The sequence below is a fragment of the Emys orbicularis genome, chromosome 3 (assembly GCF_028017835.1).
Source record: "Emys orbicularis isolate rEmyOrb1 chromosome 3, rEmyOrb1.hap1, whole genome shotgun sequence".
Classification (NCBI taxonomy): Eukaryota; Metazoa; Chordata; order Testudines; family Emydidae; genus Emys; species Emys orbicularis.
The window spans coordinates 148,276,692-148,420,870 of NC_088685.1; the positions used below are offsets into that span (position 1 = coordinate 148,276,692).

A 144,179-nucleotide genomic window follows, 5' to 3' on the forward strand; every position below is an offset into this window, starting at 1 on the left:
ACAGATATCTCTCAGTGTCCCACAGCAAGAGCAGGCTATGGAAACTAGCTACACTTGCCGACAGTAGTGCCTTCAGCACTGGAGCATGCCCAGTGGCTGTGACCGCTGCAGGATGGGTTAGGAAATGTCTACTACCACCAGCCAGTGTTGGGCATGCTCAAATTCTACAGGGTTTTGTAAAGGCATTGCAGGAAAGATGGGCATAGGTCCCCTGGAATGCCTATAAAAGTGGAGGCTGATGGCCAGGGGCTGTGTTAGACCCATGCAACCCCTGCAATTGCATCAGCCCTGCGCCAGCGAGGGGGCCCCTTGCCATGGTGACTGACTCAGTTACTTGGGAGGGTGGGGCCCCAGAATCGAGTGGGGGCAGATGTCAGTGGAATTTCTGGTGCAGCTGCTCAGAGTCCCATGCACTTGAAGACTCAGGGCTGCTCAACCATACAACATATGCCCAGTGGAGGTTGCTGCCATTATTTGTGGCCTAGTGGAACCTCTAGGAAGAAAAACGTGCTGGTCCCCAGTACCCGCATTTGAATTTGCCCAGGGAGAGTGCCTCTAAAATGGTGGCTCTACTATGAATTCTGATTAGCGGGATCACCAATGGCAGACCGTTTTGGTCAGAGGCCCCTCTTCCCTTCCCATTGCTGGGGCGAATTCAGATGCTGACAGCAGGAACCAGCATACTGCCCTTCCTAGAGACTGACTAGAGTGGAAGGGGAAAAAACATTTCTTTTGTATTAATCAGATACCAATGGAATGATAATTATGAATGAAATATAATGCTCTAAGAATTTCAAGCTCCCTAAGCTTAGTGTGTGGCCATATCTGGTGCCTTGCCCATCTGACTGGGAGTTTAAATTAACTTTTTTTTTTTTTTTTTTTTACTTTCAACAGTACCGGTGTGCTCAGATTCTGATTATGGGATTCTCGCATTTTACCACCATCAGCTATTGTTCAATCTCAGGCCTAGGGGGTTTTATCTAGTGATAGAAACCTTCAATAGTTCCAATGTGATATGATTTGCATAGGGCTCCTAATGTTCAGATTCTTGTCCAAACTTCTCAAGTCTGCAAAGGTAGGACAAGAAATCTCTTAGGAAGAGGCACATTCCTGATTCTCGTCTTGGTCAAAAACCAGAAATGAAAAACACTGGAGCACCTCAAAAATCGGTCATTGATGTGCTGATTCATTCTATGAACAGTAGTGAGATTTTTTTTTTCTGTGAGCTCTCTAAAAGGGAACTAAATCAACATTTATGACTGCAAGAGTAGGTTAGCTTCTGTCTTGGCCTCCATTGCTGCTGGCTTCAGAAATAAGTATCTAGAGTGAAATTCTGGCTGTATTGAAGTAAATGGCAAAACTCCCATTTACCTGAAAAAAGATTCCAGGAATGAAATCCTGGCCCCATCCATCAAACTCAAATTAGCTTACTTGCTATAGCACTCTCTATTAGTATATTTCAAGTCTTTATAAAGCGTACCTCTTCCGTAAGAAGAGGATTCAGGATGCTAGGACTTCAAAGGGCTAAGGGGTTGTGCACAGAACTACTTCCTCATCCCTGTCCCTCTCCCACTCCTCACCACCAGTAGTCAATATACTACCTCAGAATGCAATGTGACAGTGTTATTTTGTTTTCCTTTCTAGTGCACTTTCACTGAACCTGCTGATTTTGTTGTTCTTGACATGAAGGCATCAATCATTGCAACCTTCTTTGGTAAGTAAGTATAGACTACACAAATACACATACAAACATTGTCTAGGACTGGGTCAATGACTTTGGAAAAGTATCCACATCACATGAACAACGCAGATCTGAATGATGCAGACATTTTGGGTTCAGTAGTGAATGCCAATGAAATGTTTGCTAAGAAAGGCACTCTCCTGGGGAAAGAGGTATCTGAGATCTGGACACAATTACAACATCATGAAAAGCTTTCAAAAATGACTTGAAAGACCTGGAAGGGACGCTTTAGTTCTCCAATCCAACTCAATGGCTAGTGGCTTCCTGTGTTCATTTAGGTCTGCCACAGGTAGTTGGGCTCCCAGTAGAAGATGTAGGGGGACCTTGAGCAGCTATATTCAGTCCTGGTAACCCCAGTTTCTTGATTTCCCCACCGAAAAGTTACATTAATTTAATCACATGCACTGATCATTAGACTGCACATGGGCTGCAATAATTACAGTAGACTGCACAATTATGCAATGTCTAAATCTTAAAGGCCCCCTCCACGGAAGAACAATGTGTATTTCATGCTGTGAAGATCTTCTTTTGTGTGTTTTTTTTTTTTCTCCTGAGTCCAAAGAGGATGCAGGACCTTTAACATGATCAAGATGATATTCAGGGAAAAGGGCTGCAAATATACCTTGCCATCATTTATCAGGATGTTATGCAGGAGAGACCTGCTCCTTTAGAGAGCACATAGAGGCTCCAAGATTTGCAGCTGACCTTACACAAACAATCTGGGTTTGGCTGAATGCATCAAACATGATTCCTTGTGTGTGTGTTTTAGTTACAAGTTTCTCTTTGATGGAATCCAGCCAGCATATTGCCTAGCTGCATTTTCTGTCACTAACTGTGGTACTGCCCTAAGTGAGAACTGTCAGGGATGGTTGGATACTCAGGGTTAGGTATATTTTCCCTTCATTTTAATCTGCTCAGTTCAGTCTGCCACAAGGCAAGAGACCAAGGGCCTGATTATTTTCTCTGGACCAAGTTCTGCCCTAATACTACATGCAACCCAGCTGAGCTCACTGACATGGCACGAGGGGTCAGGCAGGGCAGAATTTGGCCCTTTCTTTTCTATGGGTTCTATTTTAAAAAAAAAAAAAAAAAAAAAGGAAGAGCCTTCCTCCCCACCGACAATTCCACTTCTGTCAAGTAACAGAGTCACCAAGCTTTGTTTGGCATGCCTGCCATTTGGAGTAAGAGGCACTCATACTCAACTTACATACTGTGGCATGGGGGCAGGACACTGCCCCCTCCTTTGAACAAGTTCCAAGAGCTATTAAATCCATTCACTTGCTGGAAGAAATCTGTAGCAATTTAGGGGTGGGAAGGGAGGAATAAGATTGCTATGGCATACTCCAGTCAAGATTAAATTTAAACATATTATTATAGTGTCCGTCCACACACTATGGGGAATTTTAATCCTCTCTAAAGCAAAAGAGGAGTTAAACTGAATGGTTACACATTAGGTTATTGAAGAAGGAATGGAGAACGTTCTCAATGTCAGTGCGTAATGTGGAGTTCTGGTGGCAGTGCCCCAGAAAAGTGGAGCAGTTCCTCTACAATTGGGAGCAGATTCTCCATCCTATATGAGCTGAATTCTGATGCAGTGGAGTGGGGGGGGGGAAGAGAACACTGTAGGGAGGTGGTTGCTTCTCTCTGATCTTCAGCCATCCAGCCCCGTGTAAATTAAAGCTGGACATGCAGCCTCCTGAATCCATCCCCAAAATGAAAAGGATCTTAGACATAATTCACAGTCTAAGCAGATTTATACTCAACCCATAAGAAATATTACCTCATCTGCATGAACTCCTCAAAAGGGAAGAGGAGTACTTGTGGCACCTCAGAGACTAACAAATTTACTTGGGCATAAGCTTTCATGGGCTAAAACCCACTTCATCAGATGTGTGCAGTGGAAAATACAGTAGGAAGATATACAGAGAACATGGAAAAAATGGGGGTTGCCATACCAACTCTAATGAGACTAATCAATTAAGGTGGACTATTATCAGCAGGAGGAAAAAAAACTTTTGTAGTGATAATCAGGATAGCCCATTTCAAACAGTTGACAAGTCTCTAAGGTGCCACAAGGACTCCTCGTTCTTTTTGCTGATACAGACTAACACGGCGGACACAGACTAACATGGCTACCACTCTGAAACCTGTCAAACGGGAAGGTACCTGATACAGAAGCAAAACACAAGAATAAGCACCCACCAGAGAAACAAATCCTTTCTGAAGCATCTATATGTACCTTAAATAAAAAAACTAAGTGCAGCTATCAAAGCCTATGGATCAGGGGACCTATTAGGCCAAATGACTAAACTGTATGTAGAGTTTAGAAATGTATGAAGAGTCTCAGGTAGCCCTGTGTAACAACAGGAGAGGTGTGGATTGCACAGAACTTGGAAATAAATATCTAGCTATATCTCCCCTCCACTGTGAAATAAAGACAGAGGCAAAACTTCAACAAACCTGTGCAAAATGGGGAATGAGGCTGCATGGAGAGGAAGGCTACATGGCATGCTGCTACTCATAATGTGCAGCTACATGCAATGAGGTTTGCGGTTTACAAAGCAATGCACACTGTAAGTTGTTGCTGCTCAGAGCAGCAGTTAATGTCCCTGCTAGCATCATGTGACTCTTCCCATCTACATGCACAGTCACAGTGGGGTACCACTGACTGTATGAGGCATGAAGCACCACACTGCCATTGCTGGGGAAGGATGTGGATGAGAAGTTGCAACAAGTGGATGTCCAGCAATCCACTAAATATTTCTGCAGAGCCTTGGACTCAGTGCATTCAATAGATTGTGCCCCCCAGCCCAGTCAGATCCACAGCACCATAAGGTCTGCCCCAGGCAGGGGAGAAGAGCGTGAATCTGTGCATTTAACACAGTCAAGGATCTTGAACAGCACATTCAACATCTGTGTATTTCTAGCCACAGAAGGCAAGGGACACGGTCCTAAATCAGACTGTGAACAATTGCAAATACAGATGGGACACGGGAGATTAGGAGGGTGAGCGTGTTTGTAATGCAGGTTAATGCACAATATAGTCCCTATAACAAGTCCAGAAAATTGAACATTTTTGTATGACCATTAATTAGCAGACAGCCCTATAATGGTAAGTGAGATCTACCTGTCACCATCATATAGTTCATACATTTAAAAAAAAAGCATTGAAATAGTTAAAGTATAAACCTCAGCCTCTGGTGATACGTTAATTGTAGGAGAATAGGAATTGCCAAACCAAATCAGGTCAGTGGTCCATCTAATCCAGCAGCCTGTCTCCATCAGAGCCCAATACCACCTGCTTGGGCACTAGAGCTTTCATTTGTGTTGTGTTAAGGAATAACCTGCCTATAGGGGAAGTTTCTTCCTAACAACCCCTCCCTAATCCCTCAGTTAATTGGTGATTTGTGCAGCCATAAGGCATGAGGTTTTCTATCCCTAACGTTATTTATTCTATTTTATATACTTGTGGGTGCTCTCATTACTCATGAAAATGTCTAATCCTTTCTTAAGCCTGTTAAGCTTTTGGACTCAATTGCATCTTTTGGTAGTGAATTCCCCCAAGTTAATTATGTGTTATGTGAAAATTTAAGTGTTCCAACAGTCAGTCAATCTCTACTCCCCTGCAAACAAACAAACAAACACACACCACTGAAATATGTCTTTTCAAACGGAATTCTACTTGTTGCTGGCAAAATGTTAATTTCATTTTTGAAAATGGGTTGATTATAATAAATCTGAGCTCCAGAAAATCCAAGCACAGAGGCATGTGCTGAAAGATGCTGGCAGTTGCCTGTTTACCTGACATTGTATTTTCTTTGTTTTAGCTTTGTTTCTGACTTGTACATATGCAACTAAAGAAGCCACAAAGAAGAACAAAAAGGCTAAACTATGTAAGTAGTCTCAGCAGCATGCCTAATTGCTTCAAAACAGGAATGTCCAGTGCAGAAAAAACCTGAGTGAAGTTATGGCTTATCTTCTGTGAACTCCTTGGGGCTTCTGTTAGGAGCCATTAGGCACATACAACAATACACAGCCTCTTTGCATAAAACATATGCATCACATAATGAAATCTATATATCAAGTGAACTATATCTAATACAGCATATGACATACTACATATAAATACTGAGATACCATAGTGAAGAGCCTGGTAGAAAAGCCTAGGTAAGAGACATAAATACGTTGAAATACACACACTGGAAGGTGAACCCTGTGCATCTTAACCATTGGAAGGGGACATTATATGGGGACTTCTAGCTACAATCCCAAAAGGACTTTTCTATGCATTCAGTTTTGCTGCATTGGGTGAAATGCAAGCCTGCCACTAGGTTGTATAATCTAATTGGTGATGATAAAACAGAGCTTAAGTTTCTATTTATATCCCTTGTTTGCTGTGCATAGCAGTCAAACATTTTTAAAGGTTTAGGGCAAGATCATAGCATTTTGCCACAGCCTTGCCTTGGAGGGTGAAACAGAACCATATTACCACAAGGGGAACACTGACAGACATTCTGCCTCAGGGATGCATACAACTCCCAGCTCTCACTTCTGCCCCTTTCCCCCATCGTATGACCACAATCTATCCCATAATGATTAGAATATTTTATATTACACTGGAGATTTCCTTTAGGGTCAGAAATGTCCATTTTCTTCCTCAATCCATCTTTAGTTACAACCCTACCCTTGTCATGTATTTATTATGTTACATGCAAACACACCTCTTGTGCCCCGAAGGAATTCGCCCATATGCTCAAAGAGGACACTATTGTGCATTACATGGTTACACAACTATTGGAATATTAAATCTAACTTTTCAGCTTTTTTGCATTCACAGATGTACCTGAGCTAGACTGCGATATCAAAGCAGGGAAGATAATCAATCCGGAATTCATTGCAAAATGTCCACCAGGATGTCAAGACATAAAATACCGTGTTTATGGCACCGACATTTACGCTTCTTTTTCCAGTGTGTGCAGTGCTGCTATTCACAGGTCAGCAGCTTTAAACTACCGAGACACTCCAGTACAGAATTATAATTCCAGTGTAGAGGGTCATTGGCTTTGGAGCTTATTAAACCCTGCCTGGTCTTTGCAGATTGGATTGCAGGCCACGATTCTTATAGAAAAGAGTATAAGAGAGAGACAGTATTTGATGTGATGGCGGGTCCAATCTGAGAGTGCTAGGCACCAGAACTTCTACTGAAATCATTTGTTGTTCCCAGCTCTGCCACTCGCCTGTGGGGTGACCTTGAGCAAGGCACTTCACCTCTCTGTGCCGTTTCCCCATCTGTAAAGTAGGAATAATGACACTTTGTTGTAGAGGGATTTGAGATCTACTGAAGAAAAGCGCTGTAAGAGCTAGATGTTAGTTATTACTGAGCGTGCTTAGCACCTTACAGGAGGTGCTCAGACTTTTCCAGATCACTCATTTATGGATAGCAAATGACTACTGTTGCACTATTTTATACCATCAGAAGTGTTCATGGTCTCACATAAATAATAATCTCACTAATAATGTGTAGGCAATGTAGGTTATCATCTCTCTTGGTAGGATTCTTTTCAGTGATCCCATTTAAGCTAGAAAAGACCCTGAAAACATTCACTGAAAGCATCTGCTGCAAACCAGGGGCAGATGTAGCCTTCCAAATCAATGGGTACACTCTACCAAATTGCCAAGGGGGCTCCAATCACCTGCAGCATGACCCCCTACCCAGCACCACAACCCTAGTCCCAACCCAGTGTGGAAGGAAGGGCTGAGGGGGTAGTAGTGGGGCTGGAGAGCAAGCCCATCCCACACTCATCCTGTAGTGGTAGCTCCTGTCCCGTGGGCTGGGCCTAGCTCCACAAATTGTGACCCGGCACTCAGGTTCAGCCCAGCTGCTCATGACTCCCTCTCCTGTCCTCGGTTTTCCCTCCTCACCAGGCTGGAAGAAATGTACATTTGGCTGTTTTTGCACCCTGGGGTGCAATTGAACCCATGAACCCACACTAAAGCCATCCAGGCTCCAAATATTGAATGACATAAACACGTCACAGAAAAACCAGAATTGGTGAAAAGGTACTTTACAAACTGCCACACCAAACTGCAGGCAATTCACTGGTGGAGCATAGCGTACACTGAGAGAGACGCACTGTGTGGATAAAAATCCTATGCATCTCTTTATTGTACCAGCTAGCTTTTATGTATATAGACTACTGCCATCTGCTGGCTGAAGTAATACGCGTTCAGGTGTTTGTTATTGAATTGTCAAGTGACTAGCTTACAAAAAACAAATTCTTCCCTCAAAATACTTGTGTACAATTCCCATTGACTAAAAGGAGAATTGTGCATGAATACCTAAGGGCAAACTGTGTCAAAAACAATTTAATTCTAACACAACATAGTGACTGAGAATACAGTTTCTCCTGTAGCTTAAGTGGTAGATGCCTAGATTTTTGGAGCAGAAGGTCTCAGTTTTCTCTAGGTGCCATTTGAGTTTGGATTTGTTGACTATTCTGATGTGTGTATGAAATCTGTGAGTTTCCTTTTCTTCTATTGCCAGCAACAACTTAAATTATTCAAAGAGAACTGTAAAGCTCTAAGTTACTTTTCACCATTTTATGTTTTTCATTCCACTTATCATAGACTGCTCTGTTTATAATAGGCGTCACTTCTTGGTTTTCAAACTAATGCTTCAGTGTCTGCAGAAACTGAGACTTCGTACACATTAGGATTCAGATAATGTCATCACACGTGGTAAACACTTCGTAGCATTCAGCACACAGAGAAGCTGCCATGTTTTCCACTAATTTCAGTGGTGTTTCTTTTGATTTACCCCAGGGTGAGATCAGAATCAGGCACAATCAGATACAGGTAATACCTGGTTGATTTTTTTCGAACAGGGAAAATACTAAGTTCTGCGAAATAAAGGGGGAAATTACCCTCCTATTTGTCAAAATTTATTTTAGATTCTTGGGCCCTGAATCTCGTCCTACATACATACCCATAAATCACAACTCTCAGAGTTAATGTACTTACAATGGTATAAAGGCAGTGAGATCTGACTCAAGCTCTTGAACCTTAGAAGTTTTATGTCAAATCCTGCCTGATTTAAAAATCCAGCTGAAGTCAACATGGTTGCACAAAGTAACTCAGGAAAGAGTTCAGCCCTTTTTTTCCCCTATACACGTAGGTACTTCAAGAGCCAGGGACATGTTCTGAACCGGCACTGTTGGTCAGACAACGCCATCAGACAATTTACTTCAGCCATATACTGACACTTGAGTCAGGTTAAAATACAAGACCCCTGAGTCAGCTGTAAGTGCACAAACACTTCCTAGCCGCAGACTTCTCCAAGTTGCACTGAGGACTGTTGTAACCTCAACCATGTCATTTAAAATGAGAGAGAACACCTTCCTAACTCTTGTATAGTTGAACACTTTCTAAGTTTCTCTGCCTCATTTCTGATATCATTTAACACTTCCCAACCCCCTTTTGTAGTGGTACAATTGACAACTCAGGAGGGAAAATCCTTGTTCAGAAAGTTGCTGGACAATCTGGTTACAGAGGGAGCTTCTCCAATGGAATCCGATCCTTGTCCCTACCACGCTGGAGGGAGTCCTTCATTGTTTCAGGTATTACCCTCCCTACTCCTGCGCAAAAAAAAAAAAAAAAAAAAAGGGCACTCTACAGAGCTAATTCAGTTATTATGTTATACTATCACACTTTAAAGTGATATATACTCTATGCAAAGGAACTGGTCGGTTGAATGCATGACCAAAGCCCCATCACTCTGTTGTGTTGTTAAAAGCCTATCCAAATAAATGGTCACTCAGAGTAGACTGTATACCTTCATAATTTGATACCTCTGCTTTCTTACATGCTTTGATGTGCAGTGAAATAGATAACAATGTATCATCTGGGGCATCTGAGTTAGCACCCATTTAAACAGATGGGGCGGTTCACATCTCAGAGCTATTGTCTGCCTGAATTTGCAGAGAGCCTGAAACATCTGTTTCAGTTAAACTCACTCCATGCTTTGAAGCTTTCCTTCCTAACCATAAACAGCAAAAAACTTTTTGTTGCAGTTATTGACCACAGCAAGCAGTGCCAGGGCTCTTTATTAAAAGAAATACATATCCTAATTAAAAAAAGATGACCAGTCCCATATCTCAAACCATATTCAGTGAATGTTCTACAAGTGACTGCTCTGATGAAGCAGCATCCTGTCTTAAGTGACCACATCAACGTATCCTAAATGTATTAATTACAGTTCTGCTCCAGCCAATTTGTGTCGGTCCATTAAATTTTTACTTAAGTCAGATTTTGTTGTCCTGAATTTCTCCCCACCCCCATATCAACACTCTACAACCAGTTACACTAACTTAGGGCTTGTCTTTGCACCCCTCTGGGCACATGCTACACTGTAAATTGTAGAATGCTCTGAAGTGTTGTGCTCTCACTGCCCCACGTAGATCCTGCTGACACGCTCTAATCTAAAAGGTTCCTAGTGCAGGTTGATGTAATCCTGTTTCAAACAACACTACGTTAACATACACTAGGAATCAGTGAGAGCATGACACTTCAGAGTGCTCTACTGTTTACAGTGTGACATGTGCCCCAGAGGGGTGTAAAGACAAGTCCTGAGAGTCCCAGGCCAAATTCAGAGCTGATGTGTAAATTAAGTCCCCTTAAACTCAACTCTACCAATGCATTAGAGAAGTCTAAGGCCTGGTCTACACTAACCCCCCAATTCGAACTAAGGTACGCAACTTCAGCTACGTGAATAACGTAGCTGAAGTCGACGTACCTTAGTTTGAACTTACCGCGGTCCAGACGCGGCAGGCAGGCTCCCCCGTCGACTCCGCGTACTCCTCGCGCCGAGCAGGATTACCAGAGTCGACGGCGAGCACTTCTGGGTTCGATTTATCGCGTCCAGACAAGACGCGATAAATCGAACCCAGAAGTTCGATTGCCTGCCGCCGAACCAGCACGTAAGTATAGACAAGCCCTTAGGTTCATACAGGAGGAGCTAACTTACATGGTTTTATGTTGCTTCTGTATTGAACCTCCTGTCACACAAGTGGATGGTGGTGTGCACATTTCCACTGCTTGGCTAAGACAAGTAACCAGCTACTACTAGTTAACTACTAGTATTTCAGGCATACCTTGTGGAAAGATCAACATAGCACAAATGTATGAACAGCCATTCCCAAGAAATTCAAGTGAAGAAATATTTTTTCTTGTTAACAGCAAATAAGGGGTAGGAATATGATCAAACTGAGCTGTCATTTGGAATTTGAATGAATGTTTGTGGATGCTCTTTTTGCAGCTAACAGCCCAGGCCTGGCTCACATTTTAAGAGGATTTACTTTGGATAGTTAGGAATTTCCGGTCATGGCTGAATGGCCTCTGGTACTTGCTTTCGTCTAACAAACAGCAAATTCTAACTGAGCAGCAATTCAGGTACTACCCAGTCAACTTTGGAGTCCTCAGAACAACAGCTCCTCCTAATTTTTCAGACAGGAACACCTCCTGGTTACATAAACACCATGGAAGAGAGAGTGCAGAAGAAAGTTACAAACCTATGTAACGGAGAAGGGAAGACTAGGTTCAAGCTAGACTGGGTACACATAGGAATGATAACATTCAAATGCCTCGAATAAGGCTCCAATCCTGTCTGTGCTTAATTGTTTGCACTGTGAGTGGCCTTACTGAAATCAGAGTTTAAGGCCAGAAGGGACTACATCACAGGCCATTAAACTCCACTCAGTTACCTCTGCATTGAATCCAATAACTTGGATTGGACTAAAGTATTACTGCAGTCCAGAGATTAAACTATAGCATGCCACTGGCAGAAAATAGGAGGGACCGAGGTACACCAATGGCCACAGTGGGACCGAGGTACACCATGGCAGGGAATTGATTGGTCAGTGGGACTTATCATAGTAGTTCATGCAGAAAGAGAGTCATATTTAAAGGGAAGGTAGTCCTTACTGGGCCTTCTGAAACATGTGGATTTCTTTGTGAGGAATTTAAAAGATGGAGATCCGTAACTCTTCATCTAGTTTTGCTTCAGTTGGCCTGTGGCTGGATGCAGACAAACCCCACTGGCAAAAAAAAGTTTACATTTGTTTGTGAATTATTACTTATAAGAAAAGAGATGCATAAAGACTAGAAATACAAAATACCAGAAAAGCCAACTGAGGCATCTGACTCCAGGACAGCTTTGACATCTGAGCTGAGGAATTGTCTATACACCAGCCAAGTTAGTGGTCAGCAAATCAAAAGCGTACATGGTATTGTATGGTGAAAGCGTGCTGACAGTTTGTTCCCAGATAGGAAACTTACCAGTTTAAATATCACAAACTGTTGAGATGAATAAGCATCTGCAGAAGAGGAACAGTTAAGGGACCTGGCCTGCGAAGTGGTGTGACAGAGGAGAAGTGGGGACCAAGCACAAGGCACGGTCATTGGGATTGAAGTGGTGAGCACACTAGGAGGTATGCAAATGGACTGGTATTCATTTTCAAGTTCCAAAATGTCTTGGCACTCATGTGAATGACTGCATTCAGGTTAATGGGAATTTTGTGGCTACTAGGTAAAGAAAAGAGAGTCCCAAATGTCTGAGTGTGCTAGTGACAAGTAAGTGGTGAGAGGGTGAGGAACATTTCACCTATGCACCTATTTTTCAAACATCTGTATGTTCAATAATACTCAGGTTTTCAACCCATCTTTAACAGCAACCCCATCTTTTAACGCATATTATGGTTATACAAACTCCGATGGATTTTGTGGCAGCTTTCTTGTCACTGTAAGAGTAGCACGATTGCCACACCAATAATCAGCTCTCCATTTAGAGCAGCTCCCATGGATGCATGGAACACCCAGGGAATACAAACAGTTCTTTACCAAAGACGCCAGAGCTCACCGAGTGGCCAGTCACACCGAGCAATTTAGCGTTAGCTGCACATTTGCAGACCTTATTTAAATTACAAATCACATGTAGTACCAGATATTAAGACAAGACCGACTTTCACACCAGTTGTACATCAGTGTAACTTCTTTCAACTTCAGTGAAGCAACTCCTGACTTCTAACAGTGTAAGTGAGCGCTGAAACTGACCCTTGCATCTTGCCATGTTTAGAAAGCAAATTCACTTCATCACCTGGTGATTTTATTGGTTACAACAGCGCAGGCTTTCAGAGGAAATGGAATAAAGGGGCTTGAGTTGCTAAGAAGAGATTGAAATGGGGAACAAAGGCAATAGCTTCTCTGACTCAGCTATTGTCCTTATATGGAGAAGGTTAGATTCTGGCATAAACCCCAGCAGAGGCCCATGGATGTAGCAAATCCACTAAGGGATGAGGATCTGGCAGAGCAAGAGAGCCACACAACTTAAAAAGTACGGGCAGCGCCATCTGACATGAGATGTTGCCTTGGTGATGCTGATTCAGTGCCTCTCCTCAGTAGCACCTACTGGCAGAGCTTCTATGGAAGTTAATGCGTAAGCAGGAACACCCCCTGTCATCCACACTGGTACATCCCCTCTATGGCACAGTGGCAGGGGGAGGGGAGAGAATAACTGTAGCTGGGGTAGGGAAATGCAATTCACATCCTTCTGTGCCAACGTTTCTGAATCTGGCCCAGAGTATAGAGTGTACTCTGGCTTCTCTAGTACTGTGAACACAACAGCATCAAAACTACTACTTAAGAGGAGTCCTCATAGCCACATGTCAATAGAAATGCCATCTGGTGTGGCACTAGAAAGGTCTGTGGTTTAGAGCATAACTGAACTGTGCCTCATTTTCAAGGGAAGGACCCTCATTTTAGATCCAGATATAACTACCATATGACCCAGCACACACACATGGGAGGGAGTCTCACTGTTATTATTGTAAATGACACATTAGAAATGATATATCATGAAACAGAGGTTTAAAAAAAATGATGTAGTTAAAGAAAGGGATCCCATGTCATGTAGCGCTTCTTGCATGAGTACTTCACTTGTTCCCCTTATTTAGATATTGGTGTATTTAGTGGAATGATTTTTAGACATTATCATGGAATCAAGGAGAACTGAGGGAATTACAGGGTTTGGTTTTAGGGCCTGATTCTGCACCATTACATTTGATGCAAATTTTGCCCTGCGAGAACTTGGAATTTTTTGGATGTCAGCTTGTCATGTGGGTTATATTTTAGAATTCACTGAGCTATTTACAGGACTGTTTTCCATTACATTTAAAGGTTCCTAGTCCATATCGTTCTGAATCGGATATATTCTTTTCTTTTGCAGAAGGCAAACCAAAGAAAGGTGTGACATACCCATCAACGCTTGAATATTCTTCCTCAAAAAGCTCACCTGTTAAAGCAGGCAAGTAATTACAGTTGATGTTCTCTCATATTTTATAGGTATTAATATACACATAAATTATATGTATTAACAGATGAGGAAATGGTATAAAGTTTTTATTGCTATGAGTCAGAAATGCATCATCACTTGGTATTAGTTCCCAAACAGGTGTGAATACTTTATACAAACCCATCACATGCTTTTCTCTAATATATGTGGCAACAATGCCAGTTATTGTAGAACATTGTTATTTATTGCTATCTTTCCCCACAGACCTCTCTCCCCCAGTGCTTTTTCTTGCTTTGTCAGAGAATATGATTCTATACCACTTGCATGAATGAGTTTTGGATTCTACCTGTGGTTAGGGGATGTATATTTGCCTTTTTGTCTGATGCTATTTACTCATCCCTCTTTGGGTGATCAACTGCATGGATAATAATACATACAAACCATAATAAATGTCAACTGACAACAGCCCCAGCCCTTTCAAAAAATGGCCAGCCTAGTGCAGTAATGGGCACCTTCCCTGTGGGCACCATTCTAACCCGCACTCTATTCTATGTTCCTGGTATAAAATCCATTGAAATCAACGAACAGCCTCCCATCGACTTCAATGAGCTTTGGATCAGGTCTTATACCAGTTAATCTCTGGTATATTGACTATTGTTAATGGCTTCGTCACTGAGGTGCAGTAGATATCAGCTCCTTGTTACACCAGTGTAATGCACATAGGAGCCACTGGGGTTGTAATAGAGGGTAGACCTATTGTTGATAAGTGTATGAAAATAGTACTGAATGGCCCCAGCCCTAATGAGACATCCTATTTGGCCATCACATGTGATTGACTGTGTGAGATGATGCCTTGGGTATAGCCATAGCACTGTCTTATAGCGCTATGTACTTTTCTGTTAGTGATTCACAGCCTGCCAGTGATATTTCTGAACCTTGATGAGGTTACCCACTACTATTTAGCAGTGCTACCATGTGGCTATTTTGTGGCTTCTCAATGAGTTCACATGTTTATCGACATGTACCTAACATTCCAGACACATTCATGCTGAACAAATGTTTATAGCTACTAATGTTACCCAATTGCACATTATTGTATGAAAGTAAAATATGGGGGTTGTTATCCTCAAAGTAATGGGTTGTTTGGGGTTTTTTGCACAATTGCATAGTTACATTTGAATATTCTAGTTGCTTGTATTGCAAACATATAGTTCAAAATCCATGCACTTTGTTCTCAGCGCATTTTCACAGTACAAAAATAGGACTTTGTTTCTATCTTTTCTTTTTACTGGATCGATGAAGTGTCCCAATTACAGAAATCTCAGGTCACATGTACACAAATGAACACAAGTGACTTGTAGCCTAAATTTTAAGCTGTATTGAGGACCTGTCAGTTTACCCCTGGAAGATTTTCAGCAGTTACTTTGTACCTACAAAGTGAGTTACATTTGCAAATCCAAGTATTTTCACCACTCAGTGACTGATTTGCACTCAGAGTCAAATATTTACAGGTGCAAATGTTCAGGTTTGTGCCTGCAATTCAAATAGGCCAACCAAAAAAAAAAAAAAAGGCCTCATGAGCACATATTTTATGGGGACAAATCACACCCACAGAAGTGAGACCATGCTTTTGAAAATGTGTCTCCTTCCAGGAAAAGGAAAAGAAAACCAAAAGACTTACCACAAATACACCCACTCATTGAGCCCCCTACCACAGCTGGGAACACCAAGGCAGGTGCCACCACAGTCATGGATTAGGACCTTAAAGCCTTAATAGGCTGCAATCAGTCTAACTCAAAATAATATTTCTGCCATTGGTGCTCTAATCACATCTCATAACAGAAATTAATACAAGGAAGCCTCATCCAGCCACTTCTCAATTATACATACAAAATGTCAGTGGCCTCAGCCATCAGCAAACTATGGATGGCAGAAAATGTATTGGCCACTGGTCTTCCATTAAGCAGCATGAACTGAAAAAGATCCTGGCAAGTGATGCTGTGTGCTGTTGAGAGGAAAGCTCCGAGATGACCAAAGGGATGGATAACAATTCCTGTATCAAACTCAGTTTTTGATTAATCTTTTGACATGTTTCTCCCCAGCCCAATTCCACATGAATCAGAGAGCCCTGACCCCCCTCCCCAAGGAGCCTTCTTCCCACCAGACATCCATGTTCCCAGCCAAACTGTGCCTATCAAAGGAGCACAGCTGTGCAATTGATTTCTCACATTAGGGTTTCTGTAAAGGATACAGGATCCATCTTGTAACAGACGGTTACCTCTTCCTTATCTGAGAAGTGCCAGTTTTACTCCAATTTAAGACATTACAACCACTTTACCTGACTAGAAAATTGAACCCATTATCTCCAGCAGCTAGAGCGACTCCTTAGAGTAACTCACTGGTTGGCTGCCAAACTAGTCAAAACACCCTCTTCACACATGGCTGTCTATCATTGTCCCAATGGCCCTAGAGACTCAGGCCACCTGATATTTTCTCTTTTTGCTTTTTAATGCAAGTGGCAGCCCCCCACCCCAAAACCTGTGCAGAGCAAGAAAAGTCTCTCAAGTTATAACTACTCACAGTTGGTACAAACAGACAACAGCTGCTGGTTTAAAAAAGAATCCAAATTAATGGGGAAGTTATAACTCTAGGGTCAGCTCTAAAATAAGACAGCACTGCTGAAAAAGAGAGAGAAAACTAAACACCAAACCCACCAGTATTCACTCTGACTCTGATTCACCAAAGCCATTCAGCATGTGCTAAATTAAGTCAATCAGACCTATGTACATGCTGAAGGGCTTTGCTGAATCAGAGTCTTGGGGTTAATGGAATTTAGTATCTGGGCCCCTGGGTGATTTGACAATGTCAAGTGTGAATGACTTGTGACTGCATTTTAATTAATGACTGAAATATAATATACAAACTAGTACTAACCAGCCACTCTACACACATTAAAGCCTTGGTCCTACAAATACTCTAAGTGGATGCAACTACTCATATGCTCAAAGGCAAGCACATTCAAAAGAGTTTGCAGGAGCAGGGTTTAAATGACTTTCAATAGCAATCAGGAGTCAAAATCCTTTGCAGTTTGTGCTCTTTCTGAGGGCATCATGTTACTTGGAAGCAGAATCAACATAATGGTTTGTAAATTATCTGAATTTTGCTGTATTATTAGCCAAACCTTACATTTTTTGGTTCAGTTCAAAAGTCCCAATGAAGCCCCTAGGAGTTTTGTCAGAGTAAAGGACTGCAGAATTTGGTGGGATAAGATTTGCATCAAGGAAGTAATAGTGTACTCCAATTCCAAAGTATACCATAGTCTAGAGCAGTGGTTCTCAACCAGGGGTACACAGAGGTCTTTCAGAGGTTACATCAACTCATCTAGATCAGTGTTTTGCAACCTGGGGGCTGTGAGCAGCGGGGGGCGGGGGGAAGGGTCACAAGTGCAGGGCTGGAGTTACAGGGTGGCAAGCAGGGCAAATGCCTGGGGCCCCACTCCACAGTGGGCCCCACAAAGCGAAGTTACATGCCTCAGCCCTGGGCGGCAGGGCTCGGGCCTCAGATTCTTGAGAAGGATACAGTAGTCTGGAAAGGTTGAGAACCACTGGTCTAGAGATACTAATGTATTTGTCCCTAGACAATCTTATGATTTATGCTCAGTAAATGGGAGAAAGAAGCAAAATGGTTTTCTCCTAATGCTACATTTTTGAAAGGTGCTTGTGTAGAGACACTCACCTCTTGAGTGCCTCCTTGCTGTGGGTGCAGTAGCACAGTCCTTTGCTCACCCCGTTGCCTCCTGCAGGCTGCCAGCTGACTTTGTTGGGTCTTCAGTGGCTTGGACACAAAGTCCAAATGGAAGTCTAATTAATACACCGTCTATTAGCTAGGGTCTTCAACCCCAGGTCTGGGCCCTTCAAATTCAGCCATTTTTTCAACCTCCCAAACAAGCTCCATCCCCTACTGGGGGTTTATGCTACCCGACTTGTGGCCAGTCGGGGAGCAAAGGCCCACCCACAACCAACAGGTCATCCCTTACGGTACTTTGGCCAGAGAGGAGCCCCCCTCTGATCCAAGCCAGGAACTGCTCTGCTAAGGCCAGGCTGCTCCTTCTATCTGGACCAGCAGGGCCCTGATTGGCTATTAATAGCCCCTCGAGCCTTTGGAGGACCAGGTCTATAGTTTCCAAAATGGCCACTACAGAAAGTCCTCTCTAGACAAACTTATAAGTCCCACCTTCTTTGTTCTTTTCCTCTCAGCTTGCTGCTTCTTGGGGCAGGGTGTAGTAGAACAGCTAGATCCCCCCAGCAGGGAGCTTCATAGGCCAAACACACCCCTTCACAGTGCTTTATTTTCCTTCATACAGAATCTAAAAAGTCGGCACAAGATATAAAGGCTACCAGGAATACAGACACCTCTAATGCATCAGAAAAATCACCTGAACAAGGTATGGGCTGTGGCTCACAGCAAATCCTTAGACATGAATTAGCCCTTCAGTCTAAAAAGTCTGCAATTGAATTTGTAATGTATACCAGTCTACCTCTCCTGCAGCCTCTATTCTGGATTCTCATAGCAAAAGAATGAGCCTCTGCTTCTGCAAACCATCACCAAGGAGCATGCCAAGATAAAGAAGGACAGGGGAGTGAGGATGCAAGGGCACCATCACAACCTAAGCTTTGCATGTACCATGGTACTGCTCTACTGCAGTGCAATATTAAGGCCTACACTGTGGCTTTCAGCCACTCCCTTGCACTGGCAGGAGGTGGGTAGGAGCATCAATGCCTGTACAGTAACTCTCAGAAGTATTGTAGCTCAGGTAGGCATAATGCTTCCAGGAGCACAGGATACAAACTCTCAGCAGTGTCCACTGCTACCCTCTTGCAGGGTGCAATGTGTTCTCCTCCTGGCCTGCCCAGCAGGAAGGACAGAGCCATGTTTCCATCGTCAACACAGTCCTTCCTAGCCCCTCCCCCGGGGGTTCTAGTATTGATGCCATCTTCAGATTTCCCTGGTTCTTGCATGCTGTGGGTACAAAGATCAAGAATATGCTTTTTCCCTAGCACCAGGTACAAAGTTAGAGGGGAGGACTTGTTGTGCCTGCTACCTTTTCCCCTTTAGCACATCTGTGCATGACAAGGCACAATTCAGCTCTAAGGAAATTGTTTCTGTTAATTTTTCCGATTCATCTGTTTTGTTTTTCTTAGCTCTCTTTGTTACCCCTTTAAGACTGTCTGAGGTTTGCATTTTTAACTGGCTAGCAGCAGGTAGTAATTAATCCAGCAGACAGTGTCGGGGATGATGCTTTCCAACAGGAGAACATTCCAGCAATGAAACACTAGGCTGTGCTGATGTAGCCATGAATGGATTGAATAATGATACACAGCCCTGTTTTAATTCCCATAATTTCTTAGGCCTTTCTTGGGGCTGTGAGCTAAGTGGAGAGGAACTGGACTGAGGGCAGTGGTGTGAAATGTTTGTTTCTACAGCAGTTTTTGTAGATAGACTGAGAGGGCAGAGTTGAGGGGTTTATTTTTAAAGCTGATACACTGAAATATAAAAACACATAAAATCATTGCTTATAGTGATATTTAGGAGGCACATTTGGCAGCTCGCAAATTTAGAAGCATCTCATATTCCCCTCCATCATAATAGTGAGTATCCGCACTTTAAAATAACTGGTCTGAAATGAGTCAAATTTAGAACAATGTAGGCCCCCCCAAAATATTGTGCTATCCCCACCTCACCTCATATCAGCTAAACAGGTGGTTGCTGTTCTGATCGTCACACAATTCCCTGAAGCATTTTTCCCTAGAAGTTGTCCATACGTCAGCAAACTTGCAGTACTGTGGAAGGTACCACGTATTTCAGTTTTGCTCAGTGACACACTTAATGATTTTATAATACGTCAGGTAAAATGAGTTACATTTACATGGAGTTTCAAGTTGCCTTATCATGTAGGAAGATATGCCAGTGCAATAGAAATTGACTGCAAATCAGCAGTATCAGGAACGTTGTGTTTTTGATATACTTGTCAGAGTCATAGATTCTCTTGTGAAAGTGGAGAAACTGTAGGGGAGAATCAAGGGCATGAACGCTCCAGATTAATTCCTTGTAACTGCTTTCTGCAGAATGGTGTAATACTATGTCACATCAAGACATATGCTATATATCCACACAGCAGTGAAGGCATGAATGTGTTTGGTGCTCAGACATTTTCAGGGATGTGGCAAGAATGAACTTGGGCTACTTTGTTGCTCATTTGAAACAAGTTGACACCATTTATGATGTTTCTACATATGTCATAGCTAATTACATGATCTATATAACTTTTAAACACACTTATAGCCGATGCACTCCGCAAAGAATATCAGACGTCTCCGGTACCGGTACCAACTACACAAGTTACCGCCACAACGCTGAAGCCCACCACGACTCCGGAACCCATCAGCACAACACCAAAGCCAACTACATTCCCTGCAACAACCAGCACTACAACTACTATTACCGCTGCCAAACCTCGATCTGCAGTGCATAGGGTCAGGGATATAGGTCAGTAGAATGAAGGGAGGGATTTGTACTGTCTTGTTGACCTTCAATTTTCCTAATAAATAATAATAATAATAATATTTCAAGAATAGGTCTAATTGGCCCTTGTTTAGTAGACCATCAAAATGTATTAAATAATACAATGTAGTAATATTAATAATGTATAAAAGAATCAGCAAAAAGGAGGGGTGGAATTAGTGTGTTAAGAGTTCTAATATGGATTTCTGAGAGGTTACAAAGCCCATCTTGAAGAAAGTATGTTTCATAAACATAAACCATGTGTTATGTAAGTATAGACTGTAATAGGTAAAAGTGGCTACATTCATATTAGTTATCTATATATATCTCTCAGGAGTAAGACGTGCTACTTATGGATACTACTTCCAAATTGATAAAATATAGACTTACATCTGAATTGCATTGTTCCACCTGAGTTCGGACCCTCCTCTGCCCACAATAAAATCATGATAATTTTCAAATGTATTATTCAACAAATATTCATTTGAATGATTTGGCCAGCTGTACAGGTGGGCTGATAATTCAACATGCAGATTTGACAATCTTTTCATGATCACTTTCAAGTATATTACTCAAAATAGATTTTTTGCAATTACTTCCCCCCCCCCCCCAATCCTACTTGGACCCTAAAAAGGACCCTCAGCAAGAGCTCTCTACTATGGACTTTTCTGACCTGATTTTCCCTGGTCTTACCCCCACTCCCACTTTCATTCATTAACAAGCATGTACATTGTTTTTATTGTTTAACACCTTTTACAGTTAGAAACTGTTTTGTTTCTGCCTAGGTCCTAGCAGCGTCCATCCAGTTTACTCAGCTGTGGCAGCTGCAGCATCAAGTAAGTACAGTGGTTGTGAGGAGTGGATAAAGTGCATATTAAAGCAGCAGTGTTGCAGTATCATTAAGGCTCAGATTTGCAAAACTGGAGTGAAATCCTGGCCGCAATGAAGCCAATGGCAAAACTCCCATTGACTTCAGAACGGCCAGGATTTCACCCCAGTTTTTAAAGTGGAATTTGAGGAAATCCTGCAGAAACCTGGGTCGGCATTTCCAAACATGGGGGGCCTGAAATGAATCATCTAAATCTGTATGTAAACATGAAAATAAACACACAGCCTAACTGGCAGAGATGCTGAGCACCCACAACTCCAGTGGGAGATATTGGTGCTCGGCATCTCTGAAAATGAACCACTGTTACCTAGGTGTCTAACTTGAGACACTTGTTGCAAGTTTCTGCCTTGGTAAATTATGGGCGCTCAGTCTTCCAACACTTGAATTTTTCCAAGCCCCCTGAGCTACTTGATGCATATTTTCATATTGGCCCCTCTCGTCTTACACTCTCTCCCCTTACCCCGCCAAAAACCAAAACTTTACTATTGCTCTGACATATGTAATTCAGACTGTGGGATAATTATTTAAACTCACTCCCTGAGAGCTGAAAGCTTTGAAACACTGACTTAAGTTAGGCCAGGGCTGTTTGGAAAACCTCAGACCAAGGCCCAGGGTGTGGCATAAATGTGATGTTTTTCCTGGCTTTGCATTAGTGTTATTGACAACAGCATCATGTTTGGTCAAAGTTCCTCCTTCATCTTGATCCAAGAAACCTGCTTCCATTCTAGCCCACAAGCTGTAATACAAATATTTGAAGCAACTTGCAGTATTTAATTACTCAGCTGAGAAGAAAAAGAAACACATTTTCAAATGCTAGCAAGTTTCTCCAGACTGAGCACTGAAATCTGGCTTCTACTGAGTGAAAAGGAACCCGTGCTGTGCTCAGCTGTTACATCTGCCACCCTTTCCGAGCACCTTGGGCTTGGTTCTGCTCAGATACATAGGTACAACTGTCACTGAAGCCAATGGGAACGGTGTCCATATATCTGAAAGCAAAACTGGGATGTTTTGTCTTGTTAAATAAGCTCCTTTGAAATTAAGAGTAGCCATTCAGTATCCTACCAGATGGATGCAATGGTTATCTGCTAACTAATTCAAGTACTGAGAGCAAGATTCATTAAATTAAGTTGTGAATCCCACTGTATTACCTCATCACTGAGGTACACCCTGAAAGCATTGGGGAGAAAAAAATAGGAAGGAGAGGAAAGATTTTGATTCCTTGAGGCATTTATTCTAATGTGCAAGTGTTCATCTCTAGGGCAGTTTGTCATGTGAGGAGTTGTGCTGCAGTGAAAGTCCTTTATGGAACTCTGGCTCAGTCTGGCTCTCCATTCTCTTCTACACCAGGGCATCTCTTCTGGGCCAATATAGTTCCACCTTCACTTCACCCCTTCATTCCCCCTTTGGGGACCTACAAAATGTGGTGGCCTTGTGCAGTGCCTGTGCGCTCTCTCCAACTGGATTATGCTCCTGCTCTGCACAAAGATGGAAAGAGAGCCGTAAATCCAGATACTCAAAAGGTATTTTGGTGTCTAATTCTCATTGATTTCACTTAAATACCTTTTGAGGATCTGGGCTGTAGTCTCTTAGGGACAGATTTACAAATGTATTTAATTGTGCTAAAATGCAGATAGGTGCCTAGTGGGATTTTCAAAAGCACCAAACCATATGTCAATGGGATTAGGTGTCTAACTCCTTTTAGGCACTTTTATAAATTGCTCTAGGTGCCTGAATTCATCTTTAGGCACCTAAATAGCTTTATAAATCTGGTCCTTTGTGTGCTTCTCCCTTTTCTGTTTCATGTTCATGCAGGGCAGGACACAAGTTAGACCACGTTTTCTTTAAAAAGGATGTTAAAAGCCTGTTTGAGATCCCAAATCAGTCAGAGGATGTAGATTAAGGGTGAAATTCTAGCCTCATTGAAATCAATGGTAGTTTTGTCATGTACTTCAGTGGGGCCAGGATTTCATCCTAAGACTTTAAAATGTAATGTATTCATGATTTTTATTTGTCTTTGATTAGTCTCCTGATCGCATTTTAGATCCAGGTTTCTTCTTAAATTTCTTTAATTAGGTTCCTAATGTGAATCTCTTCCCAAAAGAGAAAAAAGGCTATACATGCAGAAAGATTATAAGGGCCCAAGGTGTGGGGCGGTACCTCATTATGTGTCAGTGTTGAGGACCATGGGAGATATCCTGCTGTCAGGAACACAATTGGGACCAAACACATTAATATGATTTTTAGGACATTGCCAAGCACAGTATTTATACCCCAAATCTGGCCTACTGCATCATTGTTGTCATCTGGTGAGAAGGTCTTCTGAATTCTAAATACTTCATTTAAAAAAAATCAAACTATTGCCAAAATTTTTTTTTTAAAAGGCCCCATTTTTGTCTGATCATCACAGATTCCCTCTCAGATGCCTCAGCCTTACATGCATTCAGTACTCACTTTTACGATGCAGACTGGAGCTTTTGAGGATGCCCAGCTTCACACCACAATCTGTCTGGTCCAAAATTTAAAAACAGTGAGATCCTGTAGAAACTGGAGAAGGAATCAAACACTCTCTTGTTTGTCCTGGCTAATGGGGACTCGCATCTGACTATCATGATACATTGGTAACTTGCTTTCAAAAGGCACCTCCAGAGTAAACTCACTTGGAACACAACGTAGTTCAAACGATTACCACTATGGTTGCATCTATAAGAAAAGATGCTTTGCCACTACCAACCACTGGTATTCGGAAAAGTTTACATGATTAAACCAAAGGTGATTTATGGCTTACAGTCTCTCAGAAGAAAATACTCCTTGCTGCCCCTAACAGTCCTTGTATTTGTGCTTCCTTCCTTATATTCTTCCTTTTTCGTTTTCACCTTGTTTTCCTTGTCAGAAAAACATGAATTAACAAATAAACCGCAATATAAAAGCCCCAAATGTTATATCTAAACATTGATTGTCTCAGTAGATGACATGGAATCAGGCAAAAAACAGCAGGGATGGGCCTGTTCCACTACAGGCCCAATCTTTCACATGATTTAGGCATGATAAGTATGGTTGCCAGGTGCCCGGTTTTTGACCGGAAAGTCTGGTTGAAAAGGGGACCTGGCAGTGTCCAGTCAGATCTACTGACTGGACATCAAAAGTCTGGTTACTGCGGGTGGGTGATGGGGGGGAATGCAATGGGTCATTAACCCACGTCAGTCCCTACTCAGCCGGGGCTGCCTCCTACCTGCATCTCGTGGGCAGGCAGGCTCTGTGACAGCGTCTGCAGCTCAGGAGCAGAGGGAGCCCAGCAGGGGGAGGAGGAAGGGAGGTGGAGAGGCTCCAGCTATGGGATGGAGGAGAGCAGCAAATGATGCAGGGGAGAGACATGAGTGGGGGTTGGGCCTGCAGGAGAAGGTGGAGCTGGGGTTGGGGTCTTGGGGGAAGAGGTGGAGCAGGGAGTGGGGCCTTGGGGGAAGAGGTGGAGCAGGGGGCGGAGCCTCATGAGGAAGGGGTGGGGCAGGTGGGTCTGGTTGTCGGCAATTAGAAAGTTGTCAACCCTAGTGAGAGGGCTGCCTAATGCATGAATGTCAGTGCAAGATGCATGATATTTGGTAGGCCTGAATTAGACACTATTGGAATGCACCTAATAAATAAATAAATAAGCATACAAATGTACATGCTGTAACAGGCCTTCTTACTCTGTAGGTATTTCAGTACATAGGCCTCTAGATCAGATGAGAATTTTCCAGTAAGGCTACTTTTTATTCACATATTCCAGACAGGCCTTGTATTTGAGTAGGTATAAGCCTTCCTAGAAGCAGTGGAGCAAGATGAGGGGACTAAGACCACTTGTCTAACAGTACCTACCAACACATTTGTGCCGTTGAAGAAGATCTCTCACCTGGCACTGGGGGAAAAAACCTGGAGTTTATTTTTGGACCTTGGCTCTTTCCCAAGATAACCCTAACTACTTACTCCTCCAGGGACTGCCTGCTGGCCCAACTGCTGCCATTCCTGCTGCCACTTGTCCACACCTTCTGTACGCTGCTCTCAGTCTCTCTCTCACTCCAGCTCCCATTGCTGTGTATGGTCTTGCAGTTTTTCCCACTCCAGCTCACAACTTTCTCTGCTGCTCAGCTGTGCTGGCTGGGTTGGCCCATCCATCTCCACCTCTGTGCCCTTGGCATAGCTATCTTCCTCAGCAGCCACCATGACCTCTGGTTCACGCTCATACCATAAGACTTGTCCCAACCACAGACTGGGATCAGTTTCCAGCCATGGACTCTGACTAGCTCCCTGGCACAGAATGCATTTTCTTGATTCTAGGCCTAGATTGCAGTGTATTAGCTATGTGTTCTGCCTGGTCATATTTAATCAAAGCATCCCAGAGCTGGTCTGCAGTTACACATTTAACATTAATTCCTGACTTTTCCCAAAGCTCCAGTAACTGGACTTTACTGCCCTCTCTGCAGTTTGCAGTCATAGCACTCAGCTGAACAGGTCTGCACCTTGTTAACTTTTGATTGCTTTCTTCTGGGGATTCACTCTGTTTGACCGCCTGCCACCAGTTTGTCACTGACCTCTCCTTCTCATGCCACAGCCCCCTGCTTGTTCAGTGCTCCAGTTCAATAAACACTCACTTTTTAGCACACTGCAGTGGGGCAGACTCCCTGGCTTGTCTTATATTTAAAAGAACAACCACCCTTGTAGGCACTGGAGCTGTAATTCAAAAACCCTCCTGTTTATCTGGGCTAATGAAGGCCAACAGAACTAAGCACCATTCTGAGGCATTGGTAACATGTCTTCAGGGGCTAGCTTCCTCAAAACCCAGTGTAGTCAAAAGGATTATAAATACAGGGCCGGGCTGTGTTTGATCTTGGCATGGGCGGGAGTGGGGGGATGCCAGGTTAGTGGGTTAGATTCTTTTGATACTGATCTTATCTTTTTTTCTCTTCGACAACTGACTCTTTTACTGTGTTCCTAGTGGCCATGTGAATAGTGTTCAATAGACGTTATGCACTCCGTTGTGGCAGCACCACCCCTGGAGAGCTCTCAGGTTCATAGTTAATCCTCTTCGGATTCTGTGGCTTATGCCGAAATCTCTTCAAGCCCTCCAAAGGGGAAAGAGTCCCCTGCAAAAGTTCTATACAGACTCTGCTGCATAAACAGATGTTTCCCTCCAGCCGGGGCCGGCTCCAGGCACCAGCCGACCAAGCACGTGCTTGGGGCGGCACCTTGGGGCAGGGTGGCACTCGATTTTTTTATTTTTTTTTTTATTTTTTTTTGATTCGGCGGCGCGGCATTCGGAGGGGGGGCGGGGGCTTCGGCCGGCGTGGTGCTCCGGGGGCGGGGGCTTGGGGGGGGCGGGGGCTGGCGTGGTGCGGCGCTCGGAGGGGGGGGCGGGGGCTTCGGGCGGTGCAGCGCTTGGAGGGGGCGGGGCTTCGGGCGGCGCTGGGGGGGGTGGGGCTTTGGGTTGCGTGGTGCTGGGGGGGCGGGGATTTCGGCGGCGCTCGCGGGGGGGGTACGGCGGGGCGGCGCTCTTCTTTTTTGCTTGGGGCGGCAAAAAAGTTAGAGCTGGCCCTGCCTCCAGCACTTAAAAACTCAGCCAGATTTGCTAGGTGTGTCTGTGAGTTTTTCTAAGCTCCTTGAACCCAAGCAACATGCTTCTGGAGTTTACAGGCTCTGCCAGTTTCACCTGTTATGTTTGTCAGTTCCTTAAACTGGGTTTATTTGGCTCCTGGAGCTCCTAAGCTCTGTGGGGAGAGCTCCTAGGAATAACTGGAAAGGGAGCTATATGATGAACTTACAAGCTCAGCAAGTTATGCCAGTGAAGATTCTAATTTGTTCCAAGATGGGGTTACTTTCCCCAGCTTTTGCAACACCGAGATTGTTTGGAGCAATCAGACGTTCAGATTTCTCTGAGCTAATAACTCAAAGCTTTTCCACCTAATCTTATCAGTAAGATCCCGAGATACTACCTCATAAGGCCTCATCCAAAGTCCACTGAAGTCAAATGAAAAAGTCCCATTGATTTCAGGGAGCTTTGGATCAGGCTCTTACTAAGGAAACTAATGAATAAAATAAATTTAAAGATTGTGTGTTTTTTATAATGTTTTTTTGAGCCATGACTAAAAAATTGTGGTTTCGTTGGTGAACTCTTCAAAACTTTGTGTTAAAGTCCTGCTTTTCAAAAACACTTTATGCTATTAATCTTTAAAACATTTCCCTTGTGTAGAGATGAGGAATGAGAAATTTCAGATAGAAATAGATTCTGCCCCCATTAGTTATTTATTGTCTTGTTATTTCTTTGGGCTTCCCCATCCGCCTATATCCATCTGTTGTCTCTTGACTTATATTCAGACTGTAAACTCTTTGGGGCAGGGACCATCTCTGTTCTGTGTTTGTACAGCACCTAGCACGATGAACAGGGCCAGTGCAAGGAAGTTTCGCACCCTAGGCGAAACTTCCACCTTGCGCGCCCACACCCCCCCCCAGCCCTGCGGCAGCTCCCCACCCCCCTGCCCTGAGGCACCCCCCCCACCCCGCAGCAGCTCCCCCCCTCTGCCCAGAGGCGCCCCCCTCCAGTGGCAGCTCTCCCCCCCAGGGAGCCATGTGGCAGCTCCCCACCCCAGCTCACCTCTGCTACGCCCCCTCCCTGAGCACGCCGTCGATGCTCCACTTCTCCTGCCTCCCAGGCTTGTGGCGCCAATCAGCTGTTTGGCGCCGCAAGCCTGGGAGGGGAGGAGAATTAGAGTGGGGGTGGAGTGCTCGGGGAGGAGGCGGAGCAGAGGTGAGCTGGGGTGGGGAGCCCTGCAGCAGCTCTGCCCCCCCCCCCCCCCCCCCCCCGCCCTGAGGCACCCCGCGGAAGCTCCCCACCCCCCCGGCCCGGGGAGCCATGCGGCAGCTCCCCACCCCAGCTCACCTCTGCTCCGCCTCCTCCCCGAGCATGCCACCCCCGCTCTAATTCTTCTCCCCTCCCAGGCTTGTGGCACCAAACAGCTGATTGGCGCTGCAAGCCTGGGAGGCGGGAGAAGTGGAGTGGCGACCGCGCGCTCGGGGAGGGGGCGTAGGAATGCTGTAAAAAAAAAAAAAAAAAATTGGGGGCACTGCTTTTTGGCGCCCTCAAATCTTGGCGCCCTAGGCAACCGCCTAGTTTGCCTAAATGGTAGCACCGGCCCTGACGATGAAGTCCTGGTCTTTGGCTGGGGCTCCTAGGTGATGCTGCATTGCAAATACTTAATAAGGACAATAAAGATGGGGAAAGAGTTTAAATAAGGGTTATACTAGAAACTAAGTCACAACCATAACTATGAAGTTGTTCCTGCAGCCCTACTGTCCTGTATAAGTAACATTTCTAAATGTAAAGTGGCAAATATTAATTAACCTTCTCAGTTAAAAACAAAACAAAAACCAAGAACTATTTTTACTTTTGTCCCCAAAAGAAACAACTTAAATGTATGAACAATAAGCACAAGCACATTGCTGCAGTATAAAGAAACTCCATATACACATCATTAACTCTGACAAGTGCAAAATGAAACTCACTGAAAATCCCAGATAATGGCAGTCTTGAACTAAACATAATCTAAATGACATTTTCCATTTTAATGCCTACTTAGGGCAGGTTCAGGCTGCACAAGGAAGAGGCCAGAATCAAGGTATGTCCTTAAACTAATACAGACTTAGTAGATTTTATAATTAAAACAATGAAAGCAATTCTATTTAAGTTCTGTGCACTGACCAATAAAAATGTTTTCAAAGCATCCAGGGGCACTTCACCGTACGCAAGTATCAGAAATATTCCTCGAGCCAATACAGGTAAAGGCTTTAAGTAACTTTTCAAATTTCTCTTTGTAGCAAATTATACCATTTGCATCTACTGAGAGTTAAATAATACAATATTGTTTCATCTTCTAAGCTCTTTTCCAGCAGTCTGCAATGCTAACAAACAGTGCACTGATTATTGCATGGGAATATACTTAATTAACAAGGGCTACTTGTTTGGATAAAGAACAAAGAAATGAAAATAATCTCATAATTGTTCTCTAAATATAATCTCAAACCATTCAACAAGGGCACATTTTCTATTGCTAAACAGTCGGGGTTCGGGCTCTGTGACCAGGTCTCAGATGTCTTTCAATCTGGGGTTCCAGGGCCTGATCCTGAGAGTCCCTCAGTGCCCAGCAGTCGAGTTAGCTTAGCACTCTGAAGGAGTCATTCTGCACCCTAGATTCAGGCCCGGTATAAGTGGGTACAACTTCACTGAGAAGCATCCACTTTCACTAGATCTTAATTTGACCCTTTGTCTCAGTCTTTCAAGGTACTTCTTTGTTCAGTTACTGTCTTCCTTTTCCATTTGTCTTCAAAAGAAATCAATGAGTATTACTTTCAGTTCCATTGTACACCCTGTAATCACATTCCTCTGTACTAACCAATTGAAGTTGAGCCTTGTGTCAAATCACACAGGTATTCAACGCCAAGAGCCTGTTGCAGCCTTCCGGAAACCTGCCGGGTCTCCAGTCCATCTCGGTAAGGTCTACTGTTAGAAATTGCCTAAAGTCCCCTCATTCCCTTTCATTTCAAATGTTTGCCCTTCAAGATAGGATCATAAGTAACATTTCATGCAATTTTCAGGGTGATCCCATGAGACACGTAGCAATTTGTCTACTGAACAGCTGTTACATCATGCCACCATATTTGTGAATGTGAAGCAAAGTACTAGCTCAGTAATTGATATGCTCCAGTGTAAAGTTGTGTGAATTAATGTGTCCATGATGTTGACAATTTCTTTTGTGGGCATTCAAATTGTATGTCAAAGAGAGCAAATGTCTGATGCTCCTTCCCCTTGCTTCAATCTTCCTCCCCTCCTTTTCCTCCTTCCTTAACTTTTGCCCTGATATGTCCCCCCTTTGTCATACTTATTAGTTCTCTCCATCATATATACTCTCTGCCTTTTGTGTATCCCCTCACTCCTTTTTGTTCTCCCCAATCGTCTCTCATGCCTGCCAAAACTGGTGCGGGGAAGTGTGGAGAAAGCCTGGGCACCAGCCCGCACTACCTGCCCGCATGTGCTTCTAGTGCAGATGAGCTACGTAGGGGGATGCCACTCACAGCTGTGCCCAGATTCTTTGATTCCACATGGATGTGACACCATGTGCGGGGGAAGGTTGGCTCAAAGGGGCAGAATTAAGACCAGCAGGAGTCATGTCTTGGGGACTGAAGGAGCTGCAGGTGTTCCAGTCTGGGACAACCTGTCCCTAAGGAGGAGGGAGCATGATGCTCAGAGCTGTTTGTTGTGAAGAAGGTATTTTATTTCTGCTAATATTTTTGTTCAAACCTCCTAATGTTTCTCCAAGGCAGTTACAAAACAGGAGTTCCATATCATGAATGACGATGTTGTTTTAATCACAAGGAAAACAACCAACCCCCCCAAAATCAGTCTTTGATTCTTGTTGTATTCCCAACAAGTTCCCATCTTCATCTTTTTCAACCCCAGTTTTGGCATCTCAAAATTGTTGCTTCCAGCCAACTTCAGCACATGATTGACGGGAAGCTACTGGCCCATTCCATGCTCTCTTGGAATGAAGTTTTGTTTTTCTTAATCACACAAGGTGAGCACACACTTCTTGTGGAACAACCAGGATCAGTTCTGCAGTCTTGGCCTGATGCTTGAGGAGTATTTTTGTCATTCGCATACTCACACTTGTTTAAGCTGACATCCATCCAGATAAATCCATTTTCCTGCCAAGCTTCTTCCTACACTTCTTCAGGAATTTCATCTCCCCCAGGTAACTGATAATGACCAAACTCTTCTTGTAGTTCTTCACACTCTCAAGAACTTAAACTTGGGTTATTAAAAAAAAGCCATACCCCATCACCACCACAAAATTGTTTATAAAGTACTCAAAATGCAAAAACCCTAATCTTGCCGCATTCTAAAAGTCAACAAATTGAGAGTTCACACCCACTTGATCTTTTATGGGTAGGCTGTGTTATATTCATGGAATACACACAGAGAATTTAGATGAAAACATCAAATATTCTTCCTGGAAGGTTGCAATATAACACTACTTTTATTCTTAGACTACTGGACAACACACAGTAATTAAACACAGAAAGAGACAAAGCAGGCTGCTCCCTAACTCAAAGAGGCACTACTCACCCCACCTTGTTCTAGGCTGGTTCTTTCCAGACTGATTATTATCATACACTTCCCTACAGAACAACCCGAGCCTGCAGTCAGGACAAGGAAACCCCCACTCCCACTCTTAAAGTAACAGCTTGCAATTTCAGCAAAGTCCTCAATATACCACAGATTGTTCAGAGCATACTGGGCAGTCGTCATGTAATAAATCCTGGCTCCTTTCCAGAATTTTAATTTCTGTCTCTCAGGGATGTGAATTTCATCTAGAGCTTTCTTTATCATCCATCTTCTTATAATCCCAAGGAATAAGACATTATTGTCAACCTGCTGTTCTCGCTGAGATTTAAGGATTGTTCCATTTGCAATCAGCCCACTCAATTTTTGTCATTTATCACTTGTATATGAAAAAAAATGAGTGTTTGTAAAGGAAAAGGGAGGGACCACTCCTCGGTAGAAACTTGTTAAAGGATGTGAGCACTGAAACACTGCCTGAAGGAGCAGTAGACAGAGCTCAATCATAAGGGTTTGGAATGATCTGTGAGACTCTTGAAACAAACAAACAATCTGTTTTGTCATCATCTGAGTGGAAGTAGCTCTTAAGTAGAAACTCTAACCGTACTCCCCCTTGTTTTTGTTCTTGCATCTCTGCCACATCTCAAGTGCAGGGACAAAAATTTAGTGTTTCCTTTCTTGTGATTCACAACAAAAATACAGACCATCAGTGGGATGATCTTTACCATGTCAGAATCATTTGAACCATCTGTGCTACTGAAAATAACCCATCAGTGGTGAGATTGAACAATCCAGAAGAATCAAAGAGCCAGTGCTCCATTCAAAAATACATGAAGGCTGGGGCGTGGGCTTGAGCCAAAGCGTAGCCCTTAACAGTGAGATGGTTGTGGAAAGAAATATTTTGTTTGTGAGATGGGTACATTCCCTTGTACCAACTAACTGTCCACTTTTACTTCAGCTCATCTTGCCTGGTCATAGTGAGTGTGGAAGGGCAGGTTAGTTCCATGTGGGATGCAGCTCCAACATGTTTTAAATTTTAAAACGTCTTTTTTCCCCTGGACGCGCACAGCTGATGTGTTTGTAGAACAGATTACATATGAAGAATGCATTCTTTCCCCTGATGGGATGAAAGAGTGGCCTTTCATAGAACCAGCTGTGCTCGAGTTTTGTTTTGTGTGAACCTTTCCCTTTGGAGGCCTAGGAAGATTCCAGTGGCTGCCAAGGCAAAGTACAAAGCTTGTTTCACTGGAAATCATTGCTCACCTCCACAACAAAAATTGACACACGTTTGGCACTCTATTAACAAACGATCAATACATGACATGACTGCAGCCAGGTTCACCACCCACTGCCTAAGCCCTTCTGCAATCCTTGCAGTCCAACTCAGCCATTTCCCACCCACCCACGCTCACCAAGACTCATCTCCGCTGCCAAGCCTACAGAACTGCCAATTGATTACGCCTAGGCCGATGATGAGCAGTGACTGTTCCTCTTCCCCTTCCTTCCATCTCCTGTTCCCCGACTCACGCCCCCATTTCCTTCTTGCCCTCCTTCTCCCCACCCAAAATAAAAACACAACATCAAAAGAAAACTCACTGCTTGCGTAGTATATCCCTGTCCCAACCCTTCATCGGTTCTTGAGTCTTTTAGGTTCTAAACTCTGCAGAGCCAGGACTGTGTCTCTGTGTTGGAACAATGCTCAGTACAATGAGGTCATGGGGGCTTGAAGACCTTTATTGGGGGTGGAAGGTTACCAAGGTTCCCTTCCCAGCAGCCCACCGCCCCATATCTTCTCTTACCTGCAGCCTGTTCCCCCCGTCACAAGGACAAACAAGTGCCCTTCTCAAAATTGGCTGACTTAGGGACCTAGGAGTGACAGTGCTCAAATGCTTAAGATTCACAGGTTTATGCCAGAGACAAAAACACAAAGCATGAGTGTCCATCAAAAATGGTGAGAAATTTGGTAGTTCAGGGGGCAATGGTGGGGAGGAAGGATGGTCTCAGGGTTCTTCATGGAGGGCTAGGTAGCAGCATTTTATGATGGACATAGGGATAGTGTCTGACGTGCCCATGGGCTCACCTAGCCTGCTGCCATTTGCACCATCTCACCTGACTGTTAGCGCTTCCAAGTGGCTAAAAAACAGGACAAAACATTATTTTCTATTAAAGTGATACAGTGCCCTGAAAACAGAGGCAGTCTTGTGTTTATTTATACAAACAGAGGTGGTGGTGTCCATCACATTCCTGCCGGATGGGGTGGGAGCAGGAATCAGCTCATCTCTTTGGTGTTTGGGAGGGTTGAGGTAGGACAGGAGTCGATATATATTATGGGAGGCAGCAGGGGGGCTTGTTTGGTAGAATATTTTTGCTGACCTGGCCAAAAGAAAAATTGCTAAGGCCAGCCTTGTCCCAATGTTACTGTAAGTGAATATGAAAAGAACAAAACTGATCTAAAGAGATGTGCTTAATATAGAGGGAGAAGATCAGAGGCTACTAAATAGGGCTTGAAATGTGTTCATAAAGGCTTCCAGGTTTGCTGATCCAAAAAAACTCACTAGATTCTACTCATCATGATGCATTCTACACATTGACTTTTCTAAATTGTGCAAAGTGGTTTGTAACTTCCCATAATTCCATGATTTTAAGTAATAATTTCTCTTCTCTTTTTATGCTTGAAAGCTTTGGAAACTGACTTGTGGAAACCTGGATCAAGCCTTTTTGACACAGGTAAATATTTAACACAGTAAAACAGAACAGATCCACCAGCAACTACACTGGGACTAATCAGCTTCTACACCCTTGGGGGGGAACTAACACTTTTAAGAAGGCCCACAGCACTAATGGTAATAACTTCCACTTACAGGAATTATTGTATACAATGACAGATGTGGCTTTCAGTTTATCTCTGGTTGAAACTGCCCCAGTAGGCCCTGTGCTTCCATCTGTCTCAAGCAAGCCCCATTCCAGGAACAGAACTCATGAGGTCTGGAGAGAGTAGCAAACCATGCTGCAAAAGGGGCTTCTAGCTACTGAAAAAAAGGGGCCTAAATGAACACTGTATTTCTTGGAAAATGCAGGCGCATGATGATAATCTGCAGAGAGTCAGGCTGCCAACACAAGAAAGGAGATCGATCAATTTGTCTGATATAAGAGGTTATAATGAAACATAAACTGAACACATGGAAAACTCCTGAAAGTACAACTATGATGTTATGGAATAGTGTCCCAAGAGAATTATTATTTAACTTTTATATTGCACTGGTGCCTAGAGCTCAACCAGGCCAGCGCCCCATTGTGCTCGGTGCTGTACGAACATTTAGAAAATGACAGTCTCTGCTTCAAAAAGCTTATGATCCGAAATAGACAAGACACAATGGGTGGATGAGACAAAAAAGCGAGTTGGAAACAGGGTAACAAAAATAGGATTCGCAGAATTCGGAGCCTATTGGGAGGGACTGTCAAAATGTAACGCCTTCCTGGAATTTATGGAAGTCTGTATTCCTTGAGACATTTAAAAGTTGGATCACACAAAACACTAGATTCATGGATTCCAAGGCCAGAAGGGATCATTGTGATCATGTAGTCTGACCTTGTGTTTAACACAGGCCATAGAACTTCCCCAAAACAATTCCTAGAGCATAGCATTTGGAACAGGGGTAGGCAACCTATGGCACGCGTGCCAACAGGGCCGGCTCCAGGCACCAGCGTAGCAAGCAGGTGCTTGGGGCGGCCAACGGAAAGGGGCGGCACGTCCAGCTCTTCGACGGTAATTCGGCGGCGGGTCCCTCAGTCCGTCTCAGAGGGAAGGATCTGCCGCCGAAGAAACAATGAAGCGGCGGCGGTAAAGCTGCCGCCAAAGTGCCACCGATGGCGGCTTTTTTTTTTTTTTTCCGCCGCTTGGGGCGGCAAAAACACTGGAGCCAGCCCTGCATGCCAGAGGCAGCACGTGAGCTGATTTTCAGTGGCACTCACACTGCCCAGGTCCTGGCCACCAGTCTGGGGGGGGGTCTGCATTTTAATTTAATTTTAAATGAAGCTTCCTAAACATTTTAAAAACCTTATTTACTTTATATACAACAATAGTTTAGTTATATATTATAGACTTATAGAAAGAGACCTTCTAAAAATGTTAAAATGTATTACTGGCATGCGAAACCTTAAATTAAAGTGAATAAATGAAGACTCGGCACACCACTTCTGAAATGTTGCCGACCCCTGGTTTAGAAAAACATCCAATCTTGATTTTAAAATGGTCAGTGATGGAGAATCCACCACAACCCTTGAAAAGTTGTTCCAATGGCTGATTATTATTCTCTCTCAAAAATTTACACCTTATTTCCAGTCTGAATTTGTCAAGCTTCATCTTCCAGTTAATTGATGGTGTTATATTAGATGATATAATAGGGAACAGTCCTGCCCTGGCATGGGGATGGACCATATAATCTAATAAATCTTTTCCATCTCTAACTTCTATGATTTATTGAGCTCTCCTTTGTGAAACTCTGCCTTGTACATCCAATTTTCAAGAATTTTTACTTGAAAGGTCTAATTACTTCAGAGCTGAGATATAAATTAGACTTGCATTAGCTCCAATGAGTGGCAGAGCACGTGCACATTAGAATGAAAACTCAGAATCTGAGTCAGGAGAGGTGATTCTATATCCCTAACTACATATCATTATGTAGATGAACAGGTTTCCCTGACACAGAGCGGGCAGGCTGAGTTGGAGAGAGGACATTTTACTGCATATTGTAGGCAAGTTCTGTGTGTCTGTTTGGAATGAGCTGCAGCACAGTGGCTAGTGGTGGGGATTTCTATTTGGAGACAAAAATGAGAGGTTACTTTTAAACTTGATGAAAATACATTGGGGCGGTCTTATTTGTACTTTCTCTGTCACCCACATGTGTGTGTAGACTAGTGATAAAGTCTGATGAATTCAGAATGTCGCTTCAAAGGCATGGTTTCTAGTGTGCATGCATCAACTGCTGTCTTATGTAAATGAATGGAAGTATTAATGAGCATGGACAGCTGTGACAATCCAGTGAAGGAAAATCTAATTAGCATGGAGAGAGCTGCCCATACAGGGAGCTGAAATTCCCATGGCAATAACAAAATTAAATTGGGGCTGGCAGAATCAGGAGGCCCATAGAAATTGACCATCTCCCCAATTAGCATGGAGAAATATTTGGTAGATGGCATTATTGTTACATGGAAAATAAATCGGTCAGCTGACCCACAACCTTCCATAAATGTTAAATTCACATGACTAGTTTGGATTGTAGGTAACTACAAAGCTATCTCAGCTAGACACGCATGTGGAGCACAGAGCCTTCCTTAAGTGCAGATCAGGCGATGAGGCACTTAACTATGACTCTGACTTAGCTGCAAAGTTTGGGGGTGTAGATAGGATAATAAATGTTCATAATTAATTACTCCATGGTGTTATACTCAATCTGTTGTGCAAGTATGGTGTATTGAGTGCCTTTCACATACAATGATACACAGTTAGTACACATTACACACATGTGGCCATGACTGCAGAAAAAGTGGTGGTATTTGAGATATATTCCGTGACCATGTAATTGACGATGGCAGTGGAATGCATACACACAGGTAGGCAAGGGGAAGGTTAAGGAACCTTAATGTTGTTGTTTCGTGACTTGTAAGTGCAATTTACAAATTGAGGCTCTGGTTCTGCACTTATGTTTTTGCAGGATTGGGCCCAATTCTGCACCTCTTTGCACCTTGTGTTACTCATTTACACCTAGGCAAAGAAAATGCAAAGCTAGTGCGCTACCAGTTCATAAGGGCGACTTTTTATTTTCACTGTGCATGGATTTCTGACTCCAAAAGGTGCACAGCAGTGGAGAATCAGGCCCTTCATGAGACCAATGCAAAGCAAGAGGTCAGTGTAGTGTTTACGCAGGCTCATAACGGGGCCAAAGGATAACCAGTTTTCAGGAAAGTCTTCAATAGCACTTTTCCCCAGTGAGGACTACTTCCTTTTCCAAATTTCAGCTTTCTACACCCACCTGCTGCACAAGAGCTGTTCAAAACAAGGTTGCAATTTTTTTTCATAGTAGGATAAGTATTTTACCATTTGCTATGTAAAATACAATGAAAGAACTAGTTTTGCTCATATTTTCAAAAAGTAATCTTCTTCAGGGAGGGACTAAAACTGAACAATCTGAGCCCAAAAGTTGAACATTTAAAAAAAATTATTAAACATCTGAAAATGGGGTGAGAATGGAAACACTTATGCCCCCTTCGGTGGAGTGGTAAGTTGCTGATCCCAAGGTAATGAATTCTCTCCTCTGCTGAATTCTCTGCCGCAATTTGCCTTTTCTGATCCAAATCCCCTTTTTGTTGTCACTTTATTGCTTTCTCCTTGGTCTCTCAGAATTTGAACCGAACACCACAGTCCCTTCATTTTAGAAAGTCCCTTGTAGCTCAACTGTTTGCTGCTTTCTGACCATTTGCTGAGTCCTAGGCTTTTGTGCCTGCCTTGGCAGCAGTGGCTCACAGCCCCCAGCTCCTTGTCCAGCCCTCCTCCTACAGAGCTGTCAAACAAAGACCCACATAGAAATGTCCCAACTGCTCTTATTTTCAGCCCCTCATCAGTCTAAGTCCAGACTTTGTTATCCCCTCTGTAATCTTCTTTGATTTCCTCCCGCTGGAAGCTGCTGCTCTCTTCTCTCACCTGTTCCGTTTAAATAAGGTGACATGAATTCTATTGTGTTTTTATTATTTGTAGACCACTCCATGGGTGAACGTGACACTCTTCGCACTTCCTGTGTTACTTGGACGGTTATTACTATGGCTGTGTCTACACTACAGCAGTTACAGTGGTGCAGCTGTGCCGCTGTAGCGCTTTGAAGACACTGTAAGCCAACAGGCGAGAGCTCTCCCATCGGCTTAATAATGCCTGCCTCCGCGAGAGGCGGTAGCTATGTCGGTGGGAGAAGCTCTCCCGCCGACATAGCGCTGTCCACGCCGGTGTTTATGCCAGTCGGTGTAATTTACGTCGCTCAGGGGTGTGGATTATTCACACCCCTGAGTGACGTAAGTTATACCAAAGTAATTTGTAGTGTAGACCTAGCCTATGTTTGTTTTTCTTTAAAGCCAATTAGCCATTCCTGTGACTGCCCTGTTAAACTCTGGTGTCTGCCTGCCCCACCCACTCCTCTGCAGCTTGCCTTCGTGACAGGTAGGATGATGTGCTGTTACTGCCAAACAGCAGACTGACTTCTTGGGGTCTGGCTTTAAAGGAATGAAATCTTTACATTGATAATTCTGTTAGCCTCACTGCGGTCCCTTCCGCCACTTCCACTGGGATTCAGGGTCGGGGCTGCTCTGATAATGATAGGTAGGGCAGAGCCAGGCAGATCTGACAGACATTACTCCAGGCTGGGACACTGCAGCAGTGAACTTCTGCCTCTTGACCCTACTGCTGAGCCAGCTCCCTAAGGGAATCTGACTGTAGACTGGGAACCAAGCCTTGTATGCTTATGGGACCCGGGTCAAAAACAGACCCTACAGCTCGTAGGGGAGCATACTGATGGAAAACCAGAGGCACGTGGGGTAGACTAGGCCTGAGGGCCAATTCCAAAGAAAGATGCAGACACACACAGACCTACCCAAAGGCACAGGGAACATGTCACTGCTTGAGGCTGAGGATCAGATATGCTACCAGTCAGCCACCACTAGTCCCTGCTTGAATGGCTGATTCCTTTCCCAGGGAATGGATGTATTTCTCCATACCTTTTCCTTACCTTGGCATCATTTCCCTGACACCTACTCCTCTCTTTTCCACAGATGACTCAAGATCAGGCTGGTCAAGGGGGAAAGTAGTAAGAAGAGATGCAACCAGGGGCTCTCAAACTGATCCTTTGTCTAGAGGAGGATCAGGTTCCTTGCACTCTTAGGTATTTCCTGTATGTAGAGTTGCCAGCCCTCCAAGATTGTCCTGGAGTCTCCAGGAGTTAGAGATTAATCTTTTAACAACAATTATGTCATGTGATCCAAGTTCCAGGAATACATCCAACCAAAATTGGCAACCCTACCCGGAGGAGAGTGGGTACTTCTCTTTGGAAGCAGCTTCTTTGTTCCCATCAGACTTTTTGTCCCATAGCTCCCCTTAGACCAGTGAGTAGGTTTTGGCCCTCCTTCTGTAAGTATGGAGATCCTTCCCATCCTCCCATATTAGATATTTTGGACTGAGATCTATTAGTGATTGTTATGGCACAGTCACCAGGTTGTGCTGTTAAACGTGAACTTCCAAGTAGTTTTTTGTTAGTGTGAGAGCAAATGTTCAGTCTTGGCAGACATGCTGTGTTGTTGTTGGTTATGCAAGCTTCTGGATAGAGCAAGCTTGTGCCAGCAGCAGCAGAGTTTGGTCTCTGATTCGAGTCAATTCTTGAGGCTTATTTGTTCCCTAGGAATGAGGCATTAGTGTTGAGCCAAGATTTCTGAAAGAAGGGCTTGCCTATTGCTGTTTGACTATCCCTGTGCCATCCCTGGCGTCAATAAAACAAGTTACACAGACTGTTTGTCACTGAGAGAGTAACCTGCAAGGCCCTGCTACCACTGGGCAGAGGGACAACAATGAAACAGGAACAACAGTCTGAGTTTGTGAATGGATTTGGTCGATTTTATTTTAAAATTCTTGTGCGAAGATGGTTATGACTACTGAGCCTGCTGTGTGTCATGAGAGTAGTGAGCTAACGGTTAGGGGATACATATTTAGTACTGGTTACCAGGAAGAAACAAAAGGAGCAAGTGGAAGAGCATTTGTTGTCAGTTGCAGCTTTATATGGGAAATCTCTCTTTTTAATAAAGAGGCTTATGAACAGCACAGGTGGGAAAAACATTGTAAAACTTGCAGCATAACACAGGGCTCAGTTTTGCTCTTCTGTAACATTGCATTGTCCCTCTCAGTTCCTGCCTATTTAAAAATGGCACAGGTGCATGCAAGCATGCAAAATCAGCTCAGAAATGCAGCAGCCAGGGCTCTCTGCAAGAGGACCAAGCAACTACAGGGAATGCCTATACAGACTAGAATTGGCTCTAGTGGAGTATATCGCTTTGATATCAGTTTCTTTTAGAACCTGACCTCTCTGAGGCCTGTCAGTATTTCTCCCTCTTTGGTCTGGTGGTGCTCTTGCTGCAGCTGTGGTTAGTCAGAATGAGCTAAGGCAGGAAGCAGGCCACACTACGGGTTTTATGTTAATGAATATGTTCCTGTTATTAAGTTATCTTGGTCTACTGTGTGTTGAGTGTCTCCCTGATGCAACAAAAGCATTTTCCTCTCCGTTTGCTGTCCTCTAGTTCATGGATTCTACAGTCTGGCGTGGGAGGGCTGGTCAGAGACAATATTAACAGCTCACAACTGCCAGTCACAGTACAGCACAAGAACAAAAAGCTGGGCATGGCCCTCCTTGTTTCACAAGGCAAAGGGCTGGCTCTTCTAGGTCCAGGCTACTTTGGGGAGGCCTTTCTGGTGCAAGGACAGGCTACGGGTGGATGGTATATGTTTCAGGAAGGATTTTTGTCTGAGAGTTAGTCCTGTCAGAAGGTGGGGAGGTAGAGCTGCACCTGTAGGAGAACACCCCCCCCCCCAAAAAAAAAACTTGTATGGTACGCTGTGTGCCTGTAGTGGGACCATTGCAACAAGGGGGCAAGTGAAGATAGCACCTGAGAGTTGTCCTAACCTGTGCTGGGAGTTTAGCCAGCTCCTGGCAGCCCCAGAACAGGGGAGATGCAAGCCTCCTGCCCTCTGTCGGTACTTTTTGCTCTAAAGGTGTAGAAAAGACCCTGTTGCAGTAGGAGAGGGCCTAGGGAGGAATCCAACTAACTCAGTCACAAGCTCCCAAGGAACGTATATTGTAGCAGCAGCTGTGCCACCCTTCAAAGCAAATGAATGCTGTGTGTGCTCCCCTGTGTGTCTGTCCCGCTCCGCTATGCAGAGCCACACCCTGCATCCAGCCGCATTTGGGGAGGCTAGCACAACGGCTGGCTCTGTCAGGGGGAAATGGCTCTGCTTCCCCTTGTGCTAGGGCTGGCCCCTCCACAGGATCATAAGGGAAGAGGGAATGAGCTTTGTACCTTTTCCCCCATCTTACTCATATGTGGAGCCAGCAGCAGTCTGGTAATTTTAGTTCATATGTTGGAAGCTGCCTTCTTAACTGGGAGTTGGATTTAAAACTGAGACACATTTCCCCAGCTAAGACTAATAATGATTATTATTTCTATTAACAATAATTATTTGTAACATGATAGCATGGAGAGACCCTAGCCAGGGGTCAGGACCCCATTGTGCTAGGCACTGTGTGCAGAACAGAATGACAAGATGGTTCCTGCCCCAAAGGTATGTCCATGTTTATGTGGGTGCAAGTGCTTGGAGTATATGAAGAGCTAGTACTTTGTGAAGATTAGTTATCAGAATACCATGGGACCAGGAATTGGTCTGTAGCTACGGAGTGCTGTTGCCTTCTCCTCTTCCTCTTGGCTTGGGTCTGTCTTCCCTGACGATCTGATCATTGGTATCTGCAGGGTTCACCTTAGATGCTCCAGGAAGTCAAAGCTCAGCCAGTTCCCTTCAGAGCTCAGAGGTAGCTTCCTCTGATATTCTTGGTTATCTGCTCTCTTTACGTACGTTCACACTGACATGAGTTAATTTGTGGGTGGCTGGCAGCTTTACAGGAAAGAGGAACCATGAAGCACTTTATAATTTCTAAACTTTTGTCTGTAATTAATTCACACTTTTAATGCTACCGTCTTGCTGGTTTCCTTTTGAAGTCTGCAGTATTTCCTCCGTTTGCCTGCTGATGAAGATTTGTGGGGGTTCTCCTACTACTTGTCTCAGTGATAGACAAGTATAATAACCGGTTCACTGTCTCTTAAGGAAACAAAACAGAATTATCCTCCTACATAGGTAGGCTTTTTCCTTTATTTGCAGTCTTGCCCTAGCTGATCTTCCCCTATCTTGTCCTATTCATGTGAGAAGGAATAGCTTCTTACACTTAGGCAGAAGTGAGTTGCTTTAACTTGGGAAAAAATGGCCAGACATTAAAATTGTGAACTGAAGTCAGATTGAACTCTTTTAATCATCCTTATGCTGCTCCTACAATACTCTGTGATCCAATACTACTTCTCCAGGCCATATCTATTTTAGTTTGTCTTATGAAGGGATAAACAGACATTCAGGCTGCTCCTTTTCCGATTCCACATTTTGGCCCTGGGAATCTTTCCATTGATTTCAGTAGGGTTTGGAACAGCCCTTACTTTGTTTTCTCTCTTCCCCCAGCAGAAGAACCTAATTCTCTTAGAAAAAACCTGAAGACCTCCTTAATGACTTGCTTCGCTTACCTGGATATAATGTGGTAGGATGCTCATTGTCCTGGCTCCTATCTCCATATAGGAAAACAGGACATGAGTGGCCTGACTCTCCACTGCCTTGAAACCTTGAGTAGTCATTTACACCCGTGCAAAGGACATGTAAACTGCTAGTAAGTCAGAATGGTTCTCTCACTTTATATTCATTTTAAACAGGGGTAAATGAAGGTGCAAGGCAGTGGAGAATCAACTCTCAATTTCTCACTTTATTTCCCTTCCCTTCTAACATCCAGTCAGTATAGTAACCCTTCCTTTGCTTGCTGTGGTTTTCAGCAAAGGGAAGAAAGTGAAATATACAGATTTGAATGAAAATTTTGAATTAATCTTTGCAGCAAATTTGAGAGCTGTAGTAAGAACCAGCTTCTGAGAGAGATTCCAGAAGTGTTTGTGTCATAAACAGATATCCTGTTTAATTCATTTAATTGAGGCTGTTACTATCAGAAAAGCCAAATTTATACCTCTAGCAAACAACACAAAATAGAACTGTGCTCAGAAGAGGAACTCAGAAAAGTCTGAACCACCAGATTTGGCTGCTGGATAGCAAACCTTTTAGATGAGCCACTGCTCTGAACCATCTGGAGGTACCAGGATAGGATACAAAACGATAACCCTTTCTCCAGTCTTTATGCCATATATATTTTCTCAGACTTTAGGAGCAGATTTAGCCTTAGAGTGAATGTGTAAAAAAAATTGAAAAAAGCCATGTGTTATTGATTTTTTTAGTCTTCTCCCCATCAGTTTTAGACATGGAATATGGCCGGCACCTTGGTTTAATAGTTCTCCTCTGATTAGAAGATTTCAGGATGAGTAAATGGACATCTCCCTTAAGCAAAGAACTAAGACCTAGTGTAAGGCCAATGTGAAGTAGTTACAATAACCTGATCCCAATCCTTTCCTTTTCTAATCAGTAACAGGAGTGGAGACAAGCAACATGTCCCTGTGTCCCAGGGATGCAGTGTTTTACATGTCACCTGACCAAAATAACAAAAGGTGGCACAAATCTCTTTCAGACCCGTCTCCTTATTCATATGTGGAACAAGATGCATCTGTTCACTCATTACCTTCTTCCTATCAGTGAAGTCAGACTCAGAACCGTTTCTTGCACATTTAGTGACTAAACATTTTTTTAATTTCTCCAGGCTTCAGTTCAAAGGAAGAATTGAATCCGAAACCTTTGGAGCCAGTTTCCCAGGGAAACCCAAGTACGTAAATCAGAATTAATTATATAATTAAGTCATAATAATCTCGTGCTGTTATGTGAATCGTACTTTTGAGACTATAGTCAAGAAATTCACTAAACATTAGCTATTAGGGAAAAAACATTTTTGGAACATATATTCCTTTACAATAGAATAACCTAGACCTCCTTAACCGTTTCTGTTTAGCCATTTGCCATGTCTCTCATCTACTTTAAATAATAATTGTCTCTACCTTAAGGAAAAAAATAGCAACAGACTCTTAACTTACTCAAAGCAAAGGGTACATCTGCATTGCCTGCTTCCCAGTGTGGGTAGACAGACACGTACAAGCTCGGCTGGAGCTGGCATGCTAAAATAGCAGCGTCGCTGAGAGTAGCACAGGTAGCACCGTGGACTAGCCACCTGAGTACAAACCCTCCCGGCCCCCCATGGGCCATACTTGGGCGGCTATCCTGAGCCATGGCCTGTGCTACCTCTGGCTACACTTGCTCAAGAGGAGCTAGTCTGCAGCTGTCTACCTGAGCTGGGAGGCGTGAGTGAACTATGAACAGCATTTAAAAGGGATATTAAATAAATTAAATATTAAACTGAATGGCCCCATAATCCCTAATACTGAATTAATTTTAACACCATGTCTTTCAATGTTAGACATATTTTATCCTGTCACAGTAATTAGGGAGGCGCACTACAAAATTATTTAGGTTCAGTGTGTTGCCCTTGGCTGTGAGGAATTAGCAGCTGAACAGAGATAAAAAGTATCACAGTTTAATTAGGCAATTGCAAAGTAAAACGAAATAGCAGGTATCAAAATTCGTATCCCATGGACTGTAATGCTGTCCGACAGTTCTAGCCCACTCTGGTTCCTTTCTCGTGCTCAGCTCCATAGTAGAGATAAACCAAATTCAAATCTAATCTTGGAAGTATTTGAATCCATAGGGAGCAGATTTGGGCTCCCCGTCTTGCAAAGATGTACACGTGCTTAAGTTTCATGCTGTAACTAGTCTTATAGAAGACAAAGGACTTCTCACAGTTTGCATGCAAAACTAAGCATGTGCATAAGGCTTTGCAGTCAGGGCCCTGATAGGTAAGAGAGTACCATTTTACACAGTCGCATTACAGGGTAGAATTTCAGATTAAGGAGCAGGAATTCGGGATAATGTGGTCCTTTATTAAGGTAGCATTATTGGAAGCTCCAGCCGTGCCCCATGGTTCCCTATGAATGAACACAGTTCCCCTGTCATGCATCCATAATTCAGCATTTTTGAAATTTAGAAAAGTTTTCCCTAAGGGGAAAACTGAAAGCAATTAGATGGAAAGTCTGTTGCATAATCAGATAGGAACAATCAGTGCTTTGTAGCCTTTTGGTTATTTGATAATTAAAATACACCAGTCTTGGTCAGTCTGACTGGTAGGAAGTAACATCAAAGAGAAATTATGGGGCTTACGTTGAGGCAAAAAACCTTAATTAGCACTCTAGTTAAACCAAATTTTGGTTCCATTCAAATCAATGAGTGTTTTGCCATTGACTGGAATAGAAACAAGATCAGGCTGTTAATGACCGAAGAGACCATTTGCAGAGTATTATGGATCAAGCACTTCTGTGCAATTTTTGTTTTGGGATAAGCTTGGCTTTTCTGTACAGTAAGGTATGTGGGCTTGCATAGATCCATGTAAGAGTCTATAGTTTAGTTTAAAAGCATCTACACTAAATCTGAAGACACCACATGAGATTATCAGTCTCGGAATTAATTACACACCAGTCAGAGTAATCACTGAACGGTTCCCATATAAAAGACTTTAGTGCAGGGGTTCTCAACCAGGGGTACATGTACCCCTGGGGGTACACAGAGGTTTTCCAGGGGGCACATCAACTCATCTAGATATTTGCCTACTTTTACAACAGGCTACAGAAAAAGTACAAGCAAAGTCCGTACAAACTAAAATTTCATGCAGACAATGACTTGTTTATACTGCTCCATATACTATACACTGAAATGTAACTACAATATTGATATTTCATTTGATTTATTTTATAATGATATGGTAAAAATGAGAAAGTCAGCCATTTTTCAGTCATAGTGTGCTGTGACACTTCTGTGTTTTTGTGTCTGATTTTGTAAGCAAGTAGTTTTTAAGTGAGGTGAAACTTGGGATACACAAGACAAATCAGACTCCCGAAATGGGTCCAGTCGTCTGGAAAGGTTGAGAGCCACTGCTCTAGCGCTATAGCAAGCAGCATTACTAGGAGTTGCTTTCAGTAGCCACTTGAAGAAAGGCCTCCCCCGCTCAAGTAGCTACACAGAGAAAACCACAATTTGTTCAGTGGTGTTACCTGTTCACAATGCAGCAGGCTGGGGAGGCATGAGACCTCCAGTAATTCAGATTCAGTGGCCCCACCATAATGCAACAGGCACAGAAGCCCTGCAGTGGCTATTCCCGCCCGTAGACTAGCAGCCAGGGACAGTAATATACAGCACCCCACTTACTGGCCCTCCATTGGGGGGCTATAGATTGCACCTTCTCAGCCACCCTGTACTTCACCTGCAAAGCCTAAATACTCTGGGTGAAATCCTAGTCCTATTGAAATAAATAGGAGTTTTGCCATTTTCTTCAGTGGAGCCGGAATTTCAGACTCGGGGTTTTAGCAGATTGATGGATTTCCCTGTATCTGGTGAGTAGGATTAATGATCAAGGTTGTATACCATGTCTGTTATAGTTTTTGGGTCCAATACAGTCATGACTGAGTGAAATTCTCTGGCCCGTGTTATAGAAGAGGTCAGAGTGGATGATATAATAATCCTTTGAAAATGAATAGGAAGGAGAATTTTCTGCTGCGGTCACATAGTGGGATAGGTTGTCAGCTATAAAGTTGATGCCTTGATTTCCTGTCAGAGGACAATCAAATCTAAGAAACAACAAAAAATACCCTTCACAGATCTTTAGTCTCTCATTATTATTTCCTGTCTCAGACTGCAAAGTTGATTTGTCCTTCTTGATTGATGGGAGCTGGAGCATCGGTAAACGCCGTTTTCAGATCCAAAAACAATTCCTCAGTGATGTGGCTCAAGCTCTTGATGTTGGCGTAGCTGGTCCTCTCATGGGCATTGTTCAGTATGGGTAAGAGAGTCTCCCCGTAACATCTGGCTCTACCTCAGTCTGTACAGGGTCACTACTGCACTGTTCCCAACTCATTTTGGAGTGATCACTTCCTATTTTTACACCACATCTATTCTAAATGAGAAACTATCTAAAATTCAACTTTGGAAACTTGGAGAACAACATATTTGGGATATTATGAGACTGAATAAAAATGTCTATGGGAAAAATCTACTTGGTTATCTTCAAAGATTGAACATAGACAGAAGTAAACAAGATGCTGGAGGTCAGACTAGATGATCATAATGGTCCCTTCTAGCCTTAAATGTCTTTATTATTTTCCTGCTAACTAATAACAAAGTTATAAAAACCACTGAAATAAATGAGGAGGTTTTCTTAAGTAGCCTCATAAACTAATGAGACTAGTACAAAATAGATTTTGAAGTTCAATTTACATACCAATAGCAGCACAGTGCTAAAAGGTGAAACAAAATTACACACCAAGCTTTTTTTTTTTTAATACATGTTGTAAAGTTATGTAAAAATAGCTTTCAAACGAGAGAAGCCCTGTAATTCATATAACTAAGACTCTGTTACACCATTACCACAGGCAAGCTAGTAGCCTCTACTACAGTGGTTTTCAACCTTTTTTCATTTGCTGACCCCTACAAATTTTTGAATGGAGGTGCGGACCCATTTGGAAATCTTAGACCAATTTTCCGGCCTTTCTCCCCGCCCCCACACCCCGCCAGGGGGCTGTGGACCACAGGTTGAAAACCACTGCTCTACTAAATGAATTCAGAGATGTCCACTGCCAAAGAAACTTTTAAGATTCCATTGGCATGTCTTCACTAATGCCTGTTACTTTATCATTTGTGTTTTACAGGTATACCGACATGTTTATATAGGAAACACTAGAGGCTTCCTTTTAAGGGTCTCCTCTGTTATTATGTAGTGAACTGCCTTACGTGATGAGTCTTCCTCTTCCTTCCCCATGGAGCGTTTACTAAAGCGATTATAAATGGAACCATGCTACATGTGGGGAAAAAACTGATAGCTACTTTTTTTTTCTTTTTTACATGTTAGCGATGACCCTTCTACAGAATTTAACCTCAAAACTCATGCAAACTCCAGGGATGTGAAAAATGCCATTGAGAAAATTCCACAGAAAGGAGGGCGTTCCAATGTTGGTATGTGGCATGGGAGTAGCATATCCACAGTTCCTTAGCCCGAGGAAGACTATGGGATGTGAGATCCTAGTTCTAGTGGGCAAGTAAGCTCCTTGCAGCACCATGGAACCAGCCTTGGCAGCTGATGACCTCATGCTCAGGAGCATGCCTCGGGCACCCTCTGATGCGTATATTGCCATCAGACTAGCAAGGGTATTAGAACTTCTCTGCCCCCTCCATTGCACTGATTTGGGGAGAAAGGAGCTAGCAAAGACTTTTTAATGATAACTTATGTGCATTAGTTGGTGAGATTTTGAGCCCACCTTATGTAAAAGATTTTATTTTTTTTAATTAATTTTTTTTAATTCTAGTTCCCGAATCCCACCGCTCCTGCCTTGGTTTGGTTTTTAGGAAAGTTGAGAGTTGTGGGGTGTCGCTCTTCTTCTTCAACCTCAGCAGCAGCTCCCCTGGCACATCTGAGCCTGGTGCTCTCTTTGCTCATCAGCGCTAATGAGGAGCAGAGAAAGGGTGAAGTTCGCACCTCTGTTAGAACCAGGGTAGGGCATAAACTTGGACCATTGCAGGTGGCTCCCCTTCCTGTTTGTGGAGCCATGTCAAGTTGCCTCCACTCTCTTTGCTAATGCACCCCTTTCCCTGTGCTCTAGGCCTGGAATTTGACCTCAGTGTTGCTGTGTCTAAAGAGACTGGTTACTGTAACTAGGATACAACATCCTCCCATTCATTTCTCTTACAGGGAAGGCACTTTCATTTGTTAACAAAAACTTCTTTTTGGATACCAATGGAAACCGAGGTGGAGCACCCAATGTGGCCATAGTGCTGGTGGATGGATGGCCCACTGATAAGGTGGAGGAGGCCTCCAGACTGGCAAGAGAATCTGGAATCAACATTTTCTTTGTCACCATTGAAGGAGCTGATGAAAACGAAAAACAGAATGTTATTGAACCCAACTTTGTGGACAAGGTACTGGGGAATGGGGTACATGAAACTAGATCTGGGTTCACAGTGCAAAGCCTGGAGCTAGGCCTCAATGTTACTAAAGTTTTCAGGATGTTTGGATCTGACAGTTTAATTTGAGCCCATCTTGTATGAGGTTGCTCTCTTCCCTCTTTCTACCTCTCTCCTCTTCCCCTATCCCCTTTTTTCCCTTCTTATGGTTATGGCTTCCCTGTAAGAATTGCCATAAGATCTAACATTTGAATGTTGAATAGCAATGGGCAGCAATGCTCTTGTCATGGGTTCATAATTACGTTTGTCTGAGACTGGCTATATTACATTCTGCCTATACTAGAAAAGGACTGCTAGAATGAAGAACCAGTAACATTTTTATTGGCTAATTAATAGAGGGGGGAACTTCCTTACAGTGAGATCTATTAAACTATGAAATAGTCTCCCAAGGGAAGTGGTGAAAACCACAGCATTTGGGACTTGTAAAGCTAGACTGGACAAAGTGTTAGAAAACAGGCTGTGAGCCACAATTCTGCGCTGGCAGGCAAATGTGGACAGATAACCAAACACTGTAGGTCTTTTCCATTTCTAATCCCTATTTTTCTATATTCCATGAATGATCTGAGCTAGAAATGAATACCATTTTTAAGGCTCGGATTAAGGCTGTATAAAGCTCTTGTCTATATCCCTGCACTACAAAAATACCAGACCACAAAAATAAATAGACTGCAAAAAATACCTTCCCTTGAAATCACAGCATTCCTAATACCATCCTTCCCCACTTGAATTCTCATATGCTTTTTATTATCTTGAACAGCTACAGTAGAAACTAGTGTTGTATATATTAAAGCATGGCTGTTGCCTCTTTTAATGAAATAATTTCTTCACTATGACTGTTGTTGTTAGGATTTGTATGCGTTGTGATGTTAAAAGCCACATTCTGTTTCCAGTTACAAAATGCAGATGTAAATCCGGAGTAATTCCACTGAAGCTAATGGAGTTACTCTGAGTTTTCACTAGTGTAACTGACTCGAAAGTTTTTATTTGTACCTACACTGTGATTCTCCCATTCAACAAAGTCTGAGAAGCCCTTGAGCCCCATGCTAGTACTAAGGTCATAAACAACTCCCGTTTCCACATCCAAGAGACGGCACAAAAGCCCAAAGTTAGTAAAAACAGACAACTTAAAAATGTGATTTTGAGAGGTGTCGCTGAACAGACAAAATTATTTTAAATGATATTAATAAATTAGGTGACCTACAATTTTTGATCCATTGACCATCCACTACCCAGGCTAGAAACAGCTCAGTAGCTTAGTAAAAAGACTTCTAGCATTAATAAATCAGTCAAAGCCCTGCTCCTAGACCATTCATCAGAAAGCAACACTTTTGACCCTTCTACTAGTTAATATTTCCAATGTTTCCATTATAAATCTCTAACTGGGGGAGGTTAAGACAAGGTGTGAACATCTTCCCAGTTTCAAACTGCTTTGGACTGAACCATGGTGTGGCATGCAAGTTAGCAGCCAATTTTGGAGGTGTTTTATGTTTGCTATGCATGGTGTAAATCTGTCAGAGCATTCTGGAGTTATGGAAAGGGAAAAGAGAATAATTTTTAAAATGTCCAGACTTCTTTTTTCAAATTCTAACTAAAAATGGCTTTATTTTAAAATGTAGGTTTCATCAACAGTTGTTATTGAGTCCTTGCGGAAGACTAAGCACTTGGGTATTATGAAAATGTTATTGAGTATAGCAGCCAATGGACTTGCATAACAGCCGTTCTTCAACCCTTTTGTAGATGTTATGAAGACATTTTTCTTAAATGCTATCTTTAGCACCCTTCCCATAGGAAGTAATAACTATAACTCAAATGTTAGTGCCTAGGATGCTGGGCCTGGGGCTTGGAAGAGCTCAGTTCATTTCCCTGTTCCCCCCCAGACTTCCTGTGCAACCTTGGGAAAAGTCACTAAGGCCTACACTGGAAAGTTTCTGCGCAATAAAGCAGCTTTCTGCGTTGTAACTCTTGAGGTGTAGACGCTGCCAAGCCACTTGGTGCGCAGAAACTGAGCAATTGCAGCGCTGTAAAAAAACCACCCCAGGCATACAACTTTCTGCACCGGGGGTACAGCGCTGCAGTGCAAGTGTAGACACCCTGGTCGATTACAGTGCTGCAACTGGCCTCCGGGAGGTGTCCCACAATGCCTGTTCTCACCTCTCTAGTCATCACTTTGAACTCTATTGCCCTGCTCTCAGGTGACCAACCGTCATCCCTACCCTATAAATTCCTTTGGAATTTTGAAAGTCCCCTTCCTGTTTGCTCAGTGATGCGTGCAGTGGTCTCAGCGCATCTTTCCAGGTGGCCATGCCTGCTCCATGCACCAGGCAAATCCCCCTTTTGGAGCAATGCTAAGCTGCTGGACCTCATCAGCATTTGGGAGAGGAGGCTGTCCATTTCCAGCTGCGCTCCAGCCATAGGAATTATGATACCTATGGACAGATTTCATGTGGCATGACAGACAGGGGCCCTGACTGGGACACACTACAGTGCAGGAGCTGTGGAATGCCTACCACACGGCGCGGGAGGCAAACCGCCGTTCCGGTGCTGTGCCTACGAGCTGACAGTTCTACAAAGAGCTGAACATGATACTTGGGGGCGACTCCACCTCCACTGCGAAGACCACTGTGGATACTGCGGTGGCTCGCATGCCAGTTGAGAGTGGACCGAGCCATGAGGAGGAAATCTTGGAGGAGGATGTGGAGGGGGAGACGAACACAGAGGCAGAAGATGACTCAGATATAAGAGATGCATGAAGCCAGGAGGTCTTCTCTGCCCTGGAGAAGGCTAGCTAGTCACAGCTGTCAGATCTTAGTGAAGCGCAAACAGGAGAGGAGGACCCTGGTAAGTGGCTTTGATTTTGGAAATAGCTGAAGCGAGTTGTTGGGGGCAGGAGGGTGGCAGAAAGCAGGCTTGTGTCTGTATAATGCGCGTACCACCACATGCCTAGGCTGAGCGGCGGAACAGGGTGTTGATTGACTCCCTCAGTTCACGGGAATCTGCCTCAGAGATCTCCAGGAAACTCTCATGGAGATACTGGGCAATCCGCTACCACAGATTCTTTGGCAGAGCTGCTTTGTTTCTTGCCCCATTAAGGGTAACTTTCCCAGGCCACTCTGCCATCACTGGGGGGAGGGGGGACCATTGCTGCATATGGGCAGAAGCCACAGTCTTGGAGAAGACCCTCCCTTGATTCCCTGCTCACCCTCAGCAGCGAGATATCTTCCATAATGAATACAACCTGTGGAAAATGTGGGGACAGTAATGATTATAAGGCCCCCACTACAGTGCTGGCTCTTCCCAAGAGGCACATGAACAGTATGGTCCTGGAACACTTATTTCCCCTGCCCCTGCAGTTACTCACCATTTTGGGGCTCATGTGGGCTTGCCTGGGATCAGCTAGTTAGTGATGGGTATGTGAATAGTGGCAGTGGTTTAAATCAGTGGTCTCTGTGTTGCAAACAATACTGTTTCCTTAAAATGTTGCATTTTGGCTTCATGCATGACCTTGGGAGCCCAGTCTCTCTCTTCGTTATTGCTGGATGAATGGCTGTGCAGCATTAGAAAGCAGCCACGAAAGAGGACTTTCTGCGTGATGTCATGATGCACTCCGTGGCCAAAAAACAAGAATTCAAGGAATGGCGGGACAGCGAGAAGAGGGACTGAAAGGAGAATGCTGTGCACCAGAACGAAGCCACGGAGTGGCTCTTAAACGTTATGGAGCGCCAAGTGGACATGCTCCAGGCGCTAATAGCACTGCAAACCGAGCAGATCCACACCCGCCCTCCCCTGCAGCCGCTGTCACAAAACTCTTTCCCATGCGCCCCCCAGACACCGCCAACACACTTATCAACCTCCTGGCTCCAGTCTGTACCCGCTGCATTCCTCTCCTGCCCCATCATAGTCCAGCTCTGCAGACTCCCAGTACCCTCTGCAGTTTAGCCCTGCTGAAGTACAGTACCCACTGCACTTCTCCAAAGGAGAAGGTTGGATTCGATACCTGGACATACACAAATCTTTAACTGTTCCAGGACCCAACCTCCTCCTGAGACCCTCCCTTCCCCCATCCCCTGCGTGCTGATGTGTTTTTTGTTTGTCTCCTCCGGTTGTTGTTTTTTAATAAAAGAATTGTTTTGGTTTGAAAGCAATCTTCATTCCATTAATTGAAAGCAAACAGAGCCCTACAGAGCAACAGGCAATTTTCTTAAACCTTCATAGTGCATCGTCTCCACCAATCACAATAATCTCCTAACATTACAAGCACTACACTGCTGAGCATAGCAACAAATATTAGTGGCTCTCACCTTCAAATTGCTGCCTCAAGGCACTCCTGATCCTTATGGCCCCCACTGCGCCCCTCTAATAGCCCTGGTCTCTGGCTGTTCAAATTCAGCCTCCAGGCGCTGAGCCTCAGCAGTCCAGCCTTGAGTGAAGCTTTCACCTTTCCCTTCACAAATATTATGGAGTGTACAGCACGGGGCTATAAGCATAGGAATATTGTCATCGGCCAGGTCGAGCCTCCCATATAGGCAGTGCCAGCGGGCCTTTAAACAGCCAAAAGTACACTCAACAGTCATTCTGCACTTGCTCAGCCTGTTGTTGAACCGCTCCTTGCTGCTATCAAGGTTCCCCGTGTATGGCTTCATAAGCCACAGCATTGTGGGGTAGGCGGGGTCTCCCAGGATCAAAATGGGCATTTCAACTTCCTCTACCATGATCTTCTGGGCTGCGAAGGAAGTCCCTGCTTGCAGCTTCCTCAACAGGCCAGTGTTCAGAAAGATGTGTGCGTCATGCACCTTTCCAGACCAGCCCACGTTAATGTCCCTGAAATGCCCACGGTGATCCACAAGCACCTGGAGAACCATAGAGAAATACCCCTTCTGATTAGTGCACTCGGTGGCTAAGTGATCTGGTGCCAGAATTGGAATGTGCGTGCCATCTATCGCCCCTCCGCAGTTAGGGAATCCTATTTGTGCAAAGTCATCCACAATGTCACGTATGTTGCCCAGAGTCAGTGTCTTTCGGAGCAGGATGCGATTAATGGCCCTGCACACTTCTGTCAACATGAGTCCAACGGTCGACTTTTCCACTCCGAACGGGTTAGCGACTAATCGGTAGCAGTCTGGACTAGCCAGCTTCCACAGTGCAACCGCCACGTGCTTCTCCAATGGCAGGGCAGCTCTCATTCTTGTGTCCTTACGCTGCAGGGCTGGGGCGAGCTCATCACACAGTCCCATGAATGTGACTTTCCTTATCCAAAAGTTCTGCAGCCACTCCTAGACGTGCATGATGATGCGATCTCACCACTCAGTGCTTGTTTCCCAAGTCCAAAAGTGGCATTCCATTGTGGTCAGCGCCTCTGTGAATGCCACAAGCGATCTCATGTTATAGCTAATATGCATGGCAAGATCAGTGTTGTACTCCTCTTGCCTTTGTAGTTTAAGGAATAACTCCACTGTCACTCACAACGTGTTAGTCAGAGCAAGCAGCATATTGGTCAACAGTGCGGGATCCATTCCTGCAGACCGAAGAGGCAGAGCGTGCAGTACACAAACCGTTGAAAGATGGCGCCAAATGCAGACGGAAGCACAGGGATTGCTGGGATGCGAAGCAATGCATCACGGGGCATTGGGACAGGACCCAGGATGCCCTGCGACCCCCTCTACCTTCCACAACTCTTAGCTGCAGAAGAGAAAGAGGTGCTCTGTGGGATAGCTACTCAGAGTGCACCGCTCCGAATACCACTGCAAGTGCCACAAGTGTGAACATGCTATTGAACAGGCAGCTGACAGTGTGAACGTGTTTCCCTTCAGCGCTCTCTGAGCAGCATTGTAACTCTGCCATAGAATATCAGGGTTGGCAGGGACCTCAGGAGGTCATCTAGTCCAACCCCCTGCTCAAAGCAGGACCAATTCCCAACTAAATCATCCCAGCCAGTGCTTTGTCAAGCCTGACCTTAAAAACCTCTAAGGAAGGAGATTCCACCACCTCCCTAGGTAACCCATTCCAGTGCTTCACCACCCTCCTAGTGAAAAAGTTTTTCCTAATATCCAACCTAAACCTCCCCCACTGCAACTTGAAACCATTACTCCTTGTTCTGTCATCTGGTACCACTGAGAACAGTCTAGATCCATCTTCTTTGGAACCCCCTTTCAGGTAGTTGAAAGTAGCTATCAAATCTCCCCTCATTCTTCTCTTCTGCAGACTAAACAATCCCAGTTCCCTCAGCCTCTCCTCATAAGTCATGTGCTCCAGCCCCCTAATCATTTTTGTTGCCCTCCACTGGACTCTTTCCAATTTTTCCACATCCTTCTTGTAGTGTGGGGCCCAAAACTGGACAGTACTCCAGATGAGGCCTCACCAATGTCGAATAGAGGGGAATGATCACGTCCCTCAATCTGCTGGCAATGCCCCTAATTATACAACCCCAAATGCCGTTAGCCTTCTTGGCAACAAGGGCACACTGTTGACTCATATCCAGCTTCTCGTCCACTGTAACCCCTAGGTCCTTTTCTGCAGAACTGCTTCCTAGCAATTCGGTCCCTAGTCTGTAACAGTGAATGGGATTCTTCCGTCCTAAGTGCAGGACTTTGCATTTGTCCTTGTTGAACCTCATCAGGTTTCTTTTGGCCCAATCCTCTAATTTGTCTAGGTCCCTCTGTATCCTATCCCTACCCTCCAGCGTATCTACCACTCCTCCCAGTTTAGTGTCATCTGCAAACTTGCTGAGGGTGCAATCCATGCCATCCTCCAGATCATTAATGAAGATATTAAACAAAACCGGTCCCAGGACCGACCCTTGGGGCACTCCGCTTGATACCGGCTGCCATCTAGACATGGAGCCATTGGTCACTACCCGTTGAGCCCGACGATCTAGCCAGCTTTCTGTCCACCTTATAGTCCATTCATCCAGCCCATACTACTTTAACTTGGCGGCAAGAATACTGTGGGAGACCGAATCAAAAGCTTTGCTAAAGTCAAGGAATAACACATCCACTACTTTCCCCTCATCCACAGACCCAGTTATCTCCTCATAGAAGGCAATTAGGTTAGTCAGGCATGACTTGCCCTTGCTGAATCCATGCTGACTGTTCCTGATCACTTTCCTCTCCTTTAAGTGCTTCAGAATTGATTCCTTGAGGACCTGCTCCATGATTTTTCCAGGGACTGAGGTGAGGCTGACTGGTCTGTAGTTCCCCGGATCCTTTCTTCCCTTTTTTAAAGATGGGCACTACATTAGCCTTTTTCCAGTCATGCCAGTGTAGACATACCCTTAGTCTCTCTGGCCTGGATCCACAAATGGACTTAAGCATTACAATGCCCTGCATCACAATGCCTAGCTTTTAGGCACCTAGAAAAATCACCAGACTACCAATGGGATCCACAATTCCTGATTTAGGTGCCAACTCTCCTTATACAATGAATGGGGAGAGAGAGAGAGACACCTCAGAATGGGATCCACAACAGCCAGCAAGCTATGCAGGGAGCTGCCTAAACTAGCCAATGGGAGATATCACTGAGAGGGGTGTGTCCTCTCAGAGTTAGGTACTTATGTTCAGGCTGCATGCAAGAAATAATTCTGTGCCTTAGTCCCCATTGGTAACATGGGAATACTACTACTTGTCTACCTCACAGGTGCATTGTGAAGATAGATAAATGAGATTGTGGGGTGCTCACACATAGTACAGTAATAAGAGCCATATAGATTCCTGAGAGAGACAGAAATAATCGTTTTGTTTAAAGTCTACTCCCTTCCTGCCAACAGCTGGAATATTAAGTCTCCAGGACTGTATCTACCTTGGTCTGGCAGGAAAGCTCACACATCCATGGAGAAACATCACCCCATTCCTGTGATGCTATTTGGTTCTTATAAAAGTCATTGCACCTGGATACTACAGAGACTGATACCTTTTAAGATACTTGGTGCAACCTAAAAATACTACATATACCGAACACACCTGGAGCTCAACCTGCTTTTGTGAGATTTTTTTCAACAGAACAAAATAAAAGCCACAAACGTCTAAATGAGAAATCATAACACAGGGGCACATACTAATTATTCAGCTAATCAGGGTAAGTAATGTCTGCTCAGTAAACTTGTTTGAGGAAGGTTGTCTCCATTGCTTTGTTATAAATAGATGAAACTTCTGGTTACTCTTGGAATAAGAGTGAATCCCTGCAATCTACACTATGGATGATCTAGTCTTAAACCATTTCAGATAGGCAGCCAATACTCATGTCAAGTACTGCAGGGCCAATTGGCATGAAGTTGTGACATGAGGTGTGATATGCCAGATCAGCCAGGGTTCAGGATGCAGGGTGGAAGTTAGAAAGTATTTTCAGAAAACAACTTGTTCTCTGAGCCACGCCGCAAGATGATTTTGTGCACTTTCCACTGTCACTCTGCCATGAAATACATTTCCTATGAGCTTCAAAGCCCTTAATGACATTAGCTGGGCTGTCTCCAGGCTCCATTTGATTGGCTTATAGTCTTGTTTTCATTTATTTTTTAAAAGGGCAAAACGACAATGAGGCTTTGTGACCCTGCCAGAGCCAGCACGGAAGATAGGGGGCCCAAGCAGGAAGGCAAAGCTGGCAAAACAAACATAATTCTGGGATGTATTAGCAGGAGTGTTGTAAGCAAGACACAAGAAGTAATTCTTCCACTCTACTCTGCACTGATTAGGCCTCAACTGGAGTACTGTGTCCAGTTCTGGGCACCACATTTCAGGAAAGATGTGGACAAATTGGAGAAAGTCCAGAGAAGAACAACAAAAATGATTAAAGGTCTAGAAAACATGACCTATGAAAAAAGTGGGTTTTGTTTAGGTTGGAGAAGAGAAAACTGAGGGGGGACCTAATAACAGTTTACAAGTACATAAAAGGTTGTTATAAGGAGGAGGGAGAAAAACTGTTTTTAACCTCTGAGGATAGGACAAGAAGCAATGGGCTTAAATTGCAGTAAGGGCGGTTTAGGTTGGACATTAGGAAAAACTTCCCAACTGTCAGGGTGATTAAGCACTGGAATAAATTACCTAGGGAGCTTGTGGAATCTCCGTCCTTGGAGATTTTTAAGAGCAGGTTAGACAAACACCTGTCAAGAATGGTCTAGATAATACTTTGTCCTGCTATGAGTGCAGGGGGCTGGACTAGATGACCTTTCGAGGTCCCTGCCAGTCCTATGATTCTTTGAGTTTATCTTGTGGCTGTAAATGGCAGCATCAGAACGTAAAAAGAGCAGCAAGATAGAAGAAAATAAACACGGTGAGGCTATGAAGTGAAGCCTAAACCGATGTGTACAGAACTAACTTAAAGCTGTTGTGAGATTGATTTGCTGACACCAAATGTAGCAGGGAGGACACTACTACAGAAACAGTTGAACCCTCCTTTCAGGTGAATGATGAAGAGCAGACACAATCTGGCTCATCAAACGCTCTCAACAAGTTAGTTGGAACATTAACATCTTAAAGATTTTACATTTTAAAACAATTCTGAATCTACCTCTCCTACCTACAACATACTCCACATTCCATCCTCCTCCTCCTCCTCCTCTCTCCCTGCGCCCACCCACCCTGCCAGAAATCCATTCCCTCACCACAAGTTCCCAACTCCTCGTTAGGTCTGGAAGAGCTTCCCCCCACCTACTCCCTATGTGCATTCAGAGTCATAACTGCTTAATTTACTGACCAAGCTGTAAAAATTTAAGAAATTTTGCTTCCACTGCACTGGGGAGCCAACACAACCATGTTGGATTCTCCTTTAGTTTATGCATCACCAACATTTTTTTTTGCCACATTTCTGTTTCATGATCCTGATTTCTGGTTGGGATGGCATGAGCCAGAAAGAACCCAGCTTGACTCTAAGGTACCATGTCGAATGTGCAGGACTGACAGGTGGACAAAACCTCATCTTTTTACTTTTAACTGGAGGGGATGTGATCTGGAGCCACTGCCAGTCAAACAAGGAACTCCCAAAGAAGGCCACTTTGTACAGAGTATAAGTCTGAACTAAATGAACAAAGATATTTGAAAATGAATTTGTAGTTTTGACACTTGGCCTAACTCTGACATAACCGGTGTACAAAACCAAATTCAGAGGGTGGTGGAATTTCATATTGAATTTTTCTGACAGTTAACACTGACCGCTCCATCACATATTTTATAAATGCCGGGGCAGGATGTCCAGTTCTTTAGTTGAACACACTTTACATAACTTTTAGATTTTTCTCAGGAAGGCAGCAGAATTTGATTGTGTAATTAAACTCAATCCACATTATGCCCAATAAGTGCCTTTTTACTTTTGTATTTGCATCTCTCTGCAGGCTGTATGCAGAACAAATGGCTTCTATTCCATTAACGTGCCAAGCTGGTTCAACCTACGCAAGGTAGTCCAGACCTTGGTGAAGCGGGTCTGCGATACTGATCGGCTGGCTTGCAGCAAGACGTGTCTAAATTCAGCTGACATTGGCATTGTAATTGATGGTTCCAGCAGCGTTGGCACTGGCAATTTCCGCACTGTCCTCCAATTTGTAGCCAACATAAGCAAAGAGTTTGAGATTTCAGACACCGACACCCGTATTGGAGCTGTGCAGTACACCTATGAGCAGAGGCTAGAGTTTGGATTTGACAAACACAGCACTAAGCAAGATGTCCTGAATGCTATTAAGCGAATCAACTACTGGAGTGGAGGGACCAGCACTGGAGCAGCCATCAACTATGCCTCTGAACAGCTCTTCAGCAAATCCAAACCCAACAAGAGGAAGATAATGATTCTCATCACAGATGGCAGGTCTTATGATGATGTCCGAGTGCCAGCCATGACAGCTCATCAAAATGGTAAACTAGTGCTATCTTCTGCTACGGTGGCCCACTCCACCTATATACAGTAGCTTAACATTTATAGAGGTAAGGCAGTTAGAGTGGTCATTGCAGTATGGCAGTAGATGGACTTTTGGGCAGCTCACCACACTAAGCTATGGCCATGTTAGAGCTAATCAAGATGAAGGTGGGTGAGTAAACAGATGGGAAGTCCATAAGAAAATAGCGTAGTCAGATTTGTCAGACAGGATGTCTCTCACGCTGCAGTGCTCAATGGGTTTCTATAGGCCTACAGACACAAGAAGTGTGTGTATGAAGCTCACTTTTGCTTTCAGTGTAGGATGTTCAAACACATTCTGTGCCAGGCTTTCAGGCAACAGCCTACTACTGTTTGACACCTTTCTGCCATTGGCAAGACTTATTCTTCAGGGCTGACACTGCCCCCCCACACTCCAGCCTGTACATATGGTTCAATTCCTGTTGGATGCTCACATAGAGGCTGTAAAATAAGCTGCAGTGGGACATGGAGAATTTTCCTGGCACAGAAGCAACATAGGTCTGATGTATGTGGCTCTGTGCGGCTCCTTTCAGAGACCCTAGTGTAAGCATTGTATTGAGGGTGGGAGGGGAATTAGCTGTAACACTCAGTTTCAGAGCCTGCTGTACGTAAGAGCAGCCCATTGGCTGCACCTTCTATGATGTCTCTCAGAAGCCACAGCCCAGAGTCTGGTCCCTTCATTTTATGCCCTGAACATTGGGCATACATGTCCCAATTGCATTTATTGTGGGATCAGATTTTTTAAAATTAATTTCAATGCAGTGACTGTTTTGAAAACACACCTGGCCATTTTAAACGCTGGTTGTCTTTTCAGGGGTCATAGCTTATTCTGTTGGAATTGCCTGGGCAGCCCAGGATGAACTGGAATCCATTGCAACAGACCCGGATAAAGAGCATTCCTTCTTCGTGGATGAATTTGACCATCTCTACAGATTCGTTCCTAGGATCATCCAGAACATTTGTACAGAGTTTAATTCACAGCCCCGGAACTGATGAAAGTAGGCAAAGCATTATACTAACGCTGAGTCACTGGGTGTCATGCAGAAGATACACAAAATGCTATACAAGTAATGCCAGCTATGAGTCCAAGAAATACTAGAAGAGTTATTCTCTGGCATTTTTCAGTTAACAAAGCTGATTTCAGCTCTATTCCTTATGCATGATAAAGCTCCGTGTAGACAGGCATTTTCATTTTAACTTTTTTGCTGGCTTCAAAACTCTGACTTGGTTGGATAGACAAAGACAGTTACAACCCTTGAAAAGATAAATCAAGTGACTCAGCTTTGTAGATTGAAAATTTGTTTCCAGAAGAGAGGTTTGAAAAGGTTTTTCAGTGTAGATCCCAGGGACATTTTCATTTGGCCTTTGTGTATTGCAGAAGCTCTCTTTAAAGACATTCTCTGTCACAGTGCTTCTCAAACTGTGGTCTGTGGACCACTGGTGGTCTGTGGAACACTGCCGGGTAGAGGCCAAGCTGCAGCTATCAGAGTGGCGAAGCATCTCTGTCTTCTAGCAGTGATGCTTCCTGCTAGTTGTTGTCCAGACCAGGACTCTCAGGGTTTCCAGAGATGCTTTCCAACAACACCCAGAACACTTTTTTTTAAAACCTTGGACAGCTGTTTTGTCTCTCTCTGACAGGTTTTCATTTGGTATCATTTCAAGCTGATAGATACAAACAGGAGAAAGAGCCAAACTGCAACTGGATAGATTAGAGCAGTGGGGTCTGCACAGGGCCAGCTCTAGGTTTTTTGCTGCCCCAAGCAAAAAAAATTTTGGCTGCCCCCCATCCCAGCCCTGGGCTCCTTGCCGCCCCAAACCTGGGCTCTCCCCCACCACCCGCACCCCATCAGCCCTGGGCTCTCCCCCCCCACACACACCTCCTGCCGCCCCAGCCCTGGGCTCTCCCCCCCCCCACCTGCACCCTCCTTCCGCCGCAGCCCTGGGTCACTGGTAACTCGCTCCCAGGGCAGGTCATTCAGCAGGAATTTTAGATGTGCATAGAACACAGACAGGACTGGTTCCCGCATGGTTACAGAACTGCAGTAAAGTGGAACAAATTTCAGTAAAGTGGAGGATATCTGGATGCATATTATAAGACTGTCCTACATAAATGAGGAAAAGTTGAGGTGCCTTTATTATTCTTTTGTTCCACTCTTTCTTTCTATGGGGAATTTGCCAATGCAATATCACCGTCTTCCCTTTAAACAAACAAAAAGGCAATGGCTGTTGAAAATATCAATTCCAGTCCTAATAATCACTGGGAAGCATTTCTTGCTCAATTTTATCCTACTTTTTCTACAGCAAGTTACAGTAGATCAGTATATTTGATTTGGGAGAAATGAAGTAACAGCTGCCCAAACTGAGCTTGAGCACTCCTGAATTTTGAGGTGTTCAAATCTGGAAGGCAGGTGCTGGGGGGAGGGGAGGGCCTGTAGCTCCGCAGGGGAGCACGGCAGCATGTATGCAGCAGCGTGTCTGGTGCTGCGCAAAGCCAGACACGCTGGTCTGAGTGGCATGGTAAGGGGGCTGGGGGATTGGAGAAGGGGTAGGGGGTTCTGGGGGGGGCAGTCAAGGGACAGGGAGCGGGGGGGTTGGATGGGGTGGAGGTTTGGGGGGGCAGTCAGGGGCAGGGAGAAGGGGGGGTTAGATGGGTCAGGGGGGCAGTCAGGGGACAGGCAGCAGTTGGATAGGCATGGGAGTCCCAGGGGTTTGTCAGGGGACAGGTAGGGGGTGGGGTCCTAGGGGGGAAGTTGGGGGGGGTTTCAGGAGGGGGCAGTTGGGGACAAGGACCAGTGGGGCTTAGATAGGGGGTGGGGTCCTGGGGAGCAGGTGATCAGGGGACAGGGAGCAGGGGGGTTGGATGGCTTGGGGTTTCTGTGGGGGGCAGTCGGAGGGAGTGGATGGTGGCAGGGTGGGGCTACCCTCCCTCCCCGTGGAGTGTCCTATTTTTTGAATGTTAAAATACGGTATCCCTACTCACAGCGCAGCTCTCCATTCACAGCAGGCTGCAGCATGAGGTCTCAGCTTCCTCACTCCCTCCCCCTCTTTCCTGTTGGTAGTGGCCAAGGGAATGCTGGGAAATGTAGTTCTTTCCCTGCTCCAGGGCTGGCTGTATAGGCAGGGAGCTAACCAAGAAACTACAGCTCCCTGGGCCCCCTGTTGGTTCTCAGCTCCCATGCTGGATCCTGCTGCCCCTGCAAATGGGCTGCCCCAAGCACGTGCTTGCTTTGCTGGTGCCTAGAGCCGCCCCTGGGTCTGCAGGCATTTACTGACCCTAATAGAGTTCTGCATCCATGGAGAGGAAGCAGCTGACGCACATACAAAATTGAAAAACTGGAATCCAGAATCCCCACCCATTGCGTTAGAGGGAGTTTATTTAGAATCTTGTCCTCTTAACATTGTCCTATTGTCGGTGTCCAAGCATAATAGTTACTGCAAGGAGGGTCTGGGCTGAGGAAGGAGATACCATTGGAAGGGCCTCCGTCTTAAGTGGTACACAATATGAAAAAAGTTTGAGAACCACTGCGTTGTCATCAAACCATTCCTCTTTTAGGTTTCACCCTGAAGCATGGATGGAGATCAATAGCATGAAGAGAAAAGACTGCTCTAGAGTTGTTTTGTTAAGGATTTAAGAGAAACACAGTCTGACTGTATTATTGTGTATTATACATTGGCAAAAGCAGGACTTCCCAATGGTAGAGAGAGACTCTGTAGATGGAGTATTTGGGGTTGGTTTTGTCTCTGTTGGTTCACAGAGTACGCATTGCACTGTGCTTGACCAAGCCAATTATACTATTATGACTCTGCCTTCTTAAATGAGGAACTAATCATCAGCAAACGATGCCAGATGTGATATATTATTGAAGTCTTGAAAGACTTGGGCTTTAGTTGGTGTCAGCTAGCATCTATTTTTTTCACCCACTAAAACTTGATAATATACGTTCATCATTTATCACAGCTCCTGGAGGGAAAGGGGAGAAGAGTTGAATGTTACTTGAGAGAAATGAGACTGTTCATGAACTTCACTGGCTATTGGAATTTCTAGTCCACAATGCTTGGGGATAGTTAAAAAGGGAAGGGTAAGAAATTAATGATGAAATATTAAATGATTTTTTTGTGGCTCAATTCTCATAGCTACTACACTGAATAAATAACAGGATCTGAATGCAAACATGTCATTAAAATTAATTACTACTCAAAAACATCATTAGAAATACAATCCTTCCAACCCTAATTAGCCAAAAGAAATCATTTCATCAGAGACATAGGCGAAGGGATCTGTGCCACTCTGCAGTGATTGCCTATAGGCATGTATTACTTCACAATACAGATAGTAGAACAAGGAGATTATCAAGTTATCTCAGCCTAATGCTATTTCATTGATGAGATTTTTGCAGCCTTCCATCAGCAAAACACACACACTTGCAAGGCACTCTGAACTCTCACTGGCCCAAATTCTGAAACCCTTCATAAACCCTGAGTAGACCAGTTTTACACAGGGGGTCTAACATAGGAATATGAAGTTAGGAGCAATAAGGGCAATTTGCATGCGTTAAGCAGGGATCGGCAACCTTTGGCCCGCGGTCCACCAGGGTGCTTACCCTGGCAGGCCAGGCCAGTTTGTTTACCTGCCGCGTCCGCAGGTTCGGCCGATCGCGGCTCCCACTGGCTGCGGTTCGCTGCTCCAGGCCAATGGGGGCTGCAGGAAGTGGCGGCCAGCACATCCCTCGGCCCGCGCTGCTTCCCGCAGCTCCCATTGGCCTGGAACAGTGAACTGCAGCCAGTGGGAGCCGCGATCGGCCGAACCTGCGGACGCGGCAGGTAAACAAACCGCATGCCAAAGGTTGCTGATCCCTACATATTTCATTTCTTTGAACATTTTAATCTTAAAAAAATAGCAGACTTGATAAGCATTTACCATGGTGGTTTTCAAATGCTCTTCACTTATGTGTAACAAAAAGTTCAGTGACCATCCTCCATATCAAGCATGCAAGATTATTTTTCAAAAGGCAACAAGGTAAACCCCTTAAAAAAACAAAACCATAAACTTATTGAACAACTGTTTTGTGTGGTGACTGAATGTCATGAGAATTTCATTGCCTAAGTCTTTGAAGTGGTCCTTAAATTGTCAGATCCCCAAAAGTGATTTTTTTTTGTGCTTATTCTACAATTGTGGAATTACCACTGATATCAATGGGAATCCAGTTTATAGAACAAGTGCAAAATATATCCTGTTATACGTTAAAAAACATTTACCTTGGACAGCAACCAAAGTACAGGTCATCTGCTGAAAAGCTCCTGCAAAGAACATTTTGTTAAAACATGGGATAGTAAGTTATGTGTAAAACTTTTCATAAAAACAGTTTTTTTTCTTGTATATTTGTTTGTGAAGGAAGCAGAGTTCCTTTTGTAACACATTGGAGCTACTTAAAGAGCTTTTTTGTAAAGAAGTTGCTAAACCTTTTGCAATAAAAAAACCATAAAGGTGTATGCAGTACAGCTTGCATATTTAAGACAATATTTTAAAAACTGTACATCCAAATATTGTTGCTGCACTTTAGTTTTTAAAATGCAAATAGGGGTTTCCTAAATCTAGAGGTACCATCAAGATCAGCAAGACCCAAGGTGTTAAAAGCACAGAAACCTTTTTATGTTTAACATACCTAGCTGAATTACTGCAAATATTGCAAAGATCCATGGAAGGGAAAGTCAAGTCCAAGCAGTGTAAACTTGCAGAATTGGATACGTTGCACCCGAGACAGATGTTGATGTCAGGACAGAGGGAGCAAAGGGTGAAACATCTCTCACATAGTGCCTGAGGATCTGTAGGAAACATCAGTGTGAACGCTGTGGACCTCCGAGACCTGAATGGCATGGAAACCCCCATGGTTTCCAAGTTGGTGGCTATGACACATTTGACTCCATTGCTGCAATTAAACCATGTATGGCTAAAAGCTAAGCGTTACTAGATAAACTAGACACCCATGCAGAGCTGGGATAAATGCCTCAAGGCCAGTTGTCAGAGATATTTAGGTATCTAACTCCCATTAAGTCACCTAACTACCTTTAAAAATCTGGCCCTTAGTCTCTCAGCTCCAAAAGCACAAGCTCTGTCATTTGAGCTGAAGGAAAACTCCCTTAGCTGATAGCAGCAACTCCCTATCCTTTTGTGAGCTAGCCACTAGAGATCATAACTCATACATGTACCCAGTACATTAGTGATATATATGCTCTCTGCAGCCGTGCTGACTGGGCTCACTGAGTACACAATAGCAGCTAATGCTGGGCTTAGCAGCATTAGGTGCCACAGCAGCTAGACAGACGATCTCCCAGAACATAAAGAAATCACCTGGGAATAGCTTGGTCCCAATAGATGTGTTTACTGATTACATGCACACAGGCAAGGCCTCGCTATAGGTATACATCTGGTCTGCCGGAGGCTTCTACACCATGGTGAGTGTCACTAAAAAGCTCACCAACTTTTTAAAGGGGATACTTCCCTATTCCTATGGACTGCACATGGGTACCTGCTGCTCCCCCTTCCCATGCACACCAGCCAAACTCACCTGATACCTCACGTCCCCCACCAGGACTTGCCACAGCAAATACTTGATATGAAACCAAGAGGGAGTCTGTGCAAGACTAAAAGGAGTGGTGTACGTGTAGTTGGCTCTGGGCAGAAGCGGTTCTGTGCCTGGGGCCCATGAGAGTGACATCCCATACAGCTCAAAGCATGTGGTGCAGACTGCTTCACTGCCCCACAAAATACCCCTTCCTTTCAGTTCCTGTAGCGTGCAGGCTGGGTGAGGCAGCCACTGCTGGGCCAGAAATGCAGATTCCTTACTGCCTCCCTTGGGCTTTGTGGGGAGGGGAATGATGGTGGCGCCACAACCGCCTTCCACATGGGCCAGGAAGTGGGGTTTGAGATATTGGATGGGCTGGGACTCCCCCCGCCCCTTGGGCCAGTGGCCCACTGCCCTGCTGTGACCACTTGGTGGCTGGCATGGGGAGGAGACCCCGTACTGCTGTTGCTCTGTGGGGATTCAGCTACCAGGGCTGGCGGTAAGCTTTCAGATGGGGGCCTTCGTATTCCCTATTTGCGGCTTTCATATTTGGGAAGCCCGGGGGAAGAGATCCCCGAGGCTGCTGCTCCTGTAAGAGATGCGCAGACCAGTTTTCCCTTCTCTGTGCTCATTGCAGCTCTTGCATTGTATGCAATATTGGGGTAATACATTCCCAGTGATTAGGGAAGCTTTTGGAAGTAGCTAGCCCAATAGGGGGCCATGAAAATGTCCTTTCTTCATGTCACTGAAGCATGGATCACCATAGCCGGGTCCACATCCACACAGTCTCCTGCCCAGCCTAAGTGGAAAGAAAGCATTCCTCATTACTGCTGCTATCTGGGCACCCCGAGTAGCGGGGGACTTCCGTCCCCCCACCTTAAGCCGTAAAATGGACTCTCTCTCAAGAGCAAGATCACAGTAACTGCTAACTCCTTAAACAACTCTCTCATTTCTGGACAGAACTTGAACCAGCTATTTTTCATTCAGGTTCTTAAATGTACAAGGCAGTGGGACAGCAGCGGTACAAAACTGTCCATGCTTGATGAGTCATCTACATGCTGATGGCATTATTTATAGCCAATAAAGTCTCATTCGCCCCATGCAGCTGTACCTACTTGTTAACTAGAACAAGTGACAGGACTGAGCCTTGGGGGAGAATACAGATTTAGCAATATCTCAGCCACATTGTTTACATCTAGCTCTTAGTCATACTGAAGGGCAGGGTAGGTGGGTATGCTCTTCCTGCTTCTACTGCAGCACCCCTCTTTCTGGGGTCTACTGAACATTGTCTAGGTTAACTTTTAATCCTGCAATTATTAAGAAGACTAAGATAATTTTTGTTCATTTCCATACTTTTAAACTTTCCATTGTATACACATACTTACTACCAACCTTAACATTAATGGCATTTTTTGTTTTCATGGACAATAAGACTATGCACCCATTACAACAATTAATAAGGGATATACACCTTTATGCTTCAGTTCATAATGCCCTGACAGTTTGTAGTTGGCTTTGGAAGAAACCTCCCCATGTGGGCAGGTTACTGATAAACTGTACATAAGAGCATTTTACACTTTCCACTGAAACATCGGACACTGGCCATTGCTGGAGACAGGATACTGGACTACACAGACCTTTGTTGTGTTCTAGCAATTCCTATTTTCCTACAGTGGAGGGGATTGGGAAAAGTGAATATTCTCCCAGCCACTGAAAGGAGGCTGGGGCTCTTCTCTACCCTACTCTGAACTCAGAGGATACAGGATGAGTTTGCTAACAAGTTTTTCTGTTCAATTCAATATAGATTTTTATACCATCCTCTTCACTGAGCATCTGCCAGTAGTGCATTAAGCAACATTACTGACCTCTGTCATGTGTGGTTCATTCTCTATCATCCTCTCCATGTGGGGAGAATTGTGTGTACACTTTTTTAAATGTACATGCTACTGTCTATGTTAGAGAAAGTAAGGTTGAAGCACATTGTATTCTTCCCGAGATCGCTGCATCACTCTGTGATAATCAACCCCCTACACAAAGGCATTTACTCTATTGGAATAATGTGTCTCTAACTCCCAGTGAAGACACTAAGACCTGTGTGCATTAAGACTGCATAAGTTGTAAGGTGCCACTGATGTCAAGATAGCATAGTCATAATCAACAGCACATGGAAATGTAGACCACGTACAAAGAATGGAAAGGGAGATAATATTTGGCACAGGAACAGAAGAACTGCTTTTGTAAAGGTCAAATTTAAAAGGAAAATTCAGATGATACTAACATGGCCCACAATGGAATGTGCTAATATACATCTGTAGGGCTCTTTTGGGGTGTCCCCACACTCTATATGCTTATATATTTCTTATAAATATATGGACACACTACAAAATGTTGAAAAATAGTATTTATTAGCACCCAATTTACATGTACAAGTATATGGTACAAATAACATTTACTTGCTCCTGCAACATTAAATAAAGCTGCTCTTAAAAACCATTGCTTATTTCTGGAAGTCCATGTGATTTTGCTCAGGCCAGAATGTGGATACAGTATACAGATATTCCACTTCACTACTGCCATATCAATATAAATACCTACATGATTACCTCAATATTACCTCATTTTAAATTGCACATCAACATAAGCAGATCTATATAATTTTAATGACATACTTGGCTTATCAGACAAGCAAACATAACTTTAAACACAATTGACCCAATACGTTCCACAACCAATAGTTTCATTGCAGTTCATAAAAACAGAAAACTTAGAGAACTCCTATTGAGATGTCCCAAAATGTACAAATAGGTGTTAAATGACTGCCCTGTGACTGTTCAAATTTTGCAGTTTTGTATGTATGTCTAGGATTCTGAAAATGAATTCTGAAGTGTGACACAATATTAAACTTTTAACTGATAATACAATGCTTTCATTCTAATACAAAAAACTTCTGGTCTGTTTGATGGTAAAAACATCTCAAAATTGTAGGGATTAACACAAGCAGTTAGATTTTCCCCAATGAATGCAACATCCTTTTGAAATTATAGAACATTTGCAATTTATGGATTCTTATTATTGGGAGAACTAGTTACTTTGCAAATTAAAAAAATTGATATACAACTTTTAAAATAATTAATTCGCTGTGTACAAAAGAGTAGCATAAACCACCAAATTAGCATGTTTATAACTTTTACATAATCTCATACTAAACCATAGACACAAATTGACAAGCCAACAGAATTACTCAACAAATAGATATTTTCCATCTGAGCCACCATTTCACAAAGCACCTGCAGTCTGATACTGTTACACCAAAGTAGTCATTCAGGACACTCACGAGTGCGCAACATAAGAACCCCAAAGTAACATGCACGCTCAATCTTTCTCCTTGTTAATTGTTTTCAAGGATGTGTTTCCCACATTACTCTTAGTAACTGGCACCCTTTCACTTCAACTTTCATTGGAGCAGCACAAAGTTCAGACTTAGGAATGTGGCAGCTATAGTCACTAATATTTTGTAGTCACCACCTGTAATCTGGGTTGCCAACCCTCCAGATTGACCTGGAGTCTCCAGGAATTAAAGATTAATCTTGAATTCAAGATTATGTCATGTGAGGAAACTTCCAGGAATATGTTCAACCAAAATTGGCAACCCTATCTATATTTTAAAAGAGGCATTACCAGACAGCTTTGGTCCCAAATATAGTTTTTGTTTTAGGGAAAAAATGAAGTACAAGAATCAAAACAAGAAACAAACGGCATTCATAGTGAAACATATTTAAAATTACTTCAGTTTTAACTATGAGTAGTATTAGTTCCAGAGGCAAAGAAATTTCTTTGAAAGACTGTTTTAACTTGAGTGTCTCTTTAAGAAACCAATTGAAGATATTCATGCAAAATACACTGCAAGCAGAGGGTATACTGATGAATATCCATGTTAAGAAGTTATTATACCTATAATTAATAGAAAATATTACACTGAATAATAGTTTTATTATCCCGTATTTTTCTACAAGCTGCTGAGAGGCGTGATTTAAGGAAACCACCGCATGTAGTACAAGACTCCCTCTCAATCCACTCAGGTTCCAAAGCTAATACAATGTTTTTTGTTAACATACTCTTTTTGTATTTTCAAAAGTAAGTTGCTCCAGATTGCTAATACTGAAGTGATACCCCTGAAATCTGTTTATGTTTGTTGTAAATGCTTGTCTGAGATGAAACAAAAATTTTGGGAGCTCTACATTTGAAAAAACAAGCTACATGTAAAGACCACAATTTCAATGAAAGATAGAATAAAAAAATAAATTCTTAATGGAAAAGTATCAGCCTGAAGTCCATCATTTATCCCTTATACAATATTTTTGGCTGCTTTTAGTAAGTAAGCCACAAAAGTCATGAATCTATTTGGTTTGGCAAGAAATTATTCCTTCCCTTTTAGAGAAGTACAAATCCAGCTGTGTAACTCTTTTTTTTTAGCCTTTCAGCTTAAGACTTTGGTGCTAGGACCAAAGATTTCTCAGACTCTGAGCAAGAAATTTTGGGAGCCTGCAATTCAAGGTGAATGAATGCAACCAAACAGGACTTTTAGGCCTTGTCAGCACAGGGCTTTGAACAATTTAAAATACATGCTTAAGCATGGTGTAAACATGGTTGTGGTCTTACTGTGTCATAAGTCTTGGCAGTGTAGACAGGGTCAAATTGGTTTAAAAAATATCACACTAGCTCATGTAGAGACCTGCATTAAAGTATATTTTTAAATCTAGCTACAGTATGGATTGGTTTGTCCATGGCGACAAAGTATCTTTACTGAAAATGAGCAAGATTAAAACCAGGTGGGTGAGGTAATATCTTTTAATGGACCAACTTCTGTTGGTGAAAGAGAAAAGCTTTTGAGCTACCCAGAGCATGTCATCAGGACCTGAAGAAAAAGTAGAAAAGAAAAAATGTCTCTTTCACCAACAGACGCTGGTCCAGTAAAAGATATTACCTCACCCACTTTGTCTTTCTATCCTGGGACCAAAACGGCTACAACAACACTGCAAACACCAGATTAGAACCCTCGTTGCACCGTTCAAAGGGATTTATACTGAGAACAGAATCTTAAAGCAAGGTCTTACATTGTACAGTACTTCTCAGGTTTCAAACAGACTTCAAGCAACAAAATTAAGTCAGCAGGTAGGATACAAAAAATCAGAAAATTCACTAGAATCAGAAACTAAAATTAAAAATAAGTAGGTCCAAATTTTTTGTTCTAAATAATGAAAACTCAGATGCTATAGTCCTAGAGACCTGAAATCCCACCTGTCCTTCAAGAAAAGTGTCTAAACAGGAAGTCGCTGTTAATCAATGCAATTTACCCTCCAAAGCAGGAAGTCAAAAACAGATGGGATTTTAAGGCTCTGTGAATGTATAGTTTATGGAAGAGATTCAAATGGTAACAACAAACGAGACCATGAAAAAGGTGGCTACTCAGCAAATAGTTGTTAGTAAACAAGGAAAAGTCATCATACGCAACCTAAGAGGTTGATTTAGCAATATTTTCACTAACAGGAGCAGACCCATTGAATGAACAGGAGTACTTGCCTGAGTAAGGATCACTTAAAAATAGGGGTTCGATCAGGCTCATGCCTTAATTTTTCACCATCCTAAGATTTCCCGTTTTGTTCCATTTCACGTCAGGCCACCCTTCAAAATTCAGTTTCCCCCCAACTACAATTTTTCTGGTTTGTAGACATACCCCTCAGGCAGCCTGATGGGCAAAATGTTGTCTACCACCTTACTATTGTTACCCTTAGTCATACTGAGTAGTACCTGACATTGCAAGGGGTTTGATTAGCAGATTACGTGCAATTTGTAGTTACACCAGCGTTGTTCTATAAACCTAAATCCATTTATACCACAGAAGTCAAGTTATGTCACTTTTCAGTGTAGCCTCCTCCACAAAATACACAACAAAAGTCAGAGTAAATGGTAAATTCTCAACTCCTTAAGGGACGGGGCACTATCCGAAATATTTGCCTCAGGGAAGAGCAATAGATTTAAAAAAATATAACAAAAACAAAACTAAAACCTTACTACAGAGTTACTCTATGCCACTCAAGACAGAAATAGTTAATTTGACTGTAGCTTTGAAGCTCACCATCAGGAAAGGTCCAAGAGGTAACATGAATAAACTATGTTACAAATTATAAATTTTCCTAACAATACCGTATGTTCATTAGTCTTAATGTCATGGTCTGATTTTTCCCTTTTTAATAGTTGTGGCCAAATAAATTTTCATTTAGCAGCCTCAAATTTCAGAATGTATTTTTAAATGTTGTATTGTACTTAGGGTAGAGTTTCCACAGTTATTTCCATTTTGTATTTTCCCAATTTAATGAAGAGTTCCATTTCACCTATCTGAAATATATACATGTTCATAAACTGACTCATGAAATATCTTTGAAGCATTTTTCCCATTCATAGCTCATTTGCATGTCAAAATAAAAAATAAAAAGCTGTAGCATCATTTAATAACATAGTAAAATGGCTAAAACATTTGTGTATCACACTGGAAATAAAGCAAAGTTTCCAAAGCTAAGCTTAGAATGGCATTGACTGTGCATTTATTTGTATGGAATGGATTGTTTATAATGAATTAAATGCAAAAATACCATAATCATTTATATAACATTGAGATCATGATCTAAATCCACAAAATCATGGGCATTCAGAAATAAGGCTGAAAACTGATCCTGCACTCCCTCCGTTGTGATTAAGTTCTAATCCTATCACAGTACATGAGAACAAGTCACCTATTAACTTCTTTATGGCCTGATACTGCAAATTCTTACATATGTGCTTAAGTTGACGCTCATGTGTGGTCACACTGAAGTCTCTGAGGAGTATGTGTCAAAGTTAGACTGGACCTTGTATTTGAAAAATAAATTAACAAAACACCATTTTATTTTCAAAGATTTTGTTATAAGATACCACAAATCTCTTGCTACCCCTTCTCTAGTGTTATATTTTACTCTTTCACCAAACTATACTTTCTACTTTGGCACAAAAGGGCAAAATTTAGAATTTAAAATTGGGTCTTAAGATATCATGCAACCAGTGATGGGCAGACTTCATACAAATTGACATTCATTACAGAAAAGTCTTTAGAAGTGCTTGAAAAAGATGCGAGATATGACGTTTATGCTTGCTAATGAATTTTTGGTTTCCTTTAGAATGGATTCTAGTAACATGCTTGGAATCCGGTGTTCCTGTCAAAAAATGATGTATGTATTTTACATTAATGCATAGTTTGTGGAACTCCCTATATCAAATGATTAAGGCAGCTGAGAATTAGAAAAATTTGGGATGAGTTCACACTGATGTATTGAAAAAAGTGTGTGTTTAGTTACTTTAGATTTTATTTACTGAAAAGGACAAGTTTTTATTTATTTGGAATTTGCAGCTTCTACATCTATGGTTATGGTTTAATTACAAAGCTGAATACTGAATAATTACACACTTAGTAACTCAACCGTATTACGCTTGGGAATACTTAAGCTGTAACATTACTTTAATCTCACACTGCACCCTAAAAAAACCCTATAGGAAATGAGGTTTATTTTAAAGAGCTCTTTCTAAAGAAAATGTTTTTTTTATTAAATGAAAAACTTAAATGTGATCTGAAAATCATGGTAGTCCTAGGTGACTTTTATAAACAATATAAATGAAAAAGATATTTGAACACTCAGATTAGGATTTTACTTGGCATGTCACAGAGGTTTGTCTTTAAGGTACCAAAAAAAAAATTATATATATATATATATATGCAGTGACTAAGACACTATAAAAGTGAAGGAAATATTTCCCATAATACTTAATCCAAGGTGTGTCCCAAACTAGTCTAATCCTTTTGCACAAGAAAGTATTTTAGTTAGCTGGATCGTAAACATACAAAAACAGCATACGGTTTATCCTTGTAAATTGGAAGTGAAAAGGAGGATGTTTAAGCTTATTAGATCATTTTCACCAGATAAAGGGGTTGTAATTTCTCCTTTCAACTGGATTTTACTAAAAACAAAAATTAATAACACAGGTTAACCTACATTGAAATTTCTATGAAACAAAACTACAAAATTGCCATGTGAACTTGATGTGGAAATAACATAATGGCAGAATGTAATGCATCATGGGTATGGAAATGTTTAGTGGAGATACTGCAAGGAACAGAGTTGGGTCCAATACTGTGAATATTTTCATTATTGGCCAATACACATTAATGAAATTTACAGACTATACTGAATTGGGAGGAGTTGCACATAACTAAAGAAGAAACAACAACCTGGGAAGCAATAATGCTGAAAATTGTCTAAAGAAGATGGCAGATACAACTGGGATTTGAGTTTGCGATCTGACAGCAGCAAAAAGGCCAATAAAATTTTGGGCTGCGTGAGCAGAAGCATCACATCACAGAACACACAGGTTAACAGACCCTGTCTATACTAGTGCTGATGGCACTGCATCTGGAATGGTGTGTGCACCGTTTTGGACAGCAAGTTATGAAGAAATAAACTGACAAACTGAAAGGGCTGAAATGATCAGGGGTTGTAGAGAGTTGACTTGTGAGGAAAAAATGAAAAGAGCTAACATGTATAGCTTGCCTAAGAGACAATTAAGAAAGGGATATGGTAAGAGTCTACAGATACCTTCAGGGTGTAAATAACAAGCATGGAGAGGAACTATTCAGTACAAAGGACTGTAATTTGGAATAATGCGATGAAATTAAGAAAAGAAATATTTAGACTGAATATCAGGTAAAACTTTCCAATAGTGAAATATTTAAGCATTGGAGTAGTCTTCCAAGGGAAGCAACGAAAGCCTAATCATTTGGATCATATATAAAACCTCACTGGTCAAAACACTATTTAAAACGCACAATAGGGTAACAATCCTACTTTGTCAGGCTGATGAACTAAACAGCCTAAGCAGTCCTTTCCATCCCTAACTTCTATGATGATGTTCAGAAGAGCTGACAGGCTCATGCACAGTATCCTGCAGTCCTGCTAGTACGTGAGCAGATACAGTAAAAAAGACATTAACATCAATTATGAAGACCAGCACAAAAATATATACTCCACAACTTCTTTGTAAGGCTACATTTGTTTTTTAAAGGCACCTCATCTTCCAGCTATTGCCAGCTTTAAAAGATTCACTTTTCAGTTTGAGCAAGAGCTCAAGAGTAAGAATGGAACATCTTTCAATTCACATTTGACTAGCCGCTTTTTCTTACATTCAACTTTTAATCAGTTAGAACGACAGTCTTTAAAAACAAGCATGCTGGCCTATTAGTTTTATGTACAGCAATCTAAACACCTGTAACTATGTATTATATTTTGTAAGCAAACAGCACAACATTCATTTCATACTTATCATTATCCTTTGTATACACAAACTGAGAAGAATTCTTAATACTAAAACATTAAAATGCACCCATGAAGTCTTCCCTTACAAGACAGATTTAATACATGTTTACAATATATATATACACATCTATAATATACATAACTTTTAGAATTTTTCAAATAAAGCTTTGTAATTTCCTTTCCAAAAAGAAATAAAATAATGACACTGAAAGAACAAGTCAAGTACACAAATGATTTTTCACAAAGTTGAATGCTCAGTTTTGCAGCCAGATTTCCCCTTTTTATCATATAAAACTAAATAATTTGAGTTATTATAGTAATCTGTTTAGTGGTAAAATTCTAATGTTATTTAATGGAAATATATTGTACATCAATATCACAAACTGAAATATCTGAATATGCTGAGCAGTAAAAGGTATTCCAGGGTATTTAGCATTAAATATAGTACACTGCAGCCTCAAACAGTTTGGGGCAACTTTTTATCATAAAGCAACAGAGTGACACTGAATGTTAATCTAAACTCCCTATTGTAATCAATGGGGAGTTCTGCCTAAGTGTGGTTCTGCTCTGAAAAATCACTCTAAAAATAGCAATGTGTCCTATGTTTACTATGTTTCAATGACTCCTATTTCCAACATGTCAGTTTAAAAGAAAAGATTTCTTTATTAACTTCTAGCCAAACTCAACCTGGGATTTGAGAGTCAGGTGGGGTTCTTTCCTTCTCACATCATCACCAGTAATAAAGAATCTGCAGAACTAATTACATTCCACAAGTGGAACTGAGGACACCACTGCCTTAAATGGATTTACAGAAAGGTAACCAAGTCTGATGGTGCCCAACAGAATAGAATCCACCTTACTCTTTCTCACCTGCGATACGCCCTGCAGGGACAACAGGACTAAAAACCAGCAAACTTATTTCTGTCACTAAAGTAAACAGATATACTCTGAATATAGCGAGGGACCAGATCTGCTGAGTAAAAAGGTGCCGTTTTTAAACAGTCACTTTTCACATAACCACACTTTAAAGATCAATGGCACAGCATGCCCCATACAGGGGGAACATTTCAAAAGTTCCAACGGTTTGAAAGTTAGGGAATCTCTCTAGAACAAGTAGAATCTTTCAAACTGGTGGAACTTTGTAAAGGCACCTACTGCATTAATCTGATAGCAAGGCTCACACAGAGCACTATGAAATCATGTTTATTCTTAAAATGAAATCATGATTTTCATCCACAGTGGCACCCTTTTTTGAAGGAATGGGAAAAAATGAAGATGTGTTGGCTAAACTCTGCTAGAGATTGCTGTAGGAAGTTTTATTATAATTTCTTGTGCCTGACCAACAATAAACAGTATTATAAATTTGAATAAATTAAATCCCTTATTACAGTATATACAGACTATTTCAGCCTGTTTCCTTAATTGTGATTAGACTATGGCCTTAGGTTCTAGCCACTTGCTATCACATTCTTTCACAAAATTAATAAAATGTATACATTTCCTGCAAACTAAATATTTGCTGTATAACATAATAGATTTAACAAAACATTACTGCATTAATAATTTTTTAAATTTAGTATTTTTTTCCTTTTAACCAAATTTACCTTATGCTAGCAGCCAAGTGGGCTGAGATTAACGATCAGCTACTTTCCTCTAAACACCATCTAGTCATTAATACCAAAGGGATGAACAAGTGAAATTCACATGGTAGCCCAATGGGCATGTGAACGGTCACCTTTTTAGGTTACTTAATTTAAGTATGCTGTTTATAAGATTGCTTGATGAGAAACACTTGGAAGTTCCCCTCCCCCTCTCCCTGCAGCAATCAGGCCACCTATTTACTTGATCATCCCTCTATAGTGTCCCATTTTATTAGCAGAGAATACAGATACCTAGTTTCGCCCAAGGCCTGCCTGGACGAATATTCACACCCTCAGAAATAAAAGCATTTCTTTTGTTGACATTTGAAACTGAGAGTTTCCAAGCTCTCAGCACCAGCTGAGTTCGCAGAAACCTGAAGAAACCTTAATTTAGAAAAGAGCACCCTGCAAAAACTAAACCATTACAAACGTTCTCTTAATTTCAGGGTCGGAAATGAAGATTCTTGCTCACGTCTCCCTCTCTTTTGTGCATCTAGTTAAATGTACAAGAGCTAGAGTTGAAAGGGAAGCACTGTGTCATACGAAGACCTTAGCCAGAGCATCTGCTCCTGCACTGGCAATATAACATTTGGATGGGTGAAATGCCACATCATGAATAGACTCATCAAATTTTTTGCGATGAGCAGTAAATTCCTGAATACAGGTTTTGCTTTCAAGGTTCCATAAGCGAATTGAACAGTCATGACCTACATAGAGAAAGAGGGAAATATGTTTTCTTAATTGTAAAAAACATTAAAGTTATTATGATAAAGGAAGAGGTTAACATTTGATGTACTTACTGCCAGACATCAAATACAAGCCATTAGGATCAACAGCTAAACTTGTGACTGCATCTAAGTGGGCTACCATTGCGTGGATCAGTTTTCCTTTGAAAGAAAAGATTATCCATGTTATTTTTCTACAGTTAATTTTTGTAATTCAACATATTATGGCAATTTACTTTGTATGGCTCCACTGAATCTGAAAGAGAATGAACATTTTAATTCTGTCGATTGCTTTTTCTCACTGATTGGAGCCTTTCACATTTTATATCATATTAAAGAAAAATACTTTCTCATGACTGGGTGAGTATGGTTATGTATCAACTCATTTTATATTGTTCATTTGCTTAAGTGGTCAACAGTTCTAACGTCAACAACTGTGTTAATCCATTGCACTGCATATACAACATACACTTTGTGGACTGTAACAATCAATAGTTTTTTCTGAGCTGATGCTGCAGCCAGAGTGCATATACAAGTCTCTGCTTCCTAACTGACTTAGAGGTCAGTTATTCAGCAATAAGCCACAACAATGTGTGCATTGGTAGGCAATCATTCACATTTTGGGTAAATACAGTTGAGTGCCTTCAATCATTCCAAAACGGAATCAGTCCTTTACTACTGTTGAGCCTTGCATGTCTTATTGCTATTATAGCAGCTCCTTCATTTAAAAACATACAAAACACTTGTGGGTTTATCTATGGAATATATTCTTCTGTTGTGGAAAGAAATTAACACAAGAAGGGTAAGAAAATAGGAAAAAGGTTTAGGCTTTCTGTCTACTTGTTCAATTTTTAAAAAATAGGTTTATTTATTTTCATCTTTTCCCCCCAGCTTCTACTATCCCTTGCCATGAGCTCAGATGACACTTTAAGCTCTCGTGTTTTACTGTAAAAAAAACACTGGGAATACTGAATTGTGTGCAATACAACTTTTAAGAAAGTGAATTGGCAATAGCAAGAGGGCCACAGATTGCTGGGAAAGGATTGGTTTACTACTGCCATTGAATCCCACAGCACCTCTGTGCAGGTAATTGGATCCCTTAAAACTGAACTGGGAATGTTAATTCAGCTCCCCATCCAGACTTAAACTGAATTAAAACCTGCCCAGTTGTTCCTGGAGAAGAGGCCATTTTCTTTGAAGCAACATTGCGGGAGGAACGCTCCCATTGAGTCTGGACCAATGTCATTAGTGGAACTTCAAAAGGAAACTACTGCTTCCCCAAACAGGCCAGGCCAGACCCAGTGCTCAGCAATCCTACAGAGATGCCTAGGCTGCTTTTAACTGCTTATGAGGATCCAAGCAGGCAGAATTAGAAAAAAAAAGATGAAAAATCAGCAAATGAAAATTGTAGACCAACATGAGGGGAAGTTTCCCAAGAATGAGTTTCCACTAGGTCTGTGCAATAGCCCTACAAGGGAAATGGGGAAATCACTACCACGTGAGACATTTAAAACCAGAAACTGCAGACTGCAACAGTGCAAGTTTCCCGACATTGCCTCACCATGTGCCAATTGTATGGGCTTTCTACAGATGAAGTATGGGCCGATAGTTCGGTGTCAAAGGTCATTCAATTCTTGACCTCTCTCATGAGACTGCCAACAAATTACTATGAGAGTGTGTTTGTTTTGTTTTACATAACTACTATGGACAGTATCTAGTGAAAGAACACTTACCTGTATTGTTGTCATAGAATTTGATGTGCCTGTCTTCATGGGCAGTGATACTAATAGGAAGCGTTGGATGGCTGACAACTCTGTTGATCTGGCAGGAAGAGTTAGCGGCTATGAAAAAAATATATAGTGAATCTCTAAAGATTGCAAACTCCAGCACACATGTTCCTTTGAAAGAATAAAATTAGTAAAAAGTTTTGGGTTAAAAATTCTTCCTAGGCATTAAATCTACCATGTGTCTGTAATGGAAGCTCTCTCAAGTAATAACTTACTTTTATATAGTGCCTTTTATCCTAAATCATTCCACAGCACTTTAAAAGTGACACACATGCACACTCACTGTCACTCAGACACACTTACCTAACATTGATACGCTTACGTATAATATCCATGCATGGGGATACACAGAGGAGGGGTTTTGCTATGGATTCCCCCCACCTATTTCCTCTGCTTTAATTTTTACTATTACAGCAACTGCTTAAAAATATCCCAATAGAATTATGAGTCACACAATGCATGTTCAAAATATGTATTTCTTCTGACCTTTTATCAGAGATCTGTGGTTCACTGTGTTGCTGGAGCCCTGCATGAGGTCTAGAGGATTAGCTGTAAAATTATCCATCACTACTTAAAATCCAGCAACTGCATTTCACTCTATAATTTCACCTGTCACCCAACTTGCCTATTTTTTGTGAACATACTCTCATTTTGAGTAAAATAATACAAGCTTTCAACAATAAAAATATCAACCTCTCTCAAGGAGGAAATGTTTTCATTTTGGATACATACTGGTATCTATGTTGGATTCCAAGGTAAGAATTCGTTGCCGTGTCTCCATGTTAAAAATGCAAGTGTGCCCACTGTTAAATGATGCTACCATGTGGCTTGGGTCACTGCTCACAAGGTCCACAGAAGAAGGGATTCCCATTTCTACAGAAAAGAAGCACATTTTTCAGAAATGAATTAGTTGGTAAAAGCAAGAAACCAGGTAACATTTTGGTATAAAAAATTATATAGTTTCATTATGACGTAAGGAAACAGTTAACGCTGTCTAAAACTATATAATTTTCAAACATTACTTATCAATTGAAACACTGACTGCCATCTTGCACTTGATAATATAATAAATACAAGTCATTATTTGAAGTGATACTCTACAGTGGTTCATTGGTTTATAACAGATTTTATTATCTAGAGAGAGTAAGGACCCAGAATCTAAGCCCATATTATCTAATATGGTCACCAACTTAATCTTATTTGGTGGATATACTATCTCAGAGAATATTTTTTATTAAGATGCTTTATTTAGAGCTTGGGCTGGGATAGGAGATCCATTTCTACTTTGAAGTATGTTCATGGGAAGGAAATCTTTTCTTGCATGGAGCTCTAAGACTAATTCCCAGAGAAAAACATCTGTAGGACAAAGTTAGAGGACACAAGTAACTTAAAGGGTAAAAATACTTACAAAAAAGTTGCATTTGTTTAAAAACTACTATTAAAACTAAGATGGAGTCTTCAAGAGCAGCATGGAGGAATGTGTGGGACAATAACAGACATTATGAGTTTAAACAGCGAAGCTATAAGCATTTAAGCAGGAAATTATTCTGTACCTTGATTATCATTAAATATATTAAGAGCTGGAGCAATTTCTGAAGCTTTCCATAAACGTATGGTGCCATCTGCTGAACAGGATAGTAAACGCTGGTGTGCTCCACTATAAACCAAGCCCCATACTGCATCTGTGTGGCCTACAAATGCACCTCTTAGAACAGACGGATCTGTGAAAAAAGTTATATGGGATAAATGTTTTGAAACAAAATTTAAATAAAGAGAAACCAGGCATCGAATTAGAAGTTATTTCTTTGGCTGTATATAGAATCAAATATTAAAAACAGAGGATCTGGCTGGGCCTATCACTGAAGAAGTTTAGCTTATTCAGTGTAACGGTACTCAAATTTCACTAGGGTATCCGGAATTCAGTTATATAATTTGTATTTTTAAACAATAAAATTGGCTTTTACAACATCTCTAAAAATCCACTTCCTCTATACCACTACCACTAAAACTCTTACTATCTTGTACTGTCTACTGCCACCTCCTCCTTTCTGGCCTGTGCTAATTTCCTACCCGTTCAGTATATTCAAAATACTGTAGAGCGTAAAGCACCTTGCTTTCCTGGTGCTCTCCCTGCTCCTTGAGTCTCTTTAGTGTGTTAACATCTCTTTCTAAATCAAGGCCAAACCCCTCAGCCTCATCATAAGGCCCTATACACACAGCTCAGACCCTGCCTATATTTTAAGCTATCTTCTGCCTCCTCTTGCTCCCTATGTGCACTCTTCTCTTTAGTGTTCCCCAGCTGTTTCCTTTTCTCAATTGCAGCTCTATACCTTTCACCATGTTGCCACCAATTCTTAGAACAGACTATGTGTAGGCCAAGCAATCTTGATCCTCTTCAAATTTGTTTCTTTCCACTAGTACACTATCTTTAATTTATAACATAATCCTAAAACCCCCAAAACTTACCAGAAACTAACACATAAATGAAAAATAGGTATGATTTGGTTTTTTTGCAAACCCATAGTCTCCCAAAACTGTATTTCCTTTCCAAAGTTTTTCTTTTGTCCCCGTTTTCCATGACCACCACTGTTATTTATTAAATTATATAATTTACACATTTCCTCAGCACAGCTCTTGTCTTCCTACGTTTCTACAAAGCTGTTCACCCCAGTGGTATTATAAAAATAATAAGAAGCACTTAGAAAGGGAGAAACATTCTGATATCTTCATAATGTGTACAGAGGATGAGAAATGAAAGGATAATTCCATGTATTCCTTGCCTTTTCCAATCTGAAAGTGTTCATGTGTAATATCAACAGAACCAACAGGAAAAAAAAGAAGTTGCAATTATGCTACATGAGAGAGAAATTAGCATTCAAGAAGTTAAACATAAGTTAAAATTAAAATGCCATAAATAGCATGTCAGCTTATTTTTCAAAAGCCAACTTTCATACAAACCATACATGAAACATCATGTTAAGAAGTCTCTTGACATAGCCCTTGTTCTTTGTTAAACTGGCAAGTTTCACCCTTTTGCCAGCCCGTAACAAAGAGTCAATCCAAGAACTAACGTAGCAGCAGTTTACTTATGATTTGTCTACACGGCGAGTTAGTGCACAGCAAACTGGTGTGCTGTAGATTCACGCTGCGGCTTGCATGTACTAACTCACCATGTAGTCAAGGCCTTTGATACTAAAGCCAATAGTTACCTTTTTCTTTCAAGCTCTGAATACCACTACGCAAAACAGTTCACAGTGCTGCTAAATCCAGCAAAAGTTCAAGTTTTCACTAGATACCTCATTTTCACTTGCTAAGTGTCTGTGACAAAAACGTGCCAAGTGTGACAGAAACGTACCATAAGAATCATAGGGGTCAATATTTGGGTTTGTCGTATTCCAGGCCTGGATGAGGCCATCAGTTCCTCCACTATAACACTGCTCACCATTACTGCTCATTACCACACAGAGCACTGGGCCACTGGAAAAAAACCCACAGAAACCAAATTATCAATTTCAACTCTTTTCACTGATTACATGTAAGAAAAATAACTGTTAAATCTATGTTCAAACAAAACATTTGGTCTTGTGAACTCTTAACTGAGACTCACTAGATGGAAACACTGCAACAAAAATACTGCACATTTCAGGTGGTCTGAGATACAGTGCTTTTGACTTTGACTAAAAAGGCTCCCCCACCTCAGTGTCCAGTCATATTATTAAAGTTAGACCAAATTAATGATTAAATCAATTGCACGAAGTACAAAAGCAGCACTAACGATGTGCCTGTTCCTACCAGTTTTAAAATATAATTAAACTTAACTATTTTGCCTGCAAACAGCTTCATACTGTACACACATTTAATAGGGGAAAAAAATTCTGTACTGCAGTAACAAGCACAAAAGTTCCCTATATTTGCAATATTTATAATTAGATTTGTTTTTTTTAAATGGTAGCTTTAACAAGCTCCAACTATAATAAAGACATTCGTAATAGATCCAAACACACATACAAATATTTAAAATGGATAATATGGAAACTAAATTAATAAAAAGACTAGCTGATTTTTCATACATGGTAGAAATTAATACTTGAAAACTATTTTAAACATATAAAAACTGTTATTTCTCAGAGTACAATAGTGTTTCTTACCTATGTGCTCTGAATGTATATATAGGTTCTACATCAAGAGAGGCACTCCTAAACAAAAGCACGGGAGAGCAGTTTCAGAGTTTATGTTACAGTACACAAGTGTTCCCCGAAATATTTTTTGAAAACAGAATGCTGAAACAGCTAACTTGTCCAACGGCAGTAAACTCATATGAAAGTTTTCCCCAACCATCTTACATCTCCAAAAAGCAATACTGGAAAGATTTTTTTTGTAAAGCAGCCAAAAAAACAAACAAACAAAAAAATAGAAGCAGACTAATCATGAGCAATCCTACAACAATCAAACCAAAAAGAGGGAATAAACTTTGAATAGATTATGTATATTCTATGGGCCACATTTTATACTGTGCTCAGCCACAAGAGAGAGGGAGGGAGCTGATTACAGCTCACTGATTCTAAGGTCAGTTATGCCAAAGCCCCAAGTGAATTTACAGCAGCTAAGAACATATTCTAGACTCTGCCAGCTGGTAATTGTCCCTAAGGAACTGCACGAGTACACCATGCTCTGGCCAAGTCTCTCCCCACCAATCACTCTGGTGACTCTAGGAGTGGCGGCATAGTTACTGGCTATTCAGGAAATCTCCAGCAGGGGAGATGCATCCAGATCCAGCAGCGCACAAGGTGCAGAGTGGGCCAGAGAATCTGATCTCACGTCTGTCCATATTTTTATCAGTAAATACACACACACACACACACACATATACACACACACACATACACATACGTAAGTGATATATAATTAAATAGGTCACCACCTTTAAATAAGTTTTCCTAGTAAAATAATATAATAGTATCTATATGGAAGTACAGTAAACAGAAATCATATGGTATTTTTATAATGAAAAGAAGAGAGATTAATGAAGTTACATGGCTTCAGCCTGGCATTCTTTTAAGGTCTGTATCTTACAACAGCCTCATGCCCCCTCGCAATGAAGTGAAAAGGGAGGACTCCCATTGACTCCACCTGCAGTTGGATCAAGCCCCAAATGACCTTTTCTTTGTAGCTACTGTTTCTCTAAATAATTAGTTTACATGTTTTCACATTAACAACACTTAAATAAGAATACCCTTACTTTTTTGCTGGCGCTGTTTTTTGTAAATTCCACATTTTTAACGTATGGTCCTCGGATGCAGTTACTAAGACTGGTTCAACTGGATGGAAAGCCAGACCTCTTATTCCATCAAAATGACTTCGTAATGTGAACTTGGGATTCCAGGTCTTCCTCAGTGCATCCTTATTGTTTGCTATCTATTTGGAAAAAATACCCAAAACTTATACTTAGTTTGGTGGACTCACAACAGAAGGAGAAATCAGAATTTTAATCTAGCATTTATGGATTACTTCAAATTGTTACTTCATTTTCATATCTCCAGGTCTTTAAACTAACCAGCACTCTATTTACCAAGCATGAGAAAACTCATATTTACATATATAGGTAGTATATACAAAAGTCAGATTATTTGCACCTTACTTTTCTTCCTCACTTTTATATTTTAAAAAAGTAGCAGTAGATTATGACCAGAATTAAAAATAAGATCATAAATAACATAAATTGGATTACTTTTTAAAAATGATAAAGAGAAGCATCCCATAAAAACAGAGGGTGGAAGTCCTCCCATATGGACATGCCTCTGTGCAAACATGAAATGCTCTGTGAGTCACATTTATTATCGCTCAGTGACTCAAAGTTTCTCAGTTTACAGGTCACAAGATACCCTTCCTAACAACCAGCGCTGCCAACTCAGCCTAGGATATGGAAGTTCAGCTGTGTTCTTTCTGGTTCACATATTAACAACAGAGGCCTTGACTCAAACAGGGTGCATTATACGAATAGTTAGGATGCAATTGGGGTGTGGACCTTAAGGTAAAATATCTGTGATGGAAATGTGGCTGGCAATTCTGTCAATGGACAAGCCAGGAAATAATCTAATTTATTTTCTTAGAGATGTATCGGCGTTGTTGTGCTAACAGGATCAGTACAAACTTATTTTTATCAGTAAAATAAGCAGTGATGACTTGGAATTAAAAAAAAGGAAGCAGAACAGTTGAGTAAAACTATATTTACAAAGGTTTCAGAGTGGTAGCCGTGTTAAGTCTGTATCAGCAAAAACAACGTGAAGTGGGTTTTAGCTCATGAAAGCTTATGCCCAAATAAATCTGTTTGTCTCTAAGGTGCCACAAGGACTCCTCGTTATATTTACAAAGATACTTCTCTGACAATAACTACTTTTTAAAAGTGACCCAAATGATAATCCAATCTCAGTAACATAAAAGAAATGCTGTAAGGCAGTCATTTCAACACAGCTCCCTTGGACAAAGGCTGAAATAAAACATTGGATGATCTTTTAGGGCTTTGTCATCAACCACTACCTGCGCTTAGTTTCATAGAATCACAGGACTGCAATGGACCTCAAGAGATCATCTAATCGAGTCCCCTGCACTCATTTGCTTGGCAATAACAGATAAAGTCCACTAATAAAATGTTGATACAAAAACTAAATCAGGACTAACGGTATCATAATATTTTTTGTGAAGCACATTTCATGTAGATCCCAACATGTGTGTCTATAATTAATTGCAGGCAAACAGAGAGGACTGATGCCCCTTTGAAAGATTGGTCTTTAATAGAATACAGCTCAGAGATTTCAATATTGAAAAATCTATGCATTCTATCCAGCATATCTTCAACAGTATGTAGTATGTATCAGAGACTTAAAAAGTGAAATTGTTTCCCAGAGTTTAATAAATATTGAAGTAATAATGAGAACACGCAGTTAGCATAGAAACCTAAAATTTTAGAAAACCCGGCTCAATAAGCATTAAAGGAGAAATAGTGGTTGCTAAATCTGTAAACAAGGTTCTTGGAGTGACAAATTATTTTAGATTAAATTCAATGTTCCTTTTCAGTTAAAAAAGACTGCAGATCCTCGAGACTCTTCCTTTATTGCAAACAGACAAAGTGTAAGCTCTTTCATATGAATGGATTAGAGGACTCCAACAACACTTGACAAATATCTTAAACTCGAGATTTCAGCAGTTAAGAGTCAAGAATCTATACTACCAAATGAAGAGAAGTGGGATCAGAATGTAACAGCTTCCCTCCCTTCTTGAAAGAAAATCATGCATCATTAGTAGAAACAGAGGCGGCCCTGAGCCAAAGCTAATGAGATCATGCTACCAGATCCAATGTACCTAAACAGGAATGTCCTCTCTTGTTGCTAAACAAATCATGACTTGCAAAGGACAAATTTAATACCTTGCAGAATATAGTGATGGCTGCTGCTGCAACATTACTCAATGTCTTTGAATAAACTGCAGTCAGCTCTGTAACATCTGTGTCTGGGTGTATACGCCTTTTTTGGACTACAGCTTTAAAGGTCTGCATGTTAATTTCTGGAATTTGAAATGCTGGGGATGATTTTATTCCAGAGTTTAAAAAAAAAAAAAATCACACAGCTATAACACCCTATGGTAATTTACTACATGTATCAGAGGGGTAGCCGTGTTAGTCTGGATCTGTAAAAAGCGACAGAGTCCTGTGGCACCTTATAGACTAACAGAAGTATTGGAGCATAAGCTTTCGTGGGTGAATACCCACTTCGTCAGACGCGGGTATTCACCCACGAAAGCTTATGCTCCATTACTTCTGTTAGTCTATAAGGTGCCACAGGACTCTCTGTCCCTTACTACATGTATGGTCATGTCGGATGAAAACTAAAGCCCCTACGCTGAAACCTTCCATTTGCTACTGTTTGCAATTCCTTAACATCTGCAAAAGAGCACTGTACTGGGATTGATCTGTGGTTGCCAGATCACCAAGGAAAGAACACAGGGACAGATAGTTAAAATAAATAATAGCTGAAATACACTTTCCTAGAAAGTAAAAGATTTTAAAGACGTGAAAAATCTGACATCTGGCTCCAAATCAGCAGTTGTGAGATTCATTAACAGGCTATACAGAAGAAACAAAGGAGGGAGTCGTGCATCTTAAAATCTTAGCGAGGAGCTATATGTGCACAGTGCTATCACCTATTAAGGCTATTTGACTTTCAATAGTTCTAAGGTCTGTGGCATGGCACACAGACTCCAAGGGTATGTCTTACACTGCAATTAAACACGTGCAGCAGGCCCAAGTCAGGCTCACAGAGCTCTAAATTTGCAGTGTAGACGTCCAGGCTCAGGCTAGAGCCTGGGCTCTGGGACGCTCCCACCTCTCATGGTCCCCTAGCCCAGACAGCTATATTGTAATTTTATACCCCTGCAGCCTGCCCAAGTCAGCTGACACAGGCAAGCCACAGGTGTTTTATTGCAGTGTAGACGTACCCCAAGGGTGGGGATCTGAGGAGCACTTACGATACATGAAGAACAGTTATTTTGAGTTAAGACAGCAGAAGACCCTTAAAAGGTCACTGTTAACTTTTTTCTCTTTTAATAAAGAGAATTATCCTTCATTTTTCAAATGATGGATATTTTGCAAACACTTTTCTTTATTCTATATGTTGCACATGTGGGGTTCCTCCTGTAGTCTGTACCCATGTAAAACTTCTGACTTCACTGAGATCTTCACACACATATAGATGGCAGAACCTCAAACGGCTTATTTTAAACTACCACTTACATCGTAAGTCAGTGAATCTGCCTCATTGGCAACTGTAAGGCCTGCCAATTCTCCAAGACCCAGCTCACTTTCAAGGGCTTCATCTGTTCCCATAATGAATGACTTCCCTGATGTAGGAGGGAACGTTAAAGCTTCCACTGCAAGAAAAAGAAAAACATGCAAAAAGTCATAGCTATATACATACAATTCTGTGGGTTTTCATGTAAAAATACCTGTTCGTTTTCCCTGTAAAATATTATATATTAAATTACCTCAATTAGTAACCAAGGACAAAAGAGCAATAGCCATTCACGCATGCGGAAAAGACACATATTCCAAAAAGATATCCAAGGCACTTTCCAGTAAACGGAGGTCTTTGAATATGTTGCTTTCACAGATCCACACCCTTGGAGTCCATATGTCTCAGGACTGCTAAAAGCAATTGTTTATGTCCCTTTTAGCTCTTTCTAATGCCGAAGTAATAAAGAGGTGCACAGCCACTTCCTCAGTTTTATACAGAATACACAGACGCTCCAAAGATGCAGGGAAGGGAAGAATGGAAACGGGGGTTGGTTGAGGCGACTATTCGGAGAACTTCAGGTATTAAAAACCTAGGTTTTTCCTTCTATATACTGCTTCCACAGCTATCTTGGAAATTATAGCTATACATACCCAGAGGAGCACTGGGTATTTAAAAAGGGAGTGTTGAAGCACTCTCTCATAAGGAGCATCTGACCTAGCCTTTCAACTGAGAGCAATGTTAGGTAAAAATAAAAACTGAGAAGTCTTCAAATTTCAGAGGTGATTATGTGTTGTAGATAGGATAGAAATGGTATCATAACACTGGTGGAATTAGCCTTCAGGTCACATGATATTCATCGTTGAGTTAACAGGAATGAAAACAGAACAATGAAATTTGGATACCATCTATACCCTAACTAATTTCCCTGTGGAGCGCACACCAAAAAATTTCAAGGAGCCTAGATGACTTATGGAAATTCTAGCCTATGCATCACATTCAACTTGAAGTATACAGCTGCTCCAGGAGAACTGAAGTTTAGAAAAGAAAACTAGCAAGGAGGGGGACCAGATGCAATCAAAAATTAGACATCACTTTTGCCACAAATCTTCAATTTCTTCATTGCTCTTGAATTTCCAAAGTTGTGGCTCATACTTTATTATTATTATATTTTATAATTTGCAACAAAGAGGTTGCAGCCTTTCCTGGAAGATGCAAACTTGACTAGTCATTCATGCTTCTGCTGTCTTCAGGTTAGGCTGTTGCTGTGCCCTCTTGAGGACTAGCTGGAATCTTCATCTACAGTGCACTAAGTTGCAGCCTATTACTTACAAAAATGGGTCAGCGAGAGCTAATTATGCCTATACTCAGTTAACTCTACTGGCTTCCCATTTGTTTCCAGATTTAATTCAATATATTGGTTCTAATTTACTGCAAAAACCCATATGTAGCTTGGAAATAGCTGCCTTAATGTCTTCAGCACTGCAACTGTTGATTAGATACTTTTGCTACCAGTGTCAAGTTAGACATTTTAGGGATTTAATGTAGGATGCTTTCAGTGGAAGGTCACTGCCACTGTATCTTGCTCTTTCAGGTGTGTCACCAGAACCTGACTGCAAAGATCTTCAGAGTGTGGGATGAGATGCATCTTTATGATAAAGCATTTGCTCAACTATGACAATCACTGGGTTATGACTGGAATGGTATTGTTAAATAGATACACTTTTAAAACACTTCTCAAATGTTAACACATTACAAAGGTACAAAGAATGGATACTTGTGTTGTCCATTGTGGGTAGTTTAGATGCTACATTTAATCTTTGTAATGCTAAAGTGACAGGCATACAAAAGGAGATGTTACTTACCCTGTACAGTAACTGGAATTCTTCAAGGTATTTGTTGGGTGTTACACTTAGGTGCACATGAACTCCATGCACCTTTGATCAGAGGCTTTTGATAGCAGTGTGCCCATTTGGTCCACACATGCATCCTAGCGTATTCATGCCCCAGACTGAGGGTATGCAGGAAGTGTCAGATGAACTGCCCTCAGTTCCTTCTCTACTACAAAGTCCTACAACACAAAGATTCTGAAGCAGAGAAGAAGAAGGCAGGTAGTGACGCACCCATAGGGTCAAACATCTTGAACTCCAGTTACCATAGAGGGTAAAGTAACCTTTCCTTCTCTGTCAGGTAACGTCCCTATGCTCCACTCCAGGTGACTTCTCAGCAGTACTTTCTAAAGGAGGTGGGTGCTTTGGAGTGTAGTCTAACATAGTTTGCAGAACTGCAGTCCCCAAGGCAGCATCTGCCCTAGAGGCGAGTACTAAGGCATAGTGTTCTGACAAGGTGTAGATGAAAGTCCACAGCAGCTTTGCATATTTCACCAATGGATACATTCTTAAACAGGCCTATGGAAGTAGACTGAGATCTGGTGGAATGGGCTACAACCCTAAAAGGAGGTTTAGCATTAGCAGCCTCATAGCAGAAGATGATACAATTGGAAACCCACTTAGAGAGTCTTTAGGAAGAAAGAGGGGCTCCTTTAATTCTGTCCACGAAAGAGAGAAACAGCCTGGGAGAGACTCTGAAGGGTTTAGTCCTTTCCAAATAAAAAGCCAATACCCTCCTGATGTCTAAGGTGCATCCTAAACCTCATCCCTAGTCAGATGAGGTTTAGGATGAAACACTGGCAGCCGATGACCTGATATTAAAGTCTGAGGTTACATTGGGTAAAAAAGGGAAATGTGGCCCTTTATAGAAAACTGTGTAGAAAGGGACCAACCATTAAGGCACCAAGCTCACCAATTCTCCTAGTGGAGGTGATGGCCACTAAAAATACAGTCTTCACAGACAAGTGTAGAAGGGCACACTTAGCTAGTGGCTCAAAATGGAGGCTTCACCAGAAAGTTGAGGGCCAAATTCAAGTCCTACATAGGAGTGGGTTCTTTGACATGTGGAAGAAGTCAGCCAACCCTCTGATGAATCTGGAAGTGATGGGGAGAGCAAACAGTGAAAGCCAATCAACAGGGCAATGGAAAGCTGTGATAGCTGCTAACAGAACTCAGAGAGAGGCATGAATTCTTCAAACTCAACAGGTAATCTAAGACATCCAAAAGGGAAGACTCAGCAGGGGATACAACAATGGTGGAATCTCTTTCATTTCTGCAGGTAAGTTTTTCCAGTTGATGCTTTTCTGCTATTCAACAAAACCTCTTGTACCTCTCTTGAACAGGAGACCTCTACCCCAGAGAACCATCTAGAAACCAAGCCTTGAGCTACTGCGTGTTCAAGCTGAGATCAGTTCTTGAGTCAGCAGGTCAGAAATGGTTGGAAGCTGTAGTGAGATGTGAGGTGAATCAGGCAAGGGAACCATATTTGCCTTGGCCAAATCAGTGCAACTAGGATGACTTTAGCTCTGTCCTGATTGATTTTGTTTAGTACTCTGAGGAGCAGCAGTGGTGGTGGATAGGTACAGAGGAGATTCCTTGACAAGAAGATGAGGAAGGCATCTCCCTGAGATTGATGGTCTCTAGACCCCTCTTGATCCGAACATCCGACACCCTCTGCTGAGGACACTGGTGAAGAGGTCTGTTTCTGGAAAACCCCAGGTGAGGAATATATGCTCAAGAATTAGGTATTTGATTCCCACTCCTAGTCCTAGCAGAAGTGTCTGCTTGAGCCATTGGATATAGTGTTCTAAAGACTCAGTAAGTATGAGGCTGAGAAGAGAATCCGACGCGCTATGTGCCACTTCTACCATTTTACAGCTTCTGCACAAAGGGAAGGGAAACTTGCTCCTCCTTGACAATTTATATAATGCACGTTGGTTCTGTTGTCTGTCGATAGATTAGCCCTTGATCATGGGAAGGAAACGTTTGCAGGCAAATCTAACTGATCTGAGTTCCAGGAGGTTACTATGGAAAGCGGACTCTTGGGCAATCCATTTGCCTTGAATGGTATGTGTTTGAAGATATTATACCGCCGACTTCCACCCTATGAGAAATGCATCATACAATGGTGGCAGTCTTTGGGAGGCAGAATGAAGGGAATGCCAGTACAGACATTGTCCAGGTCTTTCCACCAACTGTAGAACCCGATGAGGAATCGACAGTAATTTGTTCAGACTGTGCTTGTTGGAGGTGTAACCAATTCTCAACCATCCTTGAGAGCAGTGTAGGTGCAATCTGGCATGAAGTGTGACAAATGTGCAGGCTACCATATGATCTAGGAGCTGCAGACAAATTGTGGCTCTTTGCAGATTTACCTGAACCTGCAAGATCAGATTTGATAGTGTCAAAAACCTGTCAGTTGGTGGGTAAACTCTGGATATTTGTGGCATGTTAGGTTGCTCCTTATAAACTCTATTCACTGAACTGGTCTCAATGTGGACTGGTCTTTGTTGGGCTCAAGTCCTAGCTGGTTGTATAGGGTCATAGCTTTCCTCGCTGTGGAAAGAACTTTGTTGTACGAATGGCCCTTGAGAAGCCAATCATCAAGATAGCAGAAATCAATTATTCCTGATTGTTGTAGTTGAGTGGCTTCTCAAGGGCCTTCATAAAGACTCTGGGGGCAGTAAAGAGCCTGAATGGGAGAATGTGATATTGGCAGTGCTCCTGGCTGACCATGAAGGTCAAGGACTGCAGACCCATCCCCCAGATCTAGAGATGGTATTTACAGCTATGAGTGTCGCCATCCTGAACTTCTGTGTTTTGATGAAAATGTTCAACCATCTGAAATCTAAGATGCATCTCCATACACTCTTATTTTTGGGAACCAGAAATTACTTGGAATAGAACCCCTTTCCCTCTGTGTTTGGCAGGAACTGGAACTGTGGACTACTATATGGAGAAGGAATAGGACTTCCTGTTTCAGCAGATGAGTCCCTGAAAAAGGATGAGGAAGGAGGGTGGGGTGGGGGAATGGAGGTGAAATGGATGGAATAACCTCATGTTACAACCTCCAAAATCCATTCTGTCAGAAGTAATCTTCTCCTATGAAGATCGAAAATGGGAGAGACGATCCCCAAATAATGGAAGAGAGCAAAACCTTTGGCCAAAACGTCAACATTGACACTTAGATGAGGAAGGCTGAGTAGTGTTTGTTCTTGTGGTGGAGGATGGTTCTCTCTTGTGGAAATTAGGTTTCTTCTTAGGTGGTTCCAAAAGCCTGTGATAAGCAAGGAATTGGGCTTGGTGGGATCTGTGCACCATCTATGACCTGCTGAATCTCTTTTATTTGCAAGCAAGTAGATACTGAGGGAGCGGAGAGTAGCCCTCGAATCCCTGCAAGAACGCAAGAGTCCACTGGTGAACTCACTAAAGAGCTTGAACCTCACAGTGTTTTTCCTAGGGAGCCCTGAGGATTGCAGCCAGAAGTCATGAGACTTGACCGTTGTTGTAGAAACAGAGTGGGCTGCCATGTCTGCCACATCTAGAGTAACAAAGTCCTGGCTAATAAATGACCTTCCACAATGATCACCTGAAATCGCTCTCATTGTTCCTGAGGCAGATGATCAATAAAAACTAAATTTCTCATAGTGGGTGTAGTTATATTTTGTAATCAGCGCTTGATAATTGGCGATTTTAAATTGTAACAAAGCAGAGGACCACCTTTTTTGGCCAAAAAGAGATCTAGGTCCTTAGAATGTGGAATAGCCTTTGAATGGTGTTGTCTACTTTGTTCAATTCACACCAGGGAATTGAGGGCTAGGTGCGTAAACAAAAACTTGGAATCTTTAGCAGGAACATAGTTTTTTCTTTTTTCTGTCCTCTTACAAGTTGGAGGTATGGGAGCTGGGGTTTGCCAAATTGTTTTAGCAGGTTCAAGCAGGGCTTTGTTTGTAGGTAAGACTACTCGACCAGAAGTGGCAATATAGAGAACATCCAAGAGTTTGTTCTGGGTCTCCTGAACGTCCTCTGTGGGGATTCTGGAGGGAGTCAGGAATTCTCTTTGTGAGCACTTGGAAGTGCTTAAAATCATCCACGTGATGGAGGTGGCAGCATTACTGCCTCATTAGGAAGAAATGTTAGTCTGCAGAGTAGACGGTGACAGATGAGGCCCTGGTACCAAGAATCTTTCCATATCCGTCAGTAGAGGGGATTCCAGTTCATCCAAGACAAACAAGTCCCTGGAAAATCTAAACTCCTGTGGTACCAGGTGAATGTGTGCAGAACTCTGATGATGCTCTGTGGATTACCTTGGCTTTGCAAACTGATCAATCAGTGCTATCAATGTCGACTTGGATACTGCAGGCAACTTGGAAGCAGGGGACTTATAAGTTCCTGAAGCCTTAGCTGAGGGGCCCTCGGTATCAGGAGATCTTGGGAGCCTCAGTGGTATCCTTTCTGGGATGCGAGGTCTCCAAAGCAGTGGGTCTCTGTGGTGACCTTGGTTTCCTGGCTCCATCTTCTTTTTGAGGTGATCTGGAGCTCCTCTTTCTGGAAGTCTTGGTGCCATCCTCTGTGGTTCTCTCCCCAGTGGGTGAGTGGGCTGCAGAGGTTGATGGGGCACTGTGCAAACAGGGAGACCGCTATACCTGGCAAAAGAGGGGGTATCTGGACCTGGATCTGAGGCAAGGCGAAGGGAGCGCGCCATCGTGAGAAGCCTAAACTTAATCTCCGTGTTTTTTCTAGGCCTACTCTTAAACCCTGAACAACTTTTACACTTAGATGGGAAATGGATGTCCTCTAAGCTGCAGTCACAGTGACAGTGACCATCAATAACTGGGACAGAATCCCAGCAAGTGAGACAATGTTTAAATCCAGAGGATTTAGGCTTAACACAAAGATAACATCCTTCAAAGAAGGAAAGCATGCACCCACTCACCCATTACCCACGGTGGGAGGGGGAGAAATGAGGAGTCTCAAAGAAGTTTACAAACATACAAACAAACCTTATACAACTGCTAAAAACTAAAAAGGGGGGCTAAAGTAAGCTCTAAACAATAAAGTAAAAACTAGAAGCTATTCCCTACGAAAAAGGTAACTATGACATAGGCACCACAAAATGCTTCATCTCAGGCCTAGGCAGCTGAGAAGGAACTGAAGGCTGTTCATCTGATACTGCTTATATACCCTCAGTATGGGGAATGACAGCTAGTGCTCATGGGTGGATTGCAAGGCACTGCTACCAAAAGTCTCTAATCAAAGGCACATGGGGGCATGTGCACCTGAAATTGAGCACCCATAGGACATAAAAAATAAGTTACTAGAGAAAATTCACCAAATAACTAGAGTTCTGAAAGAAAATGAAACGTAGAAAACCAATGTCTGAACAGCGCTTCATGATTGAAAGTTCTGTTGATAGGCAGAAGAAAATATGAACTAAAGGAATAGGAGGGCACCATACACCCCTGGTATTCAGACATGTCTGCATATATTCTGCCCTCCACCCAATACTAATGGCCTTTGATGTTTGAGTGACACGTAGACTGAGAATGGGAAGCTGTGGAGGAAATGTCTTCAAGACCCACCACCTTTTAGAACAGGGGTTCTCAAACTGGGGGTTGGGACCCCTCAGGGGGTCGCGAGGTTATTCTGGTGGGGAGGGGGGGTCGCTAGCTGTCAGCCTCCACCCGAAACCCCGCTTTTCCTCCAGAATTTATAATGGTGTTAACTATATAAAAAGTGTTTTTAATTTATAAGGAGGTGTTGCACTCAGAGGCTTGCTATGTGAAAGGGGTCACCAGTACAAAAGTTTGAGAACCACTGTTCTAGAATCTAAGCTTGAATTAAAAAAAAAGTTTCTAACCCTTTTTGATGTTAGACCTTTCTAATGCAGAAAAACACGCTAACATCCTTCTGAGTATGTAGACATGCAGATTATTCCTACTGACTACATGTTACTTCTGCCCAATTTATCTTTATGCCTTCTTCAGCTCTGACCTCATCTTACTCCTCTCCAGTCCATCCAGAATGTGGAAAGATCATCTTTCATGTGTTCTTCTCACCATTCATGTATTTCTCTGAATCTCCCTATGGCTCTCTCTTTTCTACCTTTTTCTAGTCAGATTCAAGCTTTTTGTACTCTGCTTGAAGACTGCATAAATTTAACTCAAATTTCTGCTTTTTAATCATGAACATCTCTTCTTCTTTGCTCTACTAAGGAACTGATGCATGAATTACCAGTTTCCTTTCTCTCACTTGCATTCCTAATTTATTTAATACTTCCTTATATGTAATTTTTTTTAAAATGGATGTTAAACCACTTTAAATCACTAATGAAAAATGAAGTGACACTGATGAGTTTTGGTTTTGCCTTTTTCATAAGCTAGTCAGACGCTCTCAATTACAAAATATATATTTTGAAAGAAAGTGAATGTGGAAAGCTCTCATTATGTTTTTTGCCACCAGTGAGGCACTTGTGCCATGATAGGAAATGCTCAGCACACATACACACAAATAATTCTGCTACATTTCAAATTGTTGCTAAGTTACCATTTTTCTTTTAAAAACATCTCTCTAAGCATGTGGGAGGTTGAACTATTGTGCTCTGCAGTAGTTAACCCATATGGAACTCTTTTTCATCTTCATTTGTTTTGTAATTTTGTCAATCTAATTTCTTACTATTTCAGGAAGAGATATGGATTATTAGCCAAAATCATGTTTTGCTCATTTTTCTAGTCATATTTAGCAATCTTTTGGGCATAAATCACAGCATGCCTCATATAACACATCAGAAAAGGCACTTTTATGCTTATTTTATTATTCTGTATATCATTAAAATAATTGAAATACTGAAGCTAAAACACTGCAATTAATAATTTATAGGTGTAGTGTTTGTGAAGGTAAGTGTTATATACCGAATCAGTATGTGCACAGCATATTAGGACTTTCCACCCCGATCCTAACTCACTGAGAATTTTAGATACAGACACCACTATAAAATTTAAGAAATGGGCAACCAACCTGAGCAAAAATTGCGGTCTGTCCTTCCTCTATGATTCTGGACTCAGTCACTGCGTGTTTCCATGTTAGACACACCTTTTAATTTAGCTGCAGAGTTTGTTCCTCATCACTGTACTCAAATATTATAAAATGCTACACATCTTCTGTACAATCATACATGGGCAAAGGATGGTTTTGTGGTTAAGGACTGGGAGATCTGGGTTCTATACCTGACTCTGCCAGTTTTCTAGGGTGAACATGAGCAAATGACTTAGGGCCTGACACGAAGCTCACTGCAGTCTTTCCACTGACCTCAAAAAATTTCAGATCAGGACTTTAAATCTCTCTCTGAATTTCCCCGGGTGATGGAGGAAGGGGATAATACTTATCTACCTCAGGGGTATGATGAGGCTAAATTAATATCTGTAAAGCGCTTTAAAAGTATAAGATGTAAAATGTTAGGTAATAATAATAATTATAAATATACAAACATATACACATTTATATAAAGACTTAAATACTTGCCTTCATCTGTCCTGTTTATCTCATGTTCAATAAGCCTTGAGCTACTCGGCCTAGAAGGTGATGCGACAGATGGCTGTAATGAAGGTAGATCATCAACATCTCTCAAGTTTGCAAGCATGTCTTGCAGCTTTGACCTGTTGGGCCCTAACCGGGAAAAACAAAAGTGAAATGGCTTATGTAAACATAATTCACAGCAATGCTATTTATCACATCAAATATGTTACAGCAAGACAAGCAACAATGGATCCTATCTTTGATAAGACATTTCCTAATAAACATCAGTAATGAGCGCCTACTTCCAGCAGTAACTAACCTTTCAGCATGAAATGAACATTTTGAAAAAGAAAGTGATGGAAGCAACTGAGAATTTCCCCCCCACTTTTATGAACTCACACTGCTATTTGCATGAAAAAGTTAAATACCTTCAATTGACTCATTGCAACAAAATGATCGGTCAAACAAAATATTTTATTGCTTTCCAAGAACAATTGCAAACATTTGTGAATTATTTTAAAAATCTGTGCAGATGCTTTGTGCAGTATATTCTTTAAATAATTTGTGAATATTTTACAATTATTTGTGCAGTGGTGTATATTTGTGATGCTACATAATCTACACAATTGTTATATTAAAAATATAAATCAAACTGGATTCGCTGGCTTACTTCCTGAAGCTACATGTGGTGAAGACCCATGCCCTTCTTGACACTTACCTGTGCTTTGCGCCATCATTTTCCCACATCCCTGTTTTGACTGTTTTATATAGGATTGAGGCTGAAACATATCTTCGGTAGTTTTTCCTGTTGTAAGTTTAATTAAGAATGGGAAAATATCTTACCCATAGTCCATTATGGTTTTTCCTAAACCAGTAAATAATACAGCTATTTTTAAGTAGCTTTAACACAGAGGTGTATTCTAATAGATGTATGATCTTATTACGCTACTTCACAGGAATTTTTACTACAGCCTTGCAAAATCATTATAAATGTATTAGCCCAGTTACAAGTTCTATTTTTCCCACCCTTACCATAATGATAATGAAGAAACTAAATAGTATTTTAGTTGTCTATTACAAAACATTACTTGAGTCAGGCAAAGAGTGAATAGGATTTTGCAAGATTGTTTTAATACAGTATCTGATTTTATAGAAAAAACAACAACATTTTACTGAACAGTTTGATCTCTGAATACTCTTCTATGATGAGATTAATATTATAAAACAGACTCCATACATCTCAGTATTAAGGTGTTTAATCTCCCCCCCGCCCCCCCATTTCTTTCCTCACTCCTTTCTTCTCTAAGATCATGAACGGGTGATAAATAACAGGTGCGACTCCTCCCGATTTTTCTGCACTGATGCCCTTCCAACGATGGTTTGTCCATGGAAAGATACTTAATTTCTGTAATTCTTGGTCTCCCCCAGTTCAAACCTCCATCCAAAAACATGTTACTGTACATGTAACTACAATACCCTCGTGAAGTAGTGCAAGGTGCCAAATTGCAATCTTGCATCAGGCACTTTGCTCATTAAACATATAAAACAAAGTTCCAATGATAGCTGTGCCTAAATTAATCATTAATTACTGTAGTTTGATAATCAGGATCTACACACCCAATATCTGATTGAGAAATGTACTCATTTCTATTTATTTCTTAAATGTTTCTAGCAAGTTAGCTCATTAAAACTTTGGCCCTGGCACTGTCTACTATATACATGTACTAGACATTGTACATGTACACAAGAAGTTATTAAAATAATTTTCTGTGTATTCCTATTCAATGAAAATCTCTATTTTAATTATGAAGAAATTCAGAATTTATTTGGTAAAACAATAACTTTTTGTGGGGGAAGCTCAACTTCTTGTTATGCTTGCATTTTTTCAGGTACCTCAATGGCACCTCAAATAACTACAATCAAAGAACACAGAATTCTTTCAAATGTCATTCATATCAGCATAGGAATCTAAAGTACATATTGATTTGCTTAGAGAAAGTAATAATGTAGGTTTAACCGCTACGTGCTATATTTGATGCTATGATCTCAAAGCTAATATTTACTGACCTGCAACCAATCACATTTAGAATCTTCTAAATGCAGAAAGTAACAAAATGAAGCAACCTTGAAACAATAATGGAGAGGACACGGCATCTTTTTGTAGGATTTTGTAAACATGCTGGAAGTGACAGTTCCCTTAAAATGAATAAGCATCTTCCCACAAAGGGATGAGTAATGAAACATATCCTTCACATTTTCCCCTGAATTAGGTGCATTATTTTTCAATTTCAATTATTCCCACAAGAGTTCTCAACACAGCTTTATGTTTGAAATAGTTATGATTTCCATATTAAACATTTAACTTGACTCTGAAAGGTGTATAATACTTATTTTATTTAACAACATAGGTTTCACATAATGGATTTCTGTTTCAGGAGATGTAACAGAGAAAGGTATGATGAACAGGGCTAGAAATTGTATTTCAGATACCTATCACAGCTGTTTGCTTGGAATCCAAATAACACCTATGACAAATATAAATTCCACAGGTAAAATGGTAGTTGATAAATAAGAATTGACTTAGAGGTTGTCAATAAGATTTATTTTCCATTTCGAGCCCTGCATAAGGAATTATGAGGACAGCATGACTTGCATGTTGTGAATATTAAGTACAAACAGGGGTAGAAATTAACTTGTTTCTCCCTCTGTCAGCTAACAGATACTAAAGAGTTGTTTGTTTGTTTTATTTACCAAACTCCAAAACAGGTCTTAAAAAACTGGCATGTTTTTAACTAAGAGAGTTCTGACATTTTCTCAGTTGAAATATACAGTTAAATAAAGTATCAAAACAATGCATTTAAATTTCATATGTCTATATATCACCACTGATTGCTACATAGTCCATGTCCAGCATAATCACTTTGAATTTATCCAACACTCAACTGGTAAAACTTATATCCCAGTCAGCATCTTCCTACTTTCTCAGGCAACTGGACTGACTATCATTAATTTCAACCCCTGAGCACTGGTGAACAGGAAAGCAGTCAGGAGTGGCAAAGTAAAAGAGTAAGTAGTTTTAGGAAAACATTGAAAGAAAGATAGAATTAGGGGTGTGAAAGAGGTGGGATTTATGATTTTAAGGTGCAATGTTTTCCACTTACTCTTCACCCCCTTTTTTCCCTTGCGCTCCTTTTTGTATTGTTCCTTGAGTTTGGTTATTACTCCCTGGTCCACATTCCAGGCTTCAGGCATGAGACACTGGTCTTCCTTTTCTAAATAAAGTAAAACAAATGAAACATCCTTTTTCAATATGTCACTAAATAGTTTTCACTGAAGGAGGTAGCAGCTGTTGTCAATCTTATTTATACCTTGTATTTAAAATACACAAATAGCACCGTGGTTGCAAATTCCGTGAGACTGCATTCTCACCCCTATTTTCACTTGCTCAGAATTTCTTAAAAAATCATTTTGTGATGAAATTTCAAATGCTTATCTCTGAACCCAATAAGTGATTGTTCATAGACCAGTGTTTTTTGTTGTCATTTTTTGTTTTGTTTTTCCTCTTCTAACAAGCAGGTAATACTTTTACTGCTTTAATTATTTTTCCAGAAAAATAATTATATCCACAAATACACATGACATTACTAATCTAACGTAGCACTTACAGCATGTCTAGAGTTTACTTAGTCATACCCTATAAGTTATACAAAAAAAGTATGTTTAAATTAAAGGGGTTTTTGTAACAGTTTACTTTACATTTCACCGGGGATTTACAAATAATTTTAGACATTAAAAGTGCATTCAATTTAACAAGAGACTGGAAAAATTTGAGATATCACAGTCAGACAAAGGAAGCAGCACGTCTAGTGTCGGAAGCCTGCATTTTATACCTAAACTCAACTGAACTTCTGCCATACCTGCAGTTAAGTCACTGATTCTCAGTTTCCCCTGTTGTACAACAGGGAAAATAACACTTACCCACATTTGTAAACTCTTGTGAGATCCTCCAATGAAAGGTGATATGTAGGTACAAATATTAAAGACATTTACACAGCATACCAGAAGACTGTATTTAGGCAGTTTACGATAACGTACAACTCAGAGCTGAATAATACCATTTATCATTTATGTATTTTTACATTAAAACTGTGGGTTTTCTTTAAAAAAATGTATTAAATTAAGGCTTATAAATTTATCATGTTTCATTAATATTTAATATAAAGTTTATTCCTTAAGCCTTATACTGGTAAAGTGTTCCTTCCTTTTAAAAAAATTAAAAAGTGGTGAATTATTCTCCTGATGGTTCAGAACAGATCATTTGACTATGATTGGTCTGTCATTTAAAGGGCTCTTCAGGGACTAATGTGCATGTTCAAAACCCATATGAACATTATTTTCTTGTGTACACAGTGATAACTTATCTAGTTTCAAAATCTAACATTTAAATGAATAAAAACACTCAAGACCTTTCATGCTATGATTCAGTCAATAAGTTTATGCCCATCTTAGTACAAAACTGTGGAAAGCAGGATTTCTAGCTGAATGCAGACCACCTCATCTACAGCTATAATAGAACACAAAACTGTATTTCCTCAAAGATCTAGATTCAACTAACAAAAGTCAAACTACTCAAGTTAAGTGGCATTTTTTTTCTCAGTTAGTGTGAAATGAAAGAAGCACACCCCAAAGTTAGAAATTCAATCTCAGATTTTGTCAGTTAAAACAAACTATTAAAAAGGTTTGCCCATGTAGCATTTTCTGTTTTAATTTTTTTATTAAGCATATTACCTAATTGATGGCCATTATAGTTTATGGTGTATTATTAAAATATTAGAAGCATGACAAATAAAAAACCAGTGAGGCCACTAACAGGGAAGTAATGTAAGGAATGAATGATTACTGAAAGAAAATAAATGGTTGCTCACTCCTTTGGAAAGCGTATTCTATGTTCTGCAGACACCACTCCAGACTATTCAGAAGTGATGCTGATAGCTGTATTCAGCTCTCTTTGGCCAACAAAATGATAGGTACAATACGACATGAAGGTAAGCAATGTCTGAGGCTGATAATCTAAATCAGTGGTTCTCAACATTTCCAGACTACTGTACAGACATGCCAAACCCGTGAAAAAACGCAGAAATTGGGCTTGTTTTTGACTTAATTGGTTTGTGAGTTGCTTGTTGGCTAGTTTTTGGCTTGTAGCATGTTGCTTGTTTGGCTTGTAGCTTGTTGCTTTTTTTTGACCAGCTCCCGGCAAGCAGGGGCAAGGGGGGCAAGCAGGGGAGAGTGTGTCAGGGGTGCACAGCAGGACCACCACAGTCCCAGACTGCATGCTGGGGGGGATCTAGTCACAGAGTGTTGGGGTTCTTAGCGACTGGCTTGTTTTGGCCTTGCTTTGAAATGGGATTAGCTTGATTTTTGGCTTATTGTGAAATTTGGGGTGCTTATTTACCATGCGAAAGTTGGTAACTGCTACTGTACCCCTTTCAAGAATCTGATTGGTCTTGTGTATCCCAAGTTCCACTTCAATCAAATACTACTTGCTTACAAAATGAGACATAAGAATTAGGGCTGTCAAGCGATTAAACAAAATCAATCGCAATTAATCGCGCGATTAAACAATAATAGAATACCATTTATATAAATATTTTTGGATGTTCTTCACAGTTTCAAATATATTGATTTCAATTACAACACAGAATACAAAGTGTACAGTGCTCACTTAATATTTATTTTTTATTATAAATATTTGCATTGTAAAAATAAAATAAATCGTATTTTTCAATTAGCTTAATACAAGTACTGTAGCGCAATCTCTTTATCATGAAAGTTAAACTTACGAATGTGGAGTTATGTACAAAAAATAACTGCATTAAAAAATAAAACAATGTAAAATTTTAGATCCTACAAGTCCATTCAGTACTACTTCTTGTTCAGCCAATTACTCAAACAAGTTTGTTTACATTTGCAGGAGATAATGCTGCCCACTTCTTGTTTGCAATGTCACCTGAAAGTGAGAACAGGCATTCGCATGGCACCGTGGTAGCCAGCATTGCAAGATATTTACGTGCCAGATTTGCTAAAGATTCATATGTCCCTTCATGCTTCAACCACCATTCCAGAGGACATATGTCCATGCTGAGGATGGGTTCTGCTCAATAACGATCCAAAAAAGTGCAGACCAACGCATGTTAATTTTCATTATCTGAGTCAGATGCCACCAGCAGAAGGTTGATTTTCTTTTTTGGTGGCTCGGGTTCTGTAGTTTCCGCATCAGAGTGTTGCTCTTTTAAGACTTCTGAAAGCATGCTCCACACCTCATCCCTCTCAGATTTTGGAAGACACTTCAGATTCTTAAATCTTGGGTCGAGTGCTGTAGCTATCTTTAGAAATCTCACATTGGTTCCGTCTTTGCGTTTTGTCAAATCTGCAGTGAAAGGGTTCTTAAAACGAACAACATGCTGGGTCATCATCCGAGACTGCTATAACATGAAATATATGGCAGAATGCAGGTAAAACACAGAGCAGGAGACATACAATTTTCCCCCAAGGAGTTCAGTCACAAATTTAATTAACAAATTTTTTTTTTAAATGAGCGTCATCAGCATGGAAGCATGTCCTTTGGAATGGTGGCCAGGCATGAAGGGGCATACAAATGTTTAGCATACCTGAGACATAAATACCTTGCATGGCACTTTTGTAGCCGGCATTGCAAACTTCTGTTCTCACTTTCGGGTGACATTGTAAATAAGAAGCAGGCAGCATTATCTCCCGTAAATGTAAACAAACTTGTTTCTCTTAGTGATTGGCTGCACAAGAAGTAGGACTGAGTGGACTTGTAGGCTCTAAAGTTCTACGTTGTTTTGTTATGGAGTGCAGTTATGTAACCAAAAAAAAATCTACATTTGTAAGTTCCGCTTTCATGATAAAGAGATTGCACTTCAGTACTTGTATGAGGTGAATTGAAAAATACTATTTCTTTTGTCGTTTTTACAGTGCAAATATTTGTAAGAAAAATAACGTAAAGTGAGCACTGTACACTTTTGTATTCTGTGTTGTAATTGAAATAAATATATTTGAAAATGTAGAAAAACATCCAAAATATTTAATACATTTCAATTGGTATTCTATTGTTTAACAGTGTGATTAAAACTGCGATTAATCGCAATTAATTTTTTTAATCGCAATTACTTTTTTTTCAGTTAATTGCGTGAGTTAACTGTGATTAATCAACAGCCCTAATAAGAATACAAAAGTGTGTCAGCACACTATTACTGAAAAATTGCTTACTTTCTCATTTTTACCATATAATTATAAAATAAATCATGACACCCCCCTGGTTGAGAAACACTGATATAACATATAGAGTAGCATAAACAAGTCATTGTCTTTATGAAATTTTAGTTTGTACTGACTTTGGTAGTGCTTTTAGCCCATTGTAAAACTAGGCAACTATCTAGATGAGTTGACGTATCCCCTGGAAGACCTCTGCATACCCTCAGGGATATATGTACCCCTGGTTGAGAACCACTGATATAAATGGTTTCTTCACATCAATATGAGGTGAAGACATTAACACATCCATGTATTTATAAATTCTAATAAACTGGAAGAGACTAACACATTGGACTTGGATAGAATTACGATACAAAGAACAGCGATCAAAGATGAGTTACGTCCATGGGTGATAGATTAATTCAGGAAACAAATAGTTGAGCTAAGAATTAATTATTTTTGAAACACCTTTCAAAATGGAGAAATATCAATAGTTAAAAAAAGTTCCTAGGGAAGAGGATAAACTATTATGGGCCATCGATGGGCTAAGTCCTTTTGACCCATGTACAGAAGGTCTATTCTATGTGTGGATCTTTCCCACATATATTGTGAGGGAGGGGAGAAGGAGGGCGTATCAGTTTCTTCACCGCAGGTTTTTCCCCAGTCTCCGCAAGTCTGGTGATTTGCTGGGGATAGAAGTTAAGAAATATTCCCCACATCAGCACTGGAGTCATCCCCAGAAGTGTAATACAGAGGTAGAATAAAAACGGATCATGAAATATAAGCAGCATTACATTTAATGGCAGGGCAGGGTAGTTTTGTTTGTGGACAGCAGGCCACCATTTCTGAAATCAGGAGAGAAGTTTTAGCTGATCATGCTTTTCTTCCCCAGATTTGACATGGAATTTCTGCGGTCCTTTGGCAAAAAAATGTTTAGAAATATGCAGGACATAGATGGCAGAGTTGTCAGCAAACTACTTCAGACATTAATATTCTATGGCATGCCTATGAGAACACACACTTACATACTTCCTGCATGTACCATACATCATATTTAATCCATCTTACAAAGCGGATTTTGAACTAGTATGTAAATGCTTTCTAGTTTAGAAATCGCAGATCTGATCAACTCTAAAGGCTCTCAAAAGTAGTCAGTCATGGCATTCCATTGTACCAGTTTAATAAATTATTATTAAAAATGTTCAGGAAATTTTTGTTGCAAAAAATGTACTGTTCAAAACTAGAAAGCAATTTTTAAACACCTTTACCATCTGTGACCCCTACTTCCAATATATTAAGTTACAAGACATTATTACATTTAATTTTTAATTTCATTTAAATCAAATAAGTGTCTTAAATGAATTGATAAAGGATTTATAATGACATATTGTGGCAGCTTATGCTGACAGACTATTATAACTGTAATTACAAGCTGTGATATAAAGAATTGAAAACCTCCTTTGGATCCAATTTTACAAGGATTGAAAATATACAATTATAAAGGAAATTATAACTTTCCATAACAAACATTTCTATTTTTTTTTTGGAAAGTAAATCTTTTGTAAAACTGTACTGAGCTGTCATCAATGTTATTAAGAATTTATTTAACACCTTAAATTAAATAGGACTGATAACTGACAAACTCAACCTATTCACATTTCAGTGGCACAAGTGATAGATACAGTATGCTCAGAAAGCAGAAAAGATGAAGGTTTAATTATTAAAAAAGCAAATACCAGTATGCCTTTCAAGAACTATTTTTGGGGAAGAATCATGTCCTTTTAATTACTTAAGGGAATTCTTGTAGCTGTATTTAAAGTAACTATTTACAGTCCAATCCCAGGCCCAGTGATTTCAGTACATTGAGGGTTACTGCAAGCCTAAAGCTCAAGTAAAGCTTTCTTCTTCCTTGTGAATGGTGAGAGAGTTAGAGATATGCACTGGGCTTTGAGGGGGGCTTAGGGAGCTCATGTCCTCCCATCAGAGTTAACTGCAGCCTCTCAACCTTTTATATACTGGGCCAAATATCCTCAGAATCTATCAGCTTGGCATGCAGCTAGCTTATGTAGTGTGCTGGGGCTTAAGTAATCAATTCTTCAAAGTAAACTAGGTTCTGATAACCTGGCTGCAAGACATTCACTTGAACCACATATTACTAGACAATAGTTTATGAAATTCCCTTTCTAACTAAGTAGGATTTAAATTTATGCCTGCTATCTTTTCAAAGGAATTTGAGCAATAGAATAGACCAAACTGCTCAAATTGAATGGAAAAAAAATAATTAAATTTTTATGACTCACATTGCTTTCTGTATTAGAGTGGGAGGAAGGGAAGAAGATTAAAAACCTCTCATATTCACATTCACAATCTGACAAATCAACGTTTTATAGAGCTTCTATAGTTTGGATAGATAGAAAAGGTATTGGAACTCTATAAAGATTATTTAAACTATATTTATTTGCATTATTACTTAATAGAGGCAACTGAACAAAAATGTGAATATCTTAAGAATCTGTGCATAAAGCTGCATACAGAAAAGTAACAATATCTCAGTCTCTCAGTAACAGGATCTCAGTCTACCACCAAAGGATTTACAGTAGGGCTCCTTTAAAGATGTTGAGATCTTGGCAAAATATTGTTCAGTTTTTGTGCTTAACCCATTTTCTGTTTTTCTGGTGTGATCCACTAAGCTCCCTTACCCCAGTCAGTTCCATCTCCTGAACTTCTAGATTCTCCGTCTCCATCATCTGATCCAACCAAGAAGTCAAACTCTTTCAAAGCTTCTTCTGTATCTCTGTCTTCACTGCTATCAGACACCACTCTTCTCCTCACCATCTAAATAAAAAGAAAAAAGCTAAATTAAACTAAAAATACAACTTTGTATCTGCCAGTACTATTTGCTTTCACATGTGGAACTAACAAAATTAGAACAGAGGCAGGAAAAAATTAAACATAGGGTACCTCTATTTTAGCGGCGGGGGCAGGGGGGAAACAGGACAAGGGAACACATTTGATTTATTCAAACTGTAAATCTAAAGGAAAGTCCTGTCAAAAACAACAATTTTCAACAATTTTTCTCACCCTAAAGCAGTCAATACACAACCGTAGCACATTAAGGGCTATACTGGTAATTTATCAGGGATACAGTCTACAAGTGTGACAGTCTGTATTCCTATGTTCACCCTTTTTACAAAACTATAATGGATTTAGTACAAAGTATGCCTTGTGAGGTATCCTTTGAAAACTCATAACGTGCTGATCATTACTGTCCTGGTAAAATATGTGTGGCAACGTTGTATGTAAAGTTGTAAGAGTCTACTGTAGAACATTACTGAGACTGCTTTGAATTCATTTAGCTTAAGTTCGGTATTAGATGCATTTTACCTTTTATTTACTTGTAACCAATTCTGACCTATAGGACTCATTTCTTGTAATCACTTAAAACCTATCTTTCTGTAGTTAATAAACTTGTTTTATCTAAACAATGTGTTTTTGGATTGAAATATTTGGGAAACTTCATTTGGGCAGTACAAGACGTATATTTCTGGGGGAAAGTCTGGGATTGGTGTCATCCTGCAATGTAATTCAGGAGTGGCTAGCTATAGCACTCATACAACATAGCTGGAGTTTGTGTGTGAGCAAACGGAGTGGTTGCTCTCAGCATAGCAGTGTAAGGGGCACCCCAGTTTTGAGAATTGAGGGGACACATCTATCCACCTGTCCAGACTGTACCATGGGTATTGTCACAACAAGTAGCTTGTGTATAAACATATATGCAAGGATTTTAGTCCAAAATAAATGCATAGTGGTTGGTTTTTACAAGAGGGCAAAAGTGTACACAGCACTTCACAAAAGCATCAAGAAAAGCAAGTATCAGTGGCCAGACAGGCTCTACTTTTCTGAAATCAGAGTTTTTGATATCCAGATTTGTCTTTGATGTGCCCCACCCTATAGACACACACAAAAACATAACAGGTGAGAGTCTGTTGAGTAGCTGCTGTCTTCTGATTTGTTCAGATTCATCTTTGCTGGGCAAATTGCTGGGCAAAATTGCCTATTTGTTGCACATTTTACCATCACCATCTATGTTTTTGTCACTTCTAAATTGGATTTTCTTTGGTCACAGTGGCAAAGTTAAGCCGATCTAAGCAGTAGTGCAGTGATACTCAATAGGCAGCCTCCGAGCCAAATGTGTTCCATCAAGGCTTCCTGTGTGGCCCATCAGCTCCCCTTAAAAATGTTTATAATTAAATTCACGAATAGTGATGCGCTGCCTACTATTTGCCTATGACTAATTCACGAATAGTGATGCGCTGCCTACTATTTGCCTATGACTGTTTTTATCTCCGACAAATAGGAAAAGAGGACATTGTGAACCATGTGAAGCAAGTTTCCCTGCCTAATTCTATGGCAGTGTGAAGATTGGAGATAAATTACAAGGATTGTCTGTCAGCACTGCTTTATGGTTTTAAAAATGCCAAATACACGTCTCTTGAAGAGGCTGAATCAAGCGATTTAAATGACACTGCCCAGCTATCACTGTTTGTTAGATTTTATGATGGTGAAATTTTCAAGGAAGAATTTTTATGCTTCATACCATTAGAAACACACCCAGGAGAGATCATTTTTGCAAAGGTAAAAGGCTTATTGAAAAAAATTTTTTAGATCAGCAGAAAGTGAATTTGCTTGTTACAGATGGCAGTCCCTTGATGACAGAGAAAGAAAGGCATTTATTTGTACTTCCTAGGTCTAATCACTATTGTACCATCAAACAACTAATTGTTCCGTTATTTTAAAATCATATTTAAATACCACTAACTGATTAGACAAACATGATTTATTAGGACAAAATTTTCAGACATTTTCATTTGATCAATTGTAACCTTACCATACATTGTATACTCAAAAGGAAGTTTAGTAATTTTGTAGTAGTATTGTTTGTATTTTATATAATTTAGAATGAAGGATAAAGAATAATAATGTAGCATGTATTAAATGTATTGGTGTATGATTTGATCATATCCTGCCAGCCTACCCTTTTTGAATAACAGAAAGAAATGACCTAATGGGCCATTGGTAAAGATTCATCAGCCAGAATCTGTGTCTGTGCTGATTTCAAGGCAGTGACAGACCTTTGAGGGTCACCAATTTGTTGTATGTTTAGCATTTTAAAATAAGTAAAACAATGCCTGATTGTTTTCTTTTGCATTGCAACTTGATGTTCCTGTTCAAAATGTTCTATGTAAATTAATTTTGTTGTGTGTGTGAATGAGGAATGTGTGTGTTAAGAGATGAGCGTAAAGACCACTGCTGAACCAGATGGTCTAGGGAGGAACTGGAGACAGACGCAAGGGCGCCAAGAGGCTGCAACACATCCCTATTAAAATGTCAGAGGAGGGCAGATTAAAGACTCTAAAAATGAGACAGGCACCTATCAATGGGAACAAGAAAGCTGTAATCACAATCAGTATGGGATAACTCCCTGAGGAACTTAATAAAAGAAAAAAAAAAACATTTAAAAAAACAAGCACTCGTCAAACAACAATTGATTACAGCATGACGGTGCAAAACTCATTGGTCCCAATGAAGGAAAATCACAATATAAACAGGGTGCCTTGCCATGAAACGTTGGGTTCGTCCTGCCAAGACTTCCCCAGAGCAGTGTGTCGCGACCGACGGAACCCAGCTCCTCCCTACCGGTGATCAACCTAGCTGGCCACTAGATTGATCCGGACTCTGGACTGGTAACTAGAACGTCGCTTGGCGGGAGTGAGTGTGAGTGTGGAGTGTGAGTGTGAATGCATATGCTAATTGTTGTATCTTCAATAAACATGGTGTATTGCCTTTTCCCCTGAAAAAGATTCTGTGTGCTTCTTATAAGCATAACAATTTGACAAAACAAAAAGGGATTGGGTTAAATAATAGGGTTGGGTTTATTCATATATTACAGGTACATTTACTTTAAGATTCTCTACAAGCTACTAAAAATGAAATGTAATACGTTTTGGGAAACTGCAAAAAGCACTTTCCTCAAATTAGTTTAAAAGTTTTAAGCCAATATAAGCAAATATTTTGCATCAAATGGATTTCTGATTTAGCATTACAGATTATACTTCTCAACGTCAAAAGAAGGCAGAAGATTGAATTAGAAGGTGTGTGGTTCCTAAAAAATAAAATTGATCAGATGTTCATTAAAAATAATTAGGTTCACAAACTTCTGGATTCAAATAGAGCAGGAGGTGGCAGGAGGGTTATTTTTTTTTTTTTAAAATAAAGTTAACAGAATAGACCAAAGAAGAGTAAAAAATAACATTTGGGGATCATTTTCAGGCTCCAAGTAGGCACGCTTACTTTGTGCACACAAATTCAGAAGCGTGTATCTTACGCTTCCAATCTTGCACACCCAACTAGGCAGATATACATTTAATCATATATGGGATACATTTAATAATTTGCATGAGGCACATGCAGATGCACATGTATAAGTGACAGAGAATCAACCTGTTTACGTTTCCTTAACCTCACACTTTCCTTTTACTTTTCTGTTCACCGCAAGTTTTTCAACAATGAGATTTTTTTGACCCACCGTTGAGGTATCAATCATTGTTTTCTCTCTTCCTTCAATATCTTCATCCTCATCTTCATCACTGAAATCTGCAGCTGCATTTTCAAGAAATTTGAAGGTCTCTAGCAGAGAGGCAGAGTCTGTCAATTCTGGTTTCCTAGATAAAAAACATATTTTGAATAAAGAAGAGCAAAAACAAACAAAAAATTGCATTCACCAATCTGGTTGTTTTGTTCTGTAATGACCAATACTCTGCAAGATAAAAATAAGTCAGTTGGTAAAATTGGACAATGATTATATGTCATTATATTTGTGGGCAAACAATATAATATTAACGATGGGTCCTCTTTTTTTTTTTTTTTTTTTTTTTTTACACCCTGTAATTATTTCTTACTCAGCTGCAATTCCCAACTTAACTGCTTCAATTTTTTGAAGTATTTTAGAACAGTTTCCAGCTGGGCCCACATCACAAAACACCATCACAACTGACACCCTTCTTGGCAGTTGCAATAGGGAGCACAAGGATTGAACGAGCCAAGACAGCCAAGCTAGCTTTCATGCATTCACAGGGGCACAGTAATGTGGCAGAGCAAAATATGACTTCACTGCTTCCTGTGATGCCCCCATCTTGCTGGGAAACAGAAGGCTCCAGACCCATCAATCATGCACCTTTGATGAGTACTAAATTTGCTACTATAAAACAGTTCAATGGGAAAAAAATCTGTTTAAGACTAAATTATGTAGTAGGGGCTCTAAAGAGCAGTTAACATTTAACAAAATATAATTTTGCTAACATTACTTTTGCCAATTCTGGCAAAAATCCAGAAAATGTCTCTGGAACAGGAAGGGTTGCTATGTCAACAACTGTTAAGAGAAAGAATCCAAGCTAGAGCCTGTGACCATTAATCGAGGTAATGTTGATGAACATGCAGTACAGTAAAAGAGATCCTAAGAATAAACACAATTAGTGAATCAGTACTTCAAACTCCTAGGATGAACAAGAATCCATAAAACCAAATCAGTCTAACACTACTCGCACTGGGACAGAACTCTGAACAAAGATTCTGGTAGGATAGCTAAATACAGATGGAAAAGTGGGAAAAATCTCCAAACCGCAGAGATATACGGAGAAATGAAGCTTCACCTTGCAGACATATCGTCTCTGCCTTGTGCTCTGGGAGATTTGGCAATCTAATAGCATTAACACCTAATGCTTTTACTTGTGGTATTCTTGCCATTTGGCAAATCACATGAATATCTAATATTTTTACTTGCTATTACAAGTGATGTCTAAAAATGCTGTTAACTGAAAAATAATGAGAGAAAACGTATCTATTTTTTAGTTTGTTTACATTGTGCATTCGACAGCACTTTGTGTAAAGTCAGTTTCAAGATTTACCCTGTTTAGTCAGCTTCCTTTACTGTTCGTATGGGCCTTCACACAGCAACAGGAGAGTGAAAATCATTAAAAATTATGAGTATGTGATTTGAAGAAAATTGGCAGGACTACTCAAGGATAAGGGTAGTAACTGAAATTACTTTTAACTCAATTTAAAAAAATGAAATACATTTCAACTTTACATTACCAATTATACTAGAATACCAGAAGAAAAAGTTTTAAATAGTTGAAAGTGAAACCTGTGGTTGACAGTTGGTTGATGTGTGACGCGTAATCGTGATAATGATAAAAGGCTGAACAGCAGGATAATGACAAAAGCAGCCGAAGTAGGGACTGCTGCATTAAGTGAGAGGGGGAAAAACAGGACTCAGCTGAGGGCACCCCTCCCTATAGCACCCTTATGGACTCATAACTGTGCAGGGGAAATTCCTCGCACACACATTGAGGGCAAGAGGACCAGGTGGTGCAATATGCTTTTTTAATGATTTCAGATTTGGGAAATATCTGAACTCACTCCTTTTTGGAATAGAGAGCATAACTACCCTCACGGAACTCCCAATCCTCTTTGAGATAACGTAGAGCATACACCTCCGCCCCCAATTCTGTTCTATGAGAAGTACCCCATAGATATCATTTAAAGCTCTCTCTGATGTGACTGGTCTCAACATACCAGGCAACCAACTTCAATTCCTGCCCTGAATTGTTCCAGCAAAAATTTTGGCTTGGGAGCCAGTTGGTCAAAACCTTAAAACATAAGATACTAGTCCAAAACGTATAATGTTCATCTGGCTTTCAAGGTCTAAAATTTAGGAGCTGGTTTAAACACAGTAAACTGTAAAACACGGGACACTAAAATTTAACTCACTTTTTTGTATGGTGATGCCACTGAGAGCATATTGAATTTTCTTTGCTGCTTCTAACATGACCCATAATATTTTATAATTTAAAATTAAATTATTTAACATTATATTACAGACAGTTATTGTCTTTGTAATGACACCTGAGATCTTAATTACTGGGGCCTTCCTGGGCCTTCCTCCCACCTTGAATTTTTCAGTTGCTGTGCCCTCCCTCCCACAAGGAAAGAGGTTAGTTCCTTCTCAGACACTCTTGTCAGTGACTAACAGTATCAAAGACTGAAGACAGGTTGTCTTAAATAAAAGCACACTTTATTGGTAAATTACAGAAACAGAGGAAATTCACAAAATAAAATAAATAGTTAAATACAGGCTCGCCTTAGACTAAAAAATGTTTAAGCAGGCCAATACAGAAAAAGTCTGTGTCTGACCCACAGTTTCAAAGGCCTAATCTAGAGCACCAGAAAGGTTTCATATGACCTAGGGTAGAGAGAGGGGTGGGAGAGCGTGTTTTAGCAAAATCCCCTCTCCCGCTTACAGAAAATACAGCTTTTTGTTCTCCCCAAGGCCTGCTTTGGGCCTCATATATGTTTTATATCACTTTCCTAAGCTATTTTTTGTTGACTCCTTGTCTCTTCCTACCAACAAAATCTGTTCAAATGTGAGGCCGTAGTATCTTTAAAAACTCCCTTCTCATGGTATGAAAGTTCTTTCAAGCCTGCCAAAATCTTAGTTAAGCTGTGTCTCAGACTGAGTACAGAAAACACATGCATACATATCAATTAGCTTATTCTTTTCTATGACTAGTGACTCTAAACATTTTGAAGAATTTTCATTACCATGCAGAGAGCCAGGCCCTTTATAATGCAGCATAACTAAAAATATGGAAATACATGTCACCAAATAAAGCTGTAGAACCACTTTAATATAATTTTTACCTTGTGTATAAATTTATGACAGGCTAGACAGTCTGTCACAATCTCTTTGAAAGTTCTAATGAATTAACACACACTATACAAGAAACAATGCAATACAAAATAAAAGTAGGAAGTAATACTTACAAAATGGTTTGGATGTAAACTGCAAGTTTACTGACTGAAAAAGCTTTCAGCCCATATAATTATGTCCCAACAAATGTACATGTAAAGATAAGGCCACTTGACTAGCCAGACCACACCACAAACAATTTTTGTAAAAAAATAATTGGGGTAACTTTTAAAAGTTACTTCCCTATTCATCTCTCTCCTCTTCTCTGCTTCCCTCTCCCCTATTTATTAACTTTTTTTGTCTCTTCCTCTTCACTCCATAAGTGCCTTGTATGAGGTTTCCAAGAGCAAGGTACCAGTCCTGGTCACAGATGTGTGGCAGTGGAACGAGAGAGGCTTCTAAAGTGAAGCTGTTGTCACTGGCCTGAGTGTCTTCATTGGATCAATAAGAGTGGGACTTCAAAGAACACGATAAGGTGTTGCTTGTTGTTTGAAGCATTACTCCTAATGATCAGCTAAAGCCAACTGGCCCAGTAGCTTTCCATCAGAAACCCTGTTTAAGCTCATCTGGTGTGAGTGTCTGGGTGTGGCAAAAAGAGCGGTTTTTGAAGCCCCACTCAGGTCAAAGCAAGAGGGAGATAGGAATAGAGGAAAGGAGGGGAAATAAAAAGTGATATTTAAAAATAAAAAATAGTTTTTAAACGTTATAATTGTTTTTATTTACTATTTGTGTCTACTTCACACAGTATTTTGGAATTATTTCCTTCCTCCAATTAAATTCAGAGGTCTAATTTTTTTTTTCAATAAACCATTTTATAAGCATGCTAACACACACTATGTATGTTCATCAGCCAGTACAGAAAGAGCAGGTTGATTAAATGTGTAAGTGCTAAGAAGATTTATGGATGCAGGAATTACTCAGGTATTCTGCCTTTTGGAGTAGAAAGACATTTAGTTGCTTAAGTCCTGGTGGGAATGGTTTATTTTACTCCAGAAAATAAATCAGGGTCATGGAAAAATGCTTAATTATTCTCCTGATGTTAGGGAGCAGATTCCATGACGGTTTTCACTTGAGTTTATTTTGCTCATGTGTAAGATGTGAAACAGAAACCAGCTTTATTAAAATAAAAAGGTGCAAATCCAGTTTGAGATTAGAGAGAGAATACAGCCCAATCAGCTTTTTTTTGTTAAAAAAGTCATATTTTTAACCAATGTTAGAACTCTTGGAATGAGTTTCGATTGGCCATTTAAATGCAATTTCTCATCTTTGAGCCCCTTTATCAAGTCCTTGGCATCATAAATTATCTATTTTATTATTAAACATTGTATTCCTTTATTCCATTTCACCAATTTTATTCTATTATATGTTTATTCTTCTGTCAATAATAAAAATATATCCTCAAAAAGAAATTAATTTGGACTACCTAGGATTCAGTTAAGGGGTAAAGTGATTAAAAATGAGATTCAAGGAATAAGCTAAAGATACTTAAATACTTTCATGTTGCACAAGGCTACACATGACATTGTAGTGAGGCAGTTTCCATTTGTTTGGTTTAATGATATAAAACTTTGATGTGGGAAAAGCACTCATTCTGCTCACTGCAGGCATTGGAAATTTCAAATGTTAATAGAAAGTTATTTTTAGTATCTGTTTCTGAGTTCATTCATGCTGAGAAGTTGTACTTATCTTCTGTAATGCAAGTGGGTTGATCTGAAGAAAGTGAACATGCTCCCCTTTTAAATGCCATGAAACATATGGGAACAGGACTATCAATGTCAGGCTATCAAAATAATGTTTTCATAAATGGAATCAAAATCTTCCAGGAAGCATCCCAAATCCACATGATGTTCTTGAGTGTTAAAGTGTTCATGAGGATCTGTATATTAGCAGATATACAGGAATGTGTAAAAAGACAAATATTCAGCCATATGTCTAGTGACTACTGATATACTATACTATGAGCAGGAAAAACTTTAGCTCCTGACTTAAATGATTTTCAGACAGTTGGAGTAAGTTGAGCATGGTGCTCCAAAAATACTGTCCAGCCAATCTACCGGAAATCCAACATCAACATGTGAAAAGTTGAGACTATCCAGACTTAAAACAATTTTCTGAAGTAGTTAGAAACTCACACATCTTCAATTAAGCATTTCATTTTATTAGAAAAGAAAGTGACTGTCTTCACAGTACTACTGCAGTAGCAGCTCTGCCTACTGCTACCCTTGTCCTCCCCACATAGGAACACTGAGACGAATAAAAGCAGTCACCCCAAGCATTCCCAGCTTCTTCATGGAAATTTTCCCATTCTCACAGAGATGTAGCATTTACAGCCAACACTATAGCACTGAACATTAGAATACTGGTACTCCTTAGGAAATTCTGCACTAAAAAATTAAAAATTCTGAGCACAATATTTTAAAATTCCGCAAAATTCTGAAAATTTTATTTGTCAATAAATAAATGTGGAAGCTCCAAGATAGCAGTGGGAAGCACAGGCTACTGGCTGCATGAAGGTGGTTGGGGTTCAGCAGGGGGTCTGGGTTCTGGGGGAGTGGGGCTTGGTGGGGTGGAGGTCCGGGTGCAGTTGGTTGGGCAGTGGGGTTGTGGGGCTCATCAGGGTGGGGGCTGAAGTACGGGAGGGCTCAGCGGGGGTGGTCTTGGCGCAGAGGTGGGGTTCCAGATGCAGAAGGGGTGGGGATTGGTGAGGGAGCCAGGGCTCGAGAGGGGGTCTGGGGCAGGGGGGTGAGGTTTGGCAGGGAGGTTTGGGTATGGGGGGGTCTGGATGCTTGGGGGATGGTCAGATGGGGAGCAGCTCCCCATACAGTGACCTCCTCCCTTCCACAGCTGAGGCGCAAAGGGGGCAGGAAGTGGGGTGTGGGAAAGCATGTGGAGCTTCCTGCAGCCAGGGAGGATTCTGGGGGTGGGTCTGACCTGGCCCCAACTACTCCTAGCAGGGGAAGAACAAGTCTCATCCTTCCCCGCCCCCAGCCCAGCTCGGACTAGTAGCTGAGCCCAACACAGGATAGGAGTCACCTGCTGGGGCATCCCCAGCCCCCTCCCACCCCATGGTGATTTATCTCTGCTGGCTGCTCCGGGCACCCAAACCGACGTGCCTCTGCTGCGGCTTCCCTTTGCTTTTCCACCATTTTCTGTGGGCAAGCAAAGAAATCTGCGGGGGCCATGAATTCTGCACGTACGCAGTAGCACAGAATTCCCCCAGGAGTAAATGCTGGCCATGAACATAGGTCAGGTGAGATATGGTATAATGGATGTGTGCACACCAGGCACAAGAATTTTTCCCTCTTTAAAAAAATAAATAAATAAAAAACCTACAAAATAAAGTGATTACATTGTTGAGAGGAGAAGAGTATCCTCCTTTCCTCCAGAAACCTGACATCTGGACATTTGGATTGCATGCAGGGACAGGGGAAGAAGACAGGGTTTATCCGTGCAACAGTGAGAGACATTTGGTAGAGGACAGGAGGGAAATGAGAGATGTTTGTCTGTATGGTGGAAGGCAGTGAGCTAGTAGTGCTGATGGAGGCTGAGGGAGCAACAGCAATTGCTGCATTTGGTGCAATGGTCTTATGTAAGATACTGTGCTAGAAGCAGGCAGTATAAAAGCATCACATCACGATTTAAAAGCATCAAGTGGAAAGCCTAGATTTAAATAATCCATTTTAAATCAAATTGTACTTCTGTTATTTTCTAAGAAAGGTGCACTCATTCTCTGATAAAAACCATTAAAATACATGGACATACAATAAAATAGAGCCTTTACGCTAGATTTGGTACACAATTTTGCTATCTAGGAGGTATACATTTATATATTTGCTTAAGCAATTATATAGATTAACATTTTCAGATTCATATTAATTGTACATTTTCAGTATGTTGGAAAATGTTGAGTGATATAATGCTTATTTAAAGATGCAGACTCACAGAAATGTAGAGCTGGAAGAGACCCTGAAAGGTCACCGAGTCCAGCCCCCTGTGCTGAGGCAGGACCAAGTAAACCTAGACTATCCCTGACAGGTGTTTATCCAAGCTGTTCTTTTCCTTTACGGGATAATTAACTTTTTGGTCATGATTTGTGTCAAGCTGTATTAGGATGATAATTGGAATTTAAACACACAAAACAGCACATAAAATTTATTTTTATTAACCAGAACAACCTTAAAATGTTTTGGATATATAAATTTAACACATTTCACGTTTACATTTAAATGATATATTAAACATTGGACTAACTGCAATCAGTGAATTAAACTGATTATTTCAGGTCAGCCTAGGAAAATTTTCCAATATGCTTAAGTGAAAATGACTGGAACTTAATTCCCTACTTGCCTAAGACTCTTCAAAATGAGTTACTTAGGCTGACTTATTGTGCCATATTAATAAAGCTTGACCTCAAAAGCTAGAAACAGGGGGACATCTTTCTTTATATAGAAAAGCAGCCTTTAACTCAGTTTTTGATAGAGGCTCATGGATTCAGCACGTTTATTTTTTATTTAGATGTTTTAAGAGAATATAGTAAGTTTTGGCCTCAACATATTTTGTATTAAATTCAGATTTCCTTTAAGCAGATTTATTTTAAAAAAAGATCATTTAAAAAATTAATAATTCTATCTTTTCATAAAAAATGGATTTTTATCCACCTTGATTACAAATCAATTAATATGTGTACTTTTACTGTAACATTATTACGTAATAGGAAGGTAGCCTAGACCTGTTCAAGTCCTGAGAAAAGTTATAAGTTATCACATTACAGAAGCCCCTTTAGCATCGCATCTTATTTTACTGTATTGAAGGTCTACATTTCACTGGCTAACAGGTCTTCACTTGGCGTCCTCCAGTTTTGTACTACCTTTCCTACAGTATTAATTTAATACAAACTGAAATGGTATTAGCTTATTACTAACAACTTACATTCCAATAATAATAAAAGACACATTTTCCATTTTTTAAAATCTAAGTAATGACCATACTGTAGCTTTAAGTGTTTAACTCTTGAGATTTCCTCCCAACATTCCATCTGCACATACTGTGGTAGTCACTTTGGCCAATCTGCTCTTTCTGTAAATTTCTATATTGTTACATTGTTTTAAAGATTTTTTTTAATATAAATTAGTGTGTCCTCTGTGCTTTCCCCTTCTTTTACTCTGAGATCTGGGCATCATTTCCCCTCAAACTGTAGCATGTTTCCTTTCTTTCCTTCTGTGCCTTTCAAAATCCCTCTTTTTCCCTAGTTTGTGGTCTTTACCTCCTTCACCCATGTTCTTTTCCATCCCTTCTCAATCTGTCTTAGAGTTCCCATCAATTTTTCTCTTTTCTTCTTCTCTGTCATTTCCTTTTGCTCTTCTTCCGCATACCCTCTATCACAGCACCCTCCAATCACTTCTTTCTCTACTACTACCACTACCACCTCATATGCCTTCAGGCATTGTCTCCCTCCTGCCCCCAATCACAAGCTTATTCTAGCTTCATAACCTTCCACCAGCTCTCCATACACCATGGATGCGGGGAGGAGATGCAGCTGATTGAAGTCCCCTATTCTTTTCCCCTCTTGGGGAAGTAAACTGTCTGGGACTAATGGGGTGCCTCACTCTGGGTACTCTTTCCTCTGGGCCACTAGAGAGTGAGCTGGGCCATCTAAACTTTGCCCCAGTTCTTCCCACAATTTAGGCAGAAGTGTTTCTGAGCGTATGTCGACACTGCAATTACACACTCGCAGCTGGCCTGTCCCAGCTGACTCGAATTAAGGGGCTATTTAATTGCAGTGTTCGAGTTTGGGACCCTCCCACCCCTCAGGGTCCTAGAACCCAGGCTCCAGCCCAAGCCTAAACATCTACACAAAATTAAATAGCCCCTTAGCCCAAGTCAGCTGGCACGGGCCAGCCGCAGGTTTTTAATTGCAGTGTAGAAAAACTCTGAGAGGCTGATTTGCTTGGGTGTAGGGATTGACAGTATCAAGTCTCTGAAGGCTGAACAAATATTCTGACTAGGACTTGGCTCATCCTGCTTGCCCTTAATCTCAATCACGTACTCAGCACTGGTGCTCTTCAAAAGGTTGAGGAAGCAGACAGGCCGTGCAGCCCATCAGGACTGAAATAAAGGGAGAGAAGCATGGAATACCTCCTGCACTGAAATATATGATATGATGGTTGATCTCCTATGCACATATACCCTACAATCCAAAATATTCACAGGTGGCTAGTCATACACTCTGCCCTGCAAGAGTTCTTCTCGATCCTTTGGTAAAACCCTGACATCCTTCACTTCTAAGAAGAGGCAAACCAGAGGTCTGAGCTGACATCTGCAAACACAGAGTAATTTGAAGAATGCAGAAACAAGCTCAGAGTACTCCACCATGAAATCCTCATATAACTGAGGGTCTATACACAAACTGAACCATAAACATTTGTCATGTTCCACACACATGAAACACCCAGATGCTCAACTCAACTCTTCTCAGCAGTTAGTGACCCTGTGCATTACAAGTGAGATGAGAACATCGCAATTTCTCAGATTGCACATGCAATACCATAATCCTGCAACTACAAGTCTTCTAGAATGACAGATAATTGGTGGATCACCGAACACTCACAGCCAGAAACAGCCTGCAAATGCAAATGTTAACCTTATTCAAGTTTTTGTTGTAGCTGTGCTGGTCCCAGGTATAGAGAGACAACCTCTGTTGGTGAAAGAGACAAGCTTTCGAGCTACACAGAGCTACTCTTTGGGTGACCTGAAAAGCTTGTCTCTTCTACCAACCGAAGTTGGTCCAATAAAAGATATTACCTCACCCACCTTGTGTCTCTATCCTTATTCAAAACAGACCTAGTTCTGTAAGATCAAAGCTTATGGAGAAGAAATCTGAAGGAACAGTTGCACCCCCACTACATGCATAGTTCTCAAAAAGGAGAATTGAGTTGCTGAAGGAGGCAAAACTAAGTATCTGGTGCCACCAACTCTAAGGCCTATCTCCTCTAATGAGCGTCTTCCTAACAGGTATCTTTAAATGTACTAGCTCAGCTCCATCATTCAATCCAATTTACCCATTACATATCTCCCTATCTGGAGCTCTCTTCCATTCAAACTAATAGAAAATGACACTCCACTAATCTCAAGTAAAACAAAAGGAGGGAGAGGGAGCTTAACTCCCACTTTACCTCAAACAAATCATTCACACCTCCCAAACTGAAAGCTACATATGCGGTCAGAACTCACTATTTCTTCAAGGCTGGAACAAAAATGAAAAACTATCATAGGAGAGAGTGGGAGAGAAATAAAGAGGATAAATATAGAAAGGGAGAATAATGTATCTGCCAAACCCAATATCAGTTTTCTACAACAAATAGTCAATTCCATTAGGTTACTACCTCAGAGCAGCAAGGCTGACTTTAAAAGGTACCCCAGCAGCAGCAGCCCTTGCCAACCAGAGGATGTCCTCCTCAGGGCAAGGCTTACTAACTATTTAGAAGTACAAAATAATTTAACAGGTTGGGGTCCCCTCATATGTCCTAATTCCTCATTTAACAGAATAATTTTAATTATAGAATGAAAATGAGTTAATTAAGTAACTTCTCTGCACACATGCCTGAGGCCAGTACAATTATCTACTGGCTGGGATTATTGTGAACTCCCTTTGGCGATTAGGTGCCACATAAAGCAGTTATACTTCAGAAGAAAAGGACACTACCTCTGCTACATTTAAACCACACCTGCTTGTGAAACAAGAGGCCAATCCTAGACAAACAAGGGCCTACCGCTTGTTGGTGATAATACTACCTATGTGAGTACAGAGCTCAGTCACACATTTTTAATTAAAATGATTCAGCATCCTTTTTATTAGTTTAAGCTCTTCAAAGCTACAGTATTTCAGTCAAGAACCAAGGAATAATTTTGCTGAACACCTAAAGTGAGCTTCAGATATTAATGGTAGTAAGTGTGGCAAGAAAAAGACTAAAAAGTTTATTTACAATACTTTCAGCAAAATATTATTTAGTAAACAAAACAGAAGTCAACTTGAAAGGATTAGATTTTTATTGGTAAATGTTGATAAACGTCAATTTCACTGTATACACACTAACCAGGGAAAAAATATTTTCCTAGATAATTGAAATTTACAAACAGGCAAAGAAAGAAAAATTGTGCTTGAGAACTTAAAGTTTGATCTAAGTCTAAAATCTTGACAGTTTGTGTTTTAATGGTTATAAAGCTTTAACTTTTTGAATCTCAATGTCAACTGTCATTAATTGTCCCCCCACCACCACATTGCCTAACATACCATAATTTCCCAAACCTGTGAAAATTTAAATCAATAAAAATTAAAATGAATACTTAAATATCAATCAGTATTATCCATCAAATTTAAAAATAATTAAGTTTGGCAAAGCCTAAGCCTAAGCATTGAACTTTGCTCAATTTGACACATTGTACCACATTTGCAATAGTATTAGAAATATATCAAAAAAGGATTGGCATGAGCATATGGAAGCTACACTGAGAGTATACCCAGAATTTCACATATTTATCCATGTAAACACTAGTGACAAAGTTGGAGAGTTATAACAGTTAAAACTTATCCATGTTCAAAATGTTTTCAGATACTATAAATAAAATCCTCTGCTTACTAGAGATTATACTGTTATAACAGTAAGCACTATCTACCAGAATGCAGAGGCCTCTAATCTATATTAAGGTTTCCAATAAACCAAAGAAAAAGCTGACCCTGGCAGTTGGTATTTTCTCTTAAGCATTTAACAACAGATGTATCACAAATCAGAAGGTTTGATTTCCTAATGTCACCTTCCAACGGAAATAAAATTAAGATTCTCATAAAGAAGCAATACTCTTAGAGAAGCGTGGCTTCCATATTCATCCTTTAAAATTTTAAAATAGAATTGGCTAGAAATATTCAGTCAGTTTGAAGACTAAAAAGTATAAGTTTTCAAATGAACATAAACTAGATTTATAATAATAATAATAATTTGCACTTATACATAAAGATAACATTTGTTGTCTTAGGCACTTACCCAATCATTGCGTTTTCTTTAATCTCAGCCTCTGTACCATTTACCATTGATTCTTGATTTTTGTCATTTTCCCTGTCTGATGCATCACTTGAGAGGCCCAACAAAGCTCGCACTCGTTTTGACTTCACATCCAGTACAGTGTCAGTGTAACCCACCTCCTGCAGATACCTGTATGAACAGAACTCATGCTAGTCTTTCATGCAGATCTCAATAATATACCCTTTTATTTATTGATTTAAATAATTACAAGCTTCTCCCTAAACTCATCTTCAGTACAATGTGTAGCAAAGCATGGTACTGCGCTAATGAAACATGCTAAGAAATTGTTTTGTACCAGCTGCAGAGGGGATCGTCTCTTGCAGTACCAGTCTCTACAGTCACTGAGAAAATCAAAGAGCCTAGCAGTCAGTGTTTATACAATACGTTATTCATTACATTTACCAAAAAAGATGGAAAAGGACTTTAACTTAAAATATCTGCAATTTATTCATACAAATGTCAGTTACATACAACATACCACAACCCGTTTTATTCGTCAAGAGAAGTTCATGGAAATCTAAACCAAACTTTAAAAAAGTAAAACTTAAATTTTGTCCCTTAGATGACCATTAGACAAAGCCTGTAAACACCTATTGTGTCAACTTCCCATTCTGTTACTGTAGCTATAATAGGACAAACATATGATTTTACGATGTAATGTATTTTGTACAGATCTAGTCTTACTTAATCGTTTTATTAATCTTAAATATTCCTGCAGAACGTGCATTTGGCTCGCGTGCATAAGAGGTGAAAGTGCGATCTAGTAAACTGAGCCTGGGATTGGGATGCATGAGTTCTAAAACTGGCTCTACCAATAATATGCTGCATGGTGCTGGGTGAGTCAATCTTTCAGTCTCTTTCCTCATCTGTAAAATAGAGTTAATGTTACTGACCTCACAGGTGTGTTATGAGGATTAATTGGTCAATACTGTAAAGGTCTCTGAGGATGTAAGTGTCATGTATTACATCATTTTAGTAACACACTATGACTATGACAAACTAGGGCATTTGTTTTTCCCCTATTAATACAAGCCACTCCTTGCATTTACAACAACAATTACATCCTCATTGCCGCCAGTCTGGTGGGAGAAAGAGTCAGTGCTGAATTTCTGGCAGTCCCATAAGTTAATTATGCAAAATTAAGTCTGTATTTAATTTAAGCATCAATTTTATAATATATGATGCTGAATCATGTATATAACAGCACAATCTTCTTTATCTATGATTCAGAGAGGGAGATTTGTCCTCAAACCATTGAGTCGTAGCCAAGAAAATATTTGTTTATTTAAAATGTGCCCATCAGAAACTATGGATACACATACAATATATTAAATAATAATCCATTCAACAAAAAAACTGGTCCAGTGCCAAAAGTTATAAGGCCTTTCAAAAAAAAAAACCAAAAAACCCCCCAAAAAACCCCAGACTTTTCTTCTACACAGTTCTGCCCACTCAGGCCTCCCCAACAAAAAAGTATGGAACACAGGTAAGCTTTGCAGCATGACCTGAAAATCACCGGAACCCGATTCTGACAGAATAGGGTATAGGGTTTATGTGGGGACAGACTGGGTCACACAATAGAGGACCTTTCACTGACGTTGCCTTGCAACAAGAACCAGACCATTTAAAGCAAGGGGCTGTTAACTGATAACTGCGGTGAAATCGCATAGTTATGGGGACAGTCACTTGGATAAAATATATAAATTTTGACCCCGTTTCATCAAAGTGCATGCACCTTCCATTACAGCATTTCAAAATCACTGTAGATTACTATTGTATGTTCTCACTGCTGTTACTTTAAATGTATTGCAATAATCACAATAAATAGCAGGAAGATTATTATATGGAGCCAACTCTTGCTCTAAAAAGTTAAATATGTCAAGAACTGAAAACTACAACACAGACGGTGGTGTTCTAGTCCTTTTGGATTGGAAGCTCTTTGAAATTGAAAACAAATTGTGAAAAAGATTTTAGATTTTTGTGAATTTTCTTAAACCAAATTTTAACCCCCCACTACTTTTCTCCATTTTTTTCCTTTTTGCCACTGAAAGCATATGAAAAGTGGCGAGTAGTTTGCCCCCCTCTGACTTTTTACTTTTTCTATTCTGCAACTTATCAAAACTTCTCAAACTTTGGAAAAGTTAGTGACAAAAGGAAAAGTTAACCCAACTCTGCCACCCTTTTCACGAAAGAGAAAAGTCTAATGGAAATCTTTAAGAAAAGCCCAGTGACCCATTCAATTTCCAATCCTGTTTGTATCTAGCTCCCTTGTTTGAACTTTGACACTTACTGTCTCAGCAGCTGTCGCCCTTGTTTCCAGATTAGTTGACTATTTTGTTGGGGCTGAACCTCTGTTTCATTCCCTTCATCTGGAAAAGATTTCATTCAAATCAGGTTTTTTCAGTCTTATTTTTAAAGCTCTTGAAATAAGTGCAGCTCTGCAGTATTACCTATGAGAATATACTATAAAGACTGCCATCAGCATACTACTGTATTCTGAGAACAAGTTATACTTGTCATCAGCACCTTCATATTACCATTATTTCCCAATATGGAACCAGTTAGATGATGGGTTTTAACTCCTTTTCTTCACAAGGATGCGGTCATATGCATATATCTGGAATTCTGTACCAGTGTTTTCTATAGTGATCACATATTTTAAGGTTAATTAGGTTCTTATAAAATGAACAAAATAATTACAAAAAAACCTTATTGGTTCCCACTGCATTTGACACGATATCAATCCTTAAAGTTTACCCAACCAATGTCTAAGATTTGGTCATGGAGACATATCTCAGTCAGGCCTACTTACAGATAACTTAAACTTCAGCCATATTTCGATGATTTGTGGGGAAGGAAAAAAATATTTAGCTGTTTTTGTTTAGACAATATTGGCAGTTTTCTTCCGGCCATGGTTATTTTAATAGTCGTTCAACATATTTTCATCAAATTTTCACCTGAAAATAATCTTTTATTTAAAACCACAACTAAGTTTTTCCTTTAACCCAGATAAAGCTATTATGGCATAAACAAATGTGCTGCTGCCCTGTCAGCTCAGTCTTAAAAATAAATACATATAAAAGTGCCATATGAATGTTAAGTACTATTACTTTGAATCTACAAGCTTGCTCAGGACTAGCAATGAGAAATAATCAGTCATTTAGACATAGATTTTTTCTGAAGACAGCTGAACACAGCTGGATCCATCGTACAATTATCAAAACCTGTGCTAGATAAAAGCCAAGACAATTTTATGCTTCAAGACTGAAGTAAATTCATACTAACTCCTCTTCAGACAGGAAACCTGGAGGTTGTCTATATTAATGTTGAAGTAAAGACATCTCAGAGAGATCTTTGCTTCCCCCCAGAATTGATGACAGATCCATTATCCTTCAGGAAGGAGATTGAAAGAACTTGGACTGCTTGCCAAATGGCACAGAAGAGCTCTTTGAGAATGTCACCTAAATACAGATAAGAGTTGAATCCCTTGATTAGGAGAATTATAACCAGAATTATTAGAACCTCCAAGGTACCACAGAGGGGACAAACAGGATGTATCACTGGAAATAAGCCTCAACATTTTTTCTGACTTGGTCCAAGAGAAGCATGCAGATGTGCATGGATCTATGTGCAATAAAGCAAGAACAACTCGCATGGACTAGAAATAATAGAAAAATCTCCATCCTGAAAGCATATGAAAAACCAGCTTTAGATCCCATATGGTGCAAGAACCTCCATTCTTTTAAGCAGCTACATGTAGGATGTAACAGAATTCAGTATTCTTCCAGTCTGGGTACAAGAGCTGAGTGGCACTATTTTGTAAGAGATGAGAAATAAGATGCCTCAGTTTGTGCTTCATTGTATTTTGCGTAGTTTGGGAAGGGACAAGGGTGTTGTTGAGAATTGTCTTCAGCACCCAGTAAAATAGGGATTTGCCCAGGACTCAGTTAACCAGGACAGTGAATGGCAGGGGTGAAGTGTGCAGAAATGACTTCCATGTAGGCTTTTTTTTTTGGCTGTATGGAAGAATAAAGTTGTGGAATAATTTCTGCTTATTCCTTCCTCCTCTCAATGACTTGTTGCATAATCTGGATCCTGGGGGAAGTCCATTTGGTAAGGTTTATTTTGCTGATCAGAACAAAAGGAATTCCAATTCCTCCTCTTTTGTGGCTCAAAGTCACTCCATTTCTTTATGAGAAGTATTCATCTTCTGGAGGGATAACCCAAGAAAGCTATCCATAGATACACTCTATGGGAGAACTGTTCTGTTCCAAACTTCTGTTCACCATTTGTTATATATTTATTTTCCAGTTGTCACTGGAATTTTATAAAATTCTATAGTATGTACCGCCAACTTTAGTTTACCTCTAACACACGTTTGTTTCAATTTTTTTAGAATCCAAACAAGATCATGAATCAGGAAATGATGTACTAAGTATTTTGAATTCATTGCTATTGCATTACACTGTTATTGTTAATGCACAACAATTCTTCTATTCTTCCAATATAAGATTCTCCAGATGTGTTTTCCACATCTTTCTGTGACTCCAGAACTTTCTTGAATTTTGATCTGAAGAGGAGAGAATAGATATATTCTGCAGCATCCATTTTTTAGTTCAACTCATTTGATGGTCTAATTACAGATATTGAAGAAACAAACTGTACCTATAATATCAGTGTAACAAACTGCATTGGCTAACATTTGTCCTTTGCAACATTAAGCAATCTTTACTATCCTCTGTGTCCACTAAGTTGTTCAACAAACTGTAGCTAAAATTACAGGAGAACTTTATACCATATTTCCCTCACTCTTAAATTCTTACCAGAATCATAGTTTGGAGGCTTCATATCTCCCTGATTCAATTCTGTGCCGTATTTTAATTTGTGGTATTTAGCTCTGAAAAAGAACAGACAAAAGGAACTCTATTAACACATTTAAAGGATGCTTGTAGATTCACAGATACCATAGGTCCCTGTTTTAGAAAGATATTTTTCCATTCTGCCCTCCCCCACCCCCCAAAAAACCTCCGTTCACTTTATTTCAGCAGAACTAAAAGGAAGCTATGTTCTATTTTTCTCCTCAAATTGCTCTCTATAAAGCTTTCAGATACTGGACTGTATTAGTAAGTGAATAATTACATAATCAGAAATACCAATACATAGCAAAAGGAACAGAACATTTTATATATGTAGATATAAGAAAAACATTCTCTCTATATCTATATTTTTACAGAGAATGTTTTTATTTTTCATGGACATATGCTTCTTCCCATTTTCTCTCACTATCGCTCAACTGTCAAATATCTTCTACTCTCTATGGCTAAGTCTACACTACAGATTGCTGCTGGCATTATGTCACGTCGGTCAGTGGTATGAAGAAGTGCAATTCCAGCTGTGCCATCAGAAATCTGTAGCGTACATACAGCTATATTGGCAAAACTGCACTTTTCCCAGTAGAACGTCTTTCTCTCACGGGGGGGGGGGGGGGGGAACAGCTTTGCCAGTATAGCTGCATCCACACTAGAAGCACTTTGCCAGTGTAATATACCCTAATATACCCTAATTCCTAGTGGTAAGGTGCTCCTAACACAGACATACCCATATGTCAACTTAGAATCATCATCTTACAATTCTCATTCCTCCATGGTTAACACACATTTGGGTTCAATCAACTTTACCTAGTTGTATTCTCCCCACTACTTCACTTTCTCCCCAAAGTATTTTTAACACTGTGATGAGATAAGCCTTGAATAGGGTTCTATGATAAGCAGGGCCGGCTCCAGGGTTTTGGCCGCCCCAAGCAGCCAAAAAAAAAAAAAAAAAAAAAAAAAAAAAAGCTGCGATCGCGATCTGTGGCGGCAATTCAGCGGGAGGTCCTTCGCTCCGAGCAGGAGTGAGGGACCATCCGCCGAATTGCTGCCGAATAGCTGGACGTGCTGCCCCTCTTCGGAGTGGCCACCCCAAGCACCTGCTTGCCAGGCTGGTGCCAGGAGCCGGCCCTGATGATAAGGTCTTAAATACCTGTAGCAGTCAGTGGTCTATCAGCCATTTTCAAACTGTGGGTTGGGAGCCAAAAGTTTGTCACAACCCTGTTTTAATGGTGGTCGCCAGGGCTGTGTTAGACTTGCTGGGGCCTAGGGTCGAAGCCCAAGCCCAAGCCCCATCACCCGGGGCCAAAGCCCAAGTGCTTCAGCCCTAGCAGTGGGGCTCAGGCTTCGGCTTTGGCCCCCCTGCACAAGGCGGTGGGGATTGGATTTTGGCTTTGGCCCCCGTCTGGAGTGGCACCACGGCAGGGCTCAGGCTCTGGCCCCACCTCCTGGGGTCATGTAGTAATTTTTGTTGTCAAAAGGGCGTCGCGGTGCAATGAAGTTTGAGAACCCTTGAAATACCACTGCTAAACTTGCTCACTGGGTCATGAGCTAGTTTTTGCAACCGTGGAGACAAATGTTCAGCATATTGAAGTCCTATGCAGACAATCAGTAGAGAGTGTACCATGTGATACGACAGATTGTGTAGCAAAAAAAGGTACAAAAAAACCAGTGGTTGGAATATCTTGCTCTTGCAGGATCAGTATCCAGGGACTCAGACATAGACAAAGTAGTAATGAGTAGCAAAAGTAGTACACATGGATATAGGTTTACAGAAAAAATATGATATTGCATTACATGACATTACCTCTGGAAAAACTGGAGAAACGGTCTGAAGCAAATAGGATGAAATTCAATAAGGACAAATGGAAAGTACTCCATTTAGGAAGGAACAATCAGTGGCACACATACAAAATTGGAAATGACTGCCTAGAAAGGAGTACTGCGGAAAGGGATCTGGGGGTCATAGGGGACCACAAGCTAAATACGAGTCAACAGTAACGCTGTTGCAAAAAAGCAAACATCCTTCTGGGATGTATTAGCAGGAGTGTTGTAAGTAAGACACAAGAAGTAATTCTTCCTCTCTACTCTGCACTGATTAGGCCTCAACTGGAGCATTGTGTCCAATTCTGGGCACCACATTGCAGGAAGGATGTGGACAAATTGGAGAGAATCCAGAGAAGAACGACAAAAATGATTAGAGGTCTAGAAAACATGAACTATAAGGGAAGATTGAAAAAATTGGGTTTGTTTAGTATGAAAAAGAGAAGGCTGAGAGGGGACATGATAATAGTTTTCAAATATGTAAAAGGTTGTTACAAGGAGAAGAAGATTTTTTTTTTTTCTTAACCTCTAAGGATAGGCCAAGAAGAAATGGGCATAAATTGCAGCAAGAGAGGTTTAGGTTGGACATTAGGAAAAACTTCCTAACTGTAGGGGTGGTTAAGAACTGGAATAAATTGCCTAGGGAGGTTGTGGAATGTCCATCAGTGGAGATTTTTAAGAGCAGGTTAGACAAATACCTTTCAGGAATGTTTTAGATAATAGTTAGTCCTGCCATGAGTGCAGGGGATTGGACTAGACCTCTCGAGGTCCCTTCCAGTTCTATGATTCTATGATAAATGTATGAAACTTCATACAACATGTGGTAGATAATTTCCTACTTAAAAAATTGTACTAAACTGAGGCAGAGAGGTTAAATGACACACACCAACTATATGGCAAAATTCAGATCTCATTATTCTGAGTCCTGTACTTCAAACACCAGACCATGCTTCTTCACACAGAGGCAAATTCCTATACTTCACATGATGCAAGCATCAACTAACAAATCCACGCACCTACTCACGTTATGCTAAAATGAGATGGTGACTGATAAGGCAGAGCAGTGTCTCAGGAGAGAAGCTCCATGAGAGGTAAAGGAGGAGTTACCCTTTCCCTTACCATGCACACACTGGTAGCAAGTACACCTCTATCTCGATATAACGCTGTCCTCGGGAGCCAAAAAAATCTTACCACGTTATAGATGAAACCGCGTTATATCGAACTTGGTTTGATCCACGGGAGTGCACAGCCCCCCCCCCCCCCCCCCGGAGCACTGCTTTACCGCGTTATATCCGAATTCGTGTTATATCGGGTCACGTTATAGAGGGGCAGAGGTGTATCACAATTCTTCTAAACAGTGAGTTGTCCAGTGTTGACCCACGTTCCTCTGACCCAAGTTTACAAGACAACACGTGTTCCTGCTTAACATCCTTAATTTAAAATGGGCTAGTATTTTCCTGGAGGTTGAATATTCTTTTTCCTTACTTCCTTTCATTGCCTCCCTCTTTTATTTTTATTTCTTTTTAAATGTAATAGCGCAGATTTATCAAACTAACTAATAGAATTCAACAATGTTCATGAAAAGGAGTAATTCTTGATATTGAGAGATTCTTCCACAGAATATGAGATTACAGTGAATAAATGGATCACTGAAGTCAAACATTGTTTTACAATGACAAAAGAGATCAGAGGGTCTATTTAAAATACTAAGCCTTAGGTTCCAGACAAAATTTGTCCAATCTTTAGGCTGCACTTCTTGGCAAGTCAAAGATATATTTTTGTCTACTTTATACTGGTTAAAGGAGTGAACAGAAAAGAAGTTTTAAGTTTTTCTACAATAATCCCCATTGAGAGAGGAAACTATAAGAGAATTCAATTTAACGTGGTATTAGGCAAGCAATATACAGAAGTCTAATAAATGGATCTAAATGAAGTTAATTAGGGCTGTCAATCGCAGTTAACTGACGCGATTAACAAAAAAATTAATCGCGAGTAATTGCAATTTTTATCGTACTGTCAAACAATAGAATACCAATTGAAATTTATTAAATATTTTGGATGTTTTTCTACATTTTCAAATATACTGATTTCAATTACAACACAGAATACAAAGTGTACACTGCTCAATTTACATTATTTTTTATTACAAATATTTGCCCTGTAAAAATGATAAACAAAAGAAATAGTATTTTTTCAGTTCACCTCAGACAAGTATTGTAGTGCAATCTCTTTATCATGAAAATGCAACTTACAAATGTAGATTTTTTTGTTTGTTTGTTACATAACTGCACTTGGAGAAGTTATGAAGCACTTGGAGGAGAGGAAGGTGATCAGGAACAGTCAACATGGATTCACCAAGGGCAAGTCATGCCTGACCAACCTGATTGCCTTCTATGATGAGATAACTGGTTCTGTGTATATGGGGAAAGCGGTGGATGTGATATATCTTGACTTTAGCAAAGATTTGATACGGTCTCCCACAGTATTCTTGGCAGCAAGAAAAAAAGAAGTATGAACTGGATGACTGGACTATAAGGTGGATAGAAAGCTGGCTAGATTGTTGGGCTCAACGGGTAGTGATCAATGGCTCAATGTCTAGTTGGCAGCTGGTATCAAGCGGAGTGCCCCAGGGGTTGGTCCTGGGGCTGGTTTTGTTCAAAATCTTTACTAATGAGCTGGATGATGGGATGAATTGCACCTTCAGCAAGTTCGCAGATGACACTAAGCTGGGGGGAGAGGTAGATACACTGGAGGGTAGGGATAGTGTCCAGAGTGACACTAGGATTGGGCCAAAAAAATCTGATGAGGTTCAACACTTAGGAAGGAAGAATCCCATGCACGACTACAGGCTGGGGACCAACTGGCTAAGCAGCAGTTCTGCAGAAAAGGACCAGGGGATTACAATGGACGAGAAGCTGGATATGAGTCAGCAGTGTGCCCTTGTTGTCAAGAAGGCCAACAGCATATTGGGCTGTATTAGTAGGAGCATTGCCAGCAGATCGAGGGAAGTAATTATTCCCCTCTATTCGGCACTGGTTAGGCCACATCTGGAGTATTGTGTCCAGTTTTGGTCCCCCCAGTACAGAAGGGATGTGGACAAACTGGAGAGAGTCCAGCGGAGGGCAACAAAAATGTTTATGGGGCTGGGGCACATGACTTACGAGGAGAGGCTGAGGGAACTGGGTTATTTAGTCTGCAGAAGAGAAGAGTGAGGTGGGATTTGATAGCAGCCTTCAACTACCTGAAGGGGGGGTCCAAAAAGGATGGAGCTAGGCTTTTCTCAGTGGTGGCAGATGACAGAACAAGAAGCAATGGTCTCGAGTTGCAGTGGGGGGAGGTCTAGGTTGGATATTAGGAAACACTATTTCACTAGGAGGGTGGTGAAGCATTGGAATGGGTTACTTAGGGTGGTGGTGGAATATCCATGCTTAGAGGTTTTTAAGGCCTGGCTTGACAAAGCCCTGGCTGGGATGATTTAGTTGGCGTTGGTCCTGCTTTGAGCAGGGGATTGGACTAGATGATCTCCTGAGGTCTCTTCCAACCCTAATATTCTATGATTCTATGCACTCGAAAACAAAACAATGTAAAACTTTGGAGCCTACAAGTCCACTCAGTCCTACTTCTTGTTCAGCCAATCGATAAGACAAACAAGTTTGTTTACATTTACGGGAGATAATGTTGCCCACTTCTTATTTACAATGTCACCAGAAAGTGAGAACAGGCGTTCACATGGCACTTTTGTAGCCAGCATTGCAAGGTATTTACGTGCTAGATATGCTAAACATTCGTATGCCCCTTCATGCTTCAGCTGCCATTCCAGAGGACATGCTTCCATGCTGATGACGCTCGTTAAAATATAATGCGTTAATTAAATTTGTGACTGAACTTCTTGGGGGAGAATTATGTGTCTTCTGCTCTGTTTTAATGGCATTCTGCCATGTATTTCATGTTACAGTAGTCTCGTATGATGACTCAGCACATGTTGTTCATTTTAAGAACACTTTCGCTGCAGATTTGACAAAACGCAAAGAAGGTACCAATGTGAGATTTTTAAAGATAGCTACAGCACTCGACCCAAGGTTTAAGAATCTGTAGTGCCTTCCAAAATCTGAGAGGGATGAGGTGTGGAGCATGCTTTCAGAAGTCTTAAAAGAGTAACACTCCGATGCAGAAACTACAGAACCCGAACTACCAAAAAAAATAAATAAATAAAATAAATAAATAAAAATCAACCTTCTGCTGATGGCACCTGACTCAGATGATGAAAACGAACATGCGTCAGTCTGCATTGCTTTGGATTGTTATCGAGCAGAACCTGTCATCAGCCTGGACGAATGTCCTTTGGAATGATGGATGAAGCATGAAGAGACATATGAATCTTTAGCGCATCTGGCATGTAAATATCTGGCAACACCAGCTGCAACAGTGCCATGTGAATGCCTGGTCTCACTTTCACATCTTCATTTATTAATGGACCTACTAACTTGGGCAGGTTCTTCCTCCCACCCCAATATACTTTTAAAAACCCTTCTGATTCCTTTCACATCAAGGTAATTAATTCATTTTCTTCATGGCTCTCACCTTTTTCCTTGTGTGTTAAACTCCTATCTAGTTTTGTTTTCTCTCCCCTTCTTCAATCCCAGTGGAGTTTCTTTTCAATCCCAGAAGTTTGAGTAGATACTTATTGATCCACCATGACCACTTGGTTTTCTTTGCAGTTTCCATTTTCAGAGGGACTATGGTTTGTTGCACTTTATTTAGTCTTTTACTTTTCCCAGCACTCCTTCTACACCAATGGATTTTAATACTTCCTCCCATTATATGTTCACTAAATTCCCTCAAAATTATACCTTGTAGTCCAACTCTGACTAGCTCCAACTGAACTACACTTTTAACACTAAAACTGGCTGCTCCAGATTAGAGGTCAGCTATATTAACATATATGGAGAATTATACATTGCAGCTAACTATACTTGTGTTTGTGCAGCAGATAAATGGAGAAACTTTGATTTCCCATATGATCATTATGACAATACTGAATACCCCAAAAGAATACCCTAAAGTTTGGAGGATAAGAAATTAAACTTAAAGATATACATTATCTTCACATGAAAATGATGGTTTAGATGAGATGTAAGTCATTGAACTATTAACATCTATATTAATTTCTAAAAAGAATAATTTGTATGAGCAGCAGCATGCAGAGACTGAAAAGTAAAATGATATGAAAATAATTGGCTTGAACAGACATCATGTTACCGAAGTTATTTTCCAACTGCAACCAGCTTTGAAAGTCATTTGGAAGGAAGATATTTTTAGACTGCAAAGCTATGTTACTAAATAGACCTGCTTAGTTATTAAGATAAGGAGGATCACTACAACTGCTTTTACTTTCTCACTTCATTAGCTTATTCACTGCTCTGCTTCATTCTTTTCTTCTTCATGAACTGCAAATCTGCTGTGCAAGTAATCCATATTTGCTATTCAATATGGCTGCCCAAACATCTCAATAAATTGAGAACAAGAAACTTAGTTAAATTTTAAACTTTTAAACTCTCAATTTAAATGCCCTAGGATCAAAGACTTTCATTGCTCACAGACCAATTCATAGAAAGAAACCAGTTTGATTTCTAATCAAGAAATGCCGCTATTTCTTGGAAATATTTCAGTGTGTAGACCTGAAGCATCCAATCCAGCTGTGCTGAGAGTGTCTGCCAAACATCCGTAGAAGTACTAAGAGGAGTCGCCAGACCAATAGACGTAAACAAGACAGACTGCCAGGAACAGCATTGGGAGATATCCTGGCCAGGGGAGAAGGCGCCAGTCTTACTCTGACCAGACACACCATTTTAAAAAACAACAAAAAGTATTTCTAGAAAAGTGGCCTACGAATTCTGTTGTTTGGTTAAAATACTCTGGAAAGGGAAATGAGTAACAGACGGATTATTAGTTGTTGGACATATGCTTAAAACAGATTAGCATGTTTTTAGTTAGCTCCTGAAAATCCAGGGATAACAATTTAAACAAGTAACTGGTAACTGAGCAACATTACTACCAAAAAAGTAATAAAATAACCTTGAAGTGTGAACAAAAGTCTTACACTGCAATCTGCTGGATGGTAGCAAAATTACAACAGAATTGCTTTGAACCAGCAAATGTATGAAAGTGTTCAAATTAATTATTGATCATCCCTCTTCTTTTTAAATGACTTTTGCATATAATGTATTAAAGAATCCTTGATAGAAATCATTATGTATTAAAAGTTGACCAAATCTCTTTGCCAGGGAATAGAACCAAAAACACTCTGCTCCATAGTGGAAAATTTTTACACTCCACTATAAGTAATGACTCTTGCATGATTTTATAGTAATTAATTACAGAACAGTGACATTGATCAGAAATTAAGTTAATCATTTTCAGCAACTGAAAAAAAATATGCTGAATACTCAGTATACACAGGCTTGAGAGGCAGCATATTGTTGAGAAACCAGTGCCACTCGCACTTGTCATGACATGCTGCCAGTGGGTCCTAGTATGGATCAGCATTTTACATACTGGGTCATGTCTAATAGGTATGGTTATTTGCTTGATAAAGGTTTGGTAAATTTGGAGGGCAGGATCAAAGTAATCTTCCCTTTATCTCTTAATTACCTGGTCTTTTTTTCTCCTCCTCTCCCCAGTCTTGCTTTCCCATGCCCTCATCACAATTGGCCAGGAGAAAAGTTCTGCTCCTCTCCTGCAGATTGTCCTTTTTGTGACTCCCAGATGCTCAGTGGGAACAATCAACACAAGCTCTTCACTGAATGTTGGCTAACCCAGGTTGTGAGCTGATTTAGGAAAATACTGTTGTGACACACAGCAGGGCTTCTTGTGCTCAGTATGCTGCCCTGCTTCTAAGTACCAAACAAAATTTCTGCTTAGAGACCCTCCCAGAACAAATACGAGATTGTTTCTTGAGCAATTAGCAAGTGAAGATTGCTATAAATAGCTGTCAGCATAACCCATTCAGAAACATTGAATTTGCTTTAAAAATGGTTAAAAACAGAGGAAGAAAGGAACTGTCATGCCAGATCAGACTAGCTGACCATCTAGTTTGATATCCTGACTGACAATGGCTAATATCACACACTTCAGAGAAAGGTGCAAGAGGAGGTTACTCACCCAGTGCAGTAACTGACGTTCTTTGAGATGAGTGTCCCTGTGGGTGCTCCACTCCAGGTGTTGGTGCGTCCCTGCGCCTTCGCTCGGAGATTTTTCGTAGCAGTACTCGTACTGGCCACGCATGCGCAGAGGCTGCCCCCCGCTGTGAGTCTAGGATAATAGTACGCATGCGTGGCCAATCTCCTCAGTTCCTTCTCTACAACGGAGGCTACCCCAACTCCGAAGTAGAGGGGAGGAGGGTGGGTAGTGGAGCACCCACAGGGACACTCATCTCGAAGAACGTCAGTTACTGCACAGGGTGAGTAACCTCCTCTTCTTCTTCTTCGAGAGATGTCCCTGTGGGTGCTCCACTCCAGGTGACTTAAAAGCCGTATATCTTAAGGAGGTAGGGACTTCGGATCTGATAGGAACGCCGTTGATAGTACAGCCCTGCCCAAACGTATATCAGATAGAGGGCCTTGAGTAAGGGCATAGTGTTTAACAAATGTGTGCTCAGAGGACCAGGTGGCTGCTTTACAGATATCAGCCAGGGGAACTTTGCGTAAGAATGCTACAGAGGCAGCCATAGATCTAGTGGAGTGTGTTCTGATGCCGTCTGGAGGTGTAGCTTTCTTTATCTGATAGCACAACCGGATGCACTGGGAAATCCAGTTCGAAAGTCTCTGGGTAGAAATAGGCGTACCTTTGGAACGCTTCGCGATGGAGACAAAAAGTCTGGAAGAATTTCTAAAAGGTTTGGTTCTATCCAAATAGAAGGACAAGGCCCTACGTACGTCTAGTGTATGCATTGAGGCTTCGAATGAGTTCGCATGTGGCTTCGGGAAAAAGGTTGGTAAGTGTATCGGCTCATTAATGTGGAATGACGAGTGTACCTTAGGAAGAAAATTGGGGTGTAACCTGAGGGTAACCTTGTCTTTGAAAAATAGCGTATATGGTGGGTCTGCCATAAGAGCTGCTATTTCTCCTGCCCGCCTGGCGGAGGTAATTGCCACTAAAAATGCTGTTTTCATCGAAAGGTGTAAAAGGGAGCACGTGGCTAGGGGTTCAAATGGTTGCTGAGTTAGGCAAGATAGAACTAGATGAAGGTCCCACGGAGTGGTGGGTGGTTTTATGTCTGGGTATAGGGTTTGTAGTCCCTTGAGGAAGCGCTTGGTGATCGGATGAGCAAATACAGAAGTATCATCGATTTTGTCATGAAAAGTTGTAATAGCAGCTAAATGGACCCTGATGGAACTGGAAGAAAGGCCGGATTGCTTAAGGTCCAATAGGTATTCAAGTATGAGCGGAAGAGATGCGGACGTGGGACTAAGTTGTTTAGTTGAACACCAGTGTGTGAATCGTTTCCACTTACATAGATAGGTGGTGCGAGTAGATTGTGTCCTGCTATGTAGGAGCACTCTTTGAACTTGTTCAGAGCAATCTTGTTCGTTTTGGGAGAACCATGGAGGAACCATGCTTTGAGGTGGAGCATGGGTAGGTTGAGGTGGAGAAAACGGCCGTGTTGTTGTGATAGGAGGTTCGGAATGAGAGGCAAGGGGATTGGTGGTCGAATCGACATTTTGGTGAGAAACGGAAACCAGGGCTGTCTGGGCCATGATGGGGCAATTAGGAGCACCTTGGCCCCATCTGTTCGTATTTTTATCAGGACCCTGTTCAGAACCGGTATCGGGGGAAACGCATAGAGTAAGTTTTGGTTCCATGGGATCATGAATGCGTCTCCCAAGGAATGTTTGCCTAGCCCTGCTCTGGAGCAAAAATTGGGACATTTCTTGTTTTTTGCAGTTGCAAAGAGGTCTATTTCTGGGTAGCCCCAAATGCGGAATATGTTGCGAATGGTGTGCTCGTTTAATTCCCATTCGTGATCCCACGGGAAACGTCTGCTTAGTTCGTCCGCTGTGGTATTCATCACTCCGGGAAGATAGGCCGCTGATACCCGGATGTTGTTCGCAATGCACCCGTTCCAGAGCTTCAGAGCCTCTGTGCACAGAGAGTGGGATCGAGCTCCCCCTTGCCTGTTCACGTAGAACATGCATGCAATATTGTCTGTCATTATGCGTACGTGTTGGTTCTTGATCAGTGGCAGGAATTGACGGCACGCATTGCGAATGGCTTGAAGTTCTAGGACGTTTATATGGAGAGAGGACTCGGTTGAAGACCAAAGCCCCTGGGCTGTGTGGTGAGACATGTGTGCACCCCATCCTGTCAGAGATGCATCGGTCGTCAGTATGAGGGATGGAGCCTGCTGAAGAAAGGGGACTCCAGAGCAGAGGTTGGAGTGAATTGTCCACCACTGTAGAGAGTCTTTGACTCGGATAAGTATGGAGAGAGTCTTGTTTAAAAGGTGCACATTCGGTCTGTACACTGTGGCCAACCACGCTTGGAAGCACCTCATGTGTAGACGTGCATTGTGGACGACGGAGGTGCACGAGGCCATGTGACCTAGTATTTGTAGGCAGTCCCGGACAGTCACCTGGGGACTGTTGCGAATCGTTGTGGCCAGTTGACTTATAGAATTGAAGCGGGCTGGTGGGAGAGATGCCAACCCCATCCGGGAGTCTAGGTATGCCCCTATGAACTCCAGATGTTGGGTGGGGTATAATGTGGATTTGTTTTTGTTTACTTGCAGGCCTAAAGATAGGAAGCAATCGATGGTAAGTCATATGGATCGGAGAGCTTCGTCGAACGTTGAAGCTTTGAGGAGGCAATCGTCTAGGTAAGGAAATATTACGACCCCTTGTTTTCTGAGGTAGGCTGTAACTACGGCTAGGATTTTGGAAAAAACACGGGGGGCCGTGGACAGTCCGAAGGGGAGAACCCGGTATTGGAAATGTGTGGAGCCGAGAGTAAAGCGTAGGAATCGTCTGTGGGACGGGTGTATAGTCACATGAAAATAGGTGTCCTGTAGGTCGAGGGCTGAAAACCAGTCGCCCTGCTCCAGCGCTGGGATTATAGTGGTGAGAGTGATCATCTTGAACTTTTGCTTTTTGACAAATTTGTTGAGCCGCCTGAGGTCGAGGATTGGTCGCCATCCCCCATTTTTCTTCTCTGTTAAGAAATAATGGGAATAAAACCCCTTCCCTCTGTGTCGTTCTGGCACAGTTTCTACTGCTCCCAGTTGAAGGAGATGCTGCACTTCTTGGAAGAGTAGTTGCTCGTGAGATGGGTCTCTGAAGAGGGACAGAGAGGGTGGGTGGGTGGGAGGGAGGGAGAGGAAGGGGATGGCGTATCCAATTGTAACTACCTCTATGACCCACTTGTCGGATGTAATTTTTTGCCATTGATGAGAGAATGGTCGTAGGCGGTGTCCAAAGATAGGCGGGGTAGCGTGGACGTTGATACGGTTGATATCTAAATTGTCGTCTTCTGGTCGCAGGTGGCTGGAGACCTAGGGACCGGAGGGTTGCTCTTGCGTCCTTCATCGAATGAAGCATGTCGTTTGTGGTGGAGGCAAAAAGTTTTTCCCCGTCGAAGGGAAGATCTTCAATGGTGCTCTGGACCTCTCGAGGGAAGAAGGAGGAAGAGAGCCATGAACCCCGTCGCATGACCACTGCTGTGGCGGTCGACCTTGCTGCAGTGTTAGCTACATCGAGGGCCGCTTGGAGAGCGGTGCGTGATATGGTTTGTCCCTCGGAAACCAGAGCTGTGAATTGTTGTTTCTTCTGCTCTGGGATGTGATCAATAAAATCCATGAATTTACTATAGTTTTTGTGGTCATATTTTGCAAGGACTGCGGTATAATTAGCTATGCGAAAATGTAGCGTCGAGGATGCATAGACTTTACGGCCGAAGAGGTCCAGGCGTTTACTATCTTTGTTGGCTGGGGTGGAGCGGGCGTACTGTTGTTTGGCCCTCTGGTTCGCAGCGTCCACTACCAATGAGTTTGGCGCCGGATGGGTAAAAAGGAATTCAGAGCCCTTTGACGGGATGAAGTACTTCCTGTCCGCTTGTTTACAGGTAGGTAGGCTTGTGGCTGGATTCTGCCAGATGGATTTAGCGGGTTCTAAAAGGGCTACGTTGATTGGCAATGCCACTCTAGAGAAAGAAGAGGGCTGCAGGATGTCTGTTAGCTCATGCTGTTGTTCAGTGACTTCCTCCAAGTTAATTTTTAAGTCACCGGCAGCTCTTTTAAAGAGGTCTTGGAATTTTGCATAGTCATCCGACGGTGTTGGAGGAAGGGGAAGTAAGGCTTCCTCAGGCGTTACGTCGGGCTCTGCTGGAATAGGAGCAGGACTCAGTTGCTCCTGGGAGTGTGACTGTGCTGCCTGGTATCTTATGTCACCGGCAGATCCGTCACGTGGCGGTGCTAAACCGGCGTTGCGCCTGGTCGAAGTGCCGTAGCGCATGCGTTCTCGGGGGTACGATACCCATGGTGCCCAACATTGCCATGGTGGTGGGTAGGGCATAGGTGGTGCCATCCAAGGGTTCACTCCCCATGGGGCAGGATCCTGATAACAGGCCGAGGTGATTTGTTTGTAACCCCTGTTGATTGGGGTGTGGGAGTCTTGATCAGGAGAAAAAACTGCCTGTGGATCAGTTTCCTCCTCACTGGAGGAAGGTTGTTCTGATCCTGAGTCATGCACTGGAGAAAAACAGGCAGTCATCAGGGGAGACTGCAGAGTAGGTGACAGCGATAGATCTGCTGTCTGAGTAAATTGAAGAGGTGAGGCTCCTGCATGAGGTGAAAACTGCGGAGGAGGAAGTTGCCCTGAGGGAACATTCCTCTGAGCAGGGGTTTTGCCTTTGATCTCCCTGTCAGTCTGTGCCGCGGTTGCCGGTGCCGTGGTAGGTGCCGGGGGGGCAACATCAGCCCGCTGAGGGTCAGCCAGGGCGGGAAATGTCGGCACCGCATCCATCTCGGTGCCGAATGGTGCCATAAACGAGGCAGGCAACTGAAAGCCTGTAGCCTCGGCACCGGAGCCTCGCGCCGCCGCCGCAACCTGAGGTGGCTTTCGTGCGGTGCCTGAGGAGCCCGGCTCTTGAAAAGGGCTGAGGCGAGGAAACGCAGGCAGGGAAACTGTTGACCTGCCTGAGGCGCTTTTGTGCCTCACCAACTTCCTTGTTGGAGAGGGCTGCCCCTTCTTTGAAGTTTGCTTCAGGTTTTTTGAAGCAGGGGGGCTGTGTCGGGCAGTAGAGCCGGAGTCGGCGCCTGGGTCTGAAACTGACCCGATAGACTTCTGCAGGAGGAGCAGTTTCAATTTGAGCTCCCTGTCCTTTCGTGCCCTGGAACTGAGTTTGGTACAGTGGGCACATTTTTGGGGAATGTGTGTTTCCCCCAGGCATTTTATACAAAGAGAATGGCCATCAGAGAGTGGGATAGCATCCTTGCACGTAGAGCAGCGCTTAAAGCCTGTGGAGCCAGGCATGGTAGAAGCGGCTGCGAGAATTTTTTTTTTTTTTTTTTTTTTTTTTAAACAGATAAAGAACTAATAAACTAGACT

At 41.3% G+C, this 144,179-nt stretch overlaps 2 protein-coding genes across 2 annotated transcripts in view; one reads left to right on the forward strand and one right to left on the reverse strand.

Moving 5' to 3' along the window:
• The first annotated feature begins 1,683 nt into the window (after nucleotides 1-1,683).
• On the forward strand, nucleotides 1,684-61,421 carry VIT (vitrin). Its single transcript, XM_065401583.1, has 18 exons — nucleotides 1,684-1,714; nucleotides 5,569-5,634; nucleotides 6,579-6,735; nucleotides 9,224-9,357; nucleotides 14,019-14,096; nucleotides 18,448-18,528; nucleotides 20,427-20,630; nucleotides 21,431-21,481; nucleotides 29,139-29,177; nucleotides 29,281-29,337; nucleotides 29,986-30,048; nucleotides 34,355-34,402; nucleotides 44,209-44,271; nucleotides 47,238-47,385; nucleotides 48,451-48,554; nucleotides 49,288-49,514; nucleotides 59,875-60,388; nucleotides 61,243-61,421. Exons 1-18 carry the CDS (start codon nucleotides 1,684-1,686, stop codon nucleotides 61,419-61,421), a joined length of 2,244 nt encoding a protein of 747 aa, XP_065257655.1.
• A 17,127-nt stretch (nucleotides 61,422-78,548) lies between these two features.
• The window catches only part of STRN (striatin), a 96,133-nt gene continuing 30,502 nt past the window's right edge, over nucleotides 78,549-144,179 (reverse strand). Inside the window, exons 3-18 of the mRNA XM_065400689.1 lie at nucleotides 129,712-129,785; nucleotides 127,179-127,257; nucleotides 124,850-125,017; nucleotides 112,590-112,725; nucleotides 108,703-108,838; nucleotides 101,890-102,000; nucleotides 98,735-98,878; nucleotides 89,327-89,463; nucleotides 85,781-85,956; nucleotides 84,690-84,737; nucleotides 83,897-84,018; nucleotides 82,095-82,262; nucleotides 81,274-81,414; nucleotides 80,488-80,595; nucleotides 78,830-78,916; nucleotides 78,549-78,736 (exon numbers count right to left, since the gene is read on the reverse strand). Of these exons, the coding sequence (XP_065256761.1) occupies nucleotides 78,567-78,736; nucleotides 78,830-78,916; nucleotides 80,488-80,595; nucleotides 81,274-81,414; nucleotides 82,095-82,262; nucleotides 83,897-84,018; nucleotides 84,690-84,737; nucleotides 85,781-85,956; nucleotides 89,327-89,463; nucleotides 98,735-98,878; nucleotides 101,890-102,000; nucleotides 108,703-108,838; nucleotides 112,590-112,725; nucleotides 124,850-125,017; nucleotides 127,179-127,257; nucleotides 129,712-129,785 (2,005 nt within the window). The 3' untranslated portion in view covers nucleotides 78,549-78,566. The remainder of the gene's footprint in view (nucleotides 78,737-78,829; nucleotides 78,917-80,487; nucleotides 80,596-81,273; nucleotides 81,415-82,094; nucleotides 82,263-83,896; nucleotides 84,019-84,689; nucleotides 84,738-85,780; nucleotides 85,957-89,326; nucleotides 89,464-98,734; nucleotides 98,879-101,889; nucleotides 102,001-108,702; nucleotides 108,839-112,589; nucleotides 112,726-124,849; nucleotides 125,018-127,178; nucleotides 127,258-129,711; nucleotides 129,786-144,179) is intronic.

What these genes read in the sequence shown, in the direction of transcription:
- VIT (XM_065401583.1), top strand. Translation starts at nt 1,684, where the DNA reads ATGAAGGCATCAATCATTGCAACCTTCTTTG. An exon ending in GGAGTCCTTCATTGTTTCAG is followed by an intron (nt 9,358 to 14,018) that starts GTATTACCCTCC and finishes TTTCTTTTGCAG; the next exon opens with AAGGCAAACCAAAGAAAGGT. An exon ending in AACCCAACTTTGTGGACAAG is followed by an intron (nt 49,515 to 59,874) that starts GTACTGGGGAAT and finishes ATCTCTCTGCAG; the next exon opens with GCTGTATGCAGAACAAATGG.